Source organism: Rhinopithecus roxellana, chromosome 12 (assembly GCF_007565055.1).
Source record: "Rhinopithecus roxellana isolate Shanxi Qingling chromosome 12, ASM756505v1, whole genome shotgun sequence".
NCBI lineage: Eukaryota > Metazoa > Chordata > Mammalia > Primates > Cercopithecidae > Rhinopithecus > Rhinopithecus roxellana.
Genome location: NC_044560.1, coordinates 118,589,875 through 118,707,504, shown reverse-complemented (window position 1 = coordinate 118,707,504; position 117,630 = coordinate 118,589,875). Strand labels below are relative to the sequence as shown.

The 117,630-nt window shown below is 49.8% G+C and overlaps 3 protein-coding genes and 1 pseudogene across 6 annotated transcripts; all 4 read right to left on the bottom strand.

The window, feature by feature from the left end:
• Window positions 1-18,348: 18,348 nt before the first annotated feature.
• On the bottom strand, window positions 18,349-39,818 carry CACNG6 (calcium voltage-gated channel auxiliary subunit gamma 6). 3 transcript variants are annotated; one of them, XM_010380704.2, is made up of 5 exons: window positions 39,753-39,818; window positions 38,237-38,683; window positions 32,839-32,913; window positions 29,949-30,086; window positions 18,571-19,055 (listed from the first exon to the last, which is right to left on the bottom strand). In XM_010380704.2, exons 2-5 carry the CDS (start codon window positions 38,568-38,570, stop codon window positions 18,817-18,819), a joined length of 786 nt encoding a protein of 261 aa, XP_010379006.1. In that variant the 5' UTR covers window positions 38,571-38,683; window positions 39,753-39,818; the 3' UTR covers window positions 18,571-18,816. The 3 variants fall into 3 exon arrangements, with proteins under 3 accessions (XP_010379005.1, XP_030768816.1, XP_010379006.1); XM_010380703.2 differs by having other exon boundaries at window positions 18,349-19,055; window positions 38,237-39,809; XM_030912956.1 differs by lacking the exon at window positions 29,949-30,086 and having other exon boundaries at window positions 18,349-19,055; window positions 38,237-39,809.
• A 962-nt stretch (window positions 39,819-40,780) lies between these two features.
• LOC104676050 lies at window positions 40,781-44,826 on the bottom strand (annotated as a pseudogene).
• A 3,349-nt stretch (window positions 44,827-48,175) lies between these two features.
• Window positions 48,176-70,578, bottom strand: CACNG8 (calcium voltage-gated channel auxiliary subunit gamma 8). Its single transcript, XM_030942358.1, has 5 exons — window positions 70,518-70,578; window positions 69,774-70,121; window positions 52,995-53,078; window positions 51,242-51,382; window positions 48,176-48,974 (listed from the first exon to the last, which is right to left on the bottom strand). The coding sequence occupies exons 1-5, from the start codon at window positions 70,576-70,578 to the stop codon at window positions 48,211-48,213; spliced, it is 1,398 nt and encodes a 465-aa protein (XP_030798218.1). The 3' UTR covers window positions 48,176-48,210.
• A 17,814-nt stretch (window positions 70,579-88,392) lies between these two features.
• On the bottom strand, window positions 88,393-115,470 carry CACNG7 (calcium voltage-gated channel auxiliary subunit gamma 7). Of its 2 annotated transcripts, XM_010380705.2 has the most exons (5): window positions 115,186-115,470; window positions 113,622-113,708; window positions 112,746-112,886; window positions 90,483-90,628; window positions 88,393-90,062 (listed from the first exon to the last, which is right to left on the bottom strand). In XM_010380705.2, exons 1-5 carry the CDS (start codon window positions 115,379-115,381, stop codon window positions 89,805-89,807), a joined length of 828 nt encoding a protein of 275 aa, XP_010379007.1. In that variant the 5' UTR covers window positions 115,382-115,470; the 3' UTR covers window positions 88,393-89,804. The 2 variants fall into 2 exon arrangements, with proteins under 2 accessions (XP_010379007.1, XP_030768869.1); XM_030913009.1 differs by lacking the exon at window positions 90,483-90,628 and having other exon boundaries at window positions 88,638-90,062; window positions 115,186-115,406.
• Between the last annotated feature and the right edge of the window lie 2,160 nt (window positions 115,471-117,630).

Genomic DNA, 117,630 nt, shown 5'->3' with positions numbered 1-117,630 from the left:
CCCTCTCTCTCTCCCCTCTCTCCCTTCTTTCCCCTCTCTATCCTCTCTCCCCTCTCTTCCCTCCCACCCTCTCTCTGTCCCCTCTCTCCCTTCTCTCCCCTCTCTCCCCTCTCTCCCCTCCCACACTCTCTCGCCAATGAGGAAAGACCCTGTGTTAGTCCCTTCTCACACTGCTATAAATATCCGAGGCCGAGTGTGGTGGCTTGCGCCTGTAATCTGAGCACTTTGGGAGGCTGAGGTGGGCGGATCTCTTGAGGTCAGGAGTTCGAGACTAGCCTGGTCAACATGGTGAAACTCCATCTCTACTAAAAATACAAAATTAGCCCGGTGTTGGCGCATGCCTGTTGTCCCAGCTATTCAGTAGGCTGAGGCTTGAACCCGGGAGGTGGAGGTTGCAGTGAACTGAGATTGCACCACTGCACTCCAGCCTGCATGACAGTGAGGCTCAGTCTCAAAAAACAAAATAAAAAAACCAAAAAACAAAAAAAGAGGTTTAATTGACTCACAGTTCTGCATGGCTGGGGAGGCCTCAGGAAACTTACAATCATGGCAGAAGGGGAAGGAGAAGCAAATATCTTCTTCACAAGGCAACAGGAGAGACAGAAGAGCAAGCAAAGTAGGAGCTTGCCAAACACTTATAAAACCATCAGATCTCCTGAGAACACACCTGCTATCACGAGAACAGCATGGTGGACGCCACCTCCATGATCCAATTACCTCCCACCAGGTTCCTCCCCCAACACCTGGGGATTACAATTCAAGATGAGATTTGGGTGGGGACACAAAGCCAAACCATATCAGACCCTATTTCTCTCTGGGCCCGCCCCTCACCCCATATAACTACTCTGAATCGTCCAGTTGAAGAGACTGTCGTCCTCCATCACACACCTGTGGTGGCCAGAGGATGGGACTCACAGCACACCAACAGCTTATGTAAAGAAACACACAAAAACAAAACAAAAACTCTTCTAATCTCTGGAGACTATTATTCTAAGTGAAGTAACTCAGGATGGAAAACCAAACATCGTATGTTCTCGCTGATAAGTGGGAGCTAAACTATGAGGACGCAAAGGCATAAGAATGATACAATGGACTTTGGGGACTTGGGGTAAAAGGTGGAAGGGGGGTGAGGGATAAAAGACTACAAATAGGGTGCAGTGTATACTGCTTGGGTGATGGGTGCACCAAAATCTCACACTAAAGAACTTACTCATGCAACCAAACACCACCTATATCTCAATAACCTATGGAAAAAAAAAATCTTCTAATTTCAACACTCCTACCTTCAGGTGGACAAGAGGCCAAGGGTGTGGGGGAAATTAGGTTTTCAGCATCTTCTCCTGAGTCCTGCAGAAATGGGCCTACTGTGAGATCTGACCTCGCTGGCATCTGTAATCTTTGGGTCTGAATGGAAACTGAGATTGCAATGAGTCTACTTCGACGTTCTGTTATATACATGTGCAAAAACCTTGGGAACACTGTGTACAAGCAGTTTGGAAGGAGAATGGATGGTAGGAATTCATTTTCATTAAAAAAAAAAAAAAAGCTTGTGAATAAGTGCTCAAGAAAATGTAAGATCAGCCAGACCCAGTGGCTCATGCCTGTAATCCCAGCATTTTGGGAGGCCGAGGCGGGCAATCACCTGAGGTCAGGAGTTCGAGACCAGCCTGGCCAACATGGAGAAACCCTGTCTCTACTAAAAATACAAAATTATACAAAATTAGCCAGGTGTGGTGGTGCATGCCTCTAATCCCAGCTATTCGGGAGGCTGAGGCAGGAGAATCGCTTGAACCCCGGAGGTGGAGGTTTTGGTGAGCCGAGATCGCACCACTGCACTCCAGCCTGGGCAACAAGAGCGAAACTCCATCTCAAAAAAAAAAAAAAAAGATCACATTTCACATTCACCAAAACACTGACAATGGTTGGAAACTTGGGTAATTTCCATTCTTCTTTGAATTGTGTGAATGTGCTATTACATGAACACAGTAACTGTCTGATAGGATTTGGCTCTGTGTCCCCACCAAAATCTCACCTTGAATTGTAATCTCCATAATTCCCACGTGTCAAGGACCAGGTGGAGGTAATTGGATTATGGGGTCAGTTTCCCCCATGCTGTTCTCATATTGAGTGAGTTCTCACGAGATCTGATGGTTTTATAAGCGTCTGGCATGTCTCCTGCTGGCACTCATTCTCTCTCCTGCCACCCTGTGAAGAGGTGCCTTCCACCATGCTTGTAAGTTTCCTGAGGCCTCCCCAGCCATGCGGAACTGTGAATCCATGAAATCTCTTTTCTTTATAAATCACCCGGTCTTGGGTATTTCTTCACAGCAGTGTGAGAACAGACTAATACCCTGTCTAATAAAATATGCTGGATACTGATAGATGATGTGTGTAGCCAGCATACTATTTATTCCACAAAAGGTCACTTTATTTCAGTTATTTTGCAGGGGTTGGTTCATTGCCTTAGGACGAGACATGGAAACAGTTGCATCTTTTCTGTATCCCTTTCATTGCTTGCACCACAGTTAAAGTTTTTTTGGGGGAGGGGAACAGAAGGTAGGCACCTAGAACTGTGGATTTGGGAATGGAACTGTTTTGTGCATGGGAACCAGTTTCTATCCACTACAAGAAAATGTCAGAGAGCTTACCTCAAACTCAAAACTACATCCAAAGGCTTCAGGTCGAGTGTGGTGGCTCATGCCTGTAATCCCAGCACTTTAGGAGGCCAAGGCAGGTGGATCACCTGAGGTCAGGAGTTGGAGACCATCCGGGCCAACATGGTGAAACCCCGTCTCTACTAAAAATATAAAAAACTAGCTGGGTGTGGTGGCACGCACCTGTAATCCCAGCTACTTGGGAGGCTGAGGCAGGAGAATCGCTTGAACCCAGGAAACGGAGTTTGCAGTGAGCTGAGATTGTACCACTCCATCCTGGGCGACAGAGTGACTCCATCTCAAAACAAAACAAAACAAAACACAAAAATTAAAATTAAAAAAGTTTCAACTGGATTCCCTCTCTTGTCCCACACACCAAGACACAGAGGATGACATTTTTATTTTATTTGAGACAGGATCATTCTCTGTCACCCAGGCTGGAATGCAGTGGCACAATCATAGCTCACTGCAAACTTTACCTCTTGGGCTCAAGCAATCCTCCCACCTTGGCCTCCCAGGTAGCTGGGACTATAGGTGTGCACCACCATGCCTGGCTAATTTTTGTATTTTTTGTATAGATGGGGTCTTGCCATGTTGCCCAGGCTGGTCTTGAACTCTTGGACTCAAGTGACACTCCCACCTTAGCCTCCCAAATTGCTGGGATTATAGGCATGTGCCACCATGCCCAGCCTTTTTTTTTTTTTTTAATTAATTTATTTATTTATTTTATTTATTTTATTTATTTATTTTTTTTTTTGAGAAGGAGTCTCGCTCTGTCACCCAGGCTGGAGTGCAGTGGCCAGATCTCAGCTCACTGCAAACTCCGCCTCCCGGGTTTACGCCATTCTCCTGCCTCAGCCTCCCGAGTAGCTGGGACTACAGGCGCCCGCCACCTCGCCCGGCTAGTTTTTTTGTGTGTATTTTTTTAGTAGAGACGGGTTTTCACCGTGTTAGCCAGGATGGTCTCGATCTCCTGACCTCGTGATCCGCCCGCCTCAGCCTCCCAAAGTGCTGGGATTACAGGCTTGAGCCACTGCGCCCGGCCTTTTTTTTTTTAAATTTAGATTCAAGGGTACATGTGCAGATTTGTTACATAGATATTTTGTGTGATGCTGAGGCTTAAGCTTCTATGGATCCTGGCACCCAGGTAATAAACATAGTATCCTACAGGTAGTTTTCAGCTCCTGCCCCCCAACTCCCTTGCTACCCCCTCTAGTGGTCCCCAGTGTCTGTTATTCTTATCTTTGTATCTGTGTGTATCCAATGTTTGGCTCCCACTTTTTCTTTTTTTGAGACACAATTTCGCTCTTGTTGCCCAGGCTGGAATGCAATGGTGCAATCTCAGCTCACCGCAACCTCCGGCTCCCAGGTTCAAGCCATTCTTCTGCCTCAGCCTCCCAAGTAGCTGGGATCACAGGCACCCGCCACCACGCCTGGCTAGTTTTGTATTTTTAGTAGAGACAGGGTTTCACCATGTTGGCCAGGCTAGTTTCAACTCCTGATCTCAGGTGATCCGCCCGCCTTGGGCTCCCAAAGTGCTGGGATGACAGGCGTGGGCCTCCGTGCCCGTTTTGTTGTTGTTGTTGTTGTTTTGTTTTTTTTTGAGACAGAGTCTTGCTCTGTCTCCCAGGCTAGAGTGTAGTGGCCGGATCTCAGCTCACTGCAACCTCCACTTCCCAGGTTCAAGCGATTCTCCTGCCTCAGCTTCCCAAGTAGCTGGGATTACAGGTGCCTGCCACCACACCCAGCTAATTTTTGTATTTTTAGTAGAGATGGGGTTTCACCATCTTGGCTAGGCTGTTCTCAAACTCCTATTTGTAAAAATACAAAAAAAATTAGCTGGGCGTGGTGGTGGCACCTGTAGTCCCAGCTACTCAGGAGGCTGAGGCAGGAGAATGGCGTGAACCTGGGAGGCGGAGCTTGCAGTGAGCCATGATCGCACCACTGCACTCCAGCCTGGGCAACAGAACAAGACTCCACCTCAAAAAAAAAAAAAAAAAAAAGATGCACCCCAGTGTGAGTGCTCAGCATTGTGTAATCACTCCTGGATTCTCCTCCTCCAAAAAAAAAAAAAAAAAGAGAGAGAGAGAGAGACAGTGAGAGAAAGTTTTGGAGCTAAAAGTGAATAAAAGTGATGACAATATAGGAATATTCAGCCGGGCGCGGTGGCTCAAGCCTGTAATCCCAGCACTTTGGGAGGCCGAGGCAGGCGGATCACAAGGTCAGGAGATCGAGACCATCCTGGCTAACACGGTGAAACCCCGTCTCTACTAAAAAAATACAAAAAAAAAAAAACTAGCCGGGCGAGGTGGCGGGCGCCTGTAGTCCCAGCTACTCGGGAGGCTGAGGCAGGAGAATGGCGTGAACCCGGGAGGCGGAGCTTGCAGTGAGCTGAGATCTGGCCAGTGCACTCCAGCTTGGGTGACAGAGCAAGACTCCGTCTCAAAAAACATATATATATATATATATATATATATATACGTGTATATATATAGGGATATTCAAGGGGGAAATTTAACAGACTTCATAGGAACATTCAGACGTTCATACTTCACTCTAATTAGTATGTTCAGACCAAATATCTCGAGCTCCTGGGTTTTCTTGTTGGTTTGTTTTTTTGTTTGGAGACAATCTCACTCTGTCGCCTAGGCTGGAGTGCAGGGGCACAATCTCGGCTCACTGCAACCTCTGCCTCCCGGGTTCAAACAATTGTTGTGCCTCAACCTCTGAGTATCTGGGATTACAGGCACCTGCCACCATGCCTGGCTAATTTTTGTATTTTTAGTAGATACTGGGTTTCACTATGTTGGCCAGGCTGGTGTCAAACTCCTGACCTCAGATGATCCACCCACCTCGGCCTCCCAAAGTGCTGGGATTATAGGCATGAGCCACTGCACCCGGCCCAGAACAAATACCAATGTATACGGAAAAAGAGTTTCATTCCAATACTTTTTATCATCCTATTCTTGTGTTTTACTTCTGCCACTCAAAAACTACCTTTTCAGGAAGACTAAGGGTGGAAAGATGAACATAACATGTCTTGCTTTAGAAGGGTGCCCCAGTTCTAGCTGTATCCTGAGGGTGGCTGGTTACTAGAGTCGACTTGGTCAAACTGGATGGTAGGAGCAGCACACCAAGGTGGCAGGAGAGGCGGCCGGGGGCGTGGCACCTCCACCTTCTCTGAGCACATCCTGTACGTTGCTGTCCCAAGGGCAGGGTTGGGTTGAATCTCTCTTGAAGCTTCCTCTCTCTCTCTCTCTCTGTCTCCCGTCCTAATTCCAACCTGTCTAATGAAATCAAGTTGCCCTAAACTTCTAGCAGAGAAACATTAACATCCAGGAACTTGAAGTTCCCTCCACAAAGAGTTTCCACAAACGAATCGAAAACAGGGAAGTGTAAGGTGATACTTACCCAGAAAAATGAACCTGTGCGCTGATTACAAAAACAGAACCGTCGGGGCGCGGTGGCTCACGCCTGTAATCCCAGCACTTTCGGAGGCAGAGGTGGGCAGATCACTTGAGGTCAGGAGTTTGAGTTTGAGGCCAGCCTGGCCAACGTGGCAAAACCGCATCTCTAAAATATAAAAATTAGCCAGGCTTGGTGGCGGGCGCCTATAATCCTAGTTGCTCAGGAGGCTGAGGCAGGAGAATCACTTGAATCTGTGGGGCGGAGGTTGCAGTGAGCCGAGATCACGCCACTTCACTCCAGCTTGGGCGAAAGAGGGAGACTGTCTCAAAAAAAAAAAAAAAAAAAAAAAGAGAACTCTCAGACCTGGAGTGGTGTCTCATGCCTGTATTCCCAGCATGGTGTCTCACTGCAGCCTTGACCTCCCACGCTCAAGTGATCCTCCCGCCTCAGCTTCCAAAGTAGCTGGATGTACAGGCGAATGCTAATTTTTAAAAAATTTTTTGTAGAGATGGGATTTTGCCATGTTGCCTAGGTTGGTCTTGAACATCTGGGCTCAAGTGATCCTTCTGCCTCAGACTCCCAAAGAGCTGGGATTATAGGCATGAGCCGCCACACCTGGCCTCCAGAACTGTTTTAAAATAAAAAGTTAAGCCAGGTGAGGTGGCTTGCTCCTGTAATCCCAGCACTTTGGGAGGCACAGGTGGGCAGATCACTTGAGGTCAGGGGTTTGAGACCAGCCTGGCCAACATGGTGAAGCCTTGTCTCTACTGAAAAATACAAAAATCAGCTGGGTATAGTAGCAGGTGCCTGTAGTCCCAGCTACTCCGGAGGTTGAGGCAGAAGAATTGCTGGAACCCAGGAGGTGGAGGTTGCAGTGAGCCAAGATCGCGCCACTGCACTCCAGCCTGGGCAACACAGCAAGACTTCATCTCAAAAAAATAAATAAATAAAAAGTTAATTTTTTGGAAAGGATGAGATAAAAAGCAGACGATGGGCATAGCCTTTCCAAGGTGTCCCTTTCTAACATGAGGAAGCCTCCCATGAGATTTCCACTCACATCTCAAGAAATACACTTGCATCCAGCCCCTTCCTTAAGTAATCACTAGCACTGGGTGTGAGGTTACCTAACTGGGTGAACAGTGTTTAAACTTTAGCGTGCATCAGAATCACCTGGAGGACTTGTCAAACCATAGGTTGGAGAGGAGGAAAAAGGAAAAGCTCACCCTCAGAGTTTCTGATTCAGCAGGGGCTGGAGTGGGTGGGGCTCAAGAATTTGCCTTTCTGACGAGCTCCTGGGTAATGCTGACGCTGCTGGTTCAGGGACCACACTTTCAGAACCAGCACGTCACTAAGCCTTAGACTAATCAAGATTCATACCTGAAACTAGAAAAGGGCCAAGTCTCCAAGGAACAAGGGTGGCCAGTTGACACCTGAACAAAATTAGGGTTCTCGGCCAGGCGTGGTGGCTCATGCCGGTAATCTCAGCACATTGGGAGGCTAAGGTGGGCGAATCACAAGGTCAGAAGTTTGAGACCAGCCTGACCAATATGGTGAAACCTCATCTCTACTAAAAATTCAAAAATTACCTGGGTGTGGTTGCGAGTGCCTGTAATCCCAGGTACTTGGGAGACTGAGGCAGGAGAATCGTTTGAATCTGGGAGGTGAAGGTTGGAATGAGTCGAGATTGTACCACTGCACTCCAGCCTGGGCGACAGAGCAAGACTGCATCTCAAAAAACAAAAAACAAAAACAAAAATCAGGATTCTCTTAGCAGAGAAGAGTTTGGATTTTAAGCAACAGCTGTCCCTTATATCTTACGATGGCTTTTCTCCTATTCTTTCTGATATTAATATAATTCTATCAGCTTCCTGGAAAAGTTCCTCTACCACATCTTCTTACTTGTTCGTTTTTCTTCAGCTATATCAATTCTACTGCCTTTTTTTTTTTTTTTTTTTTTTTTTTTTTTTTTTTTTTAAGAGACACAGTCTCACTATGTTGCCCAGACTGGTCTCAAATTCCTGGTCTCAAGTGATCGTCCCACCTCAGCCTCTCAAAGTGCTGGGATTACAGGCGTGAGCCACGGCACCCACCCTACTGCCTATTCTATCAGAGGATACTGTTATATATTTTTTACCATCATATATTTTTATACTTTTTATTGCCATAAGCCCCTTGCTTTATAGATAATTGTTCTTGTTTCACATTGCTAACATGTGTCCTTATCTTTTTTAGTATGTTTATTTTCTTTCTTTTTATTTTTTGAGACAGGGTCTTGCACTGTCACCCAGACTAGAGTGCAGTGGCGCAATCATAGCTCACTGCAGCCTTAACCTCCCAGGCTCAAGCAATCCTCCTGCCTCAGCCTCCCGAGTAGCTGGGGCCACATGTGTGCACCACCATGCTGGGCTAATTTTTTTTTTTTTTTTTTTTTTTTTTGTAGAGATGGGAATCTCGCTATGTTGCCCAGGCTGGCTTTTCTGAGAAGTACATTTCTGATGCTTGTTATAAATTCTTGATCTATCTGACACGTCCTTCCCCCAAAAAAACACTCTCATTGCTTCACCACACCAAGCAACTGACAAAGCTTTATATTCAAATCCTTAGGGAGAACATCCAGTTTTAAAACATGGTTGCAAGTTGTTAGACATTCTCCCTTATTTATTATTATTATTTTTTTTGAGATGGAGTTTTGCTCTTGTCTTCCAAGCTGGAGCGCAATGGTGCGATCTCGGCTCACTGCAACCTCTGCCTCCCAGGTTTAGGCGATTCTTCTGACTCAACTCCCAGAGTAGCTGAGATTACAGGTACGCACCACCACGCCCGGCTAATTTTTTTTATTTTTTATTTTTATTTTTGTATTTTTAGTAGAAACAGTTTCACCATGTTAGCCAGGCTGGTCTCAAACTCCTGACCTCAGGTAATCCACCTGCCTCGGCCTCCGAAAGAGCTGGGATTACAGGCGTGAGCCACCGCACCCGGCTGACATTCTCCCTTCTCCAGGTGCAGTCCATAGCTCCTTCCTCTCAAATATTGCTGAGTCCCTGACTGCTTCGACTGATAGAGTCAGAACAGACACCGTCTCTACATTAAAAGTAAAAATAAAAGTCATCTGGGCATGGTGGCATGTGCCTATAGTCCCAACTATTTGGGAGGTGGGGGCAGGAGGATCTCTTGAGTCCAGGAGGTCAAGGCTGCAGTGAGCTATAAGCACACCACTGCACTCCAGCCTAGAGGCAACTTATGAGTCTAGATCATAAAAGGTGATTCGCCTTCTGCCTTCTTTGCTGAACCAAACATAATGCAGGAAGTCTGCCTGTCCTGAGACCACCATGCTGTGAGGAAGCCCAAGTCACACAGAGAGGCCACGTGTGAGCACTCAGTCAGCTTTCCTCCAGCTGCGCACAGCCTTGGAGTCATCCGGCCCAGACACCAAACATGTGAATGAAGAAGCTCCCAGATCTTCCAGATAATTCAAGCACCCTCCATTCCAGTCTTCCCAGCTGAGGCTGCAGATAAAACCACTCCTGCTGTACTCTGTCCAAATTCCTGACTGCTAGAATCTACAAATATAAATAAACTATAACCGGGCATGGTGGCTCACGCCTGGAATCCCAGCACTTTGGGAGGCCAAGGCAGGTGGGTCACCTGAGGTCAGGAGTTCGAGACCAGTCTGGCCAACACGGTGAAACCCCATCTCTACCAAAAATACAAAAATCAGCTGGGCGTGGTGGCGCGTGCCTGTAATCCCAGCTAGCCAGGAGGCTGAGGCAGGAGAATCCCGCTTGAGCCTGAAAGACAAAGGGAGACTCTGCCTCAAAAAAAAAAAAAAAAAAAAAGGAAGAAGGAAACTATAAATAGCAGTTGTTTTTTGCCACTAAGTTTGGGGTGACTAGCTATAAGTCAGTAGGTAACCAGAACAGAGAAGCCGCTTTGACAGAAGGCAATTGTCCTAGAGCTGTGGCCCCAGCTCTAGGTCCAAGTTGCCGCTGTCATTTTCGCCGCTAGGTGGCGGCTCATGACTGTTTCCAGCCAAAGGCGGGGCAGCAAGAGGGGAAGTTAATTTATCTCCCAGCCTCGCCAGCTGCCTTGGCCTTCAGCCTGGTGCCTAGTACATCAGTCAAGCACGACAATTATTATTTCCTTGCAGAAACGCAACCTCACCCTACCTCTCCGCACACTCATACCCTCGTTTCCAGCCTCAAGCCTTTTGCTCGAGTCCATGAAGCCCCCCGAGAGGCTGCAGACACGGGGGCCCCTTAGCCCAGTTCCAGAGACCCTAGATCAGTCTGCAGCTTGAGAAAGAAGTGGGGAGCTAGGGAGGCCACGCTCCTTCCTCTCTGGTCTTCTACCCCACGGCTGGTCTTTTGCTGACGCTTCAGGAAATGAAATGCAGTTCATTGCAACATCATGCACTGTTCCCCCCGCTCCCCCGGCTACAATATGAAATTTAATTTGTTTAAGCATTACTGATTTATTTTTAATGGGAAAATAAAAATTGTATGTATTTATGGTGTACAACGTGATGTGTGGAAATAGTATACGTTGTCAAAAGGCTAAATTGAGCTAATTCACGTATGCATTGCCTCACATTTATCATTTGTGTGTGTGTGTAAGAACACTTACAATCTACTCACTTACGAATATTCAAGAACACAGCACATCCTTATTAATTAAAGCCCCTCTGTTTCAGCGTCATCCTCTTAAAGCCCATCCCCTCCTGGGCTTCCCTCACTGTGAGTCTATAGCTGACACCACAAAAAATTCAGGCCAAGTTCTAACTCATAAAATAGAATTACCGTGGGATCCAGCAATTCCATTTCTGGGGAGATACCCAAAAGAATTCCAAGCAGGGTCTTGAAGAGATATGTATTTTTGTTTGTTTGTTTGTTTGTTTCGAGACGGAGTGTCGCTCTGTCACCCAGGCTGGAATGCAGTGGCACGATCTCAGCTCACTGAAACCTCTGCCTCCCGGGTTTAAGCAATTCTCCTGCCTCAGCCTCCTGAGTAGCTGGGACTACAGGCACCGAATGCCATGCCCAGCTAATTTTTGTATTTTTAGTAGAGACAGGGTTTCGCCATGTTGACCAGGCTGGTCTTGAACTCCTGACCTCAGGTGATTGCCCGCCTCGGCCTCCCAAAGTTCTGGGATTACAGGCATGAATCACTGCGCCCGGCCTATCTGTGTATTTATTTTTGAGACAGGGTCTCTGTTGCCTGGTGAGTAGTGCAGTGGAGAGATCTCAGCTTACTTATTGCAGCCTCGACCTCCTGGGCTTGAGCGACCCTCTCACTTCAGCCTCCTGAATAGTTGGGACTACAGGCATGCACCAGCAAGCCCAGCTAATTTTATTTTATTTTATTTATTTATTTTTTTTTTTGAGACGGAGTCTCGCTCTCACCCAGGCTGGAGCGCAGTGGCACGATCTCGGCTCACTGCAAGCTCCGCCTCCTAGGTTCACGCCATTCTCCTGCCTCAGCCTCCCGAGTAGCCGAGTAGCCGGGACCACAGGCGCCCGCCACCACGCCTGGCTAATTTTTTGTATTTTTAGTAGAGATGGGGTTTCTCTGTGTTAGCCAGGATGGTCTTGATCTCCTGACCTCGTGATTCGCCCACCTCAGCCTCCCAAAGTGCTGGGATTACAGGCGTGAGCCACCACACCCGGCCTGCTAATTTTAATTTTAATTTTATTTTACTTTTGTAGAGACAGGGTTTCACCATTTTGCCCAGGCTAGTCTTGAACTCCCAAGTGATCCACTCTCCTTGGCCTCCCAAAGTGCTGGGATTGCAGGGGTGAGCCACTGCGCCTGGCCTAAAAGTTTGAATTTTTATCCAAATGGAAAAGGAAGGGCAAGGTGGAAAATGCCTTCGTAACATTGATAAGGGATTAAGCCCTCCCTATCTTGTGGCTTTGCAAGCCTCACATTTCAACACTCTTGTTTGTCCTTGCACGGGAAATGAGTAGCACGGCAAATGAGTAGGCAGTGAATAATTTTTAGGTTGATATTGTCAGATTCTGTGCAGTTCCCCTGCTCGGTCCACAGACCTCACAAGGATTGTGTCACATCAGTTAAGGGCAGCAGGAGGGGCGGGGCTGGGAACGGGGTGGGTCCACAGGCTCGCTGGCACCCTGTGGTCTGACTCATTGTTTCTCACCTAGACGATCACAATAGCGTCCTAAACCATCTCCCAGCTTCTACCTTCATTTCCCGCCTTGACCATCTGCTCTCAACGTAGCAGACAGAGAGATTATTTTAAAATAGAATTGCTAGACTTGGGAAATTAAAATACAGGATGCCCAGTTAAATGTAAAGTTTTAGATAAACAAAAAAAAAAAAAAAAATTTGAATATAAGTATATCTCATGCAGTTTGGGGGCCGTACTTAGACTTAAACAGTTTATTCATTGTTCATCTGAGTTTTGAAATCAACTGGGCATCCTGCATTGAATCTGGCAACCCTATTTTAGTTTAATTTTTATTTTATTTTATTTTTCTGAGGCAGGGTCTGTTGCCCAGACTGGAATGCAAGGGTGCAATCATGGCTCACTGCAGCCTCCAGGCTCAAGTCATCCTCCCACCTCAGCCTCCCGAGTAGCCGGGACTACAGGTGTGCACCACGATGCCTGGCTAAACTGCAATGAAATATCTATCCTCTCCCCCAGTTAAAATGACTTATATAGGCCTGTAATCCCAGCAATTTGGGAGGCCAAGGCAGGCAGATCACCTGAGATCAGGAGTTCAAGACCAGCCTGGCCAACATGGCGAAATCCCATCTCTACTAAAAATACAAAAATTAGCTGGGCATGGTGGTGGGTGCCTGTAATCACAGCTTCTCAGGAGGCTGAGGCAGGAGAATCGCTTGAACCAGGGAGGCAGAGGTTGCAGTGAGCTGAGATCACGCCACTGCGCTCCAGCCTGGGCGACAGAGCGAGACCCTATCTCAAAAGAAAAAGAAAAAAGTGACTGTGGCAAAGAAGGGCCTTTCTCAAAGACATTGCTTCATCTATAACCACAAGCGTCAGTTCTTTACTGCACTCCACCCCTTGGTGGAGTAACTTATCAAGATGGGCTCAGTTTTGAAGAACTGATTACCTAAACAAAAAAGTTATTTAGTTACCTTGTGTAACAGGAAGATTTCGTGCAAAAACTCGAGCATGTTGTTAAGAGCCAAGCGCTTTCTGTTTTACCACTCGTGTCTTCCATGTCTGGCCTGTTGCCTCCTGGTCACCCATGACCCGGGGCAGCTCCACTCATCCTGTCCTGTCCAGACAATGCTCAAGGATGAGGCAACAGCTCAACAACTCCCTTCTCCCCTTCTATCTTCCTTGTTTTGTTTTTGAAGACGGGGTCTCTCTCTGTTACCCAGGCTGGAGTGCAGTGGTGCAATCTCGCTCTGCCTCCCAGGTTCAAGCGATTCTCCTGCCTCAGCCTCCCAAGTAGCTGAACTTACAGGCACCTGCCAACATGCCCAGCTAATTTTTGTATTTTTAGTAGAGATGGGGTTTCACCATATTAGCCAGGCTGGTCTTGAACTCCTGACCTCGTGATCCACCCACTTCAGCTTCCCAAAGTACTGGGGCTACAGGCATGAGCCACTGCACCTGGCCTCCTTCAATCTTCTTATCAGGGAGTGATACCCATTTCAGAACCTCCTCATGCTGACTTCTCTTCGTTTTGTAGTGGCCCTAAACTATTCTTTACCCATGCCTAGACTTTATTTTTACTGTGGTAAAATTTTATCATTACATAAAGCAAAATTTTACCATTCTAACTATTTTAAAAATGTACAATACTTAATGATACTAAGTACATAAGTACATCCACAATGTTGTGTAAGCATTGTCACTCACTATCTAGTATTAGAAAAGAAAAAAATTTTTTTTGAGACGGAGTCTTGCACTGTTTCCCTGGCTGGAGTACAGGGGCATGATCTCAGCTCACTGCAACCTCCGCCTCCTGGCTTCATGCCATTCTCCTGCCTCAGCCTCCCAAGCAGCTGGGACTACAGGCACCCACCACCATGCCCGGCTAATTTTTTGTACCTTTTTTTAATAGAGACGGAGTTTCACCATGTTAGCCAGGATGGTCTCGATCTCCTGACCTTGTGATCTGCCTGCCTCAGCCTTCCAAAGTGCTGGTATTACAGGTGTGAGCCACCTCGCCTGGCTTTTTTCTTTTTCTTTTTCTTTTTTTCTTTTTTTTTTTTGATACAGGGTCTCACTCCATCTCCCAGGCTGGACTGCAATCACAGCTCACTGCAGCCTTGACCTTCTGGGCTCAAGTGATCCTCCCACCTCAGCCTCCCAAGTAGCTGAGACCACAGGCATGCACCACCATGCCTAGTTAATTTTTTTTTTTTAGGGAACTGGCTTTCGCCATGTTGCCCAGGCTGGTCCTGAACCACGGAGCTCAAGTGATCTGCCTACCTTGGCCTCCCAAAGTGCTGGGATTACAGGTGTGAGCCCCAGCACTTGGCCTAGTGTCAGAAATTTTTAATCACTCCAAAAGAAAATCTCTCAGATGAGGCATTTAACAAATGTTAGCTGTTGTTATTATCAGTAGTAATAGTAATAGGAGAAGGAGGAAGAGGAAGAAGAAAAGGAAGAATGAGAAGTAAAAGAAGGAGGAGGGAAGGATGAGAGGGAAAACTAAAAAAGAAAAAAGAGGAGGAAAAGATGAGAAGCAGAAGGGAGGGGAGAAAAAGAGAGAGAGAGAAAGAGAGAGAGAGAGAGATGGGCTGTGTCCAGAGGCTCTGGGGAGCAGGGATGAGAAATTCCTCAGAAGCCGACAATCTGGGCACCCTTGTCATCTCCTATCTTGCCTCCTGGGCTCAGCCCTGCCCACATTCCTTCTGCTAGGAAACCACCCAGGGACTTGCTCCTGTCTGCCCTAACACCACTGTTGCCAGGCAACCTTCTACCACTTCTCCAGCTGTCAACCTTCATGAAGCATTGGGCCTCTTTCCAATTCTGGCTGAAGTCAGAACCCTCAGAAGACAAATTGAGGAAGGAGAGATATCATGAGAGGTTATAAAATTAAAATAGGCTGGATGTGGTGGCTCATGTCTGTAATTGCAGCATTTTGGGAGGTCGAGGTGGGCAGATCGCTTGAGCTCGGGAGTTCAAGACCAGCTTGGGCATAATCTCATCTCTATAAAAAATTTAAAATTAGCCTGGTGTGGTGGTATGTGCCTGTAATCCCAGTTACTCAGGAGGCTGAGGCAAGAGAATCACTTGAACCCGGGAGGTGGAGTTTGCAGTGAGATGAGATCATGCCACTGCACTCCAGCCTGGGTGAAAGAGTGAGACTCTGTCTCAAAAAAGTTAATTAATTTAATTAAAATAGCTTGCTGTTTGAACACTCATACTTAGCACTGTGCATCAGAATAAGCAGCAGCTAATTTTTTTTTTTTTTTTTTTTTTTTTTTTTTTTTGAGACAGAGTCTCATTCTGTCACCCAGGCTGGAGTGCAGTGGCATGATCTCGGCTCACTGCAAACTCCGCGTCCTGGGTTCAAGTGATTCTCCTGCCTCAACCTCCCAAGTAACTGGGATTACAGGCACATACCACCATACCCAGCTAGTTTTTTGTATTTTTTGTAGAGATGATGGCCAGGCTGGTCTTGAACTCCAGACCTCATGTGATCCACCCTCCTTGGCCTCCCAAAGTGCTGGGATTACAGGCGTGAGCCACCATGCCCGGCCTCCTCTGAGACCTTCTAATCTCCTTTAGTTCAAATACTCCACCTGACAAACGTCATACTTATTTCGGGAGTATTGTTTTCTGAGCCCCAACAATCCATTGTTTCATAGGATGATGTGATTCCAGTCATCTGTCTTTGCGGGGTCTGTACTTCCTTCTCCCACTTCTGATAAGTCTATGTTATATCTCTGCCTTCTCCTCTCTCCGGTCTCTCCCCACCCAGAACTGAAGCCGGAACTGGCTGTGGGGGGACCACTCGGAGTGTGGTCAGGGAGGGTTTAGGGGAAAATTGCCAGCTCCCTTTTCTTTTGAGTCTCTGACTTTGAACCTTCCCTGCCCTGACCCCAGGTAAGAGTTTTCAGAATGAAGACCGCACCGGACGAAGAGCCATTCCTGCCAGGTGCGGTGGTTCATGCACCTGGGAACCCGAGGTACGAGGATCATATGAGCCCTGGTGTTTGAGACCAGCCTGGGCAACACAGTGAGACCCCGTCTCTATTTATTTATTTATTTTTTTATGAAGAGTGGCCAGGTATGGTAGCTCATGCCTGTAATCCCAGCATTTTGGGAGGCCAGGGTGAGTGGATTGCTTGAGACCAGAAGTTCAAGACCAACCTGGGCAACATTGGGAGATCCCCATCTCTACAAAAAATACAAAAAGTTAGCCGAGTGTGGCTGTGTGTGCCGGTGGTCCCAGGTATTTTTGGGGCTGAGGCACGAGAAAACGCTTGAACCTGGGAAGTCGAGGCTGCAGTGAGCCGTGATTGTGCCATTGCACTCCAGCCTGGGGGACCGAGTGAGACTCCATCTCAAGGAAGAAAGAAAGAGAGAGAGGGAGGGAGGGAGGGAAGGAGGGAAGAAAGAACAGAGCCATTCCCCCAAGACCAGCCATCCCCACCACCCCATGGCAGATGCGTCTTGAGGGCTTCCCTGACCTGGCTGGGCACAAAGTCAAACAACGACAACAAAAAAAAATTGTGGACTATCTTGTCTCCTGGCGCTTACCTCGGTTTATAATTGCACGCTCGTTACTTCAGTGATGTGATTAGTATCTGTTTCCAGCAGCAGGCTGTCAGCTCGTCAGGGGTCCCTGTTTACTCTCTGAGTGCCACTTGATGAAAAATAACAGCAAAAGCAGATCAAGCTGTGACCACATGCCAGGCGGTCTCCTGGGAGCTTGGCAGGGCTTATGATGGCGTTTACTCCCGACGGTGACTCCTGGGAGCAGGTGCAGGGTTGAGCTCATGCACTGTCTTTAGGGATGAAGAAACCAAGACAGAAAGAGGTGAAGCCGTTGCTCCAGCTGTAAGTTGGGGAGCTGGGGTTTCACACCAGCCTGGCTCCCAGGAGGCCAGGCACTGCAGGACACTTCTACTTGTTGAATGGAGGAATACAGAATTAGAAACAAAAATCGCACAGTCAGCCAGGTGCGGTGGCTCACGCCTGTAACCCCAGCACTTTGGGAGGCCGAGGTGGGTGGATCACTTGAGTCAGGCGTTCAAGACCAGCCTGGCCAACATGGTGACACCCCATCTCTACTAAAAATACAACTATTAGCTGGATCTGGTGGCGCACACCTGTAATCCCAGGTACTGGGGAGGCTGAGGCACAAGAATTGCTTGAACTCGGGAGGCGGAGGTTGCAGTGAGCCGAGATCGTACCGCTGTACTCCAGCCTGGGCAACAGAGTGAGACTGTAAAATAACAAATGAAAATAAAATCACATGATCATCTCAACAGATGCAGAAAAAGCATTTTGATAGGGGAGGGGGGCAGAGGACTGCTGGGTAGAGAAGGGCTGGGTCTCTGGTGAGGGCTCTACCCTAGGGCCTGTGCCCATGGACCTAAATTAGAACAGGCATTTCCCAAAGTGCTGGGATTACAGGCGTGAGCCACCACACCTGACCAGAAAACATAATTTAAATATATGCAGTGTTAAAGGTTGAATGTTCTCCCCCACAATATATATATATATGTTGGCCCCAACCTCCAGTACCTCAGAATGTGACCTCATTTGGAGATCAGGTCTTTACAGACGTCATCAAGTTAAAATGAGATCACTGGGGTGAATCCTAATCAAGTATAACAGGAGTCATGTGTAAAGGGGAAATCTGGGCAGGGCGCGGTGACTCACACCTGTAATCCCAGCACTTTGGGAGGCTGAGGCGGGTGGATCACTTGAGATCAAGAGTTCAAGACCAGCCTGGTTAACATGGTAAAACTCTGTCTCTTCAAAAAACAAAAAAGAAATACACAAGTTAGTTGGGCATGGTGGCTCGTGCCTGTAATCTCAGCTACTTTGGAGGCTGAGGCAGGAGAATCACTTGAACCCAGGAGGCAGAGGTTTCGGTGAGCCAAGATTGTGCCACTACACTCCAACCTGGGAGACACAGCAAGACTCTGTCTCAAAATAAAAATAAAAATAAAAAATATATTGTGCTTTCCACACTCTCCACCATTGTATATGGGTTCATTTCCACGTGACTTCTGGGCTCATAAGTGGCATGTTTCTGGAGGGTATATGGGGTCTCTTTTCTTTACCCCCTAATGCACAATCATGTCACAAATAGACTCCAAACCAAAGTTGTTAAATTTCCAAACCTTTATTCCCAAATCAGATCACAGCCAGGTCAGACTCTTCCCCATCTCCCCCCACCCCCACCCTGAGCTGCAGATGAGTTGTAAAAAGTCTCTCCCGGCAAGTGAATCGATCCACACCTGGGAAATGAAGGGGCCCCCAACTCCCATCCAAGACCCCTGACCTCATCCCCCCACCCCACACCCCAGCTACCCCATCAGGTCCCCGCCAGTCTTCCCTGGGGACCCTCGTTTGCAAAGAGCCTCTTCCCGTCCCAACCCCAAGCAAACCACATACAGCCACCGAGAGAAGCGTATTAACAGAGAAAGGGTAAGGGGACAGGAGGCAGGCGTGTAAAAAAACATGGGCCCCCGCGCAGGGAGAACACAGTTTCTCCAGGAGATGGGGCAAAAAGATCTTGGGGGTACAATGGAGAAGGTCAAAGGGCTTGGTGGTTGCTTAGTCTCAGGTGTGGCTCTAGGTGGCCCGGTGCCCTCGCTTGGGACAGAGGGACCCCCAGGGCCAGGAAGGCAGTGTGAGCAGCAGAAAGCAGCCGGCCCCCAACAGCAGGATGAGGCCGGCCCCCAGGCCACAGCCCAGGGACCAGGAGTACTCATAGGTGAGGCGTGGGGCCGGGGGAGGCTCCGGGCTGACTCCCTGCAGCAGGGCCCTCACGGAATGCCGGAACACCTCCAGACTCACCAAGAGCAGCAGGCCTGCGGGAGAGAAGACAGCGAGCCATCAGGCCCCCGGGACCCCAGCTGTGCCTGAACATCTCCGACATCCTCTCCCAGCCCTCCCGCCAACCCTGGCACCTTCCCACACACGCACTCAACAAATACTTACTAAACACCTACTATATAGCAGGCAGCATTTGGGAAGCTGGAGATAAAGAAGAAAAAAAAAAAGACACAAAGTCGTAGAGACAGAAAGTAGACGGGTGGTTGCCAAGGGCCAGAGGGAAGAGGAAAAAGGGGAGTTGGTGTTTAACGGGTATGGTGTTCAGCCGGGGAAGATGAAAATCGTTCTGAAGGTGGATGGGGGTGATGGTTGCATAACAACGTGAACGGAATTGATGCCACAGAACTGTATGCTGGAAAATGATTAAAAGGCGGATATAGAATCACAGCTAGACGGGAGAAAGGCATTCTGGTGTTCGCAGCACTGTAGGGTGAATATGGTTCATTAGATTTTTTTTTTTTTTTTTTTTTTGAGACGGAGTCTTGCTCTGTTGCCCAGGCTGGAGTGCAGTGGTGCAATCTCAGCTCATTGCAAATTCCGCCTCCCGATTCTCTTGCCTCAGTCTCCCAAGTAGCTGGGATTACAGACGTGTGCTACCATGCCAGGCTACTGTGTGTGTGTGTGTGTGTGTGTATACACACACATATATATATACACATATACACACACACACACACACACACACACACACACACATACATATATATATATATTTAGTAGAGACGGGGTTTCACCACGTTGACCAGGCTAGTCTTGAACTCCTGACCTCAAGCGGTCCACCCACCTCGGCCTCCCAAAGTGCTGAGATTACAGGCGAGAGCCACCACACCTGGCTGTGTATTTTCAAAAAGCTAGAGGAGAGGATTTTGAAATGGTCACAACATGGAGAAATGATCAAGTTTGAAGTGATGGATGAGCTAATTACCCTGATTTGATCACTATGCATTGTTCACAAGCATCAAACCATCCTTCTGTTTCACACAGATATGTACAAGTACTACCTGTCAACTAAAAATAAAAGTGGAGGCTGGATGCTGTGGCTCACACATGTAATCCCAGCACTTTGGGAGGCCGAGGAGGGAGCATTGCCTGAGGCCAGCAGTTTGAGACCAGCCTGGGCAACATAGCAAGACTCCATCTCTACAAAAAAATAATTTTTATTTATTTTATTTATTTTATTTTTTTAGGTGGACAGGAAGTAGAATTTATTGGTGAGTATTAAGAGGAGGCAGCACAGTGGAAGCCCTCATGAGTGCAGAGCCTGTCACTTGTCCAGAGCGCCACGATTGGGAACGTACTTGACCTATCTGGGATGAGCTGCTTCTCAGCCACCATGTCTTCAAATTCATTGGCATTGAACTTGGTGAAGCCCCACTTCTTTGAGATATGGATCTTCTGGCGGCTGGGGAGCTTGAACTTGGCCCTGCACAGGGCCTCCATCACATGCTCCTTGTTCTGCAGCTTGGTGCGGATGAACATAACTTGGCCAATGTGAACCCTGGCCACAGTGCCCTGGGTGTGGTGGTGTGTGCCTGTAGTCCCAGCTACTCAGGAGGCTGAGGTGGGAGGATTGCTTGAGCCCAGGAGGTTGAGGTTGCAGTGAACTGTGATCACACCACCACACTGCAGCCTGGACAACAGAGCAAGACCCCAATTCTTAAAAAATATATAAATAAATAAAAATTAAAAATAAAAGGGGGAAATGGTTAAAATCATACATTTTATGTTTAGCACATTTTCCCACAATTTTTTTTTCTTAAAGCAAACACAGGAATCTGAAAACACAAAATTCAAATTAACACTCCATTAGGGGCCAGGCACGCCTATAATCCCAGCACTCTGGGAGACCAAAGCGGTTGGATCACTTGAGGCCAGGAGTTCGAGACTGGCCTGGCCAACAAGGTGAAATCCCATCTCTTCTAAAAATACAAAAATTGAGCCAGGCACAGTGACTCATGCCTGTAATCCCAGCACTTTGGGAGGCCTAGGTGGGTGGATCACCTGAGGTCAGGAGTTCAAGATCAGCCTGACCAACATGGAGAAACCCCGTCTCTACTAAAAATACAAAATTAGCCAGGTGTGGTGGCGCATGACTGTAATCCCAGCTACTCGGGAGGCTGAGGCAGGAGAATTGCTTGAACCCGGGAGGCGGAGGTTGCCGTGAGCCCAGATCATGCCATTGCACTCCAGCCTGGGCAACAAGAGCAAAACTCCATCTCAAAAAAAAAAAAAAAAAAAAAAATTAGCAGGGTGTGGTGGCACATGCCTGTGGTCCCAGCTGCTCAGGAGGCTGAGGCAGGAGCATTGCTTGAACCTGGGAGATGGAGGTTGCAGTGAGCCAAGATCTCACCACTGCACTACAGCCTGAGGGACAGAGTGAGACCTTTTCTCAAATAATACTAATAACATAAACCATTAATTTAAAAAATAGACTGGGCATGGTGGCTCACGCCTGTAATCTCAGCACTTCAGGAGGCCGAGGCAGGCGGATCACATGAGGTCAGGAGTTCGAGACCAGCTTGGCCAACATGGTGAAACCTTGTCTCTACTAAAAATACAAAAATTAGCCAGGCATGGTGGCACATACCTGTAATACCAGCTACTTGGGAGGCTGAGGCAGGAGAGTCGCTGGAACCCTGGAGGCAGAGGTTGCAGTGAGCTGAGAGATTGCTCCATTGCACTGCAGTCTGGGCAACAGAGTGAGACTCCACCTCAAAAAAACAAGGAGTAATAGAGGGGGAGGGGTCACAAAATAAAGATAAAGTCATATTGCAATGCATTTTTTTTTTTTTTTTTTTTGAGATGCAGTTTCGCTCTTACACCCAGGCTGGAGTGCAGTGGCAATCTCGGCTCACTGCAACCTCCCCCTTCCAGTTTCAAGCAATTCTCCCGCCTCAGTCTCCCGAGTAGGTGGGATTGCAGGCTGATTTTTTTTTAAAAAAAGAGTGAAAAAGAACATGATAGAGAAAGACCCTACCTTTGTGGAGCTTATATATTACTTGGAGATAGACAGTAAGCAAATAAACCAAAGTTTGCAAAACTCAAATGCCTGCAGGGGGCATGAGAAAGTGTAAGCACACAGGACAGAAAGTACGGTGGAAATGATGGCAGAAGCCAGCTGCAGCCCTTCAACAGCATGATCTCAGCTCACTGCAGCTGCCGCCTCCCAGGTTCAAGCGATTCTCATGCCTCAGCCTCCTGAGTGCCTGGGACTACAGGCATGCTCCACTACGCCTGGCTAATTATTATTATTTTTTTTTTTTGAGATGGAGTCTCGCTCTGTCGCCCAGCCTAGAGTGCAGTGACGTGATCTCGGCTCACTGCAACCTCTACCTGCCTGGTTCAAGTGATTCTTGTGCCTCAGCCTTCTGAGTAGCTGGGATTACAGGCACACGCCACCACGCTTGGCTAATTTTTGTGTTTTTAGTAGAGACGGGGTTTCACCATGTTGGTCAGGCTGGTCTCGAACTCCTGACCTTGTGATCCACCTGCCTCAGCCTCCCAAAGTGCTGGGATTACAGGCATGAGCCACCGCGCCCGGCAATTTTTGTATTTTTAGCAGTCATGGTTTCACCATGTTGGCCAGGCTGGTCTAGAACTCCTGACCTCAAGTGATCCACTCACCTTGGCCTCCCCTAGTGCTGGGATTACCGGGGTGAACCACCGCACCAGGCCTATAATTGCTTAAATGATTATTATTTTTATGGGAATTCTTCCAACCTTTAAACGTCAACTCTGAGAAATCTTTACACACTGCCTGGCAAACAAAGCACATCCCCTGCCGTCGAGGGCTTGCAGGCTGCCAGGTTGCAATGTCCAAAATAAACAAATGAGGAGACAAGATAATCTCAGAGGGTGATGCAGGAGAGGAAGGAAATAGAAACAGAGAGACTGACACCCAGGGGTGGAGCAGGGACATTGGATGATGTCGAGAAAAGCCATTTGAGCCGGGACCTGAAGCATGAAAAGAAGTCAGTCATGCTCAAAACGAAATAACGGCTGTTTTGAGCAGAAGGAGGGGTTGACGCGAAGGCCCTGTGTAGGACGCAGCACAGTGTTTGGAGAAAAGAGAAAAGCTGAGTGTGGTCGGAGCCAGGAGAGTTGGGGTGGGGGAGAGAGGTGTTAATGGAATTGCAGAGGCAGGCAGGGGCCGGGTCATGCTGGACCGTCTGAGAGTCACGCATGAGTCATGGATCCCAGTCGCCTTCTCTCCAGACCCTGGAGTCCTGCCCCAACCCCAGTTCCTGACCCGGCTTCCTCCCTGCACCCCAGCCCCACTCTGGTGGTTTATTTTCTGTTTGTTTGTTTACTGCTTTTGGTTTTGTTTTGAGACGGAATCTCACTCTGTCATCCAGGCTGGAGTGCAATGGTGCAATCTCGGCTCACTGCAGCCTCTGTCTCCCGGGTTCAAGAGATTCTCCTGCCTCAGCCTCCCAAGTAGCTGGGACTACAGGCTCGTGCCACCACGCCCGGCTAATTTTTGTATTTTGAGTAGAGACAGGGTTTTACCATGTTGGTCAGGCTGGTCTTGAACTCCTGGTCTTAAGTGATCTATCAGCCTCGGCTCCCAAAGTTCTGGGATTACAGGAGTGAGCTACCGCGACTAGTTTTTAATTTAATTTAATTTAATTTAATTTAATTTTAAGATGGAGTCTCACTCTGTCGCCCAGGCTGGAGTACAATGGCATGATCTTGGCTCACTGCAATCTCCACCTCTTAGGTTCAAGCAATTTCCCTGCCTCAGCCTCCGGAGTAGCTGGGACTACAGGCACGTACCACCATGCCCGGCTAATTTTTTTATATTTTAGTAAAGATGGGGTTTTACCATGTTGGCCAGGCTGGTCTCGAACTCCTGACCTTATGATCTGCCCACCTCGGCCTCCCAAAGTGCTGGGATTACAGGCGTGAGCCGCTGCACCTGGCCAGTTTATTTTATTTTTAAATTTTTATCTATTGTTTTTTTGAGATCAGGTTATGAGACTAGCTAGTTTTTGTATTTTTGATAGAGATGGGGTTTCACTATGTTGCCCAGGCTGGTCTTGAACTCCTGGGCTCAAGACATAGCCCACCTTGGCCTCCCAAAGTGCTGAGATTACAGGCGTGAGCCACCACACCCAGTTTCTCTTACACGCCCTCTTTATCTTTTATTATTATTTTATTTATTTATTTATTTATTTATTTATTTATTTATTTATTTATTTTGAGACACAGTCTCGCTCTGTTGCCCAGGCTGGAGTGCAGTGGCGAGAACCGGCTCACTGCAACCTCCACTTCCTGGGTTCAAGCGATTCTCCTGCCTCAGACTCCTGCGTAGCTGGGACCGCAGACACCCACCACCATGCCCGGCTAATTTTCGTATTTTTAGTAGAGTCGGGGTTTCACCAAGTTGGCCAGGCTGGTCTCAAACTCCTAACCTTGTGATCCACCTGCCTCGGCCTCCCAAAATGCTGGGATTACAGGCGTGAGCCACCGCACCCGGCTCTTTTATTATTACTATTATTTTTTTTTCACATTTTCTTGGATTCCAAATGAGTCCCCTTTAGACACGATGGTCAGTGCTGTTCTCTCTGAGATGGTGATATTTGACCAGAGACTTAAATAATATGAGGAAATGAGACATTTGAAGCGCCGGCGGAAGATGTTCCAGGCTGAGGAGGCAGCCGGGCAAAACACACTGAGGGAGGAATGAGCTTAGAGCATCTGGGGAACAGCAGAGGCCGGCGTGGCCGGAGCAGGGAGAGCAGACGGCAGGAGATGGAGTCACAGGGCGCCAGGAGTCAGCCCACACGAGGCCTTGCCACCGTGTTATTCTGGTAGTAGGACTTTAGGTGGCTTTTATTCTGGGGAGGATCCATGATCTGACTTCTGATACAGAAGTATCACTTGGGGGCCGGGCGTGGTGGCTCACACCTGTAATCCCAACACTTTGGGAGGCCGAGGTGGGCAGATCACCTGAGGTCGGGAGTTCAAGAACAGCCTGGCCAACATGGAGAAACCCCGTTTCTACTAGAAATAGAAAACTAACCAGGCATGGTGGCGCACGCCTGTAATCCCAGCTACTCAGGAGGCTGAGGCAGGAGAATCGCTTGAACCTGGGAGTCAGAGGTTGCGGTGAGCCCAGATCGTGCCACTGCACTCCAGCCTGGGCAACAAGAGCAAAACTCCATCTAAAAAAAGAAAGAAGGAAAGAAAAAACTATCATTTGGCTTACGCCTGTCATCCCAACACTTCGGGATGCTGAAGGGAGAGGATTGCTTGAGCCCAGGAATTCAAGATCAGTCTGGGCAACATAGTGAAACCTTGTCTCCACAAATAATGTTAAAAAATTAACCCAGCGTGGTGTTGTGCGCCTGTGGTCCCAGCTACTCGGGAGACTGAGGTGGGAGGATTGCTTGAGCCCAGGAGGTTGAGGCTGCAGTGAGCTGTGATTGTGCCACTGTACTTCAGCCTGGGCGACAGAGCCAGACCCTGTCAAAAAAATTAAAATTTAAAAAGTAGAAGTATCACTCTAGCTGCTCCGTGGAGAATGGGCTTGAGGAGGTTAAAAGGAGAAGCATAGAGAACAATGAGGAGGCCATAGAAATTATCTCGGGGACATATAGCCATGGCTTGGGTTAGTGTCACAGTGAAATGGAGGTATGAGTTTGCATTCAAAATACGTTTTGGAGGCAGTGCCAATAGAATTTGCTGGTGGATGGCCAGGCACGGTGGCTCACACCTGCAATACCAGCACTTTGGGAGGCCGAGGTGGTCGGATCACCTGAGGTCAGGAGTTCGAGACCAGCCTGGCCAACATGGGGAAACCCTGTCTCTACTAAAAATACAAAAATTAGCCGGGCGTGGCAGCGGATGCCTGTAATCCCAGCTACTCTAGAGGCTGAGGCAAGAGAATTGCTGGAACCCAGGAGACCGAGGTTGCAGTGAGCCGAGATCATACTGCTGCACTCCAGCCTGGGCAACAGAGCACAACTCTGTCTCAAAAATAAAAAATACATTAAATAAAGAGGCACATGGGTCTGGCTCCTGCGGCTTCTCCAGCCTCCTCTCAAGCTGCTCCTCCTACACTCTCGCAGCTTGGAGCAGGACTTTCAATGCACCAGATTTGTTCAGGCTTGAAGACCTTTATACTGCTTGGAGTAATTTTCCGCTTCCCCCTCCCTGAGCCTGCTGCCTTAGACGTCCTTATTCTTCACATCTCTGTATGAATTACATGTTTTGAAGGGACGCCTTCACTAACCACTGCCACCTAAATCTACAGTGGGTCTCTTGTTGTACATTTTTCTCATACTCTGTACTTTTTATCTATAGCATTCATCACAGTTGGTAGTTATGAATATATATTGATTTATATGAGCAATGTCTCTTTATCTCATTTCTGTCTCTCCCACTGCACTATAAATCCACGAGGGCCGCAGACTTCTCTGTCTCATACCTCTAAAACACAGAACAACAGCTGATATATATATATATCAAAGAAACAAGACAACCTGAACATGCCCCTTTATCTAGGGAGACCTCAAAATCTCAACCCACCCCAGTCCCTGACACCCAATCTAACCACAGTAATTACCACATCAAATCCTCCTTCACTTTCAGTTGGTGGTACAATTTGCAGAACACTTTTGTGCCCAAGACTTTCATAAAACACTTTTATATCAACAGCTTCCTGTGCACCCCCAGGAGTAATGCAGGTGTGAGTCCAATAATAACGCCAGCACCGAATTCCTACCAAGCTACAAATTCCATGAGAGCAAACATCATCTTTTGTTTTGTTTTGTTTTTTGAGACGGAGTCTCACTCTGTCACCCAGGCTGGAGTGCAGTGGTGAGATCTTGGCTCACTGCAAGCTCCGTCTCCCGGGTTCCTGCCGTTCTCCTGCCTCAGCCTCCCGAGTAGCTGGGACTACAGGCGCTCACCACCATGCCCGGCTAATTTTTTCTGTATTTTTAGTAGAGACAGAGTTCCACCTGTTAGCCAAGATAGTCTTGATCTCCTGACCTCGTGATACGCCCGCCTCAGCCTCCCAGAGTGCTGGGATTACAGGAGTGATCCACCACGCCCGGCCCAAACATCATCTTTATCTTATTCATCATTGCATCCTCAGCGGCTCCTAGCACAGCATCTAGGACTCACTGGATATTAAAGAAATACTTGTTAAATGAATGGACAAGTAAAAAAAAATGGAGAAATAGATGACTGAAGGGAGACAGGAAGGGAAAGTGGGTGGAAAAGAAAGAAAAGAGAGAGGGGCCGGGTGTGGTGGCTCACACCTATAATCCCAGCACTTTTGAGAGGCTGAGGCGGGCGGATCACTTGAGCTCACGAGTTGGAGACCAGCCTGGGCAACACAGCGAAACCCTATCTCTACACACACACAAAAAATTAGCCAGGCATGGCGGCGTGTGCCTGTATTCCCAGCTACTCAGGAGGCTGAAAGGTAGGAAGACAATCACCTGAGCCCTGGAAGCTGAGGTTGCAGTGAGATGAGATTGTGCCACTGCACCCCAGCCTGGATGAGAGAGCGAGACCCAGTCTCAAAAAAAAAAAAAAAAAAAAAAAAAAAAAAGAAGAGAGAGAGGGAAAGAGAGAGAGAGAGGAAGGGGAGACAGGGAGGAAACTGATCCATCAATGGAAGGATAAATGGATGGATAGGATGGACACAATATCAACAGATACCTGGATGAGTGAGTTCGTGGCTATAAGGACATTTAAGCTCAGAGATAGAAAAAGGTTTGCCCCAATTACACAGCTATTAAGAAGTTGGGACTCCAATCTAGACCTTTTTGACTCCCTGTTAATGTCACAGGGCCAGTGACATTTATCTCACATTAATGCAGTGACACCTTTTGCACCAATCTCCCTATCTCTCTCCACACTCCTGTCACACTGGCTTTCTTTCAAGATCTGCAATACAGCAAACTCTCCCAGCTTGTCTGTCCATACTTTGACATCGTCAACGTCACCTCCCCAGAGAGGCCCTCTCTAACTCCCTGAGGACTGAACGATGAAAAAGATAAAGATGATGCCTGTTTTCATGGAATTCGTAGCTTGGTAGGAATTTGGTGCTGGTGTTATGATCAAACTCACACCTGCATTACCCGTGGGGGTGCACGGGAAGGTGCTGACATAAAAGTGTTTTATGAAGGTCTTAGCTGGGCGTGGTGGCTCACACCTGTAATCCCAGCATTTTGGGAGGCTGAGGCGGGCGGATCACTTGAGGTCAGGAGTTCGAGACCAGCTTGGCCAACATGGTGAAACCCCATCTCTACTAAAAATACAAAAATTAGCCAGGCGTGGTGGCACACACCTGTAATCCTAGCTACTTGGGAGGCTGAGGCAGGAGAATCGCTTGTACCTGAGGGGTGGAGGTTGCAGTGAGCTGAGATTGCACCACTGCACTCCAGCCTGGGCACAAGAGCGAAACTATCTCAAAAAAAAAAAAAAAAGAAGAAGAAAGAAAGAAAGAAAACATTTGATCCAATAAGAAAACCAAGGCCCAGAAAATAAAATGAACCTTCCAAGGTCACACAGTGATTCAGGGCACAACTTGGGCCAGAACCTAGAGGCAGAGGTTGCAGTGAGCTGAAATCATGCCACTGCACTTCAGCCTGGGCAACAGAGTGAGACCATCTCAAAAAAGAAAGAAAGAAAACCAAGTTTAAAATGCCACCTCTGCCATCATGCCATCATTGATTGTGTGGCCATGAGTAATTCATCTGACTTCTCTGAGCCTCAATTTCCCCATCTATAAAATGGGGGAGGCTGGGTGTGGTGGCTCATGCCTATAATCCCAGCACTTTGGGAGGCCAAGACGGGCAGATCACTTGAGGTCAGGAGTTCGAGACCAGCCTGGCTGATATGGCGAAACCCCGTCTCTACTGAAAAATACAAAAATTAGCCAGGTGTGGTGGTGCCTGCTTGTAATCCCAGCTACTTGGGAAACTGAGGCAGAAGAATCACTTGAACCCAGCAGGCGGACGTTGCAGTGAGCCAAGATCATGCCGTTGCACTCCAGCCTGGGCGACAGAGGGAGACTCTGTCTCAAAAATAAATAAATAAATAAAATGGGGGATAGTAAGCCCTGCCTAATAGAGCTGTTGTAAGGATTTGAACTGGAAGTACAATAAACTGAATTGTTGTTCATTACTGAGGGCTACATTTCATAAGATGTAGCATTTTATTTAGACCTTCAGCTCTAAGAATGCAACAGTCCTTGCAGACCTCACATCTCAAATCTAAAAGAGCATTTAGAGACCATCAAATTCTGAGCCAACAATAGGATTTGGAACTCTTCCACCTTTGAGCCTACTACAGCCCCTGGGGTTCCCTGACCTTTCAACAGGCTATAACGCTCAAAACATCTCAGCATGAAACAGTGTTTAGGGACGCCATGTCCAAACCTTAAAAAGTATTTGGATAGCTTCCAATTTCCAGCCAACAACAGGGCTTAGAACTCTCCAATTTTTGAGACTTCTATAGTCCTTGAGCTTTCTCCAACTCCTAGCATGCAACAGTGATTGGAAATCCCATCTCCCAGCATGCAACAATTCTTGGAGATCCCAGGTCCAAATCTAAAACAATGTTTGGACACTCTCCAATCCTTAGCCCGGCTGTTGGATTCTCCCATCTTTGAACCTACTGTAGCCCTTGGGCTTCCCCTCAACTCCAGGCGTGCAACAGGGCTTGGAGATCCCACCTCCCAGCATGCAACAGTGTGTGGAGACCCTACTCTCAGCATGTGATAGTGCATAGAGATCCCATCTCCCAGCATGCAACAGTGCATAGAGAGCCCATCTCCCAGCATGCAACAGTGCCTGGAGATCCTCCCAGCATGCAATGTCCTCAACCTCCAGGCTCTGAACCCTCACCTGAGAAGCCAAAGCAGACAGCTCCAACTCGGAGCAGGAACTCTGCACCTTTAGTGAGCACCATGATGATACAGAGGCACCCCAAGGCCATGACTACCAGGCCCAGCACTGCTATCACCGCAGCTGCCAGATTCACCTCTGCCAGGAGGAGAGAGGAAAGAAGCAGAGAACATGGGATGTAGGGAATGAGGAGGATTCACCTGTAGGAACCCAGAACCAGGAAGATGTAAGATTCAGGACAAGAGAAGAATTTTCGAGTAGAATATCATCCAGCCCAACATTTTACTTACACTGTTGAAGGAATTAAGACTCAGAAAGAGTCAGTTAGTTCTCTCAAGTCACCAAGCAAGGGGAGGAGAGGGCCAGGATTCGAAAGAGTTGAGAATTACCAATTATTACTGAGGATCTGGTTACCACGGGTTTACAGGTGAGGAAGCTGAGGTAGTGGGGTGTGTGGGAGACGATGGCAAAGGCAGGTGCTACAGCGGAATGATCCAGGATGGAAAGCTCCCCAGGTACTTCCTACGTGGAAGACTCTGGTAGGATTTTCCAGATTCCAGTGGGAATTTAGGCTCAACGCTTCTCAGCCTAAATTTCCTCCTGTGGACCAGGCGCAGTGGCTCACACCTATAACCCCAGCACTTTGGGAGGCGAAGGTGGGTGGATCTCTTGAGGTCAGGAGAGTTCAAGACCAGCCTGGCCAACATGGTGAAATGCTGTCTCTACTAAAAAATAGAAAAATTAGCCTGGTGTGGTGGTGCGCACCTGTAATCCTAGCTACTAGGGAGGCTGAGGCAGGAGAATTGCTTGAACCCAGCAGGTGGAGGTTGCAGTGAGCTGAGATCACGCCACTGCATTCCGGCCTGGGCGAAAGACCATCTCAAAAATAAAATGAAAAGGCCGGGCGCGGTGGCTCAAGCCTGTAATCCCAGCACTTTGGGAGGCCGAGACGAGCGGATCACAAGGTCAGGAGATCGAGACCATCCTGGCTAACACAGTGAAACCTCGTCTCTACTAAAAATACAAAAAACTAGCCAGGCGAGGTGGCGGGCGCCTGTAGTCCCAGCTACTCGGGAGGCTGAGGCAGGAGAATGGTGTGAACCCGGGAGGCAGAGCTTGCAGTGAGCTGAGATCCGGCCACTGTACTCCAGCCCGGGCGACAGAGCCAGACTCCGTCTCAAAAAAATAAATAAATAAATAAATAAATAAAATGAAATAAAATAACATAAAATAAAATAAAATAAATACAAATACAAAATGAATAAAAAGAAAGGGCAAAGTGTTTAGAGCAACACTGTCCAGTACATTCACTGCTAGCCAGATGTGGCCTCCACGCTAAATCAATTTAAATTAAACACAATTAGAAACTCAGTTCTGCGTCACACCAGCAACATTCCAAGCATGCTGGAGTCACGTGGGGCCATGGCCACCATATGGGTCAGCACAGAAACAGAGTATTTCCATCTCATCAGAAGATTCTTTTTTTCTTTTTGAGATGGAGTCTTGCTCTCTGTGGCCCAGGCTGGGGTGCAGTGGTACAATCTCAGCTCACTGCAACCTCTGCTTCCTCACGTTCAAGCGATTCTCCTGCCTCAGCCTCCCATGTAGCTGGGATTATAGGTGCCTGCCACCATGCCCAGGTAATTTTTTTTTTTTTTTTTTTTTGAGATGGAGTCTTGCTCTGTCGCCCAGGCTGGAGTGCAGTGGCGCGATCTCAGCTCACTGCAAGCTCCGCCTCCCAGGTTCACACCATTCTCCTGCCTCAGCCTCCTGAGTAGCTGGGACTATAGGCGCCCGCCACCATGCCCAGCTAATTTTTTGTATTTTTAGTAGAGCAGAGGTTTCACCATGTTAGCCAGGATGGTCTCGATCTCCTGACCTCATGATTCGCCTGCCTCGGCCTCCCAAAGTGCTGGGATTACAGGCGTGAGCCACCGCGCCCGACCTAATTTTTGTATTTTTAGTAGAGACAGGGTTTCACCATGTTGGCCGGGCTGGTCTCGAACTCCTGACCTTCAGTGATCTGCCCACCTCTACAGTGCTGGGATTCCCAGTGTGAGCCACCGCACCTTTCCTCAGAAGATTCTTTAGTAGCATGCTCCATAAGAGTCAGAATTATTTGAGTCTGAATCCTGATTCCGCCTCTGCCACTTCCTGGGAAACATAATTGTAGCCATTCCTGGACTTCTGGAGGATGGAAGATAAAGCCCCTTGCCCTGCAGGGCTACTGCGAGGACTGAAGATCTTACAGATGGAGTGCCCAGCACTGTGGTTAGCACGTGATGCATGCACGTTTGTGAGATGTCCAAGTGCTACCCACAGAGAGGGGCTGCGACTTGCCCACGGTGACACAAAATGTGGCATAGGCAGAGATGGGATAAGAGCTCTAGGCATGGCCGGGTGCAGTGGCTCACACCTGTAATCCCAGGACTTTGGGAGGCCGAGGAGAGGGATCACCTGAGGTCAGGAGTTCGAGACCAGCCTGGTCAACATGGTTAAACCCCGTCTCTACTAAAAATACAAAAATTAGCCTGGCGTGGTGGCGTGCGCCTGTAGTCCCAGTTACTTGGGAGGCTGAGGTAGGAGAATCACTTGAACCTGGGAGGTGGAGGTTGCAGTGAGCCGAGATTGTGCCACTGCACTCCAGTCTGGGCAACAGAGCAAGACATCATCTCACACACACACACACAAAGAGTTCTCTAGATTCTTTAGAGCAACATGTCCCCATCATTAACTCTCCCACAAGTACTCCCCAGGAGACAGCCACAGATGATAGATACAAGGCCCGCCCTGGGGTAAAGCAGAGGAGGGGATAATTCTATCTAGACCTCCTCCAGCATACTCAGCATTTCCCCCACCTGTCACCCACCAGGGGGTGAAAAGTTCTCACCTTTCTTTGTGGTTCTCTGAAAGATGCGTGCATTCTCCCCCGTGGTGAAGAATTTAAAATAGGTACAGTTTGCTTCTGTGGAAGCAGGAGAGAGAAAAAAGACATGAGGATGTGAGGTCCTTTGTGTAAACTCAGGGCTGGACACTTCACACAGCCCACAGGAGCCTAAAACTTGGACATCAGTATCCCTGATACACAGAGGAGAAAAATGCCTCCCAGAGGTGTGCAAGCCACCTGCGACCACAGCGCCATCCAGGAGCTGGGACTCCTACCCAGGGCTCTGAGCCCCAGACCTGTGGCCCCGAGGGCGCCATTAGCCTCTCTGGGCCTCTAGTTCTTCCTCTTTAAAACGAGATAATAATCTCTTTCCTGGCCCCTTCGTGTGGGTTTCTTGAGGGTCAAGTGGGATTACATATGAATAATTACTTAATTCAACAAAGGCTACCGAGATACAAGTAGCAGAAGGCTAACAGACTCAGAAAGGATTCCTGTTTCAGGAAGGATTCCTACCTAGAGCACACAAAGGGCTCCCGCGGATTAGCAAGAAGAGAGAGAGAGAACCCAATTGACCAACGGGCCAAGGGTATGAATAGTCATTCACAGAAGAGGAAGCCTGGGTAACTCACAAGTCCGCGAAGAGATGCCCCACTTCACCAGGGATCGGAGAGAGGCAGCTGGAATCAGCAGGGAGCCACCACTTTCCGTCAATTAGATTGGCCAACATTAAAAGGGTCATTTCAAGCATTTGAAAAGATAAGAGGAAACACCGTGTATGAACGGGTACTCCTAGTCTTTTGGGAAGGCACTCTGGGGTACTTTATGAAATGAAGAATGTTCATAGCCTGTGTCTCAACAACCTCATTGCAGGATATACCTCCAGGAAAAAAAAAACAAACAAACAGACAGGAACATATATGCAGATGTTTACAGCAGCACTGTTTATAAGTAACATGGAGTCAGAATCAAGCCAGGTGTCCATCGAATAGGGGAACAGACAAGTAAATGACACAGACAGTCCTTGTGAAAATCTCTCCAGTACACATAGCCATGACCTAGAATAACCTAAAGCAAGATGAGGAGATTTGAGAAACACAGTGTTGACCAAAACAACAATAATAATTAATACTAATAACTTAATTTAAAAATCCAAAAATTGAGGCCAGGCGAGGTGGCTCACACCTGTGATCCCTGGACTTTGGGAGGCCGAGGCAGGAGAATCACTTGAGCTCAGGAGTTCGAGACCAGCCTGGCCAACACGGTGAAACCCCGTCAGTACCAAAAATAAAAAAAATTGGCTCGGTGTGGCAGCACACACCTGTAATCCCAGCTACTCGGGAGGCTGAGGTAGGAGGATCTCTTCAGCCTGGGAGGCAGAGGTTGCAGTGAGCCAAGATTGTACCACTGCACTCCAGTCTGGGTGATAGAGTGAGATCCCATCTAAAAAAAAAAAAAAAATCCCAAATATCAGACAAAATAAATAGCATGATCTCATTTATGTAAAACACACATATAAACTAATACTATATATTTCCCAAGTCAAAATACATATCCATGAGTGTATATCACACACATTAATTAAAGAGATGAGCTGGAAAACAATGAGAAAAATAAATAATATAAAACAAAGCACAGGGCTGGGCGCGATGGCTCATGCCTGCAATCCCAACACATTGGGAGGCCAAGACAGGCAGAAATCTCTTGAGGTCAGGAGTTCAAAACCAGCCTGGTCAACATGGTGAAACCCCATCTCTACTAAAAGTACAAAAATTAGCCGGGCGTGGGGCGTGCACCTGTAATCCCAGCTACTCAGGAGGTTGAGGCAGAAGAATTGCTTGAACCCGGGAGGCGGAGGTTGTAGTGAGCCGAGATGGCACCACTGCAATCCAGCGTGGGCGACAGAGCAAGACTACATCTCCAAAAAAAAAAAAAGAGAGAGAAATTTTAAGTTAAAAAAGACAGAAAAAGGAAGAAAGGGAGAGAAGAAAAGAGAAATGAAGAAAGGAACGGAGGGGAGCACTTTCTAAAGTGCATTTTAGACCTAGAAATTCCCTCAGAATTCACCTAGTCTGACCTACTCTCTTATCCTATAGATGGGGAAACTGAGGCACAGAAAGGGAGAAGAGCTAAGTCGAGAATAACAGGAGTAAAGGCCATAGAAGAGGGACCAGGCAGTCCATGAACGTGAAAAAATGAACTTTTCAGTTTGAACAAGGATATGAAGGGACAAGAAATCAATTCCTGCATCAGGTGAGGTGGCGTGGGAGCTCCCCAAGTACCCTGAAGGGAGAAGAAGGGGTGAGATGTCCAGCTAGGAGGAGTGGGATGTGTGAGTTCTTATGCAGCAGCACGAGGTAAAGGATGCTGGGCTGGGTGTGGTGGCTCACGCCTGTAATCCCAGCACTCTGGGAGGCCGAGGCGGGCGGATCACCTGAGGTCAGGAGTTCAAGACCAGCCTGGTCAACATGGTGAAACCCCGTCTCTACTAAAAATACAAAAATTAGCCGGATGTTGTGGCACACGCCTGTAATCTCAGCTACTTGGGAGATGGAGGCAGGATAATTGCTTGAACCTGGGAGGCAGAGGTTGCAGTGAGCTGAGATCATGCCATTGCACTCCAGCCAGGGCAGCAAGAGCAAAACTCCATCTCAAAAAAGAAAAAAAAAAAGGTAAAGGATGCTTCACGTCACTGAGCAAAGGGTGTAGGTGCTCTTTGAAGCAGTCATTGCAGGGAACACGGTGGTCTACATCCACAGGGAAGTGCGATGGCCCTCCTGGGACAATATAGGGTGCCTGGCATCCTCTTTGGCTACGAATAGTTTAGAACTTCCCGACTCTTGACTACCCCAAACTATGACATATCCCATCTGGAAAAGTACAGGGGAAGGGTCGCCCCCACATTCTGCACTTGCAGCCAACGGAGCTGGGGATGGCTTTTGATGGGCAGTGGTGAGTGTGAGATATTTCTCTGAGACAATGAAGATTGTGAGATGTCCTCTGAGGGGTTGGGTTTGTGAGATGATGTTAATGGCCCTGTTAGAAGACTGACGTCCTTTCTGATCAATGGAGGGGACAGCAAGGGATGTGAGGAACCCCAGACAGTGTGGTGAGAAGGGATGGGTCACCCCCTCCATTGCTCCACGACCTCTGGGATCTCTTGCTGGACTAGTGAGATGTGATATAATGCAGTTGTTGAGAAGAGAGGCAACAGAGCTTCAAATTCCATCTAACTAGCATGTGGGTGCATAGACCGAGCCACCGAGATTTCTTGCTCCTCCTTTTTCTCTTCCCTAGAATGGAAGTGCTAATAACGACTCATAGGCTAGCTACGATGCTTAATGAGTTAATGTACATAAAACACTGAGATCAGCCGGGCGCGGTGGCTCAAGCCTGTAATCCCAGCACTTTGGGAGGCCGAGACGGGCGGATCACAAGGTCAGGAGATCGAGACCATCCTGGCTAATACGGTGAAACCCCCGTCTCTACTAAAAAATACAAAAAACTAGCCGGGCGAGGTGGCGGGCGCCTGTAGTCCCAGCTACTCGGGAGGCTGAGGCAGGAGAATGGCGTAAACCCAGGAGGCGGAGCTTGCAGTGAGCTGAGATCGGGCCACTGCACTCCAGCCTGGGCGGCAGAGCGAGACTCCATCACAAAAAAAAAAAAAAAAAAAAAAAAAAAAACACTGAGGTCAGAACCAAGCATTACATCAGCATCTAATATTCTTATTACTGGGGCCTCCCATTTTGCAAAAGTTTGGGATCATCCTTGATGAGACCCTGAGGGCCAGGGATAAAATGATTAAGGGTGGCCCATCTGGACACCACGTGGGTAGCTCAGACAGGCATCCCAATGTCCTATCGAGGGCTTGGGACATCCTATTTTGCACTCTACACATATAAGGTATCACATCTGGAGAAGTAAGGGACAAGGGAAATCTCAAATGGAGCCCAGAAAAATAGGCCATATTCTTTGAGGGGCACTGGGATGATAGCACCTTCTTTGGAGACTGAAGAGTGTTGGAGATCTCATATGGGTGATCAAATATATGACAGCCCAAATAGACTCTGAGGAGCGCCAGGTATTTTCCACGGGTCAGTGGAGGTAGAACGAGATTTCATCCAGTTCCCCAGGGTATAGAATGTCCCCCTGGTATAAGTACAAGCCGTGGCCTGTCGTGTCAGGAAGGTATGGGACAGCTCTCTGCCATGTCCAGGGATAAAACAGCCATGATTTGGGAAAGGAGGGAGTATGGGAGTGTCTCTCGGAGAAAATGAGAAACGCTGAAATGTCCAGTCTGGGCATTTGGAGGCGAGAGGACAGGAAGTGAAGAACATTGCAGGGAAGGAACAAGGTCTGCCCTTGGGTGTTGGGAAGTGTCTGGTGAGAGCTTGGTTTGGTGGAAGCAGTAGGTGGGGAACAGGCACAGATCCTGCTTTGGGGTGGGCGTCTGTCTCCCCAGGGCTCATAGGATGCAACTGCAAGCTGTCTCCAGGCTGGGAAGAGGAAGCTGACACCAGAAACCCAGGCTGTCTCTCTATGGGCACAGGCTGTCTGTGGGCAATGCAGAGTGGGCACAGGCTGTCTCCAGGGCGCAGGCATTTGCAGAGGGTGCAGGCTGTCTGGGGTGGGCATAGGCTGTCTGAGGACACCAGCTGTGTCTGGAATCACAGGCTGGGTCTGGGGACACAGGCAAGGTTTTTCTAGGGACACAGGCTTTCTCTGGAGCTATAGGCTGGTGAGGGGGGACCCAGCGATGCCTAGGAACATTGGCTGTGTGGGGTCAGGGGCTTTGGGGGTCACAGAATGATCTGGGATCATAGCCTGGTGTGGAGGTGCAGGCTGATCTGAGGGCACAGGCTGGTGTAAGGATGCAGGTTGGTCTCGGGGTATAGACTGGTCTAGGGGTGCATGTTAGTCTGGGGGTGGAAACTGTAGCTGGAGACCCAGACTGATCTGGGGGTATAGGATAGTCAGGGTATAGGATGGTCTTGGGGCACAGGCTGTAGGCGGGGACATGGGCTCTCTTTAGAGGCGTAGAATGGGGTACAGTCTCATCTGGGGGGTCTCAGGTCACAGTCTGGTCTGGGGGTACAGGATAGCCTGGGGGCATAGACTCCTTGGAGGTACATTCTGGTCTTGGGGTACAGTCTGTAGCAGGAAGGCAAGCTCTAAGGCACAGGTTCTCTGGGGGTAGGCCAGTGAGGGACCTAGGCCTGGGGGATCTCCCTCAGCAGTTTCGGAGAGCAGAGGATGATGTGGGCACTGGCGCTTACCGGGATACAAGCTCTCTCCTCTGGGCTCAGGCTTTCGTCCCTGGGGCGGGTTTTCTCCATGGACACAGGCCCCTCTCCCTCCCTGTCCATGGGACGCAAGCCCTAGGCTCGGGGCGGCAGCTGCTCACCTCCGGGCAGCTCCGCGGGGCCGCAGGTGTCCCTGTCCGCGGGCACGTCCGCCTGCCACAGCCGCTTGGTGCACACCTTCCACAGCCCCAGGTGGGCCGCTTCGCACACGGCGCTGCCGTTGGCCTTGTAGGTGTTGAGCTCCACCCAGAACTCGGTGCCCACGGACAGCACCGCCAGCGTGGCGCCCACGGCGGCCAGCAGCAGCGCCAGCTTCACCTTCCCCTCGCGCTCAGGCGTCAGCCCCGATCTGTACCGCCCGTGCGCCCGCCGCCGGCCCGCGGCCTCCCGCCGCCGGTTCTCCTCTTGCAGGAAGAAGTTGGACCACATCATCATCTTATGGCCGGTGGGGTGGAGAAGAGGGAGGAGGCAGAGCCGATGAGGGGCCTCGAGGGGCGGAAGCGAGGAGCGGCCTGGGGTCTTGAAGGGGGTGAGGGACTCAGTTTCCCCTGGGTATGAAAGAGGGAGTCCTCTCTGGAACCTTAAATGGGCAAGTCGAGATTGCTTCTGGGGTTCAGAACAGAAAAAAAGATCCCAGGGGCTGGGGAAGCCTCTGGGGTTCAGAGGAGGGTCTAGGTTACCCTCAAGAACTTGGCAAAGAAGATGGAGCCCAGAGGAAAAGCAAGGCCCCCACCCCGAGGCTTAGAGATAGAATCTGGGTTCCTAGGACGGGGTCCCCCCCCTCCCCAAGAACTCCAGAGGAATGAGAACTGGTGTCCACTGAAGCTCCCTGCAGCTCCGAGGGGCTGCTTTGGCGTCCCCGCTGGGGGGGCTGACAAAAGGGAAACTGGTTTTCCTGAGAGGTCTGAGCACCCCAGTAGGGCTAAGAGTTTGGGGTACGCAGGAAGGGACCTGGAGTCCTCTGTGTGTTTGGAGGAGATGTGGCCAGGGTACCCTTGGGCTCAGAGTTTGAGAAGAGAGGACTTGGGGACCCTCTGGGTTTCGGAAAAGGAAGACCTGGGGTCCCGGGAAGCTCCTAAGGGGAGGTGGGAATTCCCTCCAGGTCTCAGAGAGGCGGTGGGACCCCGGCATCCACAGAAGGAGAAGAGCAGAGCCCTGGCTGGAGCTCAGAGGAGGACTGGGCCCCGCTGGAATTCAGGAAAAGGGGATGGGGGTCTCCCCTGCCATTCAGAAAAGATTAGAGGTCTCTACTGAGCCTGGGAAAGGGGCCGGTGGCTGGAAGAGTGGAGTCCAGAGAGGGAGGCTGCGGGGCCTCCCCGAGGGCTGGGGCGGAGGGGACCAAGGGTCCCCCCTGGGGTTCACACTAAGGGGCTGTGGTCCGCACCGCGGCTCAGAAAACCAGGACTGTGTCCCCGCAGGGTCCAAAGGCCAACCGCGACCCGAAAGAGACGCTGCGCCCCTCCGGGATCAGTGCGCCTCCCTCCCCCGGGCTCCCACGGCCTTCCCGGTCGGGTCGGCGCCAGGCTCAGCTCCAGGCCAGGGCCCCCCCTCGGGGCTCCCACCCCCGACTCCCGAGCAGGGTCCCCTGTCGCTCTCCTGCCTCGGCCCCGCGCCGACCCCAGCTCCGCGCTGCCTCCGAAGCGTCCGACTGTGCCCGCCACCGCCACCGGCCTGGCCTCCGCCCGCGCCCAGCCTCGTCCCCACCCGCCCACCCCCCACTCTGCACCCTCTACCCTCCACCCGCGGGGCTATTTCTGGCTTGACCCGTAAATAACACCCGCACCTGTCGCCCGGCGCCTGTTGCCATAGGGATCCCGGGTATTTTAAGGGGACCAGGAAGGGGGGAGGGAAGCCGCCCGGGGAGGAAGGGGACGAGCCTGATGGGACTTTCATTTCACTAAGGGGCAAGAGCGGCGCTCAGTCCCAGCTCCCCGATCTCCCGGGCAGCAGGAGACAGGCGGGGCAGCAAGCCTGACTGGGGTTAGGGGGAGGAGAGGCGGAGGCAGGACCCTGGGTCTCAGGGAGGAGGAACTGAGGCCAGGAGTCTTGCTTGGGTCTCTGAGGGAGAAGAAGCCTCCGTACTCTAACTTCTGAGTGGTAGAGGAAGGGGGCCTGAGCACCCAGAATCCTGGATCTGAGACGAGAGGAACCTGGTCTCCTCGGTCCTGGACTCCTGGGTCTGAGGGAGGAGGGGCTGGGGGCCTGGACGCCTGGGTCTGAGGGAGGAGAGGTTGGGGGCCTGGGCTCCTGGGTCAGAGGGAGGAGGAGCTGGGGGCCTGGACTCCTGGGTCAGAGGGAGGAGGAGCTGGGGGCCTGGACTCCTGGGTCAGAGGGAGGAGGATCTGGGGGCCTGGATTCCTGAGTCTGAGGGAGGAGGGGCTGGGGCCTAGACTCCTGGTTCTGAGGGAGGAGGAGGCCGGGAGCCTGGACTCCTGGTCAAGGGGTTGGCAGACCCAGACTCCTGGGCCTGGGGGAGGAGACTGGGGCCAGAACCCTGGGTCTTGAAGGATAGAAGGACTGATTCCCATGTTGGAGAAAGCACAGGCCTCAGCGGGGGCCGGCTGTCAGGGACACAGAATGACGGCAGCACTCCTCTTCATCGAGTTTATTAGACGGGGCACCCCTGGAGGACCTTCCATGCAGTTTCAGCTCCCCCAGGGGCAGGGACAGAGGACAGCCGTGTGGCATGGCGGCAGGGCCTGATCTTCAACCCCTCGCCCCCTACCCCTCAGCCCTTCTGTGGATGGCCCAGGTAGGGCCCACCTTTCACCAACTCCTTCTCCCACAGTTGGCTGCTCCAGGCAGGCCTGGTGCCGACCTGAGCAAGGCTCTGGTGCACGCTGGGCCTCTCTGCCCACCCCCTGCTCTGGACGTTTCCGATGGAGCACGCGTTTCCCGGCAATGTGATTGTGTCTGGTTCTTCCAGCAGACTGGGGCCGGGGCCAGGCACAGGAGGAATTCACCTTCACCTTGGCATCCTCAGCTCTACCCGGCACAGGGCCAGGTCACAGGCAGCCTTGGAAAATGTGCATGAGGTGACTCGAATGAATGGATAGATGAATGAGCAAAGGAATGAGCAGATGGAGTGAGATGATGGCACACAGACATCCCCATCCCAGCCAGGGGAGGGGCCTGCTGTGTTTCCTCAGTGCCTGTGTGGCCCCATCAGAACACAGCCCCCTCTGTCCTCTAATTGTCTGGACTACCTGTTCCCCCTCCAAGGGCAGAGATGGGACAGCAGTGGCTCTGAGATTGCAGGGCCTGCTACTTGGAAGTCCTCAGGAAATATTTGTTTCTTTTCTCTTTTTATTGATCATTCCTTGACACTGTGGATGCTTCTGAGTCTCCACGTTGCTTTTTTGTACGAATCTCTGAGTCTTTCTCCAGCTTACCTCTCCCTATCTCTGTGATTGTGTTTTGTTACCTCTGGCACTTCTCTGATTTGTGTACCTGTCAGTCTCTCTCCTCCTCCTTTTCTCTCTTCTCTGTATCACTTTCTCGTCTTTGACTTTATTTCTTTGACTCCTTCTTCCTTCCTTCCTTCCTCTTTTTTTTTTCTTTCTAAGACAGGGTCTTGCTCTGTAGTCCAGCCTGAAGTGCAATAGTGCAATCATAGCTCACTGCAACCTTAAACTCCTGGGCTCAAGCAATCCTCCCGCCTCAGCCCCCCGAGTATCTAGGACTACAGGTGTGAGCCACCACACTGCAGCTAATTTTTTATTTTTGTAGAGATGGGGCCTCACTATATTGCCTAGGCTGGTCTCAAATGCCAAGCCTCAAGCAATCCTCCTGTCTTGGCCTCCCAAAGTGCTGGGATTACAGGCATGAGCCACCATGCCTGGCCAGGAAGTATTTCCAAGAACTGAATGAATGTTTATTTCTGAAAATGAATGATGAAAGCCTGTTCTTCCCCTTCAGCTCGCTAGGTCTTGACCGGGTCTACAGGGGGAATCCCAGAGTGTGCCCAGTGCTGACAGCAGCAAGAGACAGGAGCCGGGCAGAGTAGCCCTAGCTAGGGAATCTGCCAGAGCCTGGCTGACAGCATCCCCTCTTCCCTGCTCCCCGAATTCATCTTCTTCTCCTGACCCTGGGCCTCCCCATCTCTCTTGCTTCTGCCTGCTATGACAGCTAATTGCAGGGTGCATTTTTCTGCCTCCCATCTCCCTATCTGCATGTCTCCCTATTTCCTTTCAGGGTCATTTTTTTTTTTTTTTTTTTTTTTTTTGCTCTTTTTCTTTTTTTGAGACAGAGTCTCACTCTGTCACCCAGGCTACAGTGCAGTGGTGTGATCTTGGCTCACTGCAACCTCTGCCTCCCAGGCCCAAGCGATTCTCCTGCTTCAGCCTCTCAAGTAGCTGGAATTACAGGCGTGCTCCACCGCGCCTGGCTCATTTCTGTATTTTTAGTAGAGACGGGGTTTCACCATATTGACCAGGCTGGTCTCGAGCTGCTGATCTCAAGTGATCCACCCACTTCGGCCTCCCAAAATGCTGGGATTATACACGTGAGCCATCTTACCTGGCCTTTGTGTCAGTTACACACACACACACACACACAAACACACACACACACAAAATTGCCTGAATTTCCATTCCTTCTGTCTTCCCCCTCTACTCCAGCAGGGCTTCTGTCCCCACCACTGCACTGAACTGACATCTTGTCAAGATCACCAACCCCGTCCATGTCATCAAACCTAATGGTCACTCTGCTTTCTAGATTCTTCTCCGATTCTCAGCAGCCCTTGACACAGCCAGCTGTCTCCTTCCCTTCTTGAAACACAAAGGTGCATTTGCTCTCTGTAACCCTCCTGGTTTCAGCCTACCTCGAGATCACTCCTAAGCTTGCTTTGCTACATCCCCTTCTCCTCAAGATGTAGATGTCCCCAAGGCTCTGGCCAGGGTCATTTCTCTGTCCCCACCCATCTGCTAGGCCACACCACCCAGTCCTGTGGCTTTAAATGTCCCCTATATGTTGATGTTTCCAAAACTTACATTTTTGAGCCATGGCCTCTCTTTCCCCCAAACTCCAGTCTCACATATCCAACCAGCTATTTGATACCCCAACTCGGATTTCTCAAAGGCATCTCTATCTTGACACATCCAAAAGAGAAGCCTTGGTTTCTCCCTCCCAAAGCCGCTTTCCTGATCCCAGTCTCCCCGTTCCTGGTAACAATCCTCATCGGCACCGGTCAGGGTGTGCATGCCCAATTCCAAGAGTTCCTCTCTTCCTGGTTCCTTTTCCTTCCCTCCTCTATGACATCCAGTTCACCACCACTGCAGGCTCTGCCTCCAAAATCCCATGCCTTCTTCCACTTCCTCTATCCCACTAACTCCCCCTCGGTCCAGGCCTCCAGCAGCCTCAACCAGAGGAAAGCAACAGCCGGCTACCTCCTTCCTTCCACTTTGACTCCTGAAGTCTACGTATGCTCAGCATAGCAATGTAATTCTGCTGTTCTTGTTTCAATAAAAATATGAGGCTGGGCGCAGTGGCTCACGCCTATAATCCCAGCACTTTGGGAGGCCGAGGCAGGTGGATCGTTTGAAGCCAGAAATTTGAGATTGGCCTGGCCAACATGGTGAAATCCGTCTCTACTAAAAATACAAAAAAATTAGCCGGGCGTGGTGGCACATGCCTGTAATCCCAGCTACTCAGGAGGCTGAGGCAGGAGAATCACTTGAACTCGGGAGGCGGAGGTTGGCAGTGAGCCGAGATCGGCCCACTGGACTCCAGCCTGAGACAGAGCAAGACTCTTTTTCAAAATAAATACAAATAAATAAATAAAAATATGATCATGGCATGCCTGTGCTCAACACCCTCCAAGGACTTCCCATCAGCTCTAGAATAAAATTCAGATTTCTTTCCAGGCATCCAAGGCCCTAACTGATCAGCCCCTACCCTGGGCCTCTGTCCCGTCTGGATCTGCTCACCGCACCGGTCCCCTTGAAGACCTGCTACTCTTCCGGGCTTTGGGGCTGCCTCCGGTGGGTGGAATGCCTGGACCCCAGACTTTCTCACCTGTCTTTCCTTCTCACAATCCACGCCTCTGTGACCTCTGCCACAAGGTCTTCTCCAGGTACCTCATCTAAAGTCATCCTTGCTCTGTCATTCTGTTACCACTCACTGTCGCCCAGGCTGGAGTGCAGTGGCGCGATCTCGGCTTACGGAAACCTCTGCCTCCCGGGTTCAAGTGATTCTTCTTTCTCAGCCTCCCAAGTAGCTGGGACTACAGGCACACCACCACACCCAGCTAATTTATTTATTTATTTATTTTCTAGTAGAGATGGAGTTTCACCATGTCGACCAGGCTGGTCTTGAACTCCTGATCTAAAGTGATCCACCAGCCTCAGCCTCCCAAAGTGCTGGGATTACAGGCATGAGCCGCTGCACCCGGCCTTCTGCTTGATTTTTAAAGCACTTTTTGGTTACTGAAATGATATTATTTATTGTGTATCTCTCCGGTGAGTTTCAGGAGAGCAAGCCCTTGTCCGTCTATTTGTCACCACATCCCCTGGGCCTAGATTGGGTCTAGAACAGGTTGGCACTCAAATATTTTTTGAATACTGGGAAAACAACACACCAGAAATGGAGCATCCCTTGACGCTGTGCTTGCTTCTGAGTCTCCACATTGCTTTTTGTGCAAATCTCTGAGTCTGTCTCCGGCTTACCTCTCCATCTCCATCTCCATCACCATCTCTATGGTCGTGTTTTTGTCACCTCTGGGACTTCTCTGATTTGTGCACCTGTCAGTCTCTCTCCTCTTCTCTCTTCTCTGTATCACCTTCCTGGCTTTGACTTTTTCTCTGTCTGTGACTCTACTAGTTTTGGTCTCTCCTTCCCTCCCCCTCCCTCCCCATCTTGCTCTTCCTTGTGCCCACCCACCACCTCATTCTCTCTCTCTCTCTCTCTCTCTCTCTCTCTCTCTCTCTCTCTCTCTCTCTCTCTCTCTCTCGTTCTGTTTGGCCTTCGGACTCTAGAACCCACTCTCTCCTAACCAGTTCTCTCTCCCTCTTCCAGCAAATATTTGCTGTCTCTCTTTTTTCTTTTCTTTTTTTTTTTTTTTTTTTGTGATAGAGTCTTGCTCTTTCGCCCAGGCTGGAGTACAGTGGTGCCATCATGGGTCACTGCAGTCTCACCCTCCCAGGCCCAAGCGAGATCCTTTCGCCTCAGCCTCCTGAGTAGCCGGGACTACGGGCGTGCACCACTACACTCGGCTAATTTTTGTGGAGACAAGATTTCAACATGTTGGCTGGTCTGGAACTCCTGAGCTCAATCTGCCTGCCTCATCCGCCTGCCTCAGCCTCCCAAAGTGCTGGGATTAGGAGCCACTGCACCCCGCCAGATCTGTCACTTTTAACACCCGCTCCGGCATCCCTCTTCTCTCCACCTATCCTTCTCTCTCACTCAGCACTTTTCCGTCTCACTAATTTGTATTCCTTTTCCTACGTTTCCCAGCATCTCTTCCTGAAACCACCTTGGCACAATGCTTCCTAGAGACCTTGACCTTCAGCCTTTCTCTTCCTGGTCCTTCCACACAGGCCAGAGAAATTCTGAACACTCAGCTCTGATCTGTACCCTTCTGCAGCCCCATATGCTCAAGATAAGGGCACGCAGAGCCCCTGGCAGCACGGCACCACTGCTGCCATGCCCTCCTCATGCTGCGTCTGTGCCTGTTTTCCCACCAGACTGGGAGCCCCTTGAGAGCAGGGCAAGATAAAAATCACCTCTACACTCCCAGCACCGTCCAGCACAAGGCCTCAGGGGAGTCCTCAGGAAATACTTGCTGAGCAACTATGGAAGGGAAGCCCACTGAGCACTGTCCCATCTGCCTTCTCGGTGAACTTCAAACTCATCCCCTCCTCTCCACCCCCCAATCCTTGCCCCAGCTCAACTATCATCCTCTCTCCCCATCCTTAGAATAAAGCCTCAATCCCTCTGCCTGGAACTCAGGCACCTTTTTCTCTTTTGTTCTGAGACAGGGTCTCACTGTTGCTCAGGCTGGAGTGTAGTGCCGCGATCCTAGCTCACGGCAGCCTCGAACTCTTGGATTCAAGTGATCCTCCTCCCTCAGCCTCCTGAGTAGCTGTGACCTCAGGTGTGCTCCACCACGCCCGGCTATTTTTTTTTTTTTTTTTTTTTTTATGTTTTGTAGAGACAAAGTTTTGCCATGTTGCCCAGGCTGGTCTCAAACTCCTGGGCTCAAGTGATACTCCAGCCTCAGCCTCCCAAAGTGCTGGGATTTTGGCATGAGCCACCGTACCCGGCCACACTGGTACCTTTACACTCTGGCTTGTGGCTACTTTCCCGGCCTCATCTCCCAGCCCCACCTTGTACATCAGCATCCCAGAACTATCAGCACTGACCCCAATACATCATGCTTGTTCGCTTCCCCTGGTTTTTACCCAAGTTGTTCTTTGGCCCCACAAGCCTTTCTCACGCCCTTCATCACCCAGCAGATGCCCACTCATCTCTTCAAGACCCAGAATGGGCATCCTATTTTCCAGAAAGCCTCCTCCGAGTGCTGCCCACTCCTGGCAGTTGGTCACTCTGTCCATTGTGTGCCACGGTACCCACTGTGGTCCCCATTCCAGCACTGATTGCCCTGCCTGGATGGCAGTGTTCGATGACAATAAACTGCTTGAGAGCAGATCTAGAGTGTGTTTTACCCCTGGGTATCTGGATCCTAACACTTCCTGGTACCTTAGCAGATGGCCAAACATGTCAACGGGCGAGTGGCTGAATGAATGAGTGACAGACACATGAGTCTGTCAGCCCCAAGGCTTCTCCTGCACACCAGACACCATGTCTATGCTTCAGTATTTGTGTAATTATGTGCTTCCTCCCACAAGAGTGTGAGCTCCAAGGGCCAGTGCCCATGTTTTATGCTGTATTTCAGCATATCTCCACCTCTTACTCTTGCCTCCGAGTTCCTGTCTTCCCTTTGTACACCATTCATGTTAGGGTCCTGCTTAAACCCATTCCACGGCCCTCACCATCCCTAGAATAAAATCTAAACTCCTGGCCTATGAGTCCCTGCACAATCTGGCCCTGTCTGCGTCTCCAGCCTCACCTTGGTCCCTGCTCACCTGCCTCACTACCCTTCAGGCCTCGCTGCAAGCTCCTTCCTGCCCCCTGGCCTTTGCAAGTGCTGCTCCGCCTGCCACACTCCATCCCAGCTCCGCCCTGCTGGCTTCTTATCCTTTCACTGTCCACTGAAATCTCTTCCTCACAACTGGGTTAGGCTCCCTTGATGGAGCATTTCATAGCATCTCATTTCTCCTATAGCCTAACTGTAATTTATTGTGTATGTACATGATCGATTAATGCCTGTCTCATGCACAAGATGTTTACTCTATGAGATGTCGGGACCCCTGGCTGTTTTCCTGCCTCCTGCACGCTGAGCACGGAGCACAATGCGTAGCTTTTTAAGGCGCACAAATAAATTGCGGGTAATGAATGAGAGAAGAGGCCCTTTCTGTGCCTCGTTCGTGTCCCCTGCTCCAATGCCTTCTTATGTACCCGTGCCTGGTACACAGTAGGTGCTTAATAAACCTTTGTGGAATAATGAATGAAAAAAATGAATGAATGCCCGCGTCCAACCCTTCTTTCTGCCTTTCTGCGTCCCTTAGCTGTGTCTCTTTATATAGGGCATATATATAGTTTGTGGGTGTAACTATGTATTTGTGTATTATGGGCTCCTCTCCAGGAGTTGGGCTGGGCTGGGCTGGGAGTCCCTCCCTCCCCTCCCCGCGCCCCGCCACCCCATGCACACAGCAAAACGTGAAAAAGAAAACATCTCGAAACTGCAAAAAACACCATGGCCCTCCCCCTCCCCAGAGATCCCACAAAAAAATAAAACACGACGCTCCCTCACAGCAGCCCCCTCCCTCCCCTGCCCCCTCCCTCGGGGTCCCTGCTTCGGAGGGGGAGGAGGGCGGGGAGGGCGGGCGGGGGGCGGGCCCAGCAGTCTCCAGCGCGCTCACAGGGGAAAGCGGGGGCGCCCCCGACCCCGGCAGCCTCGATGCACGCGCGCCCGCGCACGCGCCCCGGACACGCCCCTCGGCTCTCCCGCCGCGCCCTACACAGGCGTGGTTTTCCTGTTGAGCGTGTTGGTGTTGGAGGCGGCGGCCTCCTTGGCCAGGGTCCCGGGGGCGGGCGCGGCGGGCGCGGGTGGCGCGGGCGCGGGCGCGGCGGGCGGCCCGGTGACCGTGACCGTGACGCCGCCGCCCGCCTCCTTGGGGAAGGCGTTGTGCAGCGTGAGGAAGCCGGACGCCCCCCCGCGGTCCCGCTCGGCGCCTGCCCCGCCGCCGCCGCCTCCGCCGCCGCCCCCGGCCGCGCCGCCGAACGCCCCCACGGCGCCGCCGCCGCCGCCGCCGGCCCCCGCCAGCCCCGCGGCCACGCTGCCCTTGGAGGGGTCGCGGCTGAGCGTGTACATGGAGATGTCCGTGGAGGCGAAGCCCGGGCCCCCGGGGCCGCCGGGAGACGCGTCCCGCGACGGCGACGGCTCGCTGGAGCGGGAGCTAGAGCGGGAGCGGCGGCGGTAGCGGAAGCGGTAACTGGGCAGACGGAGGATGGCCGAGGGGCCGCTCCCGCCACTGCCGCCCGCGCCCCCGCCGGCCTTGAGCAGGTCCGAGCGAGACTGGCAGTGCGCCTCGCGGCTGCGCTCGATGTAGATGTTGACGGCCAGCACGCCGATCACCTCGGCCAGGATGAACGACAGCCCGCCGAAGTAGAAGGACCAGCCGTACGAGTAGTGGTTTTTCTTCTCCTCGTCCCGCTTCGGGCCCGGCTCGCCCGCGTTGGCCGAGATGTACACGATCACGCCGATGATGTTGCTCAGGCCTGGGCGGGGACGGTCAGACGGGAGCCTCGAGGCCACCCCCGGCCCCTCCCCGGTCCCCGGCCCCTGCCCCTCTGCGCCAGCGGGCCTAGGCGCCACCCCCAGGCTAGACCCCCGAGTGGGCTAGACCCCCATCCTGGATCTGGCTGACCCAAGTCCTGCCGGAAGTGAACACAACTCCCCGCCGGATACTCTAGGCGCTGCCCTGCTGGTCTAAGCTCCAACCCAAAGGGCTCAGGCCCACTCCTAGCTAGCCCAGGCCTCGTCTCTGCTGGTCTAACCCAGCCCCGGCTGACCTAAACTCCATCCCCCGGTGGTGTAGGGCCGCCAGTGGTCCAACTGCATCATGCGTGGTCCTGGCCCCGCAGGCTCAAGTACCCCCTCAGACGGTCTAAACTCCACCCCAAGGTGGGCCAGGCCCTGCCCTGAATGGTCCAGACATGGCCCTGGATGGTCCAGGTCCTGCCCCCAGATAGCCCAGGGCCCACCTCTGCTGGTCTAACCCAGCCCTGGCTAGTCTAAACTCCACCCCCAGGTGGTCTAGGACCCCAACTGGTCCAGGCAACACCCTAGATGGTCCTGGCCCTGGCTGGTTCAAGTCCCATCTCAGATGGTCTAAACCCCACCCCCAGGTGGTCCAGGCCCTGCCCTGAATGTACAAGACAGGGCCCTGGATGGTCCAGGTTCTGCCCCAGGATAACCCAAGCTCCACCTCTGCTGGTCTAATCCAGCCCTGGCTGGTCTAAACTCGGCCCTACGTGGTCTAAGACTCACCCCCAGATGGTCTGGGCTGCCCCCACATGGCATAAACCCCACTCCTCTAGCTAAGGTCCCACCTCTGCTGGTCTAAACCCCAACCTCTCTAGTGGTTAACTCCACCCCAAGTGCTCCAGGCCCCACCCCTAGGTGGCCTAAGCCCCACCCCTAGCTAGTCCAGGCCCTGCCCTGACTGGTCTAAAACCCACCTTTGATGAGTTTACAGCCCCTGCCCTGGTTAGCCTAACTCCACCCTTAACGTTATAAACCTGGGTTTTTCCCAAGCCCCGTCCCTCTGCTCCTTTGAACTCTGTTAATGATGTCATCCTGCTGTGACCAGGCCCTGCCTATCACTTATCTAAACCCTCTCTTCGTCAAATAATTCCTGGCGGAGTTTCCATTCTAGGCCCTCCCCTGCTGGTCAAAAATTTGCCCTTAATAAAGCAGGCCCCGCCTTCTACTCTAGGCCCCACCTCCAGCTTACCAAACCCCGCCCCGTGCGGATCTTGGCCAGGGTCCTCCCGGGTCCCAGGTCCAGCTACTCCGGATTTTCAGGTCCTCCAAGCCCCACCCTTTGCAGATCTAGACCCACCCCCAAAGCACACCCTGCTCTTCCAATATGCAAAGCCCTCCCTCTTCTCTGTATTCTACTCCAAAAAAGCTCTGCCCCCTGGAATTTCCCAATGCTACTCATACGGGGTAGAAAGGGGGTCTTACCCCTTAATTACGTGCCTCTTAAGTGTTCCTGTCCTAGCTCTCTGCTCCTCTAGGCCCTAGCTCTTGAGACGGCCAATCCCAGGTACTGACTGGCTTTGATCGGCCTCTTGCTTCAATCAGTCAGGTTGACTCTTTGTGTCCTTAAGGACATAACCCCTCCCCCTTTGGCTTTTCCAGGCATCACCCTGTCTTTTCTAGCCTCTCCTTCTCCAAATGGTAACGGGCAAGGGCCGATTCAGTCTCCCTTGTCCAGCCCCTTTAGTTTCCACTTCCCGGCCCTGGACGGTTTCCCAGGACCAGCCCCCTCTTGGATCCACCAAGGTCTCCAAAGGCCAGCCCCTTAAAGCAGGCTCCTCATCCGCGCCCAGATCACTTTCTACCTCTCCTGGGCCCGCCCTCCAAGGCCCAGCCCCGCCTCTCTATCCTCAAGAGCCCAGTTGTGTCTCAAGATCCCACCCCCTCCCCCAGCTCCTCCCCTTCCGTCTCCAGGACGGCGGGCTAAGGATCCTAAGCGCCTGGCGTCTTACGCGCTAGACACCTGTCTCTGTCGCTTCACTCCTCCGAAGGCGTCGCGCAGACTACACCCACCTTACCCAGCGGGTGGCGATGGAGCTTTGGGGACCGCCTAGGAAGGCTCCGGACCCCCGGGGGTGCTCGGGGCAAGGTGGCTTTGCAGACACACACACGCCCACGTGCACTCACACACACGCGCGCGCACATGCACTCGCGCGCGCGCACACACACACGTGCGCGCGCAGGTGGGCCTCCCCGGTCGCCCCCTCCCTCTGCCTCTCACCTGCTGCCACGAACAGGATCCCTGCGCCCAGAATGATGTTTCTCTTGGACTTGTAGACCCGGGAGGCCGCCACGCACACGCCCCCAAGCAGCAGCAGGATGGCGCTAAGGATTGGGAAGATGCTGGAGGCCCGGACAACTCCTGCGGGGGAGGAAGGAAAGGAAAAGGAGGGAGAGCGAGGGGATCAGACGCGGCCCCCTGCGCCCCCTTCCCGGCCCCCCATCTCGCAGCACCTCCCACCAGTTATGTGATTCTTCCTCTCCGGCTGTGTTCTGGTTTATTTTACTGTTGCCTCATTCTCTCTCCTGTTTTTAAAATTTCTCTATTTCTCGGTCTGATTCCCTCTCCCTCTTTTTCTTTGTCTTTTTCTTTCTTCCTCGGACTATTTTTCTCTCTCCTGGAATATCTTTCCCCCTCTTTGTTTATCGAAATCACTCTCCCTGTTTTTCTCCCAACTTCTCCATGGATCCTCTCTCTTTCTTTCTCGTCCCTCCCTTCCTCTCGTTTGCGAATTTCTTTCTCCATATTCCGCAAATCACTTACTACCTCTCTCCACACCCCTCCCATTTTCTGCCTCGCTTCATCTATCTGAGTTTCTCTCTCTCTCTACATTCCTTCCTCCCTCCTCCTCCTCCCTTTTCTGCCAGGCTGAATCTACTTCTGAGTTTCTCTTCCCTTCTTCTCCTCCCGCCCCACCCCCCTTGTTTTATTGCCTGGCTTCATCTATATTTCTGGGTCTGTCTCCCCTCTCTCCTCTTATCTCCTGGGCCTCATATGTCTTCATAGGTTCCCCCCCCCAACACCCCAGTTTTTCTGCCTGGCCTTATCTGTCTTCCTAGGTCTCTCCCCCACTTTTTCTCCTGGCCTCATCTGTCTTCCTAGCCCCCCGCCCCTAATTTTTTCTGTCTGGCTTCGCCTATCTTCCTAGGTCTCTCCTCCGTCTTTTTTTTCTGCCTGACCTCATCTGTCTTCCTAGGTCTCTCCCCACTTCACCCCGCCCCTTTTTTGGCCTGGCCTCCTCTATCTTCCTGGATCTCTCCCCTCCTTTAATGCCTGGCTTCCTCAATCTTCCAGATTTCTTTTTCTCTCCACTCCCTTCCTCTCCCTTCCTCCCCCCCTCCCTCCCCACCCCCTTTTAGGCCTGACTTCGTCTATCTGAGTCTTTCTCTTTTCCTCCCTCCCTTCTTCCCCTTATCTCTCTTCCCCCCAACCCCCCGCCCCCTTCAGCCCCCCTTCTCTCTTTCCTGCAGTCCTTTCTTTCCACCCACTCCTAAAACCCCAGGCAACCAGATTTTGCGATTTCGGAGCCTGGCTGAGGCCGCAGCCAATCATCATTTAGGATTTGCCGCGTTCTCGGGGTAGCTACCAATGGAAACACAGGCTTTCCCAACCGGCTCCAGGGAGTGGCCCGTCCCCACCGGAGATTGCCCCATAGCCCTCCTGCGCTGTGCCCAATGCCAGCCCAGGATTCCACAACCAGTCACGGCGCAGAGTCGCCGCGAGGGCCAGAGAGAGCAAGGCGGCCAATGAGCGCTCAGGATCCTCCCTCTGCCCGCCCCAAGGTGAGAGGAGGGGGCGGGAGCGAGATCACTCAGCCAATCGGGGACCAGAGGATCTCACTATCTGGACTCGGATTGGCTGGGAGGCTAACCTCGGCGTGTCGATCCAAGTGCCTTCTCCCGGCGCCCACCCCGACGCCCTCAGACCCCCCGATTTGACCCACTCCCCACTTCTATCCCGGACCCCCACGTACGGAGTAGATACTCCGCGCTGTCGTGGTCGTAGTCCGTGTCCTCCGGGAAATGATTGATCTTCACGCAGACGCCTCTTTTCAACCCTGGAGGAGCGGGGAGGGCAGTGGTGGGGGTGGATACTTCAGGGTTGGGGGCGGGGCAACCCCACTGACAACCGACCCTGCCCTTCCCCAAATCCCTTCTCTCTCTGGGCAGCTTGGGAGACAGCAAGTACCGGCTCCTGAGCCCGACTCGTGATATGGGACAAACTTTGAACTTCTGTGGTCTCCGTTTCCCCGCCTGTTAAAGAAAAGAAGAAAAGCAAGAAAAAAACCCAAAGTCTAACGTCCAGCACTCACTGGAAGGCCACAGGACCTTGGCCCTGTAAGCTGGGCTAAGTTGCTCCAGCACTCTGGATTTCCTGCTCCCACGTCTATAAGAAAGAGGGTGTTGTTGGCTTCAATAATAGCAGGGCGCTTCCCACCTCTCAATTGGTTGAAAAGTCTGGAAATGCGTGGGGGAAAAAAAAAAAAAACAAGCAAAGGGATGCGGAAGCGGGTGAGGACTACATTTCCCATGAGACCCCGTGAAGTCTGGAGTCCAGTTGTGAGAAGAGCAGTCGCAGTGGATCATGGGAGTTGTAGTCTCCAGTCCTGTAGGGGTGGAGGGGAGAGAGAGGGAGAGAGCTTCCAGTCTCTTTCTGCAGGGAACCTGGAAACTTCTGGAGAGAGATGGAGTGGTTGAAGCAAGCAGAGGTGTGTGAGGGGTGGAGTATGCCTCTAGGGGTCATGCATCCTCATCTCCTTCCCCTCCTAAGATGCCCATCCTCAGCTATTTTCTCATCCTTGGGAACAGCTAATGTTTTACTACCTCTAGCACATAGCTGGAGAAAAAACTAAAAATATAAATATAAATAATGTAGTTTCCTCAACTGCGCAGTTCTGTCCAGTTCTGCAGGCCTGTGCCCATGCTGTGGAACATTCTGCTCACATTCTTTGCTGATGTAGTACTTTACCTGCAGCGGGCAGCTCAGGAGGCACCTTCTTGAGGAAGCTTTCCCTAGACACAGACACATATGCACACTCATTCCTCCCACCAAACTTGTGTCAGTTTCCTGCTCTGAGGTGCCCCGCAGGACATGCATTAGTTGATAGATGATCTTCTTCGTCCTTGGCAAGCTGGGAGTTCCTGGAGGGGATAGGGCATGGGAGTCGGATTCCTCTGTGTGTCCCAGCATTTCTTGGCACTAGGCCTGGAACACGGGAGACCTCAAGAAATGAGGGTTGAGGCCAGGCACGGTGACTCACACCTGTAATCCCTGCATTTTGGGAGGCCAAGGGGGGTGGATCACTTGAGATTGGGAGTTCAAGACCAGCCTGGCCAACATGGTGAAAACCTGTCTCTACTAAAAATACAAAAATTAGCTGGGCTTGTTGGCGGGTGCCTGTAATCGCAGCTACTCGGGAGGCTGAGGCAGGAGAATCGCTTGAACTCAGGAGGTGGAGGTTGCAGTGAGCCAAGGCCGTGCCATTACACTCCAGCCTGGGTGACAGAGTAAGACTCTGTCTCAAAAGAAAAAAAAAAAGTGAAAGAATTGAGGGTTGAATGAAGAATGAATGAATGAATGGATGAATGAATATAAGCATAGCAGAAGGTGAGATCAGAGGCAGACCATGACCAGCAAAGGAAAGTAGGGGAAAGAATAGGCACAAAGGAGGAACTGGAAAGAATTAATATAAGGGAGTGAGTAATATTGCCAAGAGCTAATGTGCGTTGGGTGCTTCCTAGGTGGACCAACTCATTTGATGGTCCTAAGAGTACTGTGAAATAGATCATGTGGTTTGTGTCCTGCAGTGGCCAAATGTTAGGTATTGGAGTGTCTCCATTTTTTTCATTTTTTATTTTTTATTTTTTGAGACAGGGTCTCCCTCTCTTGCCCAAGTTTGGAGTGCAGTGGCACAATCTCAGCTCACTGCAACCTCTGCCTCCTGGACTCAAGTGATCCTCCTGCCTCAGCCTCCTGAGTAGCTGGGACTACAGGCTTGCACCACCATGCCCAGGTAATTCTTGCATTTTTTGTAGAGACGGAGTTTCTCCATGTTGCCCATTTTGCCCAGGCTGGTCTTGAACTCCTGATTTCAAGTGATCTACCTGCCTCAGCCTCCAAAAGTGCTGGGACTACAGGTGTGAGCCACTGCGCTGGCCTCCACCACTTCCTTATTCTGTGTCCTTGCTGGTGTTAATTTAACATAGGCCAGCTTGCTTCAGTTTCCCCAGCTATAAAATGAAGAGAACAGGACCTACTACCTCATGGGACTGATATGAGGGATTGGGTCTAGGTGGAGATTTAGCACTTTGCCTTGAACACAATTAAGTGCTCAGTTGATAGCAGCTGATATATGGCACCCATTACCCAAACGTGGAAACTGAGGCACAGAAAGGGGTCATCATTTCACAGCTGATGGTGGCAACGAAAGTCAAACACACATGATGTATGTGAGCATCTGGGCTGTTCAACACTGTATTACCAGCATCTAGAACAGTGCCTAGTGCATACTGAGTGCTTAATAAGTATTTTTAATGGAAGAATGATTGAATGGGCCAAGTGTGGTGGCTCACGTCTATAATCCTAGCAATTTGGGAGACCAAGGTGGGTGGATCATCTGAGGTCAGGAATTTGAGACCAGCCTGGCCAGCATGGTAAAACTCCATCACTACTGAAAATACAAAAGTTAGCCAGGTGTGGTGGCATACGCTTGTAGTCCCAGCTACTTGGGAGGCTGAGGCAGGTGAATTGCTTGAATCTGGGAAGCAGAGGTCGCAGCGAGCTGAGATTGTGCCATTGCGCTCCAGCCTGGGTGAGAGCAAGACTCAGTCTCGAAAAAGAAAAAGAAAAGAATGATTGAATGGGTCCACAAGCGCATAAAAAGACGCTCAATTTCACTAATCATTGGGGAAATGCAATCAAAACCACAATGAGAGACCATCTCATATCCTTTAGTATGGCTACGATTAAAAATAAGTAAAATAGGCTGGGTGCAGTAGCTCACACCTGTAATCCCAGCACTTTGGGAGGCCAAGGTGGGTGGATCACAAGGTCAAAAGATCGAGACCATCCTGGCCAACATGGTGAAACCCCGTCCGTACTAAAAACACAAAAATTAGCTGGGCATGGTGGTGTGCGCCTATAGTCCCAGCTACTCGGGAGGCTGAGGCAGGAGAATGGCATGAACCCGAAAGGCGGAGCTTGCAGTGAGCTGAGATCCGGCCACTGTACTCCAGCTTGGGCAACAGAGCGAGACTCCGTCTCAAAAAAATAAAAAATAAAAAATAAATAAATAAATAAATAAATAAATAAAGGGCTGGGCACAGTAACTCACGTCTGTAATCCCAGCACTTTTGGAGACCAAGGCGGGTGGATCACGAGGTCAAGAGATCGAGACCATCGTGGTCAACATGTTGAAACCCTGTCTCTACTAAAAATACAAAAATTAGCTGGGCATGATGGTGTATGCCTGTAGTCTCAGCTACTTGGGAGGCTGAGGCAGGAAAATCGCTTGAACCCAGGAGGTGGAGGTTGCAGTGAGCCGAGATCGTGCCACTGCACTCCAGTCTGGGTGACAGAGCGAGACTCTGTCTCAAAAATACATTAATTAATTGAATAAATAAATAACACCTGTTGTGAAGGATGTGGAGAAATTGGAACCCTTGTGCACTGCTGGTGGAAATGTAAAATGGTGCAGTGGCTATGGAAAACACTATCAAGGTTCCTCAAAAACTAAAAATAGAATCATCATATGATCCAGCAATGCCAGTACTGGAGATAGACCCAAAAGAATTAAAAGCAGGGACTCAAATAGATATTCATACACTCGCGTTCATAGTAGCATTGTTCACAATAGCCAAAAAGTGGAAACACCCCAGTGCCCGTTGACAGATGAATGGAGAAACATGTGCTCTATACATACAATGGAATATTATTCAGCCTTTAAAAGGAAGCCAATTATGATACATGCTATAAACATAGATAAACCGTGAAGACATTATGCTCAGTGAAATAAGCCAGTAACAAAAAGACAAATACTGTGCTATTCCACTTATATGAAATACCTGGAATAATCAAATTCATAGAGACAAAGTATCATGGTAGTTGCCAGGGCTGGAGGGTGGGAGGATGTGGAGTTATTTAACAGGTACTGAATTTCCGTTTTGCAAGATGAAAAGAGTTCCAGAGATTGGTTGCACAACAATGTGGGTGCACTTACCACTACTGAAATGCATACTTACAAATGATGAAAATGGTAAATTTATGTTATATATAATTTACTACAATTTTCAAAATGAATGAATGAATGAATGAGTGAGTGAGTGAATGAATATACAACTCCCACGTACGAACTCTTACCCACCAGCACCTCCACCATGGTGTGGTAGGTAAGATGACAAGCTCAATGTTCCTTCCTTCCTCCCTCCCTCCCTTTCTCTCTCTTCTCTCTCTCTCTCTCTCTCTTTCTTTCTTTTATTTTTTTTGAGACGGAGTCTCATTCTGTCGCCCAGGTTGGAGTGCAATGGCTTGATCTCGGCTCACTGCAACTTCCACCTCCTGGTTTCAAGCCATTCTCTTGCCTCAGCCTCCTGAGTAGCTGGGATTACAGGAGTGTGCCACCACGCCCAGCTAATTTTGGTATTTTTTGGTAGAGACGGGGTTTCACTGTGTTAGCCAGGATGGTCTCGATCTCCCGACCTCAGCTGATCCTCCTGCCTTGGACTACCAAAGTGCTAGAAGTACAGGGGTCAGCCACCTTGTCCAGCTTTTTTTTTCTTTTTTTTTTTTTCTTTTTTCTTTCTTTCTTTTTCTTTTCTTTTCTTTTCTTTTCTTTTTTTTTTTTTTTTTGAGACAGAATCTTGCTCTGTCGCCCAGGCTGGATGGAGTGCAGTGGCCGGATCTCAGCTCACTGCAAGCTCCGCCTGCCGGGTACACGCCATTCTCCTGCCTCAGCCTCCCAAGCAGCTGGGACCACAGGGGCCCGCCACCTCGCCCGGCTAGTTTTTTGTATTTTTTTAGTAGAGATGGGGTTTCACCAGGTTAGCCAGGATGGTCTCGATCTCCTGACCTCGTGATCTGCCCGTCTCGGCCTCCCAAAGTGCTGGGATTACAGGCTTGAGCCACCGCGCCCAGCCCACTTTTCCTTTTTTGTTTTTTAGAGATGGAGTCTTGCTCTGCTGCTCAGGCTGGAGTGCAGTGGCACCATCTCGGCTCACTGCAACCTCCCCCTCCCAGGTTCAAATGATTCTCCTGCCTCAGCCTCCCAAGTACCTGGGATTACGGGCACCTGCCACCACACCTGGCTAATTTTCGTATGTTTAGCAGAGATGGGGTTTCACCATATTGGCCAGTCTGGTCTCGAACTCCTGGCCTCAGGTGATCCACCCACTTCAGCTTCCCAAAGTGCTGGGATTACAGGTGTGAGCCACCGCGCCCGGCCTGGTTCCTCCTTTCTTGCATGGGATCATAGTAATTCTCTCAAAACATTCGTGACGATTAAATGAGACTGAGCATGTAAACCACAGGGCACACCGAATCGCTGAACAGGTTAGTGGTGACAGTAATAATAACTAGCTCTGACTGAGCACTAACCATGCACCAGGTACTGCTCCAAGTGTTTGACAGGTGGTTAATAACTCGCTCAGTCCCTCAGACAAACCCTCGGAGGTAGGCGGCAACAGCATCCTTGCTTTACAAATGAGGAAACGGAGGCATAGGGAGTTGAAGAAGTTCCCCAAAGTCCCGTTGCGGGTGAGTGATGGGGAGGAGTTTCCTTCCAGCACAGCTCAGTTTGGGAGGTGGGCATATTTAAGACAGTAGAGTCTGGTGGCTACAGGGGTTATTGATCGTGGGCTCTAGAATCCAACTCTCCGGACACACATCCCAACGCACCACTTCCCAGCTGCGTGGTTTTGCAACCTGATCATCCCTGGGCCTCTGCTCTCTCACAGGGAAATTGAGGACGGTAGTGTGACTTTAGAGGGCTTCAGTGAGATTTCAATGAAAGTTAGACACAGAAGGCCGGGCGCGGTGGCTCACGCCTGTAATCCCAGCACGTTGAGAGGCCAAAGCGGGTGGATCACGAGGTCAGGAGTTCGAGACCAGCGTGGCCAACGTGGTGAAACCCCGTCTCTACTAAAAATACAAAAATTAGCCAGGCATGGTGGCAGGCGCCTATAATCCCAACTACTTGGGAGGCTGAGGCAAGATAATCGCTTGAACACAGGTGGCGGAGGTTGCAATGAGCAGAGATCACACCACTGCACTCCAGCCTGTACAAGAGCAAAACTCTGTCTCAAAAAAAAAAAGAAGAAAGACAGAAAAAGAAAAGGAAAGGAAAGGAGAAAGGAAGGAAAGAAGGAAGGAAGGAAGGAAAGAAGGAAGGAAGGAAGGAGGGAGGGAGGGAGGGAGGGAGGGAGAGAGGGAAGGAGGGAAGGAAAGAAGAAAGACAGACAGGCACAGAAGACCAGGTGCAGTGGCTCACAGCTGTAATCCTAGCACTTTGCCAGGCTGAGGTGGGTGGATCACCTGAGGTCAGGAGTTGAAGACCACCCTGGCCAACATGGTGAAACCCTGTCTCTACTAAAAAATACAAAAAGTAGCCCAGCGTGGTGATGGGCGCCTGTAATCCCAGCTACTCAGGAGGCTGAGGCAGGAGAATTGCTTGAACCCAGGCAGTGGAGTTTGCAGTGAACGGAGATCACACCGGGTCACTCCAGCCTGGGGGATAGAGCAAGACTCCGTCTGAAAAAAAAGAAAGCTAGGCACAGAATACACAGTAGTTACGCCTAATGCCACCGATCAAGCTAGGAGTTTTTCTTGTGCATGGATCATGATGTCGTGATGTTGTGGCCCTGAGTCTCCTCCCAGGGGCATGTGAGGGTTAAGAGGCAGCTTTCTTGCAGTGCGGACACGTGGAGAACTGGGATCCAACCTGCTCTGCCCCTCATAGTGGGTGGTCCAGGCTGAGTCACTTCCCCTTTCTGGCCATCAGATTCCTACTAATAACACATTCCCCTGGCAAAATGGCGAGAGCTCAATAAGATAATAAGCCAGGCAAAGTTTTAGCACAGGGCCTTTGTGTGGTCAGCACTAATAAATAGGGCTGTGGGCCCAGACTCTTGAGTCCTGAGAGAAGACTTGGGGGTGTGACTGAAATCCCTGAGGAGGGGGCACAATCTGGGCTGTCCCATGCAGACTCCTCCAGCTCCCAACACTTGAAATGTGGCAATGGAGAGGTTCTGTGAGGGTCAAATATGTACTGGGTTTCAGACTCAGCGTGGGGAAAAAAGAGAGAGAGAGAGAGAGAATACATAATATTTCATTAATAATTTTTATGTTGATTACATATTCGAGTGATAATATCTTGGCTATGCTGGGTACCTGTTCCTTTTTATTTATTTTAATGTAGCTATTTTAATTTTCTTTTTTTTTTTGACAGGGCTTCGCTCTGTTGCTTAGACTGGAGTGCAGTGGCATAATCTCGGCTCACTGCAACGTCTACCTCCCGAGTTCAAGCAGTTCTCCTGACTCAGCCTCCCGAGTAGCTAGAATTATGGTTGCCCACCACCACACCTGGCTAAATTTTGTTTTTTCAGTAGAGATGGGGTTTCGCCATGTTGGCCAGGCTGGTCTCCAACTCCCGACCTCAGGTGATCCACCGGCCTTGGCCTCCCAAAGTGCTGGGATTACAGGCGTGAGCCACCGTGCCCAGCCTAAAAATTTTAACTATATATGGTCACCCGTGTTATATTTCTTTCTTGCTTGCTTTTTTTTTTTTTAATAGAGTCTTGCTCTATCACCCAGGTTGGAGTCCAGTGGCACAATCACAGCTCACTGCAGCCTCGACCTCCTGGACTCAAGCAATCCTTCTACCTCAGCCTCCCTAGTAGTGAGGACTAGAGGCATGTACCACCATGCCCAACTAATTTTTAATTTTTTACGGAGGTGGGGGGGTCTCCCTATATTACCCAGGCTGGTCTTGAACTCCTGGACTCAAGCGATCCTCTCACCTTGGCCTCCCAAAATGCTGGGATTACAGGCGTGAGCCACTGGCCCATTCTTTTGTTATATTTCTTTTTCCTTTCTTTTTTTTTAATTAATTAATTTATTTATTTGAGATGGAGTCTCACTCTGTTGCCCAGGCTGTAGTGCAATGGCGCCATCTCGGCTCACTGCAACCTCCGCCTCCTGGGTTCAAGTGATTCTCCTGCCTCAGCCTCCCAAGTAACTGGGACTACAGGCACCCACTACTACGCCTGACTAATTTTTGTAGTTTTAGTAGAGACAGGGTTTCACCATATAGGCCAGGCTGGACTCGAACGCCTGACCTCAAGTGATCTGTCCACCTCGGCCTCCCAAAGTACTGGGATTACAAGGCATGAGCCACTGGTCTATTGGGAGGTGCTTCCTATTGGAAAGTGCTAGAATTCCTGGGTTATCAGGGTGGAGGGGATCAGGGCTTGGTCACATTAGAATTCCTAATAATAGCGAGAAGAACAACCAGGCAACAACAACAAAATGCAACGCTATAATCTAGTTCTTCCTCTGTGCCTGCTAGTCTTTGAAATGCTTTTCTTATATTAGCTCATTGAATTCCTCCTTGGCCCTGTGAGTTAGGGACTATTAGGATTCTCATTTCCGCGATGATGGAATGGAGGCACAGCAAGGTTAAATATACAGCCAAGGTCACGAGGCTGGACGTGGCAGACAGGAGATAAAGCCAATCCGTCTGATTTCTCAGAGTTTGTTTCTTGTTCTTTTTCTTTAAGAGTAAAGTGGGGCCGGGCATGGTGGCTTATGCCTGTCATCCCAGCACTTTAGGAGGCTGAAGCGGGCAGATCATTTGAGGTCAGGAGTTCAAGACCAGCCTGGCCAACATGGCGAAACCCCGTCTCTACTAAAAATACAAAATATTAACTGGGTGTGGTGGCACATGCCTGTAGTACCAGCTGCTCAGGAGGCTGAGGCATGAGAATTGCTTGAACCTGGGAGGCGGAGGTTTCAGTAAGCTGAGATCGTGCCACTGCACTCCAGCCTGGGCAACAGAACAAGACTTCGTCTCAAAAAGAAATTTAAAAAAAAAAGAGTAAAGTGGGCCAAGGCAGGCAGATCATTCGAGGTCAGGAGTTTGAGACCAGCCTGGCCAACCTGGTGAAACCCTGTCTCTGCCAAAAACACACAAATTAGCCAGGCATGATTGTGGGCACCTGTAACCCCAGCTACTCGGGAGGCTGAGGCAGGAGAATCGCTTGAACTTGGGAGGCGGAGGCTGCAGTCAGCCAAGATCATGCCATTGCACTCCAGGTTGGGCGATAGAGAGAGACTCCATCTCAAAAAAAAAAAAAAAAAAAAGAGAGAGAAAGTGAAAGCAAATTTTTTTGTTTGTTTGTTTGTTTTTTCAATTGAGATGGAGTCTTGCTCTGTCGCCCAGGCTAGAGTACAGTGTCATGATCTCGGCTCACGGCAACCTCTGCTGCCTAGGTTCAAGCAATTCTCATGCCTCAGCCTCCCGAGTAGCTGGAGTTACAGGCGCTTGCCACCACCCCCGGCTAACTTTTTTGTATATTGAGTAGAGATGGGGGTTTCACCATGTTGGCCAGGCTGGTCTTGAACTCCTGGCCTTAGGTGGTCCACCTGCCTGGGCTTCACAAAGTGCTGGGATTACAGGTGTAAGCCACCACACCCAGCTGAAATCAAGTTTATTTATTTATTTATTTTTATTTTTTTATTTTTTTTTTTTTTTGAGACAGAGTATCGCTCTGCCCCCAGGCTGGAGTGCAGTGGCCGGATCTCAGCTCACTGCAAGCTCCGCCTCCCGGGTTCACGCCATTCTCCTGCCTCAGCCTCCCAGTAGCTGGGACTACAGGCGCCCGCCACCTCGCCCAGCTAATTTTTTTTGTATTTTTAGTAGAGACGGGGTTTCACCGTGTTAGCCAGGATGGTTTCGATCTCCTGACCTCGTGATCCGCCCGTCTCGGCCTCCCAAAGTGCTGGGATTACAGGCTTGAGCCACCGCGCCCGGCCGAAATCAAGTTTATTAAAGACAGTAAAGGAATAAAGAGAGCAGAGCAGCCTCTGAGCTTGTTTTAATCATTACATTCTACTGCATCTCTCAGACATACTCCAAAGGGAGATGGGGATTGAGCCCAAGAGTTCCCAGGGCACAGGGACTGCAGGAGGCAGTGACTCAAGGGGGACCCAGTTTCTACAGCCTTGGTGGGCTGAAAGCAAGTGGATTTGTTGCTTTGTTCTCCTACAAAACCAGACACACCTGGATTCAAATCCAGATGCTAGGCCAGGCATGGTGGCTCACGCCTGTAATCCCAATACTTTGAGAGGCCGGGGGTGAGAGGATTGCTTGAGCCCAGGAGTTCTAGACCAGGCTGGGCAATGTGGTGAGACCCCATCTTTAAAAATAAAACAAGCAAACAAATCAGAAACAAAAACAAATCCAGACCCTACTGCATATTAACTGTGTGACCTTGGGCAACTCACTTCACCTCTCTGAGCCTTCACTTCTTCTTTCAGAATGGGAGTAATAAAAGTACCAGCCGGGTGCAGTGGCTCACACCTGTAATCCCAGCACTTTGGGAGACCAAGGCGGGCAGATCACCTGAGGCCGGAGTTCGAGATCAGCCTGGTCAACATGGTGAAACCCCGTCTCTACTAAAAGTACAAAAATTAGCTGGGTGTGATGATGGGCACCTGTAATCCCAGCTACTCAGGAGACTGAGGCGGGAGAATTGCTTGAATCCGGGAGGTGGAGGCTGCAGTGGGTTGAGATTGTGCCTTTGCACTCTAGCCTGGGCAACAGAGTAAGAATCTGTCTCAAAAAAAAATTAATAAAAATAAATAAATAAAGTACCTACTTAGCAGGGTTATTGTGTGCATCCAGTGACAAATGAATGACAATTACAAAAACAACGGAGTCAGCCTTCATTCCTCCTCTCCTTGAAACACTAACTTCCTTTGGCTTCCAGGACATCCAAGGACCTGTTTTTCCCCAAACCTGTAGCCACTCCTTTCTCCACTCCTTTGATTGACTTCTCATCTCCGTCCCTTTTTTTTTTTTTTTCTCCGTCCCTTTTTTTTTTTTTTTTTTTTTTGAGACAGAGTCTCACTCTGTTGCCCAAGCCGGAGTGCAGTGGCATGATCTCAGCTCACTGCAACTTCCGCCACTGGGGTTCAAGGGCTTCTCCTGCCTCAGCCTCCTGAGTAGCTGGGATTACAGGTACACACCACCAAGCCCAGCTAATTTTTGTATTTTTAGTAGAGACAGGGTTTCCCCATGTTGGTCAGGCTGGTCTTGAACTCCTGACCTTGTGATCCGCCTGTCTCAGCCTCCCAAAGTGCTGGGATTACAGGCGTAAGCCACCATGCCCGACCATCTCCCTCACATTTTAATAGTGGACTGGCTGAAGGCTTAAGCCTTTAATGGAATTTTATAATTTGTTCTGATCTCTTCTCTTTTTTTTTTTTTTTTTTTTTTTTTTTGAGATGAGGTCTTGCCCTGTCGCCCAGACTGGAATGCAGTGGTACAATCACGGCTCACTTTAGCCTCGACTTCCTGGGCGTAAGCAATCCTCCCACTTAAGTCTCCTAAGTAGCTGGGACCACAGGCACACACCAGCACTTTCAGCTAATTTTTAAATTGTTTGTAGAGACGAGGTCTCGCTATTTTCCCCAGGCTGGTCTCGAACTCCTGGGCTCAAGTGATCTTCCTGCCTTGGCCTCCCAAAGTGCTGGGATTATAGGTGTGAGCCACTGCACCCAGCTGTCTCTTCTCTAAGTGACTCCATCCATCTAATTCATCTATATGATGATGCCCCTCAAACTGATATCTCCAGCCCAGTCTCTGGCCTCATACACTGTATCTTTAACAACTTAAATCAGTGGTCAGCAAACTACGGCTCACAGGCCAAATCCAGCTAAGAACGGGTTTTATGTGTTTTTAATGATTGAGAAAATATCAAAGAAGAAGATGATTTTGTGGCATGTGAAAATGACATGGAATTCCAAAAAAAAATTTTTTTTTTCTCAGAATCTCTGTTGCCCAGGCTGGAGTATGGTGACGTGATCTCGGCTCACTGTAACCTCTGCCTCCCAGGTTCAAGCGATTCTCCTGCCTCGGCCTACCAAGTAGCTGGGACTACAGGCACATGCCACCACGCCTGGCTAATTTTTGTATTTTTAGTAGAGACAGGTTTACACCATGTTGGCCAGGCTGGTTTCGAACTCCCGACCTCAGGTGATCCACCCGCCTCGGCCTCCCAAAGTGCTGGGATTACAGGCATGAGCCACTGCCCCCAGCGAAATTCAAATTTTAGTGTCCATAAAAGAAGTCTCATTGGAACACAGCCACACTCACTTATAGACTGTCTCGGTCGTTTTCACAAGTAGTTGTGATAGAGACTGTTCCACAAAGCCTGAAATCTTTCCTGTGTGGCACTTTATAGGACCTTTACTGTGCTGGCCTCTGTCCAGACGTTATCTGTGAATGGGCATCGTAAATTTAACATGCCCAGAACTGAGCCCCTTATCCCTCTCCTTCATAATACATTCGATAAGAGAAAATAAATAAAACAGCTGCTGTTTCATCTTAGGAATGGCTCCCCATTCTCAGGAGCTCAGGCCAAAGCCTTAGAGTGGTGATTCTCAACTCAGGGCGATTTTTATCCCCCAGGAGACAGTCGACAATGTTTAGACACAATTTACAATTTTGGTTGTCACGACTGGGAAGGGTGCTGCTGGCATCTAGTGGGAGAGATCAAGGCTGTTGCTCAGCATCCTACAACGTACAGGACGGCCCCCTCCACACTGAATTATCCACCCCAAAATATCAACCGTGCTGCGGTGGAAAAACCCTGCTTTGGAGGCGCCCCTGGCTCTTCTCTCATATCCTACAACTGCTCCATCAGCAATTCCTGCCCACGGTAGCTCCAGAATATACTAAGAATTCAAACAACTTCCCAAATGCTACGGCCCTCACCCTAGATGAGCCTCTTGTTGTCTCATTCGCCTTCCCTTTGGTCATTTGTCAACACAGCAGCAAGAGCCATACTGCAGAAATGTCAGTCAGCTCACGTGACTCCTCTGCTCAAGAACCTTCAACGGCTCCCGTCTCCGAATCTAAAGCAAAGTGCTTTCTGGGATGTATAAGAAGCTGTGAGGCTGGGTGCAGTGGCTCACACCTGTAATCCCAACACATCAGGAAGCTGAGGCAGGAGGACTGCTTGAGCTCAGGAGTTTGAGACCAGCCTTGGCAATATAGTGAGACCCTGTGTCTACAAAAAATGGTGGCATGTGCCTGAGTTCTAGCTATTTGGGAGGCTGAGGCAAGAGGACGATGGCTTGGGTTCAGGAGTTCAAGGTTTCAGTGAGCTATGGTCTTACCACTGCATGCCAGCCTGGGTGACAGAGCAAAACCCTGCTAAAAAAAAAAAAAAAAAAAAAAAACAGAACCTGGCCAGACATAGACATGGTGGCTCACATCTCTAATCCCAGCACTTTGGGAGGCCTAGGCAGACCAATCACTTGAGGTCAGAAGTTTGAGATCAGCCTGGCCAACATAGTGAAACCCCATCTCTACTAAAAATACAAAAATTAGCCAGGCGTGGTGGCGCACACCTGTGATTCCATCTGCTCGGGAGTCTGAGGTATGAGAATCGCTTGAACCCAGGAGGCCAAAGTTGCAGTAAGCCGAGATCACACCACTGCACTACAGCTTGGGTGACAAAGCAAGACTGTGTTTCAATAAATAAATAAATAAGGCCGGGTGTGGTGGCTCACGCCTGTAATCCCAGCACTTTGGGAGGCCGAAGTGGGCGAATCAGGTCAGGAGATCGAGACCATCTTGGCTAACATGGTGAAACCCCCTGTATCTACTAAAAAATACAAAAAAATTAGCTGGGTATGGTGGTGGGCACCTGTAGTCCCAGCTACTCCGGAGGCTGAGGCAGGAGAATGGCATGAAACCGGCAGGCGGAGCTTGCAGTGAGATTGTGCCACTGCACTCCAGCCTGGCTGACAGAGGGAGACTCCATCTCAAAAAAATAAAAAATAAAGTAAATAAATAAAATAACAATTTTTTTTAAAAAACCAGAACCTGTGGGAACCCTACGACTGCACCTCCTTCTACTACATTCCCCGCCACTCACTCTGCCCTGTTCCCCACCACTCACTCTGCCCCGGCCACGCTGACCTCTTACTGGCTCGATCAACACACAGCCACGCTCCCACCTCAGGGCCTCTGTGCCTGCTGTTCCTACAGTCTGAAGTACTCTCCTCCATCTCTTACTTCCTTCAGACCTGCACTCAAATGTCACCTGCTGGGGGAAGCTTTTCCTAGATTCCTTATCTACTTCCCACAGGGATCCCTGACACCTCCTATCCCCCGCCCCCAACTCCTTGTCCTCCTTAGCACTCAGTTCTGTCTAACACCCTAAATGTTGACTTTATTTACCTCCATCATTATCTGTCTCTACCTTAGAATATGAGATATACAATGAGAGGAGGTTTTGTCTGTTTTCCACTGCTGCAGCCTCAGAATCCAGAACAATGCCTGGCGCATAACATAAACTCAATAAAAATGGGACGTTGAATGAATGAATGAATGAATGGCATCCTTACTAGATGCCACGTGCTGTCCTAGGGGTTTCATGATGTAAGCCCTCACACTTGGCTCTACGCCTGGTACTTGGTCAGACCGGTGAATGGACATGAACTCAAACTTATACAAGAGAGGAAGAGAACATCACGAGAACCGTGGGAGGAATGGGAGGTGATATGGGGCGGATGGAGGTGACTGTGGGGAAATGGAGACCCCCCCCAGCTGCTGCTCAGATCCGGCCCATCATGGTCAGGGTAGAACACAGGCTTGTGTTAGATCTTCCGCTAGCTCAGAAGAAGCCGGAAATCAGAACTACAATGGGAAGCCTCCCTATTTTTAACTGTTGGCAATGGATTCAGATTTTGCTTTCAGTTTTAAACACTTTGTACACTAGACAGAGCGCATCTGCGCATCCTATCCAAGGGATTCGAGTTCTGCGCTTGGCTCTGCCCCTTTCTCAGCTGGGTGACCTTGGGCAAGTGACTTCACCTCTCTGAGCCTCAGTTTACCCATCCCCAACAGGGAGGTGGTCGTACCTCATAGGATTAAACAAGATAACGTTCCTGGCTTGTCGTGAGCACTCAGCAAAACAGAGGAAGAAGGGGCAGAAGAAATAGAGGAGGATGAAAAAGAGAAGCAAGAGATTTCAATCTTTTGGCGGAAGGGGGCATCAGAATGGCTGGTTCCACTCCTTCACATTGCAGACAAGGGCTGTGAGGCTGGGGTGCAGGGGGGAAGACAGTGGTCACACAGTGGGGCAGATACGCAGCAGGACTGGCACCCAGGACTCCTGCTTCCCAGTCCCACAGCTCCGTGATACTCAGGAAAGACATACTGATGCTAAAAGTGGGAGAGAGAAGGGGTTGGCACAGCAGAGGTCAGGAGTCTTGGAGAAGTAGGGGGAGTCGAGAGCCAGGGAGTCGAGCTAGGAGAGAAGCTGTGAGAGGGAGAACAGGACAGAGGAAAAGAACCAAGACAAAGATCTGAGGAGGTAGCAGGGGCAGGAGCGAGCAACCTTAACGTGAAGGCATGAGGCGTCAAGTCAGGAAGACGTCAAAGAAGGCATGAGTGGAGGAAGAGGAAGTGGAGCCCACTAAAGGAAAAAGGAGGAAAGGACCAGGATGGGAGGCTGGAGGGCATCCTGGTGGGAGAGACGTGGGAGGGGGCACTGATGGGGAAAGATGTACAGGAGGAGAAGCACAAGGCAGAAAAGAGAGAAGGTCATGAGTGAGGGCGAGTTAAGGCAGAAGTTTCAGGGGAGCAGCAGCCAAAGAGAAGGGGAAAGAGATGGAGACCGGAAACTTGGGCCATGAGTGGGGGCGGGAGAGGCAGGGGAATGCAGATGACCTGGGGGGAATGGCGGGAGAGAGAAGATGCCACGGGGCACGAGAGAGAGGAAATGAAGGGGCAGGTGGAGAGGAGGAGCAGGGTCAAGATGAACTGAGGGGAAAGAGGGAGAAAGAGGCTGCTGGGTGCAGAGGCTCACGCCTGTCATCCCAGCACTTTGGAGGTTGAGGCAGGAGGATCTCTTGAGCTCAGGAGCTTGAGACCAGCCTGAACAACAAGGGGGACCTTATCTCTACAAATAATAAAAAAAAATTAGCTGGGCACAGTGGCTCATGCCTGTGGTACCAGCTACTCAGGAGGCAGAGGTGGGAGGATGGCTTGAGCCCAGGGAGTCGAGGCTGCAGTGAGCTGTGATTGTACACTGTACTCCAGCCTGGGCGACAGAGTGAGACCTTGTCAAAAAAAAAAAAAAAGAGAAAAAAGGCACAGGGCAGAGTGTGGAAGAAATGAAACAGGAGAAGCCCAAGTGCTTGAGAGAGGGAAGAGGGAGGGGTGTGATGGGGCAGGGCAGGAGACACGGACGAGGGGAAGATAGGATAAGCGGGTTCAGTGTAAAGGCAGAGGGGCTGCAGAGGGACCAGGCAGAGGAATTCCGCAGGGTGCCAGGACGCAGGGAGGAGTGGGAAGGAAGGGAGAGGAGGTCAGGGGCGCGAGTGGGAAGCCGCAGAAGCCCCTCTGGCAGAGGAGGAGGGGTGCCCATGGGGGCCCCAGGATCAGGGAGAGGCAACCCCAGGAGGCTCAGGGTCTCTCGGAGGGGAGCGGCGGGGGCTGCAGGGAGGGCCGCCCGCACCCTACCTTCCAGGCAGCAGATCCTCCAGAGGCCCGAGTGCGTGAGGCCGCCGGGGTCCTTCTTCTCCGAGGCGCCGCCGCCCCCGCGGTGGGGGGTCCCGTCGTCGCCGGCCGTGAGGTTGGTGGTGTTGCAGATGAGGGCGCGCGTGTAGAGCCAGTAGTCGGTGCTGATGGCGATGGTCATGAGGCCGAAGGCGGCGAAGGCGCCCACCGTCGTCAGCAGCACCTGCACCCCTTTCTCGCACCAGAGGCCCCGCTCTTCGTTCCAGCGCTTCAGTGACTCCAGTTTGACCACGGGCAGCCGGGGGGCCGTGGGCCACCACCGGGGCAGCGGGGGCGGGGCCGTGCCGGCGGCTGGGGGGGTCACAGCGCAGGCAGAAGCGGGGGGCCCGGGGCCGGCGGGGCTGGGGAGGGGGCGGCGAGGAGGAGGCTGCGGCCGGGGAGGGGGTCAGAGCGCGGCCATGGTCGGCGGCTGGTGGAGGGCAAGGAGCGAGATCTCGGATTAGAGGAGAAGGCACAGGTACCTCCCCCAGTCCCCGCCCCCCCCCCCCCAAAATCCCTGCCTCAGCTCCAGAAACTCCTTCCTTCCACTCGGGTCTCCACTGCTCCCCTTTCTCAAAAAAAAAAAAAAAAAAAAAAAAAAAAAAAAAAAAAAAAAAAAAAAAACTCTCTCTACTCTTGTCTTCTGCCCAAGAAAGTCATCCCACCATCCCACTAACCCCACTCAGAGGAATCCCCACCACCGCTCACACTCGCAGCCCTCGCCCCCAGCCCCCGTTGGCTCCGCCCCAGTGGGCTCCACGGGCCTCATGGCATGGGAAGCCACCTGCCCCCCGTGATGCCAAGCCCCACCTCTCGTCCTCCCCAGGAGCCCCTGTTCGTTCCTCCTTCCTTAGAGACCCCCGCCCCATCACCATTCGGTTCCCACCAGTTCTCCCCACTCTTCCCCTGCAAGCCCCACGTCTCCACCTGCTAGAACCCTTCCCTGTCTCCCCAACTTTTCCCTGAACGTCTCCACAACTTAAGAAGCCCGAGTAGCACCACTTCCTTGGGAATAGCCTCCGCAAGCCCCTCCGGTCTGACTTTTGTCATTCCATCACTCCAAATGGTCCCCCACAATTTCCTCTCCTTAGGAAAAATAAATCTCTCAATCTGTCTTCAACCGAAAAGGAAACATTTAAAGGAGAAGAAGAAAAAGAAAATCCCAGCTGACCCTCACAGTTTGTGCAACTCAGAATAACCAGCCACCCTCAGCCAGTCTCCTCTCACTGGAAGCCCCCTTCCTGACTCCAGCAGCCTCCAGCACACCTCGAAATCCCTCGAGGACCTTAAACATTCGGATGCTTGAGTCCCACCTGAGAAAGTCCGACATGATTGGTCTGCAGTGTGGCCTGGGCGTCTAAGTTTTTAAAAGCTCCCTGGGAAATTCTAATGCACCCAACGTTAGACCCATTGGTTTGCAAGAGGCCCCCCTATCTCCAACCCATTCCCTCTCACAGCCCCCACTGTTTCCCCACAAGCCACTCACCCCCCACCCCATACTATGCCTGTACTCCAGGAAAACCCCCACTCTCTCTTTTGCTTTAGAAGAGACTTCCAAATCTTCCCCCCCCCCCCCCCCCCCGCCACCCTCCCCGCTACAACTTAAACGAACTCATGTCATAACCGTCGTTTTCTCCTCCATTAAGAAAAATTTCCTCCATGAGTTTCACGGCATTTTCTACTCACAAGAATGGCTTCCTCTAGACCCCAAATGTCTCTCCATTCAGGAGCATTGCAATCTCTGCCCAGCGCTCCCATAGCAGGGAGCACAGTGTACCTCCACTCTGCCCAGCATCCACCCACCCGCCCCTCTCCACTCACAGCAGTTCCCACTGCCTCCACATCCCCTCCTGGTAGCCCTTCACCATCACACAGGGTCTTCAGCACACAGTTTCCCCCACCTCGAGATCCCCCTCAACTCACTTGGAACCCCACGCTCTCTTCAACGTACCAGGAAGCATTCTCCCCAACTTCTCTCCCATCATATAGAATCCCCTTGACTCACTTCCTCCTGCTCCACCAGTAGAGCTCCTAGTTCTCCTCTGCCCAGGAAAATCCCCTCCGCAGGCCCCCACAGGCTTCCCTTCTTGGGAACGCCCCCCAGTACTCCCCTCTACGATTTCACCTGTACAGGAACACACACGGTAGCCCCTCATCTTCTTCCACATGCAGAAAGAGACCCCCAGTAGACTGGGTCCCTCCGAAAAATGTGGCCCACAAGACTACAACTCTCTTTTCAATTAGGAATAATTTCCCAGCCTGCACCCGCTGCCCCGTGGCTCCTTCATTTCTCTCTTCCACATTCTCCACCGACCATCATGCCCCCAGCCCTGCCTGTCTCCCCCGACCCCAACTGTCCTCCGGGGGATGTACTCCTTACTTGCTTCCACCACTGCTGCTTCAACTTCTTCCTCCAAACCCACTATAGTTAAGAGTCTGGAAACCTTAGACGAAGGGGGGATTAAAAAAAAACAAAACAAAAACCAGAACCTAGGTACCAGTACAGGGTGACCTTGGTCTCCTGGCTGCTTCCCGATCTCCACTGCCCCCCACCAGCTGGCCTCAGACTGGGGCTGCTCCGAGAAGGGGCTGTGGAAAAAGGTTGTCTATGGGGGGTGTCTCCATGGCAACTGGGCCTAGTGCCCCACACGTTGTGTTCCCTCCCCCACCTCAACTCCGGTCTGCCCACACACAGCCCTTCCTCAGGCCACAGTTCAGCAGCCCGCTGGACGGGGCATCCCCCAGCCTCCCGGCCTGGGCGCCGGCCCCTTCCTCTCTTTTCTGTCCGCATGCCGAGTTTCCTCTCTTCTTGATCTCTTGGCCTCTTCTCCCCGAATTGGTGCCCCCTCACCACCAGCACGGCCACCTACCCTGTCTTAACAGATTTCTGCTTTCAATGAGGGTAAGCCCGTGACCCCAGGGCCCTAACAGCCTGGGATAAGAGGGGAAGGGAAGAGGAGGGAAAGGAGGGAAATTCTCCTTCCGTCCAAAAAAAAAAAAAAAAAAAAGATTTGAAGATCTTTTCATTTTGTCAATTTGGGGGACAGTCTGGTTTTAGGGACTGTTAGTCCATCGCTCAGCAGCTGCCAGGGAGAAGAGAGCAGGGGACCCTCAATTCTAAAGCTTCCGGGTATGAGGGGATCACTGTCCTTTCTCCTTAGGAAGGGGACCAGCTCTTTTCTCCAGAATTCGTGGGGGGGGGGGGAGTCACAGAACATTAATTCTACCTCCACCCACCTCCGATTAATAAAAAGATCTGTCTCACCTCTGTTAACGACAGGTCAACTCTCCGATGCACGGAGGAGGGGACGTCGAGCCCCCCCTGTTGGCACCCCCCCCAGAAAAACCTTTTGGCTCCCAATTCTCGCTGCTTCCCCCTCCCCCAGCAGTGAGGGACCCAGGCGTCCGACCTGGTTGGGGGGGGTGGAGATGAGGAGGCGTATGGGGAATGGGGGTGCTGAGGCCAGGCTGGGGCTGAGGGGCAGCTCTGAGCCTGGGCCCCAAGGGAGTGAGGGTCGGGATATATATATATATATTTTTTTTTTTTTTTTAAAAAAAGGTGAGGAGACAATTTGGTTCTCGTGTCGCTGGGTAAAGTGCGGAGCTGGAGGACGAGAGGGAGGGAGTAGGGAGGGAGGGGGAGGGGAGATGCTGAGGGATGGGGAGCCTCGGAGAGGAGATGGATGGGGGAAGGGAAAGAGGGGGGGGCAGGGTCGAGTGGCAGAAGGAAGCCGGAGAAGAAGAGAGAGATCCAGAGAGGGAGGGAGAGAGACAGAGAGAGACGAGGAGAAACAGAAAGAGAGAGACCCAGAGACCGCGAAACAGAAATGGGGGAGGGAGAAATTTGGGGGAGGCAGCGGCTGGGCGCCGAAGGAAGTTGGAGAGATACACACAGAGAAATATCCAGAGAGAGAAAGGGACAGGGACAGAGACCCAGAGAGAGAAACCCAGGGGCTGGGGGGAGGGGCTGGGGGAGGGCTGGGGTAAGTTGGTGGGTGGGGGGTCAGGATCTGGGAAACAGAAGGAAAGAAGAGAGAGGGAGAGAGTCATCCAGAGAGGAGGGAGGAGGGACAGATGGGGAGAGACAGACAGAAAGAGAGAGACTGAGAGGATGGGGGAGAGCGGGGGGGAAGAGGGAACGAAATGGAGCGCGGGGAGGGAGAGAAATTGGGGATAGGGGCAAGGTCTTGCTAGAGAGAAGGAAGCTTTAAAGAGAGAAAAAGGTGCGGAGAGGGAGCGGGGGAGCAAGATAGTAAATGAAAGAAATTGAGGGTAGAAGGGCCTGGATGGCAGAAGGTACCTGGGGAAAGAAAGGCAGGTGCAGGAGAAGAAGAGGGAGACCCAGAGGGAGACAGACGGAGAGGGACTGAGACAGGAAGAGAGAGAGACCCAGAGAAACAGAGGCAGACACAGAGACTGGGGAGGCACCCGAAGGAAGCCCGGAGAAAATAACGGAAGAGGGGTCAGGCTGAGATGCCCCGAGGAGGTCAGAGATGAAGGATACCCCTGCCCCCGCCTCGTCCCGCGTCCCCAGCCCCGGATCCCTGCCCCCTCCCCCATTCCAATGCCACCACCCCCACCCCCACTAGCCTCCATCTCTCTTCAGCATCGCTTGCCGCCGCCACCGCCTCTTCCTGTCGTCATAGCAACAGGATCCAGGCGCCCAGCCAAGGCTGGCAGCGGCGGCCGGAAATGAGGGGAGGGCCTTTTCAAAAGGACCCCAGGAATGCGCCCCTTTCCCAAAATCCAAGGGAAAGCGCAACTTCCCGGGGTCTTCCCACCGCTCGTCCTCCAAGTGGCAAGGGCAAAGATTCCCCGCCACCACCCCAAATAAAACAATATTAAACTTACAACGTTAACAAGCCTTTTGACTTTCACCAACAATTTTTTTTCTTTTCTCTTCTCATCCCTCTCCCCTCCCCTAGTTCAAACCTGATGGGGAAGAAGGGTTAAAGTCAGATGCCCCCTACATGGGGCTGGGGCTGGGAAAGAGAGTAGAATGCGAGAAGCTTGGGTGCAAATATGTCTTAAAGAAACCCGTCGGGGACTGGGTAGGGGTCTACGCAACAGTTTTGAGAAGCATGGATCTGTCCGTTCTAGAACTAGCTAGTAGGTTGAGGGAGTGGAAAAATTGGAGGTGGAGAGTCTGAGATGAGAGTCTGAGAGTTTAGTCTTGGGTCCAAATTTCACGGATGCCCCCTAGGCATCGTGTGACCTTGGACAAAACACTTCTCCTCTAAACTCAGTTGCTCTTGGTTATAAAGGGCACAGAAGCTGCCTCCAACCAAGTGAGACCTCGGAAGGGAAGTGGGCTTGCACGTGGCTCTAGGCAAGCCGTTTACTCAAGACCCGATCTTCATACAAATGTTATCAGAAACTAAGAACTAGCCCCATGGCTGATTGGAGGCTGTTGGCAAGCTTCACTGTCTTACAGAAATCCTACAGAATCTTTGCAGTGTGAGCACCAATGTTCCTATATTATCCATGAGTAACCTGAGGCTCTGAGACAATAGGGGGTTATGGGGGAGGAGGGCAGCCAACAATAGGTGAAATTCATAGTCATGTAACCCAACACACCTTTACTGCTCCTTCCTGGGCTGGCAGAAACAGAAATTCCCTACATCTATTTACCTAGTGTTTGCTCCTGCTGGTCCCTTCCTTTGGAGGGGTGATATCTTTCAGTACCCAGCATCTCACATTCCTACTGAAACTTCTTTAGGTCATTTCACTTAATTCTCACCCTGCCCATGGGAGAAAGTTTAGACATGCATTCCAACACTCCTGGTTTAGAAGCAAAGAAACAGCCCCCAAGGGAAGGGGCCTGGAATGAAATTCGTTTGAGGAAAGTTGTTTATTTTCTGCTCTGTTGCTGGAGGGTGGGGGGGAGATACATCAGCAAACAATGGTGATAACCAATATAATAAACTGGACATTTAGGCCGGGTGCAGTGGCTCACGCCTATAATCCCAGCACTTTGGGAGGCCAAGGCGGGTGGATCACCTGAGGTCAGGAGTTCAAGACCAGCCTGACCAACATGGTGAAACCCTGCCTCTACTAAAAATACAAAATTAGCCGGGCAAGGTGGTGCATGCTTGTAATCCCAGCTACTTGGGAGGCTGAGGCAGGAGAATCGCTTGAACTGGGGCGGGGGGGTTGGAGGTTGCGGTGAGCTGAGATCGAACCCTTACACTCCAGCCTGAGCAACAAGAGTGAAAGTCTGTCTCAAAAAAATAAAAATAAAAATAAACAAACTGGACATTTAATATTACAGACTTTAAGGAGCCTGAGGGCACTGGTCCCATCTTCAAAAGAAGTGGGTTCTCGGCCGGGCGCGGTGGCTCAAGCCTGTAATCCCAGCACTTTGGGAGGCCGAGGCGGGCGGATCACGAGGTCAGGAGATCGAGACCATCCTGGCTAACACGGTGAAACCCCGTCTTTACTAAAAAAATACAAAAAAAATTAGCCGGGCGAGATGGTGGGCGCCTGTAGTCCCAGCTACTTGGGAGGCTGAGGCGAGAGAATGGCGTAAACCTGGGAGGCGGAGCTTGCAGTGAGCTGAGATCCGGCCACTGCACTCCAGCCTGGGCGACAGAGCGAGACTCCGTCTCAAAAAAAAAAAAAAAAAAGAAGTGGGTTCTCTTAGCAGCCCCCACTTTAAAAATGTGAAAACTGAGGTTGAGAGGTCAGTTGTATTGGACGAAACTGGTCAGGACATCAAATTCCAGAGCTGTGCTGATATAACTGCACTGGTGAGAACGACTATGAAGATAATTTTTTAAAGCCAGGGTTTCCCAACCTCAACATTCTCAACATTTGAGATGGATAATTTTGTGTGGTGGAGGCTGTCCTGTGCATTGTGGAATGTTGAGCAGTACTCCTCGCCTCTATCCACTAGATGCCAATAGCACCTCCAAATAGCACCCTAAAAATAGCATTTGGGGACAACCAAAAATGTCTCCAAACATTGCTCAATGTCCCTTGGGGAACAAAATCTCCCCTGGTTGAGAACTATTAAATTATATGAATTAGCAACTGGGGGGAACTTCTTTATTTTATTTTAAATGAAAATATATTTCCTAGTCAAATCAATATAGGCTCATGGTTTAAAAAAGAAAAAAGAAAAAAATCAAACGGTACACAACGGATTATAATAAAAATAATGTAGCCTATTCCACCTCAAATCCTGTTCCTTATTGGAAAAGTCTATTAACATTCTTGTTTTTGTTTTTGTTTTTTGAGACGGAGTCTCACTCTGTCACCAGGCTGGAGTGCAATGGTGCAATCTCGGCTCACTGCAACCTCTGCCTCCCAGGTTCAAGCAATTCTTGCGCCTCAGCCTACTGAGTAGCTGGGACTACAGGCACACAGCAACATGCCCAGCTAATTTTTACATTTTCAGTAGAGATGGGGTTTCACCATGTTGGCCAGGATGGTCTTGAACTCCTGACCTCGTGATCCGCCAGCCTCGGCCTCCCAAAGTCTTGGGATTACAGGCGTGAGCCACCGCGCCCGGCCATCTATTAACGCTCTTAGCTATATCTTATCTTACTTGCCTTGACATCCCTAAATAATGATTTTCTTTTGGATGTATCAAAATTATACATTATGTATAGATTTTTTTCTCTAATAGATAACAAATTAATTCATGCAGCCCTCACTTTTCCTTCCCTTCTTCCTCAAGTGTTAGTTCTTCTTCTTCTTCTTTTTTTTTTGAGATGGAGTCTCGCTGTGTCGCCCAGGCTGGAGCACAGTGGCACCATCTTGGCTCACTGCAAGCTCCGCCTCCCGGGTCCACTCCATTCTCCTGCCTCAGCCTCCTGAGTAACTGGGACTACAGGCACCCGCCACCACGCCTGGCTAATTTTTTTTGTATTTTTAGTAAAGATGGGGTTTTACCGTGTTAGCTAGGGTGGTCTCGATCTCCTGACCTTGTGATCTGCCCGCCTCGGCCTCCCAAAGTGCTGGGATTACAGGCGTGAGCCACCGCGCCCGGCCAAGTGTTAATTCTTCTATTGGTAATTTTGTGACACTAAGTCATGCATGATTACATCATGATTTATTTCAACAACTAAAGAGTATATCTCTTTTTTTCACAGCTTTATTGAGATCGAATTCACATATCATGCAATTCACCCACTTAAGGTGTACAATTCAACGACTTTTAGTTGTACAGAGCTGTGCAATCATCAACTTCAGATCACTTTTAGAACACTTTCATTAGTCCAAGGAGATACTACGTACTCCTTAGCCTTCGTCCCCAATCTAAGCACCCACACCCCAGCTCTAGGCAATCACTAATGTACTTTCTGTCTGTATAGATTTTCCTATTCTAGACATTTCATAAAAACTGAATCATACAACGTATGGTTCTTTGTGTCTGGCTGCTTTCAGGCTAAGTAAGTAATGTCTTCAAGGTTCATCCATGTTGTAGCATGAGTCAGTACTTCATTCCATTTTATGGCAGAATAATATTCCATGGTATAGAGGGAGATACCACATTTTATTAATCCATTCGTGAATGTACATTTGAGTTTTTTCCACATTTTGGCTACTATGAATAATGCTACTGTGCACATTTGTGTGCACATTTTTGTGTGGACATATGTTTTCATATCTCTTGGGCACATACCTAGCAGTGAACTTGTGGAATGAGTTTAAGGAATGAGATAGTATCTCTTGACTTCATTTTGAAAGATGGGAGTATTGCTCGGTGCAGTGGCTCATGCTTGTAATCCCAGCATTTTGGGAGGCCGAGGTGGGCAGATCACCTAAAGTCACGAGTTTGAGACCAGGCTGGCCAACATGGTGAAACCCTGTCTCTACTAAAAATGTAAAAATTAGCTGGGCACGGTGGTACATGCCTGTAATCCCAGCTATGCGGGAGGCTGAGGCAGGAGAATCGCTTGAACCTAGGAGGCAGAGGTTGCAGTGAGCCGAGATCATACCACTGCACTCCAGCCTGGGCAACAAGAGTGAAACTCTGTCTCAAAAAAAAATAAAAAAGATGGGAGTATTGAACCCACTGATCATTCCTTCACTTCATGGAAGGCCCCTTCAGAAGGAGTGTCACAGAAGAAGCAAGTTGTGAACTTTTATAAGATCTCATTTCTACATTTGCTCATATATTCATTTTACATCAGCCAAGGCCTCTGCTGGGCTTGACCCAGAGACCTAAAGCCTGCAGACTTAGAGGTAGGTTTGCTAATCCCTTCCCTTGAGAAGGTCCTCGGTCCTCACTTCCAACTGTGATCGGCAGAATTTTAAAATAATCTCCAAGATTCCCACCCCCTGGTGTACAGCCCTGAGAGAATCTCCTTCCCTTGAGTGTGGACAAGACCTGCCACTAGGAGGTGATGCTGTTCCCATGATTATGTGACATTATATGGCAAGGTATGGGGATTTTGTAAATATAATTAAGGTCCCTAATCAGTTGACTTAATTAAAAAGAAATTATCCCAGGTGGACCTGACCTAATCAGGTGATCTCTTAGGAAAGGATCAAGACATCAGAAAGAACCAAAGCAAAGGAGATTCCCCTGAGAACCTTGAGGAAGCAAACTGTCTTATCATGGCAAAGACCTGAGAGTGAGTGGCTACTGCTAACTAGAAAACAGAGACCTCAGTCAAACAACTACAAGGAATTCTGCTCAACCTGTGGGAGGTTGGAAGAACTTCAGCCTTGTGAGACCCAGAACTCACCAGGTGCAGTGATTCACGCCTGTAATCCCACCACTTTGGGAGGCCAAGGCAGATGGATCACTTGAGGTCAGGGGTTCGAGACCAGCCTGGTCAACATGGTGAAACCCCCGTCTCTACTAAAAATACAAAAATTAGCCTGGCGTGGTGCCGCACACCTGTAATCCCAGCTCCCTGGGAGGCTAAGGCAGAAGAATCACTTAAACCTGGGAGGCGGAGGTTGCAGTGAGCCAGGATTGTGCCACTGTATTCCAGCCTGGGCAACAGAGCAAGACTCCATCTCCCAAAAAATAATAATAAAATAAAATAAAATTCTCCTATGTCTCCTTATTGCCCTTGGGAGCAAATCTAAGCTCCTCACCTGTGTCCTTTTGCTAAGAGCACCAGTCTCATCGTATGTCACCCCCATTGCTGCCTCCGGCAGACTGCAGTTGTCTTCCCTACCGTTCCCAGCTCCTTCCTGTGCTGAGGGTTTCCTGGGCGGTCTCCTTCCATGGAATCCCCTTCCATCTCTCAGTCATATGGCAAACCCTCTATCCACTCGTTTTTTCTGAGACAGGGTCTTGCTCTGTCATCCAGGCTGGAGTGTAGTGGCAAAATCTTGGCTCACTGCAGCCTTGACTTCCCAGGCTCAAGCCATCCTCCCACCTCAGTCTCCCCAGTAGCTGAGACCACAGGCAAGCACCACCATGCCCGGCTATTTTTGTTGTTGTTGTTGTTGCATTTTTGGTAGAGATGGGGTCTCGCCATGTTGCCCAGGCTGGTCTCAAACTCCTGAGCTCAAGTGATCCTCCCACCTCAGCCACCCAAAGTGCTATGATTACAGAGCCACCGCACCTGGCACTATCCACTCTTGAGATTCAACTTACACACTCCTTCCTCCAGGAAGCCCTCTCTGACCTCCCAAGCCTGCATCAGGGTCTACATCGGTGCTTCCACCCTGCCTGCACTGGCTCCCTTAAGCCACGGCAACGCTACTTTGTGATTGACACGCGGTCGGTCTTCTCTGCACTAGTGCAGGAGCTGTTCAAGGACAGGCACGGGTCTGATTTACTTCTGTGCCCCCTAGATCCCAGCTTAGCTCTGATGGACAGGAACCCTCGGTCCAGGGTTGCTGAACAAATGAATGAATGAACGAATGAACGAATAAACAAATAAATGAATGAGTCACGGAATGAGTGGATACATATTCTAGGGTCTCCACCCTCTATGCAGCCAGTTCTAACCTCTTGTCCCTATCCAACCCTTCTCCTTGCCTCATATCCTGAGTGTGTGGTTTTTCCCAGGTGCTCGAGTGTTTCTCATCAACAACAGCTGGGGCCTTTGTGTTCCTCAAGAGGAACAGAGTGGTGGTGGCATGTCTTCCTGCTGTACCAGGAAGCGTCGATCAGCGTTTCTTAAACGTCCTCATTCAGGGTGAAGTGGAAATATTCCAACGCTGGGGAGCCAGGTGGCCCGAGTTCCAGCTCCGGCTCTTCTTTGCCTCCCCGAGGAACCCGGAGCCAAACCTTAGTTCTCTCTGCACCTCCCTTCTCTCGTTCTCTCATCTGTAGAAGGGGAGGAGGGATACAGTTAGTGATCTCTCTATTGTTGAGATTGTGATTCAAAATCACACATCCAAGGCATTCTGGAAGAGCTAACGGGATGTCAGTGAAGCCCCTGAAATTATGTACAAAATAGTGTGAGTATGAGTATCTTTTTTCTGGGGGTCTGTAGCTTTTATCTGTCTCTCAAAGAGGTCCCTATTCTCCTGCAAATTATCATAGCTGGCAGAGCGCGGTGGCTCATGCCTGTAATCCCAGCACTTCGAGAAGCTGAGGCGGGAGGATTGCTTGAGCCCAGCCTGGGCAACATAGTGAGACCCCCAACTCTACAAAAAAAAAAATATATATATATATATATATTTTTTTTTGAGACAGAGTTTCGCTCTTATTGCCCAGGCTGGAGTGCAATCTCAGCTCACCGCAGCCTCTGCCTCCCAGGTTCAAGTGATTCTCCTGCCTCAGGTTCCTGAGTAGCTAGGATTACAGTCGTCCGCCATCATATCTGGCTGATTTTTTGTATTTTTAGTAGAGGTGGGGTTTCACCGTGTTGGCCAGGCTGGTCTCGAACTCCTGACCTCAGGTGATCCACCCGCCTCGGCCTCCCAAAGTGCTAGGATTACAGGCATGAGCCACCATACCTGGCCAAAAAATAATTCTTTTTTTTTTTTTTTTTTTTTTTTTGAGGCAGAGTCTCGCTCTGTCGCCCAGGCTTTAAGTAGTGCAGTGGCGCGATCTCGGCTCACTGCAAGCTCCGCCTCCCGGGTTCTCACCATTCTCCTGCCTCAGCCTCCCGAGTAGCTGGGACTAGAGGAGCCCACCACCACGCCCAGCTAATTTTTTATATTTTTAGTAGAGACAGGGTTTCACCATGTTAGTCAGGATGGTCTCGATCTTCTGATCTCGTGATTCGCCCACCTTGGCCTCCCAAAGTGCAGGGATTACAGGTGTGAGCCACCACGCCCGGCCAAAAAATAATTCTTAAAAAATTAACCAGGAGTGTAGTCCTAGCTCCTCAGGAAGCTGAGGTGGGAGGACGCCTTGAGCTCAGGAGGTTGAGGCTGCAGTGAGCCAAGGTCATGCCGCTACACTCCATCCAGCCCAAGAGACAGAGACCCTGTCTCAAAATAAAAATTAAAAAAAGAATCACAGCTTATGAATCAATTTAGGAAAAATCTCATTTGTGTCCATAAAAATTAAGGCAAAAAAGAAACAAAAAAGAAATATCTTTTTTTTTTTTTAGACCTGTTGCCCAGACTGGAGTACAATGGCATGATCTTGGCTCACTGCAACCTCCACCTCCTGGGTTCAAATGATTCTCCTCCTGCCACAGCCTCCCAAGTAGCTGGGGTTACAGGCACCCGCCACCATGCTCAGCTAATTTTTTGTGTGTTTTTAGTAGAGACAGGTTTCACCATGTTGGTCAGGCTGGTCTCGAACTCCTGACCTCATGATCCACCTGCCTTGGCCTCCCAAAGTGCTGGGATTACAGACGTGAGCCACCGCGCCCAGCCGCAAAAGAAATATCTTCATAAAGATATTTCTATTTATTGATTTCTAGATAAAAGTCTGGCACAGGCTTTCTCAATCACCGTGGCACTAGTTGCATCGGAGACCAGGTGATTCTTTGCCATGGGTGGCCGTCATGCACATTGCAGGGTCTATTCCAGCATCTTGCTAGGTTCCCGTAGCACCTCACTCCCCACAACACTGAGTTGTGACATCCAAAAAAATCTCTGGACATTGCCAAGCAACCTGGGAGCAACATGACTTCCCGTTGTGAGCCACTGTCCTAGAGGAAGAAAGTGGGAACAGTCTCTCCCTCTGGGAAATGAGGCTGGAATGGAGAAGAGTGAAGAGAAAGCTACTTTCTTTTTCTTTTTTTTTTCTGAGACGGAGTTTCACTCTTGTTGCCCAGGTGGGACCTCTGCTCACTGTAACCTCTGCCTCCCAGGGTTCAAGCAATTCTCCTGCCTCAGCCTCCCAAATTGCTGGGATTATAGGCATGCGCCACCATGCCCGGCTAATTTTGTATTTTTAGTAGAGACTATGTCATGGGATTTCACCATGTTGGCCAGGCTGGTCTTGAACTCCTTACCTCAAATGATCCACCTGCCTTCGCCTCCCAAAGTGCTGGGATTACGTGAGCCACTATGCCCGGCCAAAAGCTACTCTCTTTATACCCTTCTCTGATGCTGAAACTTTTAAATCATGACTGAGTATTAAATTTCAGGGCTAGGCATGGTTACTCCTGTAACCCCAGCACTTTGGGAGGCCAAGGCGGGCAGATCACCTGAGGTCAGGAGTTTGAGACCAACCTGGCCAACATGGCAAAACCCCATCTCTACTGAAAATACAAAAATGAGCCCGGCATGGTAGCACACGCCTGTAATCCCACCTACTCGGGAGGCTGAGACAGGAGAATCACTCGAACCTGGGAGGTGGAGGTTGTAGTGAGCAGAGATCGTGCCATTGCACTCTAGCCTGGGTGACAAGAGTGAAACTCCATCTCAAGTAAATTAAGCAATTTATTATAGAAATAGAAAAAAAATTGAGATAGAAAAAAATTAAAAATTAAGAAGAATAAATACATAAATAAATAAATTCATAATTAAAATGAGTATATTGTTCAAATAAATTACCTCTCACAATGGACCACTACATAGTCATTAGAGGAATTAGGTAAATCTTACTAACTCTGTGACATACAGCATCGGCATTTAAACCTTTGAATGCAGGATCCCTCCATACACTTAATTGTAGAGAGCTGGTGGCTCACACTTGTAATCCCAACACTTCGGGAGACCAAGGTGAGACAGTCATTTGAGGCCGTGGGTTTGAGACTCCATCTTTACAAAAAAAAAAAAAAAAAAAAAAAAAAACAATTAAAATACTAGCTGGGCATGATGGTGCGCACCTGCGGTCTTTGCTACTCAGGAGGCTGAGATGGGAGGATTTCTTGAACCTGAGAGTTCAAGGTTGCAGTGAGCTATGATAGCACCACTGCACTTCAGCTTGGGCAGCAGAGCAAGACCTTGTCTCTAAAAATAAAAGAAAAAATGTAGGGGACCCCAAAGAGCTTTTTACATTTGTGCTATGTCTATTGATATTTTGCATATTTGCAATTCAAACTGAGAAAAAAAATCCAAAATACGTATTTAAGTAAAATAATCAACTTATTGTATATTTACATAAGCAACTTATTTTAATAAAAATAACTATAGTTTCCAAAATAAAAAAAAATATGTAATGGTATTGGTTTATATTTTTTAAAATCGATTTAACATTTGACTCAACAGAAGAAAGTCAGTCTCTTGTCTGCTTCCGCATTCAATCGTGTTCTTACTTCTTGTGAAACCTCCAGACTCTATACACTCATGAGAGAATAAGAACAAAAAAAAGGAAAATATCTTAGTATTATGACAAAAACGCCTTTGACCTTGTGAACTTCCTAAATGGGTCTCAGGAACGTCCCGGCTCCCTGGGACACACTTTGAGAAACACTGGTATGTAGTATCGTCCTGTAAATCACTGTGGTCTAAGGGGGGCAATATAGGGTAGGGTGGAAGCACTTACGTAGACCCTGATGCAGGCTTGGAAGCTCAGGGAAGGCTTCCTGGTAGAAGGAGCATGTAAGTTGAATCTCAAGAGTGGACAGAACCCAGCACGGTGGCTCATGCCTGCAATCCCAGCACTTTGGGAGGCTCAGGTCAGGGATTGCTCGAGCTCAGGAGTTTGAGACCAGCCTGGGCAACATGATGAGACCCCGTCTCTATCAAACACACACACACACACCAAAAACAAAATAGCTGGGGGGGGGTGGTGCTTGCCTGTGGTCTCAGCTACTGGGGAGACTGAGGTGGGAGGATGGCTTGAGCCTGGGAAGTCAAGGCTGCAGTGAGCCAAGATTTTGCCACTACACTCCAGCCTGGATGACAGAGCAAGACCCTGTCTCAGACAGAAAAAATGAGTGGATAGGGAGTTTGCCATATGGCTGAGAGATGGAAGGGGATTCCATGGAAGGAGACCACCCAGGAAACCCTCAGCACAGGAAGGAGCTGGGAACGGTAGGGAAGACAACTGCAGTCTGCCGGAGGCAGCAATGGGGGCGGCATACGATGAGACTGGTGCTCTTAGCAAAAGGACACAGGTGAGGAGCTTAGATTTACTCCTAAGGGCAATAGGGAGATATAGGTCCTTGATAAATAAATGGAACCAGTTGGCTTCAATATACACAGAGGGCCGGGCATGGTGGCCCACACCTGTAATCCCAGCACACTGGGAGGCCAAGGAGGGCAGATCAACTGAGGTCAGGGTTTGAGACCAGCCTGGCCAACATGGTGAAACCCTGTCTCTACTAAAAATACAAAATTAGCCAGGAGTGGTGGCATGTACCTGTAATCCCAGTTATTCTGGGGGCTGAGGCAGGAGAATTGCTTTAACACAGGAGGTGGAGGTTGCAGTGAGCCGAGATCATGCCACTGCTCTCCGCCTGGGCAACAGAGCAAAATTCGTTAAAAAAAAAAAAAAAAAAAAAGCTGGGCACGGTGGCTCACGCCTGTAATCCCAGCACTTTGGGAGGCCAAGGAAGGCAGTATATGTACACACACACACAAAGGTATACAGCTTAGTGGGTAAGTATTGGAGACACAAGACTCTCGGGATTCAAATTTTAGCTTGACCACTTACTAGCTGTGTGACCAGGAGAAAGCTAATTACCCTCTCTGTGTCTCAAGATCTCATTTATAAAATGAGAATGATTCTAAGAGTACCAAACCTCCTGGGGTTATAGAATGTAAAAGGCTTAGGACTGAAACACACAATGGCTGGCATGTAAGCACTCAATAAATTATGCAATTAATTTATGCAAACAATTGTTATTAAGCAGGCTTGGAAAACAGTAGAGTTATATAACATACTAAACGAGCCCCATCATGCATTCTCATTTGAAACTGGAAGGCACCGAACGATGTGCATTACATGATAAATGTATACAATAAAAATGTGTATACCACATACTCATCCGTATGTGGATTTAAACACATGCATATATGCTTGACTACGCATAGAGTATTCCTGAAATTAAAAACTAATAATACCTCAGGGAGAGGAGGATTTCAGAATGTTAGGACATCCTGACTCACTTTGGATAAATAAAGGTGGAACTTTTCACAGCATTTCTTTAAAACAAAACAAAAAAACTCACCAATCCTGAACTGTGGGATTGCATTCCATTTTCAAAGTTTAATAAACAAAAGAACTAGCTTGATTTTTTAAAAGAACACAAACCTTAGGATTTTGGGTTGTTAACTTTCCCATAGTGTTAGCAAATATCTAGCATTTGCATCACCGCAGCCCATCCTGCAGGCAAGGCAGACAGCACCAATTGAGCAGCACGGCAGACAGCACCAATCAATGGCGACATTCTTTCCCACCAAGCAGATGCTCAGAATCCTTCTAATACTGGGCTCCAAGCAACCAGTACGAATCGCTTAGTTTTGACAACGAAGCTGAAACATGATTTGCAATCCCAAATCTCAAGCAAGACCTCCAGAAATTTGTGAAATTATTGAAAATGACTCAGAATAGTTCCCTCCGGGAGTCCAGTCCTGCTGACTGAGAACTTTCCCGCTAACTAACCCCCACCAACCTCCCTATTCCAGAGGGATTTGGAATCCTTCTAAACCAACCACTGCCCTCGGTATTTTTTATTTTTATTTTTTTACAGAAAAACAAAAACAAAAACAAAAAAACGGAAAGCCCCAGAGATTAAAAGATTTGCTCAAGGTCACAGAATGAGTTTGCACCAAATCCATAGTAGTAAATTATAGCAGCTAAGAGTGTGGGCTCTGAGGTCAGAGAGGCCCGGCATGAATTCTCCTCCGCATCTTACCAGGTGGGTGGCCTCACTTCCCCGAGCCTCGGTTACTTCATCTACAAAATGGGGCTAATTGGAATGCCTGATTCACAGGATGGTTGCAAGGATTCAATCAGCTAATAAATCGAAGGTGCTTAGTGCAGGCCGGGTAGGGTGGCTCATGCCTGTAATTCTAGCACTTTGGGAGGCCAAGGCAGGAGGATCCCTTGAGCCCAGGAGTTCAAGACCAACCTGGGCAACACAGGGAGATCCTGTCTATTTTTTTTTATGTGCTTAGTGCAGTGTCTGATACCCTAATTATGACCTGATAAATGTGTCTATGGTTGTTAACAGTTGTGACTGTAATAGCAAAAATCGTTTTGATGGATCCTTAAGAGGCCAAATCTAGACAAGGCAAAGAAGGGAAAATCTGGCACAGTGTTTCCTTTACAATACGCTGCAAGCATAAGCTTATCAAACATTTAGGCTGTTCTCAGTCTCTCAGTATAGTGGGTGAGACTGCAGATCGCGGCACCCACTTTCTAAGCCTGCCTCCTTCACCTGCAAAAACGGGGTGATAATTCCTACATAACAGGGCTGCTGTGAATGTCTAATGAGATCACGTAAGGAAGGAAGGCGTCTGGCTCACGGTAAGTGTGCAGTAAATGGTAGCAGTCATTTCTCAACAGAGGGACTGAGCCAAGCATTGGGAAAACCCACCACTTCCTGGTGCAAGGGGGAGGAAGCCTGAGCTTCAGAACCAGATACTTGGTTTTATTATGATTATTATTTTGAGATGGAGTCTCATTCTGTCGCCCAGGCTGGAGTGCAGTGGCGAGATCTCGGCTCACTGCAGCCTCCACCTCCCAGGTTCAAGTGATTCTCTGCTTCAGCCTCCCGAGTAACTGGGATTACAGGCGTGAGCCACCGCACCCGACTAATTTTTTTGTGTTTTTAAGTAGAGACGGCGTTTCGCCATGTTGGCCAGGCTGATCTCGAACTCCTGACCTCAAGTGATCCGCCCGGCTTGACCTCCCAAAGTGCTGGGATTACAAGCGTGAGTCACCGCACCTGGCCTAAACTTGGTTTTAGCAAATGGCTCTGCCAATTTCCACCTGCGTGATCTTGGATACGTCACTTCACCTCTCTGGACCTATCTGCAAAATGAGGCCAATAAATTGACCGTGCGGGTTTGGGAGGAAAGTTAAAAGCAGCACCGCATGTCGAAGGCAGGCGAGTCATAGCAACAGTACTCTACGTGGTCATAAGAATATCAGGAGAAAGTGTTTATTGATCCTGACCAGTATCATTTACGGTCCTGCATGCTTTACACGGACTGAAGCATAAAGCGCTGTCGTTGATAATTATAAGTCATTTAACAACGACCCATCTAATGTTATTCTGCAGTACTTTAGGCCTGCAACCCTAGAAGCAGAGACCTGGACTAAGGCCCCTGTATTCAATCCCTTCCCTCTGGGCAGGCGGAGACGTGTTTGAAATAAAGTTTATTGAAGTTTCTGTCGATATTTACATATGATACACGGTAAATAACAGAGCCAGGCCCCCCACCCCACCCTGTCCCCACCCCCAGTGCCCCCCTCCCCCCAGCCTCGTTAAAAATCGCTGCGTAAAGTCAGGTTAACTGCGGCGGGTCCCCCTCCCCCCTCCCCCCTCCGATGCAAACTAAAAGCCCCCGTCCCTCCCCTGCCCCCCTCCCCCCACCCCGGGGGCCATTCCGGTTCCGTGTACAGCACTGTGCTACCTCGCCCCTCTTTCCCTAATAAGGAGGGGTGGGCGAGTTCCTGGTGACCTCCTCTCCCCCCAAAATCTGTCCAACGGGGCGGACGGGCCCTTGAAAGAGGCCAGAGTTGGGGTTCTGAGGGGGTAAGAGGGACGTCAATGAGGAGGAGAGCCAGAAAATGGAAGACTTAGAGGTTTTGGGGGGGTGTCGACCCCCGCTACTGCCCCTCCCTCCCTCGACGGGGCCTCGAAGGGGGAGAGGCTGGCACAGGTGTGGAGATGGCGTGTGGGAATTCCCTCCACCCTAGGGTCCCCATTCTGGCCGTCTGGTGTGCGCCTAGGACGGAATGCACCCAGCGGCTTGGGACGAGCAGGTGGAGGGAGGAAAGGAGAGAAAAAGGCGGAAGACGAAAAAGAAGCCAAGAATAGCTGAGAAAGCAAGAAGATCCTTTAGACAAGAGCCCCCTAAAAGGCAGGTAACCTTCAGGAAGCAGAAAAGAGCCCAGCCGGTGAGAAAGAACGGGACCTTCCAGGGAAGTCGGGGAGATGGGGAGGGAAGGGCTGGGTTAACCGTACCCGTGGCTTCCAGCCCCCTTCCCTACGCCACCCCGGGGCTGCGGGTGGAGCAAGCCGGCCCTCCCACTGCACCGGAGGACCCAGCAGGTCAGGAGGTGAGATTAGGCAAGGAAAAAGGAAGCCCAGGACAGAAGGGAGAAGAGGATGGTCGGCATTCCCAGCGGCTGCCCGAACCTGTTCTCCAGCCCAGAGCCCCTGCAGTGAGGTCGGAGGCTGGGGAGCTCCGGGGAGCTGGGCGCCTGCACTGCCGCGGGCTGCTCCCAGCGCAGAGCTGGTGGAGAAAGAGGGAGGAGCTAATTTTCTTGGAGAGGAGGGTCCAGATGAAAGGGGCGGGGCAACGAAGGGGAGGAGTCATTTGTGAGGGAGAGGGACCAATGAAAAGGAGAGATCCGGCAAAGGGGGCGCGGCCATTGAAATAAGGGAGGGTGTGGGCGGAGCCATTGGGGAGGGGGCGGGGCCTAAAGCTGGCGCAGCCTCCTCCGAGTGGGAGCGAGGAGTCCCGAGGACGGAAGGGGGCGCTGCATTGCAGGGAGACCCCCGAGGACAAGGAGGAAGAGGAGGCAGGGGGAGCTCCGAGGGGTGGGCCTCAGCAGGGCGAGGTGGAGATGTGCAGGTGGTCCGGGTACTTGATGGCGGGAGGGTAGTTCTGCGTCATTTGGATGGACACGTCGCTGGAGATGTCGGAGGGGCTCCGACCGCGGCGCCACGCCTCGGGCTGCAGGAACTGGCCCGAGTAGTCGGAGCAGTCGCTGAGACGCGGGCGGTAGAAGGCCGGGTGTGGACGGTACATCTCCTCCTCCGCGTAGCGCTTGGTGAACAGGTACACGGACATCACGCCGGCCCCCTGCGGCAAGGCAAGGTCAGAGTCCCAGGGGCGCCCCCCCGCGCATCCCCGGACCCCAACTCATCTCCTCTCACTCCAGGACTCAGAGTCCCCACCCCAAGCCCCTTCCTATCCCAGGACCCAGGATCAGGACTCCAGCCCTCTCTTTCCCCAGGACCTCAGGAGTCCAAGCCCTCGGGTTGGCCCCTCCCTCAAGACCCAGGAGTCCCAGTCTCCAGACCCCTCCTCCCCCAGGATCCCAAAAGTTGGAGCTCTCAGACCCCTCTTCCTCCAGGACCCAGGGGTTAGACCCTCAGCTACCACCTCCCTCTGACGCCAGAGTCTGCATCTCCAGCCTCTCCTTCCTCCTGGACTCAGGAACCAGGCCCCCAAGACCTCTGTCCATTCAGAACTCTAGAGTCTAGGTCCCAGGGACATCACCTCTTTGAGTAGGAAGGAGGAAGCGGCGAAGGCAAAAGACCACCCGTAGCGATAATGAAAATACTGCTCAGAGCTGCTGGGCCTGTTCATGACCTCGTCGTTGATGCTGGAGATGTAAAGAACCAAGCCCACCACCAAGGAGAGGCCTAGGGGAGCAGAGGGGGCGCCCTCGTCCATTAGAAGTGGGCCCCTTTTCCCAGTCCCAGCCCCACCTCACTGTCTTCCCCTCCTCCCCATTCTGTCCTGGACTAACTTCGCGGAAGCCCCTTGTGTGCTGGGCCTTGGTTGGGTGCAGGGAGCCCAGAGATGAATCAACAACCACCTCCCCTTTTACCCCCCTAAATCTGCCATCCAGGAGCTCACAATGCAATTGGAGAAGGAAGATTGGAACACACTGATCAAGTCACATATAAGGTGATAGGTGCTACAAGGACGTAGCACGGAGCTCTGTGGGACTCTGGAAGGGGCGCCAAACCCGCCTGGGGCAGGGGCAAGAGAAATGAAGGAAAGATTCCTTTGTTCAAGTCTTATTTTCTTTTTTCTTTTTTTTTGAAACGGAGTCTCACTCTGTGGCCCGGGCTGGAGTGCAGTGGCCCAATCTCGGCGCACTGCAGCCTTCAACCTCCCGGGTTCAAGTGATTCTCCTGCCTCAGCCTCCCAAGTAACTGGGATTATAGGCACCTGCTACCATGCCCGACTAATTTTTTTTTTTTTTTTTTAGTAGAGACGGGGTTTCACCATGTTGGCCAGGCTGGTCTCGAACTCCTGACCTCAGGTGATCCGCCCCCCTCGGCCTCCCAAATGCTAAGATTACAGGCGTGATCAAGTCTTAAGGATGAGGCCCAGGGAAGAATAAGGGCATACTGGCAGAGCGCACAGCATGGGCAAAGGTTTGGGAAGGAGGGAAAATAGAGCTGGTCCACCCATGTAGCTGTAACATGAGCTGTAGCCACAAGAAATGAGGTTAGAGAAAGGGGAAGGTATAGCCATGGTGAGCCTCGAATGCCTGGCCCAGGAGCTGGACATTGACATCAAAGGTACTAGGGAGCTACACAAAGTTTGTAGCAGAGGAAGGACAGGGCCAGATCCCAGTGTTAGAAGAACACTTGGGGGCTGGTTGGTGCTGGGAACAGACTGGAGGGAGACATATTCCAGGGGGAAGAGGATGAGGCCTGAGCTGAGGCTGTGTGGATAATAATTGCAACAATAGCAATAATAATAGCAACGACTTATATAGGTCTTGGTTTGTGCCAGGCACTGTTCTCAGTGTTGAATATATATAAATTCATTCAAACTTCACAACACCTCTTTGGAGGAGGTACATTTTTAACACCGTTTACAATTGAGGAAATAGAGCATATGGACAGTGTGCAGAGGAGAGGTCCGATCTGAGAATTTCTAAGAGGTGATTATCATTTTCTCCAGATGAAATTTCCTGTAAACAGTAACCATGCCAAGAGTGGCTTAAGGAGGCTACAAAGTTCCCTGCCTTAAATGTATCTAACTAATCCCTATCAACCTCTTCCCCTAGAATCCTACAAATAAACATTCTGTGTGCAGCACACACAGAATAAGCCCAAATTCCTTCCATTGTCTACAGCAGTGGTCGGCAAACCGTGGTCCATGGACAAAACCCAGCTCACCCCCTCATTTTGTATGGTCCCCACCAGCTAAGGGTGGCTCTCACATAAGTAAATGATGTTAAAAATCAAAACAAGACTGGTATTTTGTGGCACATAAAAAGTATATGAATTTCCTTTGGCAGTGCCTCAAAAAGTTAAAGATAGAATTCTCATAGGACCCAGCAATTCCACTCCTAGGTATGTACCCAAGAGAAGTGGAAACATATGTTCATACAAAAACTCATACACGGATGTTTGTAACAGTGTTATGCGTAATAGCCAAAAAGCGGAAACAGCCCAAATGTCCATCAGCTGATGAATGGGTAAACAAAATGTGGTATATCCATATACAGGAATACTATTCAGCCAAAAAAGGGAACGATGTACTGATTCATGCTACCATAGGGATGAACCTAGAAAGCAAGCTAAGTAAAAGAAGCCAGATGCAAAATATCACATATTGTGTGATTCCATTTATATGCAATGTCCAGAATAGGCAAATCCACAGAGATGGAAAGTAGATTAGTGGTTGCCAGGGAATAGGAGGGAGGGGGAAATTGTGTCTGGCTGCTAAGGTATGTGAGGTTTCTTTTGAGAATAATGAAAATGTTGTGAAATTAGCTCATGGAGATGGTTGCACAACCTTGTGAATGTACTAAAAATCACTGAATTATATGAAATTTATAGTATATGAATTACATCTCAATTTTTTGGGGGAAAGGGGGGGTTTGAAACAGAGTCTTGCTTTGTCACCCAGGCTGGAGTGCAGTGGTGCAATCTCAGCTCACTGCAACCTCCACCTCCTGGACTCAAGTGATGCTCCTGCCTCAGTCTCCTGAGTAGCTGGAATTACAGACACCTGCCACCATGCCTGGCTAATTTTTGTATTTTTAGTAGAGACAGGGCTTCACAATGTTGACCAGGCTGGTCTCAAACTCCTGACCTCAAGTGATCTGCCCACCTTGGCCTCTCAAAGTGCTAGGATTACAGGTGTGAGCCACCATGCCTGGCCTTTTTTGTTTTGTTTTGTTTTGTTTTGAAGACAGGGTCTTGCTCTGTCGCCCAGGCTGGAGAGCACTGGGGCAATCATTGCTCACTGCAGCCTTCACCTCCCAGGCTCAAGTGATCCTCCCACCTCAGCCTCCCTAGTAGCTGGGACTATAGGTGCACACCACCATGCCTGGCTAATTTTTTGTAGTTTTTGCAGAGACAGGATTTTGCCATGTTCCCCAGGCTGGTCTTGAACTCCTGATCTCAAGTGATCTGCCCACCTCATCTCCCAGAGTGCTGGAATTACAGGTGTGAGCCACTGTGCCTGGCCTTACATCTCACAAGGCTGAGCAGTTGCAAGAGAGACTGGGTGGCCAATAAAGCTGAAGATATTTATTATTTGGCTTTTTACAGAAAACTTCGCTGACCTTTTAGACTACAGTACATAAACAATCTGGTATCTGCCCACACCATCTCTGATCAGTTTCTCCTTGTTTCTTCTTCTTCTTTTTTTTTTTTTTTTTTTTGAGACGGAGTCTCGCTCTGTCGCCCAGGCTGGAGTGCAGTGGCCGGATCTCAGCTCACTGTAAGCTCCGCCTCCCAGGTTCCCGCCATTCTCCTGCCTCAGCCTCCCGAGTAGCTGGGACTACAGGCGCTGCCACCTCGCCCGGCTAGTTTTTTGTATTTTAAGTAGAGACGGGGTTTCACCGTGTTAGCCAGGATGGTCTCGATCTCCTGACCTTGTGATCTGCCCGTCTCAGCCTCCCAAAGGGCTGGGATTACAGGCTTGAGCCACCGTGCCCAGCCTGTTTCTTCTTCTTAGACCACCAAAGTTTCTTTACTTATTTTTTTTTCTTTTTGAGACAGGGTCTTGCTCTGTTGTCCAGGCAGGAGTGCATTGGTGCGATCATAGCTCACTGCAGCCTCCACCTCCCTGGCTCAAGCGATCCTCACACCTCAGCCTCATGAGTAGCTGGTACAACAGGCATGCACCACCATGCCTGGCTAACTTTTGTATTTTTTTGTAGAGACAGGGTCTCCCCATGTTGCCCAGGCTGGTCTCGAACTCCTGGGCTCAAGCAGTTCTTCCACCTTGGCCTCCCAAAGTGCTGGGATTACAAGCGTGAGCCACCACACTCAGCCTAGAACACCTAACTTTCTTTTTCTTCTTTGCACTCCTCAAGCTCACTTCTGCCTCAGGGCCTTTGGTCTTGCTGTTCCTTCTACCCCAAATGCTCTTCCCACAGATTTCCCCATGTCTGTCTCTGTCACTTAGATCTCTCTTCACTTGCTGCCTCTTTAGAAAGACCTTCTATAGACCGGGCGCAGTGGCTCACACCTGTAATCCCAGCACTTTGGGAGGCCCAGGCGAAAGGATCACTTGAGGCCAGGGGTTTGAGACCAGCCTGGCCACCATGGTGAAACCTCGTCTCTACTAAAAATACAAAAATTAGCCAGGTGCGATGGCATACACCTGTAATCCCAGCTACTGGGGAGGCAGAGGCAGGAGGATTGCTTGAACCCGGGAAGCAGAGGTTGCAGTGAGTCAAGATCGTGCCACTGTACTCCAGCCTGGGCAACAAGAGCAAAACTCCGTGAAGGAAGGAAGGAAGGAAGGAAGGAGGGAGGGAGGGAGGGAAGGAGAGAAGGAGGGAGGGAGGGAGGGAGGGGAGGGGTCTTTTATGATCTCCCTGTTGAAAAAAGTATATTTCCCTCACTCAAAATTTGAGAAATGCAGATGAAAAATATGACGAGCTACCACTTCTCATCAACCAGGTAGTCAGAAGTTTAAAAGCTTCACAGCACACTCTTTTGGGGAGGCTGAGAGAATGGACGTTCTTCTGCATTGCTGGTGGGAATGCCAAACAGCGCCGCCATGTGAAAGGGGATTTAGTAGCATCTAACAAAATCACACACGGAGGCCGGCGGTGGCTCACGCCTGTAATCCCAGCACTTTGGGAGGCCGAGGCGGGCGGATCACAAGGTCGGGAGATCGAGGTCGTCCTGGCTAACACAGTGAAACCCCATCTCTACTCTAATTTTCTCTAAAAATACGGAAAATTAGCCGGGCGAGGTGGCAGGTGCCTGTGGTTCCAGCTACTCGGGAAGCTGAGGCAGGAGAATGGCGTGAACCTGGGAGGTGGAGCTTGCAGTGAGCTGAGATTGCGCCACTGCACTCCAGCCTAGGAGAGAGCGAAACTCTGTCTCAAAAAAAAAGAAAAGAAAAGAAAAAGAATGGAGGCTGGGCACAGTGGCTCACACCTGGAATCTCAGCACTTTGGGAGGCCGAGGTAGGCAGATCACTTGAGGTCAGCAGCTCGAGACTAGCCTGGACAACATAGTGAGACCCCATCTCTACTAAAAATAAATAATTAGTTCCTGTTGTCTTAGCTACTTGGGAGGCTCAGAAGGGAGGATCCCTTCAGCCTAGGAGTTCAAGGCTGCAGTGAGCTATGATTGCACCACTGCACTCCAGCCTGGGTGACAGAGCGAGACTGTCTCAAAAAACTAAATTAAGTTAGGCCGGGCACGGTGGCTCACGCCTATAATCTCAGCATTTTGGGAGGCTGAGGTGGGCGGATCACTTCAGGTCAGGAGTTTGAGACCAGCCTGGCCAACATGGTGAAACCTAGTCTCTACTAAAAATACAAAAATTAGCCAGGCGTGGTGGTGGATGCCTGTAATCCCAGCTACTCAGGAGGCTGAGGCACAAGAATTGCTTGAACCTGGGAGGCAGAGCTTGCAGTGAGCCAAGATCGCACCACTGCACTCCAGCCTGGGTGACAGAGTGAGACTGTCTCCAAAAAAAAAAAAAAAAAACTAAACTAAATTACAAACAAAATAAGATAAAATACACGAGTCCACACTGATATATTTAAAATAAGAAAAAAGAGAAAGTTCTTTTCAGTAGCACACCAATTTATCCATGTAGGTGGAATAACAGAGTTAGAAGAAAACACCATTCTGCAATTCTAGTAGTAATGTTAGATTCAGGCAAGAGTCACGAGAGGATGCTCCATCGCTGGATGACAGAAACTCCCCACAGATCTATTAATTATTACAGAGATAAAAAGCTTCCTTTATGCTGAAAGAACCTGGCAGATACCGCCTTAACCAAGCGATCGAAGTTAACATCACCAGCAACAGGGCAGACCGACACCACGGGCCTCCGGAGAAGAGAGCTGAGCAAGCCACTACCTCCTTTATGTCGTGTTCCTGCTGAGAATGTGTAACCTGAATCCACTCATGAGGACAGTGAGACACTCTACAGCCCAACTGGCTGCACTCTTCAAAAACATCAACATGAAAGATTGAAAAAGAGAACAAAAAAGGAAGCAGAGCTCCATAAAAAATGAAAGGTTCACATGGTATCCTCCACGTACTAAAAAAAAAAAAAAAATGAAAGGAGACTAAAGAGACACAATAGGGAAATGCAAAGCGTGATCTTAGATTGGATCCTGAATCAGGAAAAAGTGACAGTTAAAAAGATAGCATTGGGCCGGGCGTGGTGGTTCACGCCTAAAATCCCAGCACTTCGGGAGGCCAAGGTGGGTGGATCACTTGAGGTCAGGAGTTTGAGATCAGCCTGGCCAACATGGTGAAACCCTGTCTCTACTAAAAATACAAAAATTAGCCAGGTGTGATGGCGCATGCCTGTCTGTAGTCCCAGCTACTTGAGAGACTGAGGCAGGAGAATCGCTTGAACCCAGGAGGTGGAGGTTGCAATGAGTCAAGATTGCACACTGCAGTCCAGCCTGGGTGACAGAGCAAGACTGGCTCAAAAACAAAACAAAACAAAAACAAAAAGGCCGGGCGTGGTGGCTCACACCTGTAATCCCAGCACTTTGGGAAGCCGAGGCAGATGGATCACCTGAGGTCAGGAGTTCGAGACCAGCCTGACCAACATGGTGAAATCCGGTCTCTACTAAAGATACAAAAAAATTAGCTGGGCGTGGTGGTGGGTGCCTGTAATCCTGGCTACTCTGGAGGCTGAGGCAGGAGAATCACTTGAACCCAGGAGGCGCTGAGGTTGCAGTGAGCCAAGATTGCGCCATTGCACTCCAGTCTGGATGACAAGAGTGAAACTCCAATTCAAAAAAAAAAAAAAAAAGACAGTATTGGAGGGTAGGGGTGGTGGCTCATGCCTATAATCCCAGCATTTTGGGAGGCCGAGGTAAGTGGATCGCTTGAGCTCAGGAGTTTGAGACCAGCCTGACCTACATGGTGAAACCCTGTCTCTACTAAAAACACAAAAATTAGCCAGGCTTGGTGGCATGAGCCTGTAGTTCCAGCTATTCGGGAGGCTGAGGCAGAAGGGAGAGGTTGCAGTGAACCAAGATTGAGCCACTGCGCTCCAGCCTGGGTGACAAAGCAAGACTGTCTCAAAAAAAAAAAAAAAATTTCGCATCAGTGAAATTTAAATATAGGACTAGGTATTAGCTATAGTATTTTATAGACCTTAAACTTGCTGAATTTGATTATTGTACTGTGGTTAGGTAAGAGGATGCCCTTGTTCTTAGGGAATACTTGCTGAACTAGTGAAGTGTTTGCAACTTATATTCAAGTGGTTGTACCAATGTGTGTATATATATATTTTTTGTGCACACATATGTATATATTTGTGTGTGTATATATATAACATGTGTATACATATGTATATATGTATATGTAATATGTGTATACATATATGTGTATATAGATCATATATATATGGAGCGAGAGAGAGACAGAAAGGCACATGTGGTAAAATGTTGAAAAACTGGGCTAGGTGAAGGATATAAGAGTTCATTGTATTATTTTTGCAAGCATTCTGTAATGTTAAAATTTTTCCAAAATAAAAAGTTTAAAATATGAGTATCCCAAACCAGAGATTTTTTTTTTCAAAGTGCTAAAGTATTACCTGCACACTAGCATTTCATTTCGTTATTTATTTATTGAGATGAGGTCTTGCTGTATGACCCAGGCTAGAGTGCAATGGCATGATCATGGCTCACTGCAGCCTCAAACTCCTCAAGCGATCCTCCTGCCTCAGCCCCTGGAGTAGCTGGGACAACAGGTATGCGCCACCACACCTGGCTAACTTTTTTGTTTTGTTTTCCTTTTTTTGTTTTTGGAGAGACAGGGTCTCAATATGTTGACCAGGCTGGTCTCAAACTCTTAGGCTCAAACAATCCTCTCGCCTCAGAATCCCAAAGTGCTAGGATTACAGGCGTGAGCCACTGTGCCTGGTCTTGCTTTTTCATTGTAAAAAGAAAAACGTACCTTTTCCACGGGGAGCTCTGATGGACACCACCTTTACCAAGGGTTCGAGCTGGTACCACTCATAGTGTGACAACCTGACATTATTTGCTCCCTGGAGTAATGGGATACAAAGTACACGGCGGCACCTCTGGCTTTTCTTGCCCATGATGTTTAACGTGAATGTTATCGAGCCTCTAGTCTAGACAGAACGTCCAGGTTATAGAAAATACAAGGAAAGAGGAACAAATGAAATGTTACCATGAAGAAACAAATAAATTCAAGATGCGGCTGGGAGCAGTGGCTGACGACTGTCATCCCAGCACTTTGGGAGGCCGAGGCAGGCGGATCACCTGAGGTCGGGACTTCGAGACCAGCCTGACTAACATGGAGAAACCCCACCTCTACTAAAAATACAAAATTAACTGGGCGTGGTGGTGCAGGCCTGTAATCCCAGCTACTTGGGGGGCTGAGGCACAAGAATTGCTTGAACCCAGGAGGCGGAGTTTGCAATGAGCTGAGATCGCGCCATTGCCCTCCAGCCTGGGTGACAGAGCGAGACTCTGTATCAAAAATAAATAAATAAATAAATAAATAAATAAAAATAAAATGAATTAAACAATAAATCCAAGATGCAGGACATTCACCAGGATACCCTGTCCCTCAGTCTTCAGAAAAACGATGACATGGACCAAGCTAATGACACTCAAACCAGTGATCAACTCTAATATCTCAAAAAGAGAGACAATCAGACATTCCGTGTCTCCTGATGTAATAGACACAACAGGATGTGAATAGCACCACCTATCTGTAAAGTGTTCTTGCCAAAAAAAAAAAAAAAAAATCAAACCTGCATCCATCTAAGCTTCCTTTAGATCTTGGCTTACAAGAAAACACAGGAATAGGCTGGTGCATTGGTTCACACCTGTAATCTCAGCACTTTGGGAGGCTGAGGCGGGCAGATCACCTGAGGAGTTTGAGACCAGCCTGTCCAAAACATGATGAATCCCCCTCTCTATTAAAAATGCAAAAATTAGTTAGGTGTGGTGTTGGACACCTATAGTCCCAGCTACTTGGGAGGCTAAGGCAGGAGAATTGCATGAACCTGGGAGGCAGAGGTTGCAGTGAGCTGAGACCTCACCACTGCACTCCAGCCTGGCAATAGAGTGACAGTCCATCTCAAAAAAAAAAAAAAAAAATTAGCCAGGCGTTGGGGTGGGCACCTGTAATCCCAGCTACTCAGGAGGCTGAGGCTGGAGAATCACTTGAACCCGGGAGGTAGAGGTTACAGTGAGCCAAGGTTGAGCCACTGCACTCCAGCCTGGGCGACAGAGTGAGACTGTCTCAAAAAAAGGCCGGACTCAGTGACTCACGCCTGTAATCCCAGCACTTTGGGAGGCTGAGGTGGGTGGATCACCTGAGGTCAGGAGTTTGAGATCAGCCTGGCCAACATGGCGAAACCCTGTCCCTACTAAAAATACAAAAATTAGCCAGGTGTGATGGCAGGTGCCTGTAAACCCAGCTACTCGGGAGGCTGAGGCCAGAGAATCGCTTTAACCTGGGAGGCGGAGGTTGCAGTGATCTGAGATTGCACTTCATTTCATTTGCATTTCATTGCATTTCAGCCTGGGCGACAAGATCGGAACTCCGTCTCAAAAAAAAAAGAGAGAGAGAGAAAAGAAATAAAACATCGGAAGAGATGAACATATTAAACCACAACAGAGGATTCCATTGGAAAACTCTGCAATGTGGGAATTCCACACAACAAAAATCCCGATTTCTCAAAAAAAATAATGGCAAGAAAAAAATAGGAGAGGGACCGTTTTCGGTTGAAAGAGGCTTCAGAGATCTATCAACTCAATGTACATGTAGAACTTGGATCTGATTTGCAACAAATGAACTATGAAAAGGCATTTATGAGGCCAGTAGGGAAGAGTGAGCATTAACTAGATATAATAGGAAGTGAATATTCTTATTTGCTTCGGCTTGATCATGGCATTGTGGTATAGTAAATAAAAGACTACTTATAACTCAGAGATATACTGAAATATCTGTGAATAAAATGATGTCTGAGACTGACTTTAAAATAATGTAGTGAAATGCAGAAGAGGACATGGCAATATGACTAAAAACAGATTTGCCATATGTTGGTAATTGTTGAAACTGAGTACAGGATCCATGAATTTCATTATACTATTCTTCCTCTATTTTATTTCAATTTTTATTTATTTGTTTTTTTCAGACAGGGTCTTATTCTGTTGCCCAGGCTGGAGTGCAGTGGCACCATCATAGCTCAGCGTAGCCTCCATCTCCAGGGTTCAAAGTGATTCTTCCACCTCAGCCTCCACAGGAGCTAATACTACAGGCCCGAGCCACTGTGCTTGGCTTTTTAAAAATATTTTAATAATGAGAAATATTTAAAAAGTCAGTGTTGGCCGGGCGCAGTGGCTCACGCCTGTAATCCCAGCACTTCAGGAGTCCCAGGCAGGCGGATCAGGAGGTCAGGAGATCGAGACCATCCTGGCTAACACGGTGAAACCCCGTCTCTACTAAAAATACAAAAAAAAAAAAAAAATTAGCTGGGCGTAGTGGCGGGCGCCTGTAGTCCCAGCTATTCAGGAGGCTGAGGCAGGAGAATGGCATGAATCCGGGAGGCGGAGCTTGCAGTGAGCCAAGGTCTGGCCACTGCACACCAGCCTGGGCGACAGAGCGAGACTCCGTCTCAAAAAAAAAAAAAAAAAGTCAATATTGTAAAAACAAATAGTAGTGGAATTAGGTTTTTTTTTTTTTTTTTTAGACAGAGTTTTACTCTGTCACCTAGGCTGGAAGCAGTTGTGTGATCTTAGCTCGCTGCAACCTCCGCCTCCTGAGTTCAAGCCTTTCTCCTGCCTCAGCTTCCTGAGTAGCCGGGATTACAGGCACCCACCACCACGCCCAGCTAACTTTTTTGTATTTTAATAGAGACAGGGTTTCAAACACCTGACCTCAAATGATCCGCCCAGCTCGGCCTCCCAAAGTGCTGGGATTATAGGCATGAGCCACTGCGCCCAGCCAAAAAAGAGACTTATTAACTAAATGTCACGCATGGACCTAGATTGAATCCTGGTTCTGGGGAAAGAGTTATAAAAGACATTCTTGAAATAGCCAGACAGTTTAAAAATGTATTAAATTATACTATGGAATTATACAATTTCTAGGTCTGATAATGTTGTTGTAGTTATGTAGAAGAATGTCATTATTCTTCTATTTATTTAGAGACAAGATCTGGCTCTGTTGCCCAGGCTGGAGTGTAGTGGCATTATCTCAGCTTATGGCAACCTCCACCTCCTGGGCTCAAGCCATCCTCCCAGCTCACCCTCCCGTGTAGCTGGGACTGCAGGCGCATGCCCCATGCCCAGCTGACTTTTGTATTTTTTGGAGAGATGGGATTTTGCCACGTTGCCCAGGCTGGTTTTGAACTCCTGAGCTCGAGGGATCTGCCCACCTCGGCCTCCCAAAGTGAGGCCACACCACCTGACCCTTAAAGGACGCATACTAACAATTTTAGAGATGAACTATCAACGTGTCTGTCTGCAATTTACTTTCAAATGCTAAAGCCAAAAAAACCTGTGTGTGGTGTGTTTAAAAAGTGAGGTGGTGCTGGGCACAGTGGCTCATACCTGTAATCCCAGCACTTTGGGTGGCTGAGGAGGGAAGATCACTTGAGGTCAGGAGTTCAAGACCAGCCTGGTCAACACGGTGAAACCCTATCTCTACTAAAAATACAAAAATTGGCTGGGTGTGGTGGCTCAGGCCTATAATTTCAGCACTTTGGGAGGCCTAGGTAGGCAGATCACGAGGTCAGGAGTTTGAGACCATCCTGGCTAACACAATGAAACCCCGTCTCTACTAAAAATACAGAAAATTAATGGGGCATGGTGGCGGGCACCTGTAATCCCAGCTACTCGGGAGGCTGAGGTAGGAAATATCTTGTGCATCTGGGAGGCAGAGGTTGCAGTGAGTTGAGATTGAGCCACTGCACTCCAGCCTGGGCAACAGAGTGAGACTCCGTCTCAAAAAAAAAAAATTAGCCAGGCGTGGTGGTGCCCGCCTGTAGGCCTGTAGTCCTAGGTACTCGGGAGGTTGAGGCAGGAGAATCGCTTGAACCCAGGAGGTGGAGGTTGCAGTGAGCAGTGATGGCACCATTGCACTCCAGCCTGGGTGACAGAGTGAGACTCTGTCTCAAAAAAAAAAAAAAAAAAAAAAAAGAGGTGAGGTAGGAGGGAAAGATAGAGAGAAAAACATTCAGGTGGGTGAGATAATATCATAACCCCTCCCCATCACTCTCCTTCTCCTAACTTGCTTTTTTTTTTTTTTTTTTTGTAGCATGTAGCACCATCTAACATTATGTTTTCTATTTGTTACTTTTTTATTAGACAACTCCTCCATCCCCAGTTGGATGCTAGGAACTCCATGATGCTAGAAATGAATCCACCTTGTTCTTTATTATTCTCCAGCAACTAGTCAATACTGTTTGAATGAATGCATATACTTGCCATGCAGCTGGAACATCTAGAAAAGCTCATTCACTCTATTTCCCACCATTCCTCTATCCCTTCCAATAATTAACTTTTCCTTGCTCTGAACTTCCATAACACTTTCAACTTCTCGTATTCCACAATGTTGAGATGCAGTAAGCGAGTGATTATAGGCCAGACGTGGTGGTTCAGGCCTGGAATCCCAGCACTTTGGGAGGCCAAGGAGGGCGGATCACTTGAGACCAGCCTGGCCAACATGGTGAAACCCTGTCTCTACTAAAAATACAAAAATTAGCCAGGCGTGGTGGCGGGCTCCTGTAATCCCAGCTACTCAGGAGGCTGAGGCAGGAGAATCGCTTGAAGCTGGGAGGTAGAGGTTGCAGTGAGCTGAGATTATGCTGCTGCACTCCAGCCTGGGTGACAGAGTGAGACTCCATCTCAAAAAATAGAAACAAAAAAAAAAGAGAGTGATCATGAAGCATTACATGGTGAAAACGCACCGAGATTGGTCTTGAAATATGAGCAGGTTTATAGGAAAGGAAGATTGAAGGAAGCCCAGAAATCACACTCACTGCAGTGCCTAACGCAAATGCAGGGGAATCAGCTTCATTCCTCTTTTCCCCTCTCTCTCTCCCCCTTTCTCTCTCTCATCCATCAGAGATGGTCACCGAAGGACAATCAAATTATGTCTGTTTTACTTCCTGAATTCCTCATAAATCTAACCCCCTTTTTGCTTCCCCAAGTCCCTTGTCCCAGATCAGACCTTATTCTCTCTCTCTTTTTTTTTTTTAGATGGAGTCTCACTGTGTCACCCAGGTTGGAGTGGTGTAATGGCGCCATCTCAGCTCACTGCAACCTCTGCCTCCTGGGTTCAAGTGATTCTCCTGCCTCAGCCTCCTGAGTAGCTGAGATTACAGACATGTGCCACCACACCCGGCTAATTTTTGTATTTTTAGTGGAGATGGGATTTCACCATGTTGGCCAGGCTGGTTTTGAACCCCTGATTTCATGATCCGCCAACCTCGGCCTCCCAAAGTGCTGGGATTACAGGCGTGAGCTACCGTGCCCGGCCTTCAGGCCTTATTCTGCATGTTTGTACCATTGTTCCAAAATCCTCATCTCCCTTTCTGAAATCCAAAGCAGACTCTCTCCCTCCAGGCTCAGAACTCTTCCCTGGTTCCTCATTGTCCTCAGGAGAAACAACTCAGCCTGTCGTTCCAGGCTGTCTGTGATCTTGTTCCTGCTGACAACACCTGCCTCATAGTTCACTCCAACCCCAGACTTAAGGCCCAAGTTTCATGTTACAGCTCTAAATAACAAACATTCTGCCAGGTGCAGTGGCTCATGCCTGTAATCTCAGCACTTTGGGAGGCTGAGGTAGGCAGATCCCTTGAGGTCAGGAGTTTAAGACCAGCCTGGCCAACATGGTGAAACCCCATCTCTACAAAACTACGAAAAAAATTAGCCAGGTGTCGTGGTACACAACTGTAATCCCAACTACTCGGGAGGCTGAGGCATGAGAATCGCTTGAACCCAAGAGGTGAAGGTAGCAGTGAGCCAACATTGTGCCATTGCACTCCAGCCTGGGCAACAGACCAAGAGGCAGATTTCCCCTGCCTCAATAAATAAATAAATAAATAAATAAATAAATAAATAAATAAATAAATACCAGTCTCTATAAGCAGAGTCAAGACCAGGGTCTGATGGGAAAGAAAGAAATATTTCCACTGAGGAAAATATTTTGTTTTCTCTTTTCTTTGTAGTAAGTCATTCTTTTTTTTGAGACGGAGTCTTGCTCTGTCGCCCAGGCTGGAGTGCAGTGGCCGGATCTCAGCTCACTGCAAGCTCCACCTCCCGGGTTCACGCTATTCTCCTGCCTCAGCCTCCGGCGTAGCTGGGACTACAGGCGCCCACCACCTCGCCCGGCTAGTTTTTTTTGTATTTTTTAGTAGAGACGGGGTTTCACCGTGTTAGTCAGGATGGTCTCGATCTCCTGACCTCGTGATCCACCCGTCTCGGCCTCCCAAAGTGCTGGGATTACAGGCTTGAGCCACCGCGCCCGGCCCTGTAGTAAGTCATTCTTATCATTCCTTTTTCTTTCTGGCCATTTTGCATTAGCCCTGGTTCTCCAAAAATAACCTTTTTTTTCCTTTCTCTTTTTCTCCTTCCCTTCCCCCTTTCTATCTCTGCAATCCAACTCTCTTACTCTCTTCCCACCCCCTCAACTTCATCTGCTTTGTAATTCTTAAAGCACAGCAGGCAAGAGTCACCTACATTCCAAGCTGAATAGAACCATCCTGGCTTGAAAGCAACTGGGTTTCAGGACCATGGACAGGTGCGCTGGCGTCGACCTCTGTCTTAGCTGCCTTCTTTTCTTTCTTTCGTGTGTGTGTGTGTGTGTGTGTGTTCGTTTGTTTTCCCAGGCTGGAGTGCAATGGTGCAATCTCGGCTCACTGCAACCTCCGCTTCCCAGGTTCAAGCGATTCTCCTGTCTCAGTCTCCCAAGTAGCTGGGATTACAGGCGCCTGCCACCACGCCTGGCTAATTTTTGTGTTTTTAGTAGAGACGGGATTTCACCATGTTGACCAGGCTGGTCTCGAACTCCTAACCTCAGGTGACCTGCCTGTGTTGGCCTCCCAGTGTTCTGGGATTACAGGCATGAGCCACGGTGCCTGGCCTGTCCTAGCTCACCTCTAGGGCCTTATCGCATGCTGTGAATTCCGTCTCCAAACCAGGCTCCTTTCTTTCCGGACTTGAAAAATTCCCCCTGACCCTTTCGGCATCAACTTAGCTGTCACCTTTTCTTGGAAGCCCTCCCTGGTCTCTCTCACCCTCCCCACAGCACCCTACTATGTCAGGTTAATGCATCATCCCTTTTCTCAGAATACCCAGGACTGTCACTCATCCATTCTGCCCTCACTCATTCTGGAAATAGTTCAGTTTGCACTTCATACAAACAACACTTCTAGGCTCCAAGATACAAACAAGAACATGTTTGAAAAGGTCTCAGCCCGCTGGGCCGCAGTGGCTCATGCCTGTCATCCCAGAACGTTGGGAGGCTGAGGTGGGTGGATCACTTGAGGTCAGGAATTCGAGACCAACCTGGCCAACATGGCGACACCCCGTCTCTACTAAATATACAAAAATTAGCCAGGCATGGTGGCGGGCTCCTGTAATCCCAGCTACACGGGAGGCTAAGGCAGGAGATCGCACCACTGTACTCCAGCCTGGGTAACAAAGCGAGACTCTGTCTCAAAAAAAAGAAAAGAAAAGAAAAAGAAAGGAAAGAAAAGGTCTCAGCATCCCCCCACTCTTCTTTTTTCTGAGACAGAGTCTTGCTCTGTAGACCAAACTAGAGTGCAGCGGCATGATTTCCGCTCACTGCAGCCTTCACCTTCCAGGTTCAAGTGATTCTCCTGCCTCAGCCTCCCAAGTAGCTGGGACTACAGGGGCCCACCACCATGGCCAGCCAATTTTTGTATTTTTAGTAGAGGTAGGGTTTCATCATGTTGGCCAGGCTGGTCTCGAACTCCTGACCTCAAATGATCCACCCACCTTGGCCTCCCAAAGTGCTGGGATTACAGGTGTGAGCCACCATGCCTGGCCTGTCTCAGCCCTTTTGAAGATTACATTCTTGTACAGAAAGACAGAAAACAAGTATCACAACAGTAGCAATAAATGCTATTAAAAAATAAATAAAGCATGTGATAGTACAGCAGGGGTAAGGGAATACTAGGTAGTGTTGTCAGAGAAAGCAACTCTGAAGAGAAAAAAGTTTGAGGCTTCTGAGAATCAGGGTCAGATGGAGTTGGAGGTGGGGAAGGGACTTCCAAGCAGGGAAGAATAATGAGTGTACCAAGTCCTGAGGTGAGGCTGTGATTAGCATTTTCAAGGAGAAGAATGAGGCCAATGTGGCTGAACTTATAAGCAATGCGGAGAGTGCTAGTGGGTGAGGAGATGAGGTCAGAGATCTGAGCAGTAGCCAAATCATAGAAGACCTTGGAGGCCAGACTGAGGCATTTGGGTGTATTCTAAGTGTGATGGGAATCTACTGAAGGAATTTAAGAAAAAGTGTGAAAAGCTTTGACTGACAGGTAGTCAAGAGCTGTTCTGTGAGTGAGTGCGTCTGAGTTATACATGAGGATTTAATTGTGTCTTCTGTGCCAAGGACAGGGCCTGGTATACAGGATATTTGAAGACTGGATGAATTAACATATGCACAGATCATGTTTAATGATCAGGGGCTAATGGGGGACACGCATGCACATGCCTCTTATGACCTGGAAAAAAATCAATGCCTGTCTAGCTTCCTCCCACTTCTACCAACCACATGCAGTCATCTGATTCTATTGATTCTTCCATCAATATATCTCTCTCACATGGCCATCCAATTGCCTTTTCCTCACATCTCCAGCCCCAGCACAGACCTTATCTGCTACGGCCTGAACCACTACACAAGCCTCCTCAGTTTGTACATTTCCAGTCTCTTTCCCTCTAGTCCATCCCCAGCACAGGTCCCTGTGAGACATTTAATGCCCAGCTGTGACCCTATCCCTCCTGCCCTAGTCCTTCCACTGGTTTCTCTAGAATTGAATGCCAGCTCCACCAATGACCAGAGCTGGGACAACTGCACCAATGACCAGACTCGGGCAACTCCACCAATGACCAGCCTGGGGCAACTCCACCAATGACCAGACTCAGGCAGCTCCACCAATGACCAGACCTGGGGCAACTCCACCAATGACCAGACTCACGCAGCTCCACCAATGACCAGACCTGGGGCAACTCCACCAATGACCAGACTCAGGCAGCTCCACCAATGACCAGACCTGGGGAAACTCCACCAATGACCAGACCTGGGGCAGCTCCACCAATGACTAGACCTGGGGAAACTCCACCAATGACCAGCCTGGGGCAGCTCCACCAATGACCAGACCTGAGGACAACTCCACCAATGACCAGACCTGGGACAACTCCACCAATGACCAGGCCTGGGGAAACTCCACCAATGACCAGACCTGGGGAAACTCCACCAATGACCAGACCTGGGGAAACTCCACCAATGACCAGCCTGGGGAAACTCCACCAATGACCAGACCTGGGGAAACTCCACCAATGACCAGCCTGGGGAAACTCCACCAATGACCAGACCTGGGGCAACTCCACCAATGACCAGACCTGGGGCAGCTCCACCAATGACCAGACCTGAGGACAACTCCACCAATAACCAGACCTGAGGACAACTCCACCAATGACCAGACCTGGGGCAACTCCACCAATGACCAGGCCTGAGGCAATCCCTGTCTTTCTCTCTCTGAGCCCTGGTTTCCTCATTGGGAACAGGAGGCAGTCACACCAGGCTATTCCACTCCAAGTCCCAAGGCATTGGTACTATTTCCGTCCTTAACCTCTCATTTTAAATCTCCTCCTCTTTTATGCTTTTAACCTTAGTGAGGCAGCATAATCCATGGTGAGGAGCCGGGGTTGGAATCTTGCTTGCCTTATGGAACAACATAACCTCTGCATGCTTCTGTTTTCCCAATGGTAAAATGGGGATGTTAATGGCACCTGCCTTACAAGGTGAATAAAAATAAATACCTTAATATGTATAAAGCCCCTAGAACTGTCTGGACCCCCAAAAAAGTTGGTTGTTGTGAGCTGACATTTGGCCAGAAGAGAAAAAAATTAAAAAATAAAAATAAGGGCAAAGTGCGGTGGCTCAGCCTGCAGTTCCAGCACTTTGGGAGGCTGAGGGTGACCTGAGGTCAGGAGTTCAAGACTATCCTGGCTAACACGGTGAAACCCCATCTCTACTAAAAATACAAAAAATTAGCTGGGTGTGGTGGCACATGCCTGTAATCCCAGCCACTCGGGAGGCTGAGGCAGGAGAATCGCTTGAACCTGGGATGCGGAGGTTGCAATGAGCTGAGATTGCACCACTGCACTCCAACCTGGGCGACAAGAGCGAAACTCCATCTCAAAAAAATAAAAAATAAAAAAGTAAAATAAAAATTTAAAAGTTAGGCCGGGCACGGTGGCTCACGCCTGTAATCCCAGTACTTTGGGAGGCCGAGGTGGCGGATCACAAGTTCAGGAGATCGAGACCATCCTGGCTAACACGGTGAAATCCCCATCTCTACTAAAAAATACAAAAAACTAGCCAGGCAAGGTGGCGGGTGCCTGTAGTGCCAGCTACTCGGGAGGCTAAGGCAGGAGAATGGCATAAACCCGGGAGGCGGAGCTTTCAGTGAGCTGAGATCCGGCCACTGCACTCCAGCCTGGGCGACAGAGCAAGACTCCATCTCAAAAAAAAAAAAAAAAAAATTAAAAAGTTGGTTGTGCCGGGCGCGGTGGCTCAAGCCTGTAATCCCAGCACTTTGGGAGGCTGAGACGGGTGGATCACGAGGTCAGGAGATCGAGACCATCCTGGCTAACACGGTGAAACCCCCATCTCTACTAAAAAATACAAAAAACTAGCCGGGCGAGGTGGCGGGTGCCTGTAGTCCCAGCTACTCAGGAGGCTGAGGTAGGAGAATGGCGTAAACTTGGGAGGCGGAGCTTGCAGTGAGCTGAGATCCGGCCACTGCACTCCAGCCTGGGCAACAGAGCGAGACTCCGTCTCAAAAAAATAAATAAATAAAAATTTTAAAAAGTTGGTTGTTACTACTAGCACTATTACTTCTATCACCACCACCACCACCACCACCGCTAGTACTACTACTATGATTACTATGTTTATTTATTTACTTAAAACAACAAGTGTTGAGCACTTATTGTTACAGTCAGGCACTGGGTCAGATGCTTTACATTCATGATCTAAATCAGGGGTTGGCAAATGACGACCTGGCCCACTGTCTGCTTTTGTATGGTTTGTGAGCTAAGCATGATTTTTACCTATTATTCTTCCTTTGATTTAAAAAAAACAAAAATTTAAATAAATTAAATTTTAAAATTTGACTTAAAAAATCAAAAGAAGAAGAATGTTTCATGCACATGAAAATTACATTGAACTCAAATTTCAGAGTCCACGAGTAGTCACTGGAACACAGCCACTCCCATTTGCTTAACCTGGCAGCTTTTGCACTACAGTGGCCAAGTTGCCTCCCAGCAGAGCTGAATAGTTGCATCGGAGAACCTGTGGCTCACATAGCCTAAAATATTTGCTATCTGGCCCTAAGTGGAAAAAGCTTGCCAACCACTGACCAAGATTTTTCCCCTCAATAACTCCACAAAAGAAGGCTGTGGTTCAAACCGTAAGTGGTAGAGGCAAGATTTGAACCCAGTTCTTTCCAGGTTCACAACATGTGGCCTTCAGCCACAACAGCCCACAAGCTTGGCAGCACATGCCTGGATACCTTGGGGTGGAGTGCACAGGTCATAGCCTGTGAAATGAATGCTAGGAAGGAATTCAGGCAGTTGGATTCAATCTCTTCCAAATTACTCTGTTGTTACCCTAGAGACGTGACTTCCAGCCTGCCTGCACCACTGATCCTCAGCGTGACCTTGGGCTGTCAGTTCCTGGTGCAGTGGGTGGTATAAGCTTGGATTTAGGAATCAGAATACCCTAGATTCCAATCCCAGTTCTGCCATTGACGAGCTATGTCGCCTCTTCAAGCCCCTGTTTCGGTTCCTGTGAACTGCAAACAATGGGACTTTCCTTATAATGATTTTGACGGGTTGAATAAAAATCCCCATGCTATCTACTCTTGCCCCACTTTTTCTCTCTAGGCCACTAATTTCCCATTTGAAAAATGATGAGACCTTTCCGCTCTGGCACTCTAGGATCGTGATATTCTCCATGTCTTATTTTAGCTCAGTGTCTGGCTCCACACACTGTGATTCAAGTTTGCACGGAGGTTGCACCCTGCCTTCCCTGGAAAAGGTCTCTTCAGGTTAGGTTGAAGGCATGGGGGAGGTTAAACCCAGAGGAGGCTGGGTGAGGAGCAGAGACTGGAGGAGGGGATACTGGATCAGGCACTTTGGATCTCAGTTGCTTAGTTGGAGAATCCCTTTTCAACTATTTGCACAGCCACTGAAAAGAGGGTTGAGTGCCGGCCCCAGGGGACAGAATGGAGACGAGACATGCAGTGGGGTTTGTTCATAAACCATCAACTGAATTACAAGGATCTGATTTGAGTTTAACTAAATTATGTTGAATTCATTTGAATTGAACTGAAGAATTGAGTCAGAATAAATTGGGGTTAGCTGGGTTGGATGGATGGCGTTAAATGTACTCGAGCTGAGTTGATTTGGGCTGATTTTAGCTGAATTGGACTGAATTGGATTGGACTCAGTTGAAATCTGGAGGAGATTAACACTCAAGAAAAAGGTTTTAGGCCAGGCATGGTGGCTCATGCCTGTAATTCCAGCACTTTGGGAGGCTAAGGCAGGAGGATCACTTGAGGCCTGGAGTTCAAGACCAGCCTGACCAACATGGCAAAACCCTGTCTCTACTAAAAATACAAAAATTAGCTGGGCGTGGTGGCGCACGCCTGTAATCCCAGCTATTCGGGAAGCTGAGACAGGAGAATTGCTTGAACCTGGGAGGCAGAGGTTGCAATGGGCCGAGATCACGCCACTGGGCTCCAGCCTGGGCAACAGAGGGAGACTCCGTCTCAAATTAAAAAAGAAAGAAAGAAAGAAAGGCCAGCCACAGTGGCTCACGCCTGTAATCCCAGCACTTTGGGAGGCCGAGGCGAGCAGATCATCTGCAGTCGGGAGTTCAAGACAGCCTGACTAACACGAAGAAACCCCGTCTCTACTAAAAAAAAATAGAAAATTAGCTGGGTGTGGTGGTGCGTGCCTGTAATCCCAGCTACTTGGGAGGCTGAGGCAGGAGAATTGCTTGAACCCAGGAGGCAGAGGTTGTGGTGAGTGGAGATCATGCCACGGCACTCCAGCCTGGGCAACAAGAGCGAAACTCTGTCTCAAAAAAAAAAAAAAAGAAAGAAAGAAAAAAGGCTTTATTGGAACTCTGGACGGGAACTCTGAACTCAAGTCCTCTGGAAATAGTTTATGTTGGTATCTTGGGCAACTCTCTGCAATTCTGGGCGTTGGAACCCCCGTTTTATCAAGTGAGTGCTAATAATAACTCCTAGGTAGTGACGTTAGGAGATGGGTGTGATTTCACATATGCAAAAGAGGCTTGTGCCTCAAAAGAAGAAAAAAAATAACCATAAACAAATATTGAACTCTAGCTAATCACATGTATGATGATGTAAGTAGGGTGAAGGGTACTGATGCTTGAAAGTTACTCTGAAATGCTTCTAGACAATAAGGTAGATTGATGGATGGTTGGACATATAGACAGATGGACAGACCCAAGATCATGCAAGTCTAGTGATCTGTTAATGTTTGACTCCAAGTGGTGGCTACATGGGTGTTCGCTATAAAATTCTTTGGACTTTTCCATTTATTTGAAAAAATTTAAAATAAAATATTGCACAGAAAATAAGGAGTCTTTTAAACTGTTAATTGCAGTTTATCAGCAGTGGTTAAAAATACAGCCTCCGGAGGCGAATTGCGTGAGTTTCACTCCCAGCTCTGCCTCTCACTAGTTGTATGGCCCTGAGCAAATGACTTCATCCCTCTGAGTGTCTGTTTCCATATCTGTAAAATGGGCTATTAATAGGATTTACCTCACAAGGTTGTTGTGAGTATCAGAACCGAGCCTGGTACCTAATTAGCACCCAGTTAGCCCTCGCTATAATGTGGTCCTCTAAAGGACGCTTTGCAGTGGGCACTGCTATTTCCATTGCACATAGAAGGAAAGTGGTGCTCAGAGAGGGTCTGCAACTCCTCCCAGGCCACACAGCAAGGAAGTGGCTAAGTGGAAAAGGAACCACAGGTCCCTGGAACTAGAAGTGGTCCCCCAGCCCACAAGTCCTTAGGCTCACCCGATAGTATGAAGAAGATGCCAGAGACGAAAGCCAGAATGGTCCTCTGCGGGCGGATGTGGCCGATGTTGCTGATGACGAAGGCCGTGAACACGAGAAAGAGGCTGACCATGGGGAAGGGGGTAGCCGTGCGCACTGTCTCTGGGGAGGGGATGGGGAGAGACAGGGGTGAGGAGGGAATCTCCAGTGGGACACTTCCCCATTCCTTGACCTCTGCCGTCACCACCTCTGCCTTTTTGTTTGGCTCCTCCCTTTCCCCACTGACTCCTCCCCTTCCCCTGATACTTCCTCGGCAGACACAGGCCTGCCACGCCCCCTCACACAGGCCACACCTCCTTGGGCTTAACTCCGCCCCCTTTCTGATTAACTGCTCCTCACCAACCGGACCTCACCCTTTCAACCTTGCCCTTTCTCCTTACCTAACCACTCTGCCTTGCCTTCTTTCTTTCTTTCTTCCTTTTTTTTTTTTTCCTCACTCTGTTGTCCAGGCTGGAGTGCAGTGGCGAAATCTCGGCTCACTGCAAGCTCCATCTCCCAGATTCAAGCGATTCTTCTGCCTCAGCCTCCTGAGTAGCTGGGACTACAGGCGCGTGCCACCACGCCCAGCTAATCTTTGTATTTTTAGTAGAGACAAGGTTTCACCATGTTGGCCAGGCTGGTCTCGAACTCCTGAACTCAGATGATCCACCTGCCTCAACCTCCCAAAGTGCTGGGATTACAGGTGTGAGCCACCACGCCTGACCCATTCTGCCTTCTTTCAAGCCTCCCCTCCTTCCCTTGGACCCCACCATTTCCCTAGTCCTGCCCCCTCCCAGGACTCCAGGACTCGACTGTGATCTTGCTCTCTTGTGCCTAAGCACCCCCACATCCCCTCACTCAAAATATTCTCCGTGTTTTCCGTCACCAAGTTGATCTCTGGTTCAAGAAAATATTCTGAGGCCACACAGCGACCTTTCTCCCGACCTGGGGGGAAGAGAAACAGACGGGCCTGGATGAGAGGCTCCTAAGCTCTAGAGAGGCTGTGGGGGTGGGGGTGGGGGCAGGATGGATAGAGGGGAGACCCCAGGTTGGGGGTGCAAGGCCTAGCCCAAGGGTTACAAGCCGTACTACTCCAGGGGTGTTGGGAAAGGGGGGTGGGTGGATGTCTGTCTGGGATTCCTCTTTCTTTTCTCTTCTTTTTTTTTTTTTTTTTTCGCTCTGTTACCCAGGCTGGAGTGCAGTGGCACGATCTTGGCTCACCACAACCTCTGCCTCCTGGGTTCAAGTGATTCTCCTGCCTCAGCCTCCTGAGTAGCTGGGACTACAGGCACATGCCAATATGCCCAGCTAATTTTTGCATTTTTAGTAGAGATGGGGTTTCACTATGTTGGCCAGGCTAGTCTCAAACTCCTGACCTTGTGATCTGCCCGTCCTGGCCCCCCGAAGTGCTGGGATTACAGGCGTGAGCCACTGCACCTGGCCCGGGACTCCTCTTTCTGGCTGCCCTAGAGACTCCTGGTTGGAGGAGGACAAGGCTAGAATTCTAGGTCCTAAACAACAAAAGATCTGTAGATCGGAACTCACAGTCCCTAAAGAGGACGAGGTCTGGGGAGCCAGGATTCTTACAATGAATGGGTCTTTGTGGTCCCTGGGAGGTATAGTTTTTTTTGTTGTTGTTTGTTTGTTTGTTTGTTTTTTGTTTTTAGAGACAGGGTTTTGCTCTGTCACCCAGGCTAGAGTGCAGCAGCACCATCATAGCTCACTGCAGCCTCGAACTCCTGGACATAAGCAATCCTCCTGCCTCAGCCTCCTGAATAACTGGAACTACAGGTGCACACCACCAGTCAGAGCTAGGCAGAGTGAGATGGAGTCTCACTCTGTCATCTAGGCTGGAGTGCAGTGTCAGTGGCGTGATCTCGGCTCACTGCAACCTCCACCTCCCGGATTCAAGCGATTCTCCTGCCTCAGCCTCCCAAGTAGCTGGGATTACAGGGGTGCGCCACCACGTACAGCTAATTTTTGTATTTTTAGTGGAGATGGGGTTTCACCATGTTGGCCAGGCTGGTCTCAAACTCCTGAGCTCAAGGGACACTCCTGCCTTGGCCTCCCAAAGTGCTGGGATTACAGGCATGAGCCACCGCGCCCGTCCCATGCATTTTTTTTTTTTTAATCTTGCCCATTCAGCACTGAAATTGTGCAGTGGACAAGTTCTAAACCTAGACTACAAACTTTAAGGAAGGACTCCAGAATTCCTTAGGGGTTAGGGACCTGGAGCACTGGGGCTCCTAGATCCAGGAATAAAGGGCTAGTCATTGGAACTCCACGTAGAAATTTGAACTTCCAGTAGAGAATCAGGATCCATTTCTGGATTTCTGGAACCCAATGGATGGGACTATGGCTAAGACTCTCAGACCCCAGGCAAGGCAGAAACTGTTGAGTGGAAGACAGGTGAGGGCTGTACCTGCAAAGAAGCAGACTCTCCAGAGGCCGGCGTGCAGGGCCATCTTGACCTCGGTGGTCTGGTTCTGCGGTAGAACTGTGCCCTCTTCCATGTACAGCCAGTAGTCAGTGCTGACCGCGATGCCCACCAGGAGCAGGCCACACGCACCAAACACGCTGCTCAACAGGGTCAGGGCGCGGCTGCTGCAGTGACTCATCCTCAGAGGCAGGGGGCGCCCTGCGGGGCCTGTGAGAGGGAAGCTGCAGTGCAGAGCTCCATGGGACCGACCAGAGTGCTTGACCCCATGCAGCAACCCGGGATGCTGGGTCCTAGCCAGAGACACCGACTCCCAAATGGAACTCTCTCAGATCTGACCTCTGTGGCCTGACCCCAACCCTAGACTCTGACCAGAGACACCAACTGTTGAGCCTCAGCCTCAGGACTGGGCTCCCCAAACCTGCTGCCTGTGCTCTGGCTCCAGATCCAGATCCCAACCCCAGAATTAGATTTCTGATCCTAACTTTCAGCCCAGGCCCAGAGATTGAATCTTGGCTCCAACCATGTTTGGACCTGGGTCCCAAATATTGTGACTCTGAGCAGAAATTCTAATTTGAGATTCTGAACCCCAGAACCAGGTCTCCCCGCCTAAACCTAACCTCACCTGCTGACCTGAGACCCTAACTTAGAAATCAGATGCCACCAGAGTCCCTAACCTTGAGTGTGGGTCAGTGAGTCAGAAACTATTAGGCCAATCAATGATTTCACCTCTAGGACCTGGCATCCCACAGCCCTGTCTCTGTGCGCCGATCGAAGCCCCCAGTTGTGAACATCAGACTCCAACAAGAATCAATAACCTGAACTCTGAGCCAGGACTTAGATCTCAGAGCACAGGGCATTGGGCTTGAACCCTGGATGCTCTACAACTTGAGCTGGCCAGAAACTCTAACCCAAGCTACCCAGTCTTAACTCCCTGCCCTAACCTGATACCCTGATACATTTTCTTGCACCCTGTCTCTGAACTGCACCCAGAAATCCCCAAAGTGGGTCAATAACCAAGGATCTCTAACCCCATACCGGGGCTTCACACTCTTGATCTCTGCCCTATCTAAGACTTTGAGCAGAGGCCCCCATTTAAGTTTAGGCTCTTGGATTTGTATCTTGAGCCTAACACCCAATTCTAACACCAAGAACTTGACTCGTGACCTTCTAACTCTGATCCTGTGCATTGACCTCATTTGATACCCCAATCTGAGATGACATCTCACAACCCAGATCCTAGCGCCAGAATGGTAATTCCAACCTCCCACATCTAGGCAGGCCCCTGGACCTGGAATGCTGGAACATCTTCACAGGCTGCTGAGTCCCAGAACATTGGAACCCAGAGACATAGCACCAGAATCTCGATTAGAGATTCCAGAATGTCAAAATCAGGAGATGGGGCTGGGTGAGGTGGCTCACACCTGTAATTCCAGCACTTTGGGAGGCTGAGGTGGGTGGATCACTTGAGGTCAGGAGTTCGAGACCAGCCTGGCCAACATGGTGAAACCTTGTCTCTACTAAAAATGCAAAAATTAGCTGGGCACAGTGGCTCACATATATAATTCCAGCTACTTGGGAGGCTGAGGCAGGAGAATAGCTTGAACGCAGGAGGCGAGGTTGCAGTGAGCCGAGATGGCGCCACTGCACTTCAGCCTGGGTGACAGAGTGAAAGTCCATCTCAAAAGAAAGAAAAAAAAATCATGAATGAGCTGGGAACCCACCACCACCACCACCAATCCAGCATCCTAATCAGAGCACCCCAAACATCGGACTCTTATCCTTGCAACTAGGATTCAGTGCCCTGAACTCTAAAATCCCAAGCAGGAGTCCCAAAACCGCCTCCCCTAACCCTTCCCACCAGAGGTTCTGGACCTCAGTTTCCCATGCTGGGACTTCCAATCACAGATCCTCTTCAACATCCAGCATGGAGCCCCGATTTCATAACACTAGACTCCAAACAGGAGATCCCCAGTTCATATCCGTGGCCTCCCCAATTCCACTTAGGAACCTAGAAATTCCAACGAGGGAGCTCCTCAACCCAGAGCTCAAGGACTTGAAATTCCTTACCCACCATTCTCCCCGACCCCTGCAAGAGTTTTCCCCAAGCCACACAATCCCATCATTTGGGGGTCTCTACTTGGGACCCTCAGCCTGTATCAACCAGAGACCGCTACATCCCTGAATACCCGGGATATTTTTAACTCTGAAGCTTGAGTCCCCTAAACACTGTCCCCAACAAAGTAATCAAGACATAAAACTCCACTTTCCTTAACCAGAATTCTTCTAGCCTTGCAATTCTGCTCCACCTGAATAAAGACTCTGGAGTCTGAGGCAACCCTCTCTCCTCCCCGCTCCACCCCGCACTCCCAGCCTCCAGATCCCCCCTCCTTCCCCCCCAGCCTCTTGGAGGCCTCCAAGATCCAGAGT

Excerpts from the sequence above, each read along its gene's own strand:
- CACNG7 (XM_010380705.2), bottom strand. The coding sequence starts at position 115,381 with ATGAGTCACTGCAGCAGCCGCGCCCTGACCCTGTTGAGCAGCGTGTTT. Across the intron at positions 113,709-115,185 it reads GAGAGTCTGCTTCTTTGCAG|GTCGGGAGAAAGGTCGCTGT; the intron begins GTACAGCCCTCA and ends TCTTCCCCCCAG. Across the intron at positions 90,629-112,745 it reads CATCTTCTTCATACTATCGG|GCCTCTCCTTGGTGGTGGGC; the intron begins GTGAGCCTAAGG and ends CTGCTCCCCTAG.
- CACNG6 (XM_010380704.2), bottom strand. The coding sequence starts at position 38,570 with ATGATGATGTGGTCCAACTTCTTCCTGCAAGAGGAGAACCGGCGGCGG. Across the intron at positions 32,914-38,236 it reads CCCCGCGGAGCTGCCCGGAG|AAGCAAACTGTACCTATTTT; the intron begins GTGAGCAGCTGC and ends CTGCTTCCACAG. Across the intron at positions 30,087-32,838 it reads TCAGAGAACCACAAAGAAAG|AGGTGAATCTGGCAGCTGCG; the intron begins GTGAGAACTTTT and ends TCCTCCTGGCAG.
- CACNG8 (XM_030942358.1), bottom strand. The coding sequence starts at position 70,578 with ATGAGGCCCGTGGAGCCCACTGGGGCGGAGCCAACGGGGGCTGGGGGC. Across the intron at positions 70,122-70,517 it reads TGGGGGCGAGGGCTGCGAGT|CCGCCGGCACGGCCCCGCCC; the intron begins GTGAGCGGTGGT and ends TGACCCCCCCAG. Across the intron at positions 53,079-69,773 it reads GAGGATCTGCTGCCTGGAAG|GGTTGAAAAGAGGCGTCTGC; the intron begins GTAGGGTGCGGG and ends CCGCTCCTCCAG.